Raw genomic sequence first — 114946 nt, 5'->3', positions numbered from 1 at the left:
AAAGATATTCAAAATTGTATATTTATAATTAGTTATACGTTTATCTATAAGTAATTTTTAATATTAATATATGTTATTAACAGTAGTTTCACCTTTTTTTTTAACTAATTATAAATTATATTTAAAAAGATATTAATATACATAAGGAGTGTTTTTAGTATATGAAACTGTTTAATAGATATATTTTTAGTATATGAAACTGTTTAATAGATATCTACTTGTAGACTTTTAGTTTTAGAGGAGAGTACCAAACCAAAATTTTGTACGACTACAAATTATAATATGTTGGCTTTTTATAGTATATAGTATAGATTATGGCTCTTTTGTTCAAAATAACAATAATATTATGATCCTTTTTTGATTTAATATGTTAAAATAAAATGTAAAATTTACCAGATGTCTTTTAAAACTTTAAGGTAAACATTAGTATATGTTAGTGGGTTTACTTTATATTTAAAAAATAACTTTTAACTTTAGATGAATAACTATCATATAATTTAATTTTTTGATAAGGAATGTCCATATATTAGCTTATCAAAAAGTAACTTATTAAGTACTATAAGTTATTTGTGGATTTGTGTATATTTATTTATAATTTTGTAAATTATAGATTGAGAGATTTATTTCTCAAATTTTAGATGCTTAAACAAAAGTTAAAATGTATGCGAATGAAGGTTAATATGACATGATTTTTATTTTAAAAAACAACTAATATATTAAAAGTATTATATATAAAAAACTACAAATATATTAAATTTAAGATAATATCATGTATGAAATGTATATCATTCAAATTAAATTTACAATCTCGTAGATTTGAAAACATTAGTAGTATATTTTAGAATTTGTTTGTACATGAAAAGTCACTTTTAACTTCAAATGAATAACTATCATATAATTAATAAGTCAATTATTAATCATAGGTTAGATTTATTTATACTCGAGTTTGTCACTTATAAATTCAAGAATTATTTTTCTAAAATATAGGTTATTTACCAAAATAAAATGAATAAATATATTTTCTAGTTAGAAAATAACAAATTAAGAAATACTATTATTTAAATCCAAATTAAAATCAAAATTTTGAAAATCATTGAAGTGGATCACCAAAAAGGCAAACACAAATATCACACCATGTGATTCCTTTCTAAGTTAAAATTATTAACATTACATATAGGAATAGAAAATAATATTATACTTTACATTGAATATTTTCCGAAATAGACACAAGAGAAAATTTAATTTAAACTCAATTGATAATTTTGAAATATAGTTTTAAATGTTAGTATTTATTAATGAGTTTGGTTTCCGTTAAAAAGTAACTTTTAACTTTAACTATATAACTATAATATAATTCATATATGATTCATCGATTATAAGTTATTTATGTGTTATTTATGTGTTTGTGTAAATTTATTTACAACTCAGTATTAATAAATTTGTAGTTTAGAAGTTTAAAAATTATTTTGTAAAATTTAATTAATCCACTACCAAATTGAAGTTTATATATTTTCAAATTACAATTTTATAATTAAGAAAGAAAAATATTAAAATGCTAACTACTAAATTCTGGAGATAAAGACTTTGATATGGGAGCAAGTGAAAGCAAAGAAAAGAATTTATTTTTCAATTTCTCTTATCCAGAACAAGCCCATTTAATAAATTATGTCCACTAACTCCTATCTAGGTGTTGGGCCGCTACATGTTGGGATGTTAAGAAATCACAATCCACCTCTACTCAAACAAGGTTCTGGCCCATTTTGGTCAAGTTAAATGTATCTTAAACACCCATCATTGAAAAGAACCCTAATATTCTACTATCAAAAGTGGAGTAACAGAGCGGGGGCTCACCATTGAGCTCTCAATTTTATTTCACTTATTCGTAAGGTACATCAACCCTAATCCTCTCATATCAAGAATAACAGAGGGGTGCACCCGTATTAGCTCTCAAATTATTTCACTTATGATCATAAGGTAAATCTAGAACGTCTTTTCTCCTAAATTTATCATTTGATCATCCCTATAGAGATATTGATTCAGATCCTAAGGTACATCCGAAACACCTTTTCTTCTCAATTTGTAACATAATATGATCATCCATGTGGGTATTGATTCAATTTCTCTATATTTTTAAATTCTAATTTTATTTTATGTTAAAATTTACGGGTTGATTCATATATATTTCTCTATATATATGATTCATATATATAATCATATGTATATCTGCGTGTCTGTGCGTTTTTTTAACATGATTGAATTTATGAAAGATTTTGTATCTTTCTAAAATCATATTCTCTTAAGAATTAAATTGTGTTTTCTCAGTAAAGATGCAATTAATTCTTGTAAGATTATTTTCAAATACAACATTTATCCATTAAATTTCTTTTAATTTACAATTATAAACAAATTTATAGTATTTTAGATTAATATTATCTATTAATTATAGAAGAGATATATAATTATATAAAAGATTTAGTTTTGATGATATTTTTCCTTTTGCAGACTTGGCCACGGAGGTATTTTCCCTTGTATGGATCCTAGATCAAATATTCTACAACGTTCACATGAAGTATTTATCTCCATAATTGAAATACTAGGTATATATCTTTCTATATCTAAATATCATATATTTAAAAAAAATATTATATATGGTACAACTTACACCCAACCGTATTTGAGGTGGCTTTTGACCTTATATATAGACAATAAAGCATATGATTATAGAAGTTTATATGTAATTCTATATAAGATTATGTAGCTTAGATATATTAGCATGTTATACAAAGTTGCAAAATGAATTATTATCTTTTTCAGGTAACTCTAAGATTTCATTACAAGCTTGGGAAACAATGAAGAAGGTGTTCCATTCACTTATCGGGTATGTATACTAATTTTGTAAGGACCTCGAATTTATGATGTAATTTTTATTGAATTATATAGATGCAATTTTGAGGTTGTAATTAAGCATATGAATATATATAACTTATATTAATATTCTTTCGCTTTTTGATTATTATGTTTAGAATTTCTCTTATATTTGTACTTTTTGTAAAATCATACAAGACGTGTAATTAATTGTGTCTGTTGAGTATAACTTTCCAACAAGTTGTCTTGTTCATAATTTTGATCATAATTATCTTTCCAATTTAGTAAGAGTTCCAAGGTCATTACACTAGCTTGTGAAAATAATTGTTGTGATCTTTGTGTACATTTTGTTTACTAAAATAGATGTGTAGGCTAATTGCTTATATTCTCCAAAGCAAAAGACATAAATATGACAAATATGACATGAATTGATTTTCATATACCCATGAGTTTGGTTTTTTAAATTTAAAATTATTAACATAACATTTGAGAATAGAAAATATAATGTTAAACTTCATGTAGAATATTTTTTTGAAATAGACATAAGAGAAAATTTAATTTAGAACTTAATTGATTTTTGTGAAAAAAAAGGAGTACATGTTAGTATTTATTAATGGGTGTGGTTTATGTTTAAGAAGTCACTTTAACAAGTATATAATTTTAATATAATTCATAAGCTATTTATTAGTTATAGGTTATTTATGTGTTATTGTAAATTTATTTACAACTCAACGTTAATAAATTAGTAGCTAAGAAGTTTATATAATATTTTTGTAAAATTTAAAATATTCTAATGACTTAAATACATATTTTCAAAATAAAATATATCAATTAAAAGTACAAATAATTTAAAACAAATTACTGAATTTAGCATGTATATACTTTAGAGTTTGGTGTAAGTAAAGCAAAAAAAAGAAATAAGCTTTAGAATTTCTCTTATGCAGAATAAGCCTACTTAATAATTTATTGTCTTGAATTTAGCAAAAAAAAAAATAATTATTGTCTTGTTTGCTGAATTTAGTAGGTGTTGGATTGTACATGTTATGATTTTAGAAAAATAAAATCCACCAGAATTCAAACAAACCTATAAAGCACTCCAGTGAAATTAGATGTAGTCTAAACAACCATCATATTAAATTTGAACCTAGGCAAATTCAATTGACAAAGTCCTAATCCTATCTTAACTCTTAATCTACTCCACTTAATATTAATTATACGGTACAGATAGAACTCTTTTTTCTCCTTAATTTATATACTTTAAATAGAATATTTTGTGAAATGACCACAAAAGAACATTTAATTTAAAACTTGATTATTTTTTTTAAAGAAAATAGTAGTAATTGCTAGTATTTTTTAATGAATTTGATTTATGTTTAAGAAATCACTTTTAAACTTAAGTATATAACTATATATAAATCATACTTAACTTGTTGATTATAAGTTAATTATGTGTTTGTGTAAATTTATTTACAACTCGATGTTAATAAATTTTGAACTTAGAAATTTACAAAATATTTTGTAAAATTTAATTAATCCACTCCAAAATTTAATAAAAATATTTTAAAATAATAATTTTACAAATAAGAAATACAAATATTAAAATACTAACTACTAAATTTTGGAGATAAAGACTTTGATATGGGAGCAAGTGAAAGCAAAGAAAAGAATTTGTTTTTCAATTTCTCTTACCCAAAATAAGCCCATTTAGTAAATTATGTCCACTAACTTCTATCAAGGTGTTGGGCCGGTACATGTCGGGATGGTACCACCTCAATCCACCTCTACTCAAACAAGGTTATGGCCCATTTGGGTCAAATTAAATACAGCCTAAATACCTATCATTGAAAATAACCCTAATATTTTCATATCAAAAGTGGAGTAAGAGAGCGGCGGCTCATTGTTAGCTCTCAGTTTATTTCACTTAATCGCAAGGACATCTACCCTAATCCTCTCATATCAAAGCTGGAATAATAGAGGGGCGCACCCTGTTTTAGCTCTCAATTTACTAGAACGTCTTTTCTCCTAAATTTATCATTTGATCATCCAAATAGATATTGATTCAAATCATAAGGTACATCCGAAACTCCTTTTCTTCTCAATTTATATAATTTGGTCATCCATGTGGCTATTGATTCAATTACTCTATATTTTTTCATTCTGATTTTATTTTGTGTTAAAATTTACATGAACAAGTTGATTTATATTCATCATGATTTCATTAATATGCATACATACATATAAATAAGCATATGTATATATGTGTTTGTGTGTTTTTCAACATGATTGGATTTATTAAAGATTTTGTATCTTTCTAAAATCATATTCTCTTATGAATCAAATTGTGTTTTCTTAGTAAAGATGCAATAAATTCTTGTATCAATGGTGGATTATTTTCAATACAATACTTATCCATTAGATCTTTTACTTCACAATTATAAACAAATTTATTGTGTTTTAGATTAATATTATCTATTAATTATAGAGAAGATAATTATATAGAAGATTTGATTTTGATAATATATCTTCTCTCGCAGGCCACAAGATATTTTCCCGTGTATGGATCCTAAATCAAACATTCTACAATGTTCACATGAAGTATTTATCTCCATAATTAAAATACAAGGTATATATCTTCCTATATCTAAATACCATATATTTTAAAAAAAATATATTATATAAGGTACAAGTTACACCCAACAATATTTGAGGTGGTTTTTGACCTTATATGAAGAGAAAATATTTATATGGACAATAAAGTCTATGATTATAGCACTTCACATATGTATTTTTTTTTTATGATTATGTATATTTTAATTTGTCTATTGTGTTTGGAATAGAAATACTATCTTAGATATATTAGCATGTTATACAAAGTTGCAAAATAAATTTATTTTTTTCAGGTAGCTTTAAGATTTCATTACAATCTTGGGAAATAATGAAGAAGGTGCTCCATTCACTTAATTATTGGGTATGTATACTAATCGTAAGGATCTCGAATTTATGATGTAATTTTTATTAAATTATATGAATGAAATTTTGAGGTGGTAATTAAGCATATGAACATATATAACTTATATTATTCTTTCTCTTTCCAATTATTATATTTGGGGGTTTCTCTTATATTAATATTTTTGTAAAATCATACAAGATGTGTAATTAATTAAATCTATTGAGTATAACTTTCATACAACTTGACTTCTTGATAATTTCTACCATACTTATCTTTCCAATTTAGTAACACTTCAAGATCATTACACTAGCTTGTCGAAATAATTGTTGTGATCTTTGTGTACATTTTGTTGTTTACTAAAATAGATGTGTAGGCTAATTGTTTATATTCTCCAAAAGCAAAAGACGTAAGTATCACAAGCATACATGATTTGCCTTTCTAAGGAAATAACATTTATCTTCTTTTGTTATACAGCTACTATTTGTCTAGAAGAAGATCCACCTTATCTATGCATTGGTTGACCTTCTTCTTCTATTTACCTTCGAGCAACCAACACCCTTCTGAACAAAAGTGGAACTCCAAGGTAGTAAACTTCAAATAGCAGTATAATAGTTTCATATCTACCATAAGTTACAGAAAGGAGTCTCATTTATCTTAAATTATATGCTGATAGATCCTTGCATCTTATTATATATTTGTGCAATTGTTGTAGTGGCATCTCCCTTGGAGGCTCGAACCTTTTTGGGCTCGTGCCCAAAAAATTGCATCTCCTTAGAAGGCTCCTGATTAATCTTTCTTTTTCGCGAAGTAAAAATTGAAGATGGAGCAACACATTCTTTGGGAGTTGCATTGTGAGAAGCTAATTGGTCGCTTCTTTCTTCATCATTGACATGAAGGATTTCAGCCATCGAACGCACCTTTTTCTTTCGACATGTAAAACTAGCCTTCTTCACAGCTCCAGCGTCCTTAGCACTAGTATTTGCGTCAATATCTATATTTTTATTTGCCATTTCAGTAGCTCCTACAATAGTCATTTGATCCTCATCAATGGTACTGGCTTTTTCTGCAAGACACTTTTCACTAGAATACATTAAAATCATAATACATAAATACAAGAGCATTTTTAATGTAATGTCTCTACGAGTACTACAAATTTTATAATGTAAAAATTGCTTGAATAACCATCTTTATGATAATTCTTTATGTCTTTGGCATTTGTAGTTGATTGATATTCGGGTTTGTGATTTCTGGGAGTTGAAGATTCATCAGCCTCCTCCCCTAGTATTCAATAGCATGTTGCAATTCGACATCCTCCTCCAATTTCCTTCTCAGCATCATTTCTTGATTGTACATCATTCTTCTTCCTGTACAGAGGTACAAAGAACTAAAGCATCTATAATTGGTATAAAAATCAAACATTCAAACAGGCAGAACTAACATATAGACTAACCAAACTGAAGATCAAACGCCTCTTTTGAGCTGGACCAAATGGGCTAAAACATGTCGGAAAGTCTTCGATCTCCATGTGCTTCCTGTAGATTCTTATATTAAAACTCGAAACTAATACAAAGTTGAGCCGGATCAAAAGTAGTTCAGGATGAGAAAGGCTGTCATACGTGTCAGGGAGTTTACCCTTCTCCTCACAGTTTCTGGATAGACAAATCTAACAGAGTCAAACATTCTTTTCTGTTGTGGCGTGTAACGGATTGTTATTTTGTATCGAATACCACTATGTTTGTAATATTTCTTAAACTCATTTCAAAAATATTCTCCTCTATGATCTGCCGTTAAAGCATTTGAAAAATGTCTTATTTGAATGTCATAATATTTTTCTCAAAAGGTGACCAACAATAAGTAAATTATTTTTTAGTCCAGGAACATAATAAATCTCAAAAAAATTCAATTTTTCTTTTTTTTTGTTTCAAAATAGTCACGAACTCTTCCTCTTTGATTTTCACGCCCACGACCTTTTGATGAACCTCTGGAAAAAAATTTGCTTCTTTCTTATTAGTTTCTTTATATTAGTAATAGTCTCTCTCACGAGAACTTGAGCCTCTTCCCTTAAAACTCCTTCCTGCTTCGCGGCTACAATCCCCTTCATATTCTTTACAATGTGGGTTTTTTCATCGAAGAAGAGTTTTGACTGAAATGTCTAATGACACTTCAATCTTTTTCGTGTTCAATCTTTATTCATGGGCTTGTAACCGGCGTGTAAGTTTATCAATTTGTAAGTTCATCAGTGATATTTTGCTTATATCTTTAGATTATTCGATGGCTACAACATTGTCTCAAATTTGAAATCTAAAAAATGAAAAATTTTCTCAATGAAATGAACATCCTCCATTGTTTCACCATTTCTTTTTGATTGATTAATGATAGAATATATTTTTATATATATGTTATATGATTTTATTTCCATATATAATTGTGTTTTGCACTGATTTGGATTTTTAATTAATATATTTTTCATGTGACAACATTGAAGTTTATAAGTTTTCTTCTCTAACTTTTTGATCTTTTCTTGTAATTTTAATTATGTCTTTTACTTATCTTAGTTTTTTAAGTTATTTAATTATTACTGAGTAGTGTATTCTCAAATATAGGAGTAATGGTCAGCGTAAAAGCAAAATTTTCAATTAATTATAGATAATACTCGTGAACAATAATCCGAAACGGGTTTTGACTTTGTTTTATTTCATGTAACCTTTCAAATTCACTACCAAGTGTTTGCAACACTTTTTACTTTTTACTTCCAAGCTTATAAGTAGTGGTGGCAGAAGCTATTTTCTCCCAAGCTACATCATATAATTGTACTCATTAATATATCCAGAACAAAACTTGTTGAATTTTCTTTATTAACCCTCTTAGGGATCACTTGCAAATGATTCTCTTTATTATTAATTATTATGCTCCTTCAGTTGAGGGGATAAACATTATTTTGAGCTCCAAGTTGTAAGACATGATGTAATGATTTTATATACAAAGCACAATATAAACAAGTGATTGACCAAAAAATATTTGATCTTCCGAGGTCGCGATCTCATATGTTGTATAAACTTTAAGAATCTAAATTTATTAGTGGAGTACGATTCGATAAAAAATTTCTTTAAATTAGATTAGTGCAAGATGGAGCATACGATGCATATCAAAGGACCATTATCTCTCCTTCACCTTGATGGCTTGTTCTTTTTGGATTGGTAAAAATTGTGCAAATGTTTGGCTGGTTATAAAATCTAAGTTCGCGACTTATAATTTAAAATCACCATATTCGTATTATCTATGTAATAAATTTATAAGTTGAAATTTGAGAAGTTAAAAATTACTCTCTCCTCCGGCAGGTTCTTTACATTACTTTTGAGTGAGCACGTATTTTGAAGATCCTATAAATTATAGTTTCATAATACTTTTTTTAAGAACATTTCCCGGATAAAAGTTTGACGTTTAAATTGTTATTCTTATATAAATAAATAAAAAACGCTATGGAACTATACTTTATAAGAGTCTCAAAATGCGTGTAAACAGTGAATGTAAACAAACTGCTAGGACAGAGGGAGTATAAAATTTTTTATGGACTTAAATTAATTTTTGATTTTGATTCAATTAATATATATATGATTATTTTAAAATATACTTTTTATAATGAAATATAATACATTACAAATTTTATATCTTATAAATTATAACGTATTAATAACTTTATTTTAATAAATTAAAAAAAATAAATTCTTACTTTAAACGGATTAATATTCTTTTTTAAGGGTCCAAGTGTGTTTTTGGTTTCACCAAGAGCATCTAGGCTCCTCAAACAAGCTCTTAACTCTAAAATTTAGGAGGATATATAAAATTAGAATTCTATTTCTATTCACTTCTCTCTAATTCTCTCTCTGACTTTTCTCTCAAATAATAATAAAATATGAGTTAAGAGCAATTATAAAGGGTATGGTTGGAGTTGACACGATATTCAAAGTATAAACTTAATAAGAGCCACATATTATATTATCGGTCTTTCTAATGTGTGTCCTTGGACACACAATAATCACTAAATTCTATAAAAATGTCTATTCTGATTGGTGGAGTTGATGTGAATGCAAGGGTATTCTCATTTATTATTTATCCACCATCCACCAATCAAAAGAAGCTATTTTTATTGGGACTATTGTGAGCACACCACAAGAAAATCCCTTATACTATTTTTCATAGAAAGATTTAAGAGTACGGTTAGAGATGCTCTAACCCATTCACCGAAAAACCTCTTCAGCAACCCCAAGGAAGTGAAGAAAGGGCTCATGCAATTTCCACATCAATGGCTTCTTGATTATCTGGTTCTAAATCAATTCCAAACTGCTAACTGCTAAGAGTTCAGATTTATGGGTTCTTCAAGATTCAATAAACCCAATAAGAAAAAGGGGTTCTTTATACAATTTGGCTGATTTTGGTAACCACTCGGTAAAATCTCTTATCTTTCTCTGTATTATAACATTACAGATTCTGGGTACCTGATAAATATTTATATATTGATTTTGTTGCTGCATTGTTTGATTAAGATTTTCTATCTGTGACTGTATCTATATGTTTCTGTATTGTATGGTTGGGGGTGGAGTGGAACCAGTAGTTGCATTGAGAGAGGTTAGGGTTTAAGAAATTAATTAAGTAAAAAATGACTTAAAATGTGATTAACTAGAATAGAACATTGATGAACCTTATACCCGTGTTTTATTTCGGACATTGATGGTACATGTGTTCTAAAATGCCTGTACAAGATGAGCTAGGACATGACCTCTGAATATGTAAGATAAAATGATATTAGTACTATTTTCGAATGAATGGTCTAACAGGGTCCGGCTCTGTTTGTAAATTTTTGTGTAAAAACATGTTGTAAGATTAGGGCTTTCTTGCCACATTAAAACTTTATTTACTGGAAAAACATTAGATAATGAACTTCTGCTAGCACATGTTCTAGCATTAATTTCTTGCTTTGATTACATTTAAATTGTTGTTGATGTAGCTCATTGCTCTGTTAATCTTCCTCTCACGGGAAATGAATAATGAGCTTGTAAAGTGTTCCCCAATTGGGGTGTCTGTAAAAGCTGAGAGAACTTGAACAAAAAAAATTTAAAAAATTTATTGTAGTAGAGGCCTAAGCAAAACTTTTGACGAAGTCGGGGCAGTGTGAATGGAGTGTAATAGAGATGAAGCTGCACGGTCTAAAGCAATTGCTGAGAGGAAGTTGATCGAAAAAGATTTTGCAGGGGCCAAAAAATTTGCAATGAAAGCCCATAATTTGTATCCTTGTATGGATGGTATTTCCCAGTTGTTGGCAACAATTGATGTCTATGTTTTTTCGGAAAAGAAACTGAATGGGGAAGCAGATTGGTATGGGGTACTTGGTGTGAATCCTCGAGATAGCGAAGATGTTGTGCGAAAAAAGTACAGGAAGTTGGTTCTCACGCTTCATCCTGATAAAAACAAAGCACAAGGAGCTGATGGGGCATTTATTCTTGTTTCTGAAGCTTGGGATGTGTTGTCAGATAAAACCAAGAGATCAGCATATGACAAGAAGATCTTCCAACCTCAGTGTGGTGGTTCATGGATACCACCAGCACCCAATAGTTTTTACAATTCTAAGAATGGTTCAAATATACCCAAGGATAGTAGTAATGCTCCTGTGGATAAACAGAAACCAGTTCCTACTGAATCTCCATTTGGTAAAGAGAAACCTACTGCTCATCCACCCCATAAATGCACATCAACTCGTAAACAAAAACCATCAACTGTCCCACCACCTGGTAAAAAGGCTTCATATACTAAAGAGAAGCAACCAACTGTTCCTCCACTTCGTAAACATGCTTCATCCAGTGAAGAGAAGCCGGCTACTGTTCCCCCTCCTCATAAAGCTGAACCTGGTGTAGCTTATCCTTCATCTAATATACCAAAACCAGATTCTGTATCATCTCATAAAGGGATACCACCATCAGTTTCCTCGCCTCATAAACACAAACCAAGTACAATACCTAATTCATCTTGCAAAAATCCAGCTGTTACTCTGTCATCTCATAGAGAGAGGCGACAAACTGTCCTTCCAACTCATAAATATAATTCAAGCACAAAAACAGTCCATGTTTCGTCTTATAAAAAAGAACGAAGTACAATGCATGCTCATGAAGAGAAACCACGTGGAGATCCTGTTACATCTCCAAAACGGAAGAGGGTTCCTGGTACTCCTGATCAATCTAAAGAACCAAAACAAACTGCAGGCTTTCTGTCGAGATGCAACGGATGTAAGATGCAATTTGAGTATCCCAGAATTAACATGAAACAAACTATGATTTGCCCCAACTGTGGTAAACTAGTCTATCATGTGAAAAAAGGTTGTTGAAGCCTTTCCATCCAAGATTCGAAGGTGAGATTTACAATCTTCGCTGAAGGAGTTGCCAACTCTATCTCACTCTTACATTTGTGAATTCTGTTGAGCTCAAAGTGATATATTAAGCTGGAGAGAAAGGTGAACTTGATGTTTATGTGATTTCCCAAATCCCATATCCACTAGTGGTACTCAACTTCTTTCTTGTATGAGCTGTGTGCAGTGAAGATGCTCTTGGGCTTTATTTTGTTAATAGTGTCCATGAATTGCTTGATGTTAACTTTAGCTGGCAGAACACGCTGAAACCTCTGTATGCAAATGAAACTATTCTAATGCGGCAATGCCAAATGCTATGGTATTATGGGCAATTATCTACTTTCTGAGCGATTAACTAGTAGATTTGGGAAAGTCGATGAATGGATGGAAGTAATTTTTAGGGATCTTCCGGATGGTAGACTACTGACTTTTCTAAATGTTGTCTTTTTTATTTATGATTTATCAGGGATTCCGTTAACTAAATGTTAAAATTTAAATAAATGATTTAATTAATCATTTAAATCTATTTTTTTCGCACTTTCAACACCTATAATAATATACTTTGTTTAAAAATTTCAACCCCTGTAACAACATGGTTGGAGTGTGATAATTTTATGAGATTATCAATTTTTTATTTTTGATATGTGAACTCACTTTTTACCTAAGTGTTTTTAATGATTGAAGTTGCTCTTATGCAATAATTAGAAGTTGAAATACGTAGTATAAATATAATAATTTGTAATTGAGATATTCTAAATCTTGAAAATATAATGATGATATCACATCAAAAGACTACACATGAAGCCTAACGTTTAAATGACCGTTTTCCTATAGTTAACATTTCTAATAACAAAACACTATACTATGCCGCGTTTAAAAATATCTTGTTTTTTAATTATAGATATTTTTCTACGGGCTTGGAATAAATAAATGGTTTTGAAATATTCTACAAAATATTTCATCCTTTAACTTTTAATATATTTTAAATATTAAATTATTGAATATTAATATATGTCAGATCCAACAGCTGCCTGAATTTATTGATATATGAAATTTACGTACGGCTAGATTTAACTATATCAAAATACAAAACCGCCGATCATATTATCAAATAAATAAAACTAATGATAAGGGGTGTTACTTCAAGTCACAGACGGAGGAGTGTTTGAAGATGGGTGGTAAAGATGGGTGGTAAGGATGTGGAAGAAATCGATGAGTTGCCTTTGAAGGATTTTAATGAGGAGAATGAGCTTGATATCGAGTTTTTGATGTCTTGTCTTGAGGGGTTTGCAGTTGCACCCAGGAATGGTAGAGCTTTGTGTTTGTTTAAGGGTAAGTGTGGGTGTCCTGTTGCCAAGCTTCAGGCATGGGGTAAGTTTCTTTAATTTTTTTTACAAAAAAAATGACCCCCCTTAACTTTATAGTCAGATCCGCCACTGACTGGGATTGTTTTTATTTATTTTTTTAGTTGTATATAAATTTTATGTTTGGTTGTTTTCACTAAAAAAAATAAGACAAAACCGACCGCTTAAAACTGACCGACGGAAAAAAGTGTCGGTTTAAAACTGACCGGCTAAATTCGGTAGGTTTTGACAAGAACGATGTCGTTTTGCCTTGCTGGCAAGCCCCCAAAATATTTTAACCGATCACAGCATAGGCGGTCAGTTTTATAGCTGACGTGTCCGGTTTTTAACCGACCAACTTGTCGGTCGGTTATGTGTTTGTGCAAATTAAAATAATTTTTAAATAAATTATAAACCAAGACGACGGCGTTTTAACTCTGGAAACAAAACCGACTGACGGTGTTCGGTTTTAACCCTATTATATACATATAAATATTTTAATTTATTTGGAAAATAAATTATGTTTACGACGCCGTTTTGTTTTAAAATGCAAAACCGACCGCCCGCGGTCGGTTTTAACCCGTTATTTTCGCTAAATGGCTTTCTCTCTCACCATTCTCTCCTTCTTTTTCCCCAAACTGATTTTCTTCCTCTTTTTTCCCCCATCTCATTTTTTCACAAAATGTCTTCAGATAGCACTGTAGGACCCCGAACAGCGACTTTCTTCAATCTACAAAACCGACCGAAGAAACGGTCGGTTTTCGTCCTTAAACCCGACCAATTCGCCATAACCGACCAGGTTACAACCGACCACCATTTCCGGTCGATTTTAGATGTAAAACCGACCGTTTTCCTTCTTAACAGACCGTTTTTGACAGTCGATTTTGTCCTTTTTTTTTAGTGTTTTGAATTTATTTTGGTTTGAGATGTAATATTCCTTCGTCTCTTTCATTATATATAAACTTTATGTTCACTAGTTTTTGAGTTTATTTTAAATTGAAATATTATTTCCTTTGTCTATTTCATTTTTTCACGGACTTTTTTCATTATTTGGCACGCATGGTTTTTTCATTATTTTTTAATCTCCCTCGAGAGGGGATAGATTAGTTGATTATAGATTACATCACATACATTTAAGCTGATATTACAATGTGATAAGAAATTTCCGTTGCTCCCTTCGTCCTATTTTATTCTATACATTCACTGTTTGACACTCATTTTAATAAAATGCTTTTACTAAATATGAATCTATAACTTATAAATTTTAAAAATAGGTTATAGAACTCCCCGGAATATACAACACAGGGAGACAGAGGGAGTAATAAACAAACGATAAACCAATAAAATGCTTATGATGTACACATACTAATAACAAAGGAACGGTGGTCTGTGGCTGCAGGAAAACGGGAGCGCTTCATATCAAAAGAAGATGAGGTAATCAGACAATGCTCGTCGCAGTTGAAACAACTGCCGAAACAATTTATAATCATTTGACTAATGATTGGTTCGATCCTCTGCTGCAGGTTTGCTGCATATGCCTGTCAAAGTGCGCAGACAAAGATGTGTTGAGGCAGTTTCCATGCTCTCACTTTTTCCACAGGAGATGCATAGATAAATGGATGAAAATCAATGAGTTGTGTCCCTTGTGTAAGGGCAAGGTTGATAAAGATGTTCTACGCAACCAGATAAAAGTATCATGGAAGGAACCAGAAAGAGCTTTCTGGACACGAGTTGCAGGATACGTAGCGGGGGGTAAAAACTAGTTATATCAATTTTTAAAAGCTAATCAAGGTTCAAAATATATGTGAGAGAAAAAATAGGAGAGACATCGTATATGACTAAGAGTGTTTTTTTTTTTTTGAAAGAAACGCACTTGCATGAACATTTTTCAGAATCAATCATACACTGAATAAAACTTGGAGCAGTATAAGACCACTCCATCGAGTCTGACATAGAATATGCAACCTGTGCTAATTCATGGGCTATCATATTCGTAGACCTAAAGACAAAAGAAACTAACACTTCATCGAAATGTTTCAGAATATCAACACAATCTTCAACCATTGCGTGGAAGTAAGTATTCCCCTGGCCACCATTAACAGCATCAACCAGAATCTTGGCGTCGCATTCAAACAGACATTTACTACTCCTCCATTCTTTCGTCCAAGATAAAGCTTCCTTAAGGCCTATAGCCTCTGCCTCCCTCGGCTGGAATTTCCCTTGCACTACAATACTTCTGGCACGAAGAAAATTACCCCCGTCGTCCCTAATAACACATCCCAACCCCACCTGTTCTGCTCCCTGCACACAAGCCGCATCAACATTTATTTTTACCCATCCTGCAGGTGGTTTACACCATGTCCGAGGCACAGTTTGCTGCTGAATTTTAGTCACAGAGTTCTCTTCCCTAGCTCGCTGCCATTCAGTGAACATACAGCACGCTCTTGACCGAACTCCAAACGGTGAAGTAGCAATACGTTTCCACACCCAGTCATTTCGTCTCTGCCAGATACTCCAACATAACATATAAACCATCAGAAGCTGCTCATTACTAACTGTTTGGGACACACGCTTCAGCACTGTCAAGACTGTGTCATTTGACCGTACTGTAACTAGATCATTGAAGCCAGCTGCTACCCATACTTCTCGAGCAAACGTGCACTGAAACAAAACATGGGTGCCGTCCTCCTCACAAAGCTGGCACCAGGAGCATATTATAGGCACATTTACCCTCTTCATTGCTAGAGCCTGAGTTGTAGGCAAGCAGTTGCGACAAGCCCTCCAAATTAAATTAATTACTTTATCTGGTAGCTTCAGATTCCATAGCTTTCTCCAGAATTCAGCATCGGGACATGCAACTTCACCTCTCAGCTTTCTATAACAACTTCTGACATTAAATTTACCTTTGTCGTCAAATAACTAAAACCAAGAATCATCTCTCCTTCTTGTGGACAACGGAATTTGCCGAACCAGCTCCCTATCCCTCTCATTCAAGATGTCATCCAGAATGTCATCATCCCATTCACCCCCAGATTCATCCAACAAGCTTTTATTTTTATGAGTATTTCCGATGGTGTTGGTTAAATTAGATCTATGATAAAATATATTTTAAAAATGACAAGTTATTGTTATTTTAAATTGTTGTAAATAAAATATATTACTTTTGTGCAGGTTGGCCAAATATATTTAACATGAGTCCGCGGACTATATTCTAAGGCAATAATAATGATCGGAGTGAACACACTACTAGAAAGAGCTCAATTCCGACCGCCAAAACTGATCAATGTAGTCGGGAGAAAAGCGTTCATTTTCAGTCTCATTTTCGACCAATGGGTTATTTACGACCAGGTTTTGAAGGGCCAACGTGATAGGTCGGTGGTCGGTATGACTTAAAAACTGATCAACTTTATTTATTTCCGATCAAATTTGACGGTTGGAAATGTCCGCTTTTTTTTGTACTGACAAGATTTTATATATTATTTGAATGTAATTAGGATATGATTAATTAAATTTTAACCGAAGATTTTGAATGATGGAAGATGTTGCATCTCATGCAGTTATCTTATTCCCGTGTAAGAAAAGTTTAGAGTTTCCCAGCATAAACATTCCCCGCATGCATTAAGAGAGATATGAACAAAAGAAATTTTTATTTTATTTCCTTGAAATATCTCCAATAGTATTTCTTAAATTTTAAAAAATTATTAAAAGCGACCGTGTATAATATAAGCTAATATTCTGGTGAGCATAAATATAGTGCAAATTTTACTGTCACAATGTTTTTATCTAGTAGATCCCATGACTCGTAATACTTTCACAAAATAGTTTTTGTATATTGGTTATCCAATATTTCGTAAATACGGCTCTAAATTCATTATGTGCAAGGACAAGGAGGAGTCGTATTTGTATTTGAATCTAAATAGAAGTTTATAAATTTATTATCTTCAACTACTATTTAAGCTTTACTAGTTTTTCTTAATTATCCCAGACTGCAACAACGTATACAAGTATTAATTCTCTCGACATGAATACTCAAATCACGGTTCGCAATATCTTCTCTGGCGCTTTAACATCCTTATATTCATTCGGTGATTCTGTTTCAACCTTGTATAAGATATTTACCTTAGGTAGAGGTTTTAGTATAAGTTTGGATTTTCCTTCTCGCTCGAGAAGGTGTGGGAAATCAGGGTGCATGGGTTACAAGAACACGACAGAATGCGAAGTTATTGTGCAGACGGATAGGTGTTTGAGATCGGGTCGTAAGGCCGTCGAAGAAATTGATCAGTTGCCGCGGAAGGAACTGACAAAGGGCGGATTGACTGTGGAGAGCTTAGAAAGAATCGTGCAGCATGTTAATGTTTTAAGGAAATTGACGCCCAAGAGTGGAAGAGCTGTGATGGTGTTTAGGGACAAGTGTGGCTGTGCCTATGCCAAGCTCGAAAGACGGTGTAAGTCATTCACTGAGACAATTTTCCGCTTAATGATATAGTAGCCTCCCATGTATATACATCAAAAAATTTAGGATAAGCTCCCCCTATATATGCATAAAAAACTTTGGATTAAACTGTAGAGGGTTTTTTTTTCCTGCTCAATGTATGCTGCTAACATACGTATGTCACTAACCTGGACCATTAAGGCACACATAGTATTAAATTGTACATAATTTGTGAAAAAAGTTACTAATTTTAATTGACAAATTACTTGCAGGGGCGAGATGTGGTTAGAAGAGGGGAAGAGGCTTCTTGCACGTGCTGAGGAGCGGTCACATGAGGAGAAGAAGTGGCGAGCCGATGATTGCATAATTGCAATGGCGGAAAGTTTGGCTGAGATCTCGGATTTACTGGAGGAGGAGAAGAGGCTAGGCAATGATCACTTGCTTAAAACTGTGGAAAAAGCTCTTGAGTCCTTTTAAGTCCAAAAACGGATAGAGATTCTTTAATCAGCATGTCACGTATATCTTTCCTATGAGTACCTTGTATGCAAGTATGCAACCAGCAACTTTACAAATATTTAGTTATTTTGAGATAGTTCTTTGATATTGAACTGCAAGTTTTAAAGTTTTAATGTTAATCCAATAACATTTAATCTAAATGGTATAATTAACTGGCTTAACCCTCGATGGAATCATGTTTATGTGAGTATTTTACTGATTAAACAAGACTCTTGTGTGACTCTTCCATATTCAGTCTGGGCATGCTTCAGTCTACTCAGTCTCCAAATTAATTTGAGCCTTGAGATACATCCCAGAGTTGAACCATGTTGAGAAGTTGACTGATCTGAGGACCTTGTTTGAGGTTTGAAGGTAGATTACTGGTAATTCACTTGGCTTCTTTAACTGGTGCTCACTGCTAAAGAATCTGCAGAAACCATCCATGTCATGTTGTTAACAAATTTTCCTGCTTGTTCTTTAACAAGTGTCTGTTCAGAATACGAATACAGAGATCCATGCAATAACTAAAAAGTGATGGGTTTATCCTTTGTTGTCTCGGGAGTCGGGACACCCGGGTTCGACTCTGGCTCACCCCGAGTAATAGAACATATACTAATTTGTAAGACACATAAGCCTGCATCGTAGAAAAAAACAATGTATTTATCACTTGATTGACCGGAATTTCATATTTGCAACATAGTGACAGAAAATTATTTTTATATTTCGAAAAAGTATCTATTTTTTCAAAAAATTTAAAGTAATGTTTGATCATAATATTATAAAAATAAAATTTCAGACTATCAAAATACTGAAATAGGTAAAGTTGACGCAGTTTTGCAATTTACTCTTTGAATTATGATCAATCACTTTAATTCTCTTCTAATACAGTTACACCTTTCCCTCTTAATAAATTTCAAAAAGTTCGTTTTTGTAAACACATTCTCATGAACAAATCTTTGAAGCTCAAATGTTGTTTACAATCCCCACTCTTGTTTACTACAAAACACCTCAAATGTATCACCACTTTACCCATATTTTCCCCACAAGACCACCTCCATCTCTTCTTCGATCGCAACAACGCCAACTCAATCCACCAAGATTACGAGCTTTCTCTCGTCACAGCATTGAAATCCTGCGCAGCCCTTTTCGCCGTTTCGCAAGGCGAGCAAATCCATGGCCTCATTTTGAAGTCCGGGTTCATGTCGAATATTTTCGTGCAAAATAGTTTGATTAATCTTTATGCGAAATGTGGCAAATTGGGTTGTGCTGAATTGATGTTTGATTCTTGTGGTGTGGTTGATTTTGTGTCATCTAATATTATGGTTTGTGGGTATGTGAGGATGGGCCGGTTGGATGATGCACGGAAGGTGTTTGATGAAATGCCGAAGAGAGGGGCTGTTACGTATACGACTATGATCATGGGGTTGGCTAAGAAGAAATGTTGGGGTGAAGCTGTTGAGCTGTTTAGGGATATGAGGTTGGCGGGTGTTATGCCTAATGAAGTGACAATGTCGAGTGTTATATCGGCTTATTCGCGTATTAAGGGGGTTAAGAATGGGAATGTGATTCATGGGTTTGTTGTTAAGATTGGTCTTGCAAGTTTTGGTCTTGTTTTGACTAATTTGGTGAATATATATTGTGTTTCGTTGTGTTTGTGGGACGGAAGAAGGTTATTTGATGAGATGGCGGAGAAGAATATAGTTACGTGGAATGTTATGTTGAATGGATATGCTAAGGCTGGGTTTGTTGATTTGGCTAGGGATTTGTTTGACAGGATTCCTGATAAAGATGTGGTTTCTTGGGGTACGTTAATTGATGGGTATGTACAAGTAGGAAGGTTGAATGATGCATTGATAATGTATCGGGAAATGCTCAGCAGTGGGCTGGTTCCTAATGAAGTGATGGCTGTAGATCTAATTTTAGCTTGTAGACAAGCGATGGCATTTGGTACAGGTCGGCAGCTTCATGGTGTATCTGTAAAACTGGGATTTGACAATTACGACTTCATGCAGGCGACGATTATAAATTTTTATGCAGCTTCCCAGGAAATCGTTCTAGCTCAACTGCAGTTTGAACTAGGAAATAAGGCACATATAGAATCATGGAATGCCCTTATTTCAGGATTTATAAAAAATGGAATGATCGAACCTGCACGAAATTTATTCAACAAAATGCCTGAAAGAGATGTGCTTTCATGGAGCTCCATGCTTGCTGGCTATGCACAACATGAGCAGCCGAATTTGGCTTTGGAACTCTTCAATGAAATGGTCTTTAGTGAGTTCAGACCAAATGAAATTACTATGGTTAGTGTCCTATCTGCAGTAGCCACTCTGGGCTCCTTGAGTTATGGAAGATGGGCTCATGAATACATTCAAAATAATTCAATCCCACTTAATGACAATCTAATTGCAGCTATCATTGACATGTATGCCAAATGTGGGAGCATCGAAACTTCTGTAGATTTCTTTTACCAAATCAGATACAAAATAAAATCCATATCCCCATGGAATGCTATTATATGTGGTCTGGCCATGCACGGGCATGCAAAGTTGTCTCTCGATATTTTTTCTGATTTACAAAGGTGTAGTCACAAACTCAATTCCATAACCTTTATTGGAGTGTTGACTGCATGTTGTCATGCTGGGTTGGTAGATGAAGGGAGGGAACACTTTAGGAATATGAAGGATATATACAACATAAATCCAAACATTAAACACTATGGTTGTATGGTGGATCTTTTAGGTAGAGCTGGGAGATTAGAAGAAGCTGAGGAATTAATAGGAAGAATGCCTATGAAGGCAGATTTTGTGATCTGGGGCACTTTGTTAGCAGCATGTAGAATGCATGATAATGTGGAAGTAGGAGAAAGGGCTGCTCTGAGTTTGGCAAGAGTGGAACCAACCCATGGTGCAGGAAGAGTTCTTCTGTCAAACATTTATGCTGAGGCGGGGAGGTGGGAAGATGTAGGTTCAGTTAGACAAGCAATGCAAAGCCAACGACTGACCAAGTTGCCTGCATACAGCGGAGTATTATGATGCAGTATGTATTCCATCAGTTGTTCCAAAGATTACATTTATTTATATTCATTTGAAAACAATTTGCTTTTTGGGCAATGGACTCGAGTTGCGTGGGAACCACCAAGAATTCACATGCATTGAACAAGTCAACCCTTGCTTTGTTGCTGTCTGTCAGGTTCTTTCATTTGTAAAAATTATTGTACAATACATGTAAACAAATCCAGTCAATAATTACCAAATTTTGATAACTGGACTTATAAATAAGCTTCATATATATACATTTTCTGTGTCTCTTCAAGAAACTGGTTAGAGGAAAGGGAAAACTAAAATCATCAATAGCTACACTGTGATGCTCCTTTGGTTGAAATGAACTAAATGAGGTAGGAACGGCATGAAAAATTATTAACTATTATCAATTTATTGATGAAAAGCAATGAAGCCTGTATGTTACGTAAAGCAGAACATTGACAAGCCTGATCCATGAAGATAATCGGGCAGGACAAAATTAATTCACTGGTAGTTGTGAATATTCGGATAGTTTTCCCTTTTTATGGAGACTCTAAACACAACATGTTTGCTATGATCTTGTAATTTTTATACTCAGATTGTTAACAAATTGTGTTTGCTATAATGGAGAAGGCGAGAAGCACAATATATATTTAAAACTCAGCAATATATTGGGAATAGACTCTTGGAATTTTTGTCAAAATCAGACTTGTTCTTGGATGATACTAGGATGCAAGCAAGTGTTTTCTTGGCCATTAACCAGTCTTTGTATTTTTTATGGTCTATAACATACAGCTGCTTTTGAGTTTAGGCAGCTACAATCTTAATGCTTCAAACACCGGCCGTGGCACACTTTCAACATTATTTTTTGTCTCTCTCTAATCCTTTTCTCCCTTCTCTGCATACATCACACAGCCATTAGCCAACTGTAATAATGGTGTGCCTTTTTCTGATTTTGTATATTTTAATCTTCACTACTCATTTTTTGTGCTCATATAGCATCAATAATTTTGTGGTTGCGGGTTTTGTTACGGCGAGTCCTTTTATATCCTGTAACAACTATTTGACTTAAACTATTGTGAATGGAGCTGAGGGTATCATACTTGTTTTCCTTTTTTAGTAAAAGGGTGATCGTGTATGGTATATCTTGAAATGGATTATGTACAAATTGGCTGGGGAAAATATTGTTTGAAATGTATCATACTCTGCTAATTTATTAGTTTATAAGTGGTTTGCACAATTATCTTTTTGAAACAGTTTAAAACAATTTTAATTTAAGCATAAAGTCAACCTTGATCTACAGACTAGAAGTTCCCCTTTGCATGTGGTTCGTATTAGTATTCATATTTTGCCCTATATTTTGTACATGGTTGTGCGCTAACTTACCAAATACTAGTTAACGTAGACGATATTCACAAAATGATCAGCCTCATACACGCGAAAATTTGGATACGAACATAACATCCGTTCCAAGGCAGGCATCAGGTATATCATCTAATCTGTTCTTTATAATTCTGCATATCCTGTATAGTAAAATACTGTTAGTGGTACTCTTAAATCAATCAAATTAATATGCAGATTCACGTTTCACTAATGTGGCCGTGTCAAGTAATTCTTCCCACATGCCATTACATAGTACAAAAGAATTAGGTTTAAACATACTGATTATGGTGTAGGGTCTTTGATTGTTTCATTGTCTCAAAGGATGAGATCAGGCTAATTGATGATCTTGCACTATTTACAGATATTAGCAGAAAAGGTAGTGTGACATGGGCCCGTCCTTTGCCCACGGGACTTCCAAGCCTTGATCGTCCATAGCCTAACAGCGGTTATTGTTTTTGTTTGGGATGTATCAATGTAATGCTGGCCTGTCATCTTAAATTACTCTCTTATTTTGATTTTGTGGAGTATCTTTTATGTCTATAGTATATAATATTAGCAGTTGATTGCAGGTTCCAATATTACACAAGATACTTCTCCTCCTTCAACGTGTCGAAGTTATAGAGAAAATGTACCTCCTCAGCCACCATGTATTGCTCCGATTCTTGATGGTTAAAACATCCAGATTACAAGTGTCTCCCAAGTCCATTTTATAATTGGAATAAAGCAGCCTTACCTATTTTTTTTTTGTCCAGGCAAATACGGGATACATCACGACATCACAAAGACGTCTACAGAACAAAGATCTCTCTTCTAATATTAATCAAAAAAGTGGTCAGGGTAATCTCACGCCATCGCAAAGACGGCTTCAGGGTGTTGATTTCTCAGGTAGGTATCCCAGTATCCCTACTTCAAATCCTTATATGATAACCGTCCATGATTGAAATGTGTAAATTTGTATTCCCAGGACTGAGCCAAAATGTTTTAACGTCCAAGCTTATTATCAGGAAACAGACAGTGTTTAACAATGACAGAAAATTCCAACTACCAGCTTCAACAGTACTAAATCCTGTGAATGCTCCACCCTCAGGCGGTTAGTCACTACATCACCAAGTTGTTACTAAAAATACTATGTTAATATTTTAATTGTGCGATATCAGTAATATTTAATAATTATTCAAAAGCAGGAAATAAAATTAGTCTATCCAGACCTGTCAATTTACTAAACCGTCACACATACCAAAAAAATGGCTGAATTGCACTCAAATTCGACTAAAATATCTGCAAATCAGGCTCCGCAACCATAATGGGGAGCAACCAGACTGGTAATATACAATGTCTTGACCATAATGAATATAAAGTATTCCAAGTTTTTTTTTTATCACGAGTTTAGCGCCAATGTTTCTACATGGTGGGGGATGGTTATAGGCTTAGTACTAACATTGATTTGATTAGTATTGGCCCCAAAATTTATGCAGTGTTTTTTAGCACTAAGATTAGTGCATTGGTTTCCACTAAGATAGTGGAAAATGTGTGCGAGTTTGACGGTGATGAAACAGAGCAGAAGTACAGGTTAATTTGGCCACTCTAATTATAAGTTGTTCTCTTCTGTTTATGGGACACTGTAATCTTTCTTAAGTTTCTGGGAAATTATAAAAACATGATTAACAAATTTTTTTGTAAGAAAGTCCAGGACTATTGTTAATGAGGATTATGTAAAAAAGAAGTCTTATATTTATTAGTAAATAGTTGACTCATATCTAATACATGCAAATTATCATATGTTTCATAAGCAGGGCTAGAAGTTTATTAAATATGTAACAATAGTATTTTTATTGGCATCCTGACATAACTGCATGTCACATTAATTGAATTTGGCTAGGAATATATGAAGCTTATTAAGTGTGAAACATGTAGCAGAAGCCAATTATATACTCCTTCTAACAAAATCAAGTTCCATGGCCTAAAGAGGCATGCATGCTGAATTACAACTACCATGTATATTTGACTAAATAATAAGTTCTACAGATCGCTCATACATGTTTACAAGTACAGAAAGGCATATGATACAGTCCGTGAAACTAAATTAAACTTGAAAATTAAGTAGATTAAAGCCTGTATGAGGGATAATATTATTTATTAAAGAATGAGATTTCACCTTCTTATGTAAATATAGCTGAAAATGTATCTCCAATTTTAATAGCTGAAAATGTAAATATCCAATTACATATGTACTATCTTTACTCTTACGGTCTTACCTAGAGACATTTACCAGTAACAAGGCTGTCTCATTGTCATAGTCAGGTCTTCCAAACTCCATCCCTTCATATCCTAGAATATTCACAGTGGAACAAGGCTGTCTCATTGACTCAATGTTAACAACATGCTTAGTAGTCCATATAATTGGATCATAGCTTAACTGACTGGTTTATGATACTGGTGTTCATGAAACCATAACGGACCCGTCTCAAATGCTCGAGAAAAAGCTTCTCACCATCGACGAGGTGAAAAGCTTAAAACATTATATCCAGTGCACCCTGTAGGAGAATCCAGAGAGTAGGACAAAAGGTTTAAAGAAGGAGCAGATAATTAAGGATCGGTTTTACTGTATCTGCAGCCAATGATTTATGGTTATGATCCTCCAATTTCAAAGTTAATGCTCCCACCATCTATGGCAATACAATCGATGATTTTTGGGTATTATCCTCCAATTTCAAGATTAATGCTCCTAGAGCTGTTCACGAACCGAGCCGAGCCGAGTTTTGACCGAACCGAGCCGAGCTTTAATTTTTTTTCTGACGAGCCGAGCCGAGCCGAGCTTTTTAATCGAACAAAAATTGTGTTCAAGCTCGGCTCGTTAACTAACGAGCCGAACACGAGCTTGTTCGCGAACAAATACGAGCCAAGCCGAGTCGAGTCGAGTCGAGTCGAGCTAGAAAAAAAATAAGGACAAACCGCTAGTTGACTCTTAAAATAGCTAACCTAATAATTTCAATTTTTTTGAAACTTTGTTTATATCACTAAAATGTATATATGTTAACATCCATACAGTTGGATCGGTAAAAAATATTTTTTAAAATATTGAAACACTAAACTAGGATTAAACACTAGTTAGCGGTACTAGTCAAACTTCTACTTGCCTGTTAAAAACCAAATAAAATTATTATTTCCTAAAATTTTGTTTACATCACTAAAATATATATATATATATATATATATATATATATATATATATTATGTTGAATTCTGAGTCCAATAACATATATAAATTATAAAAAAACCCCGAAAATATTACATTTTTTCGAGCTTTAACGAGCCGAACTCGAGCCGAACGAGCTCGAGCCGAGCTCGAGCCGAGCTCGAGCCGAACATACTAAAAGCTCGGCTCGAGCTCGTTTACTTAACGAACAATTTTTTGTGTTCGAGCTCGAGCTCGTTAACTTAACGAGCCGAGCCGAACGAGCTCTTAACGAGCCGAGCTCGAGCTTGTTCGCGAACAGCTCGGTTCGTTAAACAGCCCTAAATGCTCCCACCATCTACTGCGTCTGATATTAAGTTCGGTCAAATGAATTAGATGTCACTCTGAGATTAATATTAGATTGTGGGTCAAAGAATAGTATATGTGATTTGTAGCACCATGAACATTGTTTGGTAGTTTAAACACTGTTTGTTACAATTAAAAATACATTACAATCAATTAATTAATTATAAAATTCAAGCGTTACCCGTGTGCGAAGCACGGGCAAGATTGCTAGTTTATTAAAAATTTGAATACGGCCTTTAAAAGCAATTGTTTACGATTGAAAGTGTATTTTTACGAACTTAAGTTAGTTTCCTGTGCTCTCAACGCCTCTGCAGACAAAAGAAACAAAAGTTTCAAGCGTCGAGATTTAAAGCCTGTGAAGCAAATCCATACACAAAATTTATTGACACATATCAGTCAGCTGCACAATAAAACAGATCAATTTACAAACCGGAACTATGAATCCTGCACTCTCATGTCTGAGTTTGAGTTATCAGCTCTGCGGCTGCTCCCATCGTACCAACTCCACCAGCCACTAGCAGAGCAAGAGCAAGCTCTTCATTCCAATGCCTCAGACCATTACTAACTCTCTTCAAGACCTCTGCATCCACTTCAAAAAGCCATGTTGGTCCGCATCGTACCATAAGACTCACGAACCCTGTTACATAAGCATGCCAAGTAGCTGGATGACAGCCTACTGTTATCTTCCCGTCAAAGGCACATGCTATAAACTCCAGATGGTATTGCAGGATTTTCCGACGGTGCTTTGATGTAGATGAGGATGAATCCATCCCAAATGCCAACGATCCACAAAGCAGAGAAAAATAGGCTAGTGCATAGCCACTAAGTGTCGCAACAATCCCTGAATCTTCTTCATGTGGAGCTCTATGAACACATATAAACCAAGATGGCAGTGTTTCTTTAACTAATGACTTGACGAGTGCCAAGCCGCCAAACCATATTAGACAAGCTGCTAAGGAAGCGGCTACTTTTACCTTTGTCAATGCAGTAGCAAGTGAGATCTGCCCATATCTCATCCCAAATTTGGCTTTCTTCGGCTTCCTTAAGTGTTTCGGGAGCCCATTGCAGACTATATCACTAACAGATTGCATCAGTGCAGCAACAATTTCCTCTCTCATGGACATAATATCTCTGATGGACCTGTAAATACGCAAGTACAAAATACCTGGTGCAACCGGTTTTATCTCACCATCAGAGTTATATCCAAATCCATGCCCAAGTAGTGCTCCAACACCTCCATTGCTGGAAATGGCGGTACCTTTTAAATCAAGTGTGGCAGTGAAGCAACTTCTGAGAAGCTGAACCACTGCATCTTTGTTGTGGAGGAAGACTGTACGCGAGGCAGAAAAGACAAGAAAATCGCTCCAACGTCTGGCCTTTTGGGCCCACAGGGAAGCTACAATTGGCATGCATGGCCAGGGGCAACCAGCAGCAAGGGACTCTAAGGCTGGGCCAGCCAGATTGAGAAAATGTTGTGATGCTTTGTCTATTTTGTAAGTTATAGTGAGGCTTACAAAGGCAGCTAATGGAAGAGGAAGGGTCGCTGGAGAATTTCTCCCTGCGAGAAATTCAGAGTTGACATTGTTTAATAAACATAATTAAACATTCTCTAATGATAGTAAAGACAAGTCTTCTAATGCATGCAAAGTGTAATATATATTTGTCAACTTGTCATGTGAAGAAGCAGCACCTGCATCAAGGCTATGGATATCTACACCAGTTGCAGCTAGGATCTTCTTGATCTGTTCCTCAACAGTTGATAGATTTGCAGCTGGACTCGGCCAATCCACTCCGTTCATCATGACATCTTTCCAAACACCACGACTTACTTCAGCTGAAAAGTAACTAACAATGGTTGCTAAGGATGCAGGGAGAAAGTCCGCTAAATTCTTAAGCCCTGTAATAAAAAAGAACAAAATGATTTTAAAAGATATAAAGTTAAAACTGAATTAAATACCAAAACTAACAACTGTAAAGAACTGAAGTCTCTGATTAGTATCCTGTTGCAGTTAGGGGTATAGCTCTAGAAACCAAAGAGGATACTGAGGACTTCTAGTCAGATAATTCATTATGGGTTGCTGACACAATTTATCTAAGAAGCAAGGGATTGGATACGGGTGCGAGGATGTGTGGATGCATAGATTCTACAACTAAGATAATATGGGATTTGATGTTATGAATGATAAAATACGTAAACAAAAATAATAGAATTGTGCAAATTAAGTGAAATACATGATATAAGCATCTGAAACACGAGAATTTAAGCCAAATCATTTATTTTTAAGTACACATTGTGACAAAGAAAAATTTTAGTTGAGATATTGTGAATACCAAGGTATCCCAAAAAAATCAAAGTATCCGACGTGAGAATGCATGGGTACACTGGTTGCTTCCTAGCATGTTATATATTGACAAGTCATACCAGACTAACCTGTACACAGTTCACGAGGCGAAAGTCTTCCATGCGAACATGCAGTTAGAGCAGCGTCAACCACATATGGAACAGCTTCAAGTACATCCCAAGCAGCAAAGTTGGGTCCTGAGCAAGTTCCTTCACCTGTCACAGAGGAGGCACTACATCCAGATGTCACAGGTTGTTTCCCTCCAGTTATCTTCTTGAACATCATACAGAGGAGTTCATCCACAATTTGATGCACAGGGGTACCATGAATAAGACCAGAGAGTGGTGACGCTATACATGCCAAATGCTGTCTATACCATACTTTCAATTTTGGGAAGGAGGCCACATATACAGGCTGAGAAAGCAATGAACTTGCATCAGTAGCAGGAGTCCTATTATTTTTATCATTCCAGATACTTTTTGAAGATACTATGTGGGAGTTCCGTAATATTAAGAGGTATTCAGGGGTTAACTGGGATCCTACTCGAGGTACATCTCCTACTCCATGTTCTAGAGGTATGGAATTAAACCTCCATAACATGAGAAGAACTGCAAATGCATTAGAGAAAATCGCATAGGCAGATATTTCTTCTCCTGTTGTTAGTGTCCACGTGACGTTGGCTAAACATGAGCCGAATACTTCACAAATTGGCATCAGTGAACCAGCAAGTTGTGGAACCTGGTACAATGAAAGAGAAATGTCATTTTGAAGTTATATGATCTAGTGACACCTGCTAAAGGACAGTGAAAGATGCAAATCAGTGAAGGATCAGTGAGTATCAAGAAAATCGTCTAAACCTATGGAAAAAAAACAAATGGCACATTTGGGAAAACAAATTGGATATGTACGAATCAGTATAAGCTAAACTCACCACCCCATGCAAAAAGAATATCTGAATACAGTCCACTGAAGATATTGCAAGAAGGATGACATTCAGCATAGGAGCATAGCGGATTAAATGGCTTTCATTTCCAGAGTAGTTAGTGGTAACTGGTGGACACAGTAATCGAGTTATGAAGTTGACAGTGTGTTCCTGCAAATGACATGACATAAGAATAACTCAAACTAATTGTCCAACCACCAAGAAGAATACCAAAAAAAGTGTTATATTGCTAAGTTGTATCTGTATACATGTCATGTGCTAGAAAGTTCAACTTCAACCATTCATTCCGTCAAACATATTGGCAATGATCAAGTAGAAATGATGAAGAGTAAAAACATTTAGTCCGCTACCTGTATATTCCAACCCCAAACCAAGGAGGCTCCGCAAAGAATAGTAGCAGCAGTTATCTTGTCATCATCAGATCCTTGGACAGCAATCTCGTAGATTTTCTCAAGCTCTGTTAAGCTTCCATTTAATCCATCAGCTTAAATTCAGTTCCTTTATCCTTGTCTAAATCAATTAAATAAATCATCTGATTTGCCTGGCTTTAGCCAAGAAAACAGTGTAAAACAAGACCAGGCTAAACTGAAAATATATCATTCCAGTAGCATTATCATACTTCTGTACATTGCAATCACCGTATTTAAGTTAATATAAGCATCATATCTCAGAGTTGGAAGTCCCTCAGTTTTAAAGCAATAAAATATATATATGTACATAACCTTTAACGTGGCCCGTCTCTTTTACATAGAGCACCACAATCACAACATAATAATTTGAGCTTTCTAAAAACTGTATAGTCCAAATGATAAAAGCAGGATGGCGAACATAAAATCACCGCATGTCATCATTATATTGACAAAAAATCACCACATGTCATCATTATATTGATAAAAAAGTCAATCATGGTGTACCTAAATATATGATCTTTACAATTTCTCTTTACTATGACTGTAGCTTCGGCCCAGATTGAAGCCAAAACCTTATAGGTTACCAGTCTGAAGTAATTGTTAGCAGTATTCTATTAAGGATTAAAGGGTATGTATACCTTGAAGCAGGTGAAGAAACTAAAGCATTAATCACCGTTGGTGTAAGTGGACTTCCCTTCATAAATGAAGACCAACCAGAAGCTTGGGCAGGAACACTAAGGCATATTTGCTCACTTGGTCCTTTGACATAACCCGGCCACAAGTATGCCGACGTATCTAAAAGATTTCTGGTTATACAAGCCTCAACTACCAAATGGTGCAAGTTCCCAGCTGCATATAAGGCTTAAGTTTAGGAATTTTCAGATTATGAATAAACATAAATGAGTCTTTTTTTTTTTTTGCCAAAACATAAATGAGTCTTTAAAAGTTTAGATGCATATGTGAGTTGCTTTCATTCTAAATCATTTCTATTTTCACTTGTTTCCTCTAGGATTAAGGCAAAAGACTCTACTTATGTTGTGTAAGTAATAATTATCTGTCAACTGAGTGAAATAACATCACCAGCCATGAATTTGTGGTTCTTTTTGTTTGTCATTTAAAGTCCAGCACTTTTCAACTGATATATGAAGATATTACCTGTCATTTTCCTAGTTATTTCAACAATAAACTGTATGTGAATCACCTAGTGGCTAGTAGTTAAGTAGAAATCATGGACAGGGCCTAAGACTTAACTTCTCATTTTCTATTTGTAACTAGATATTTATGTGGCATAATTTGTTACCCGAATATATATCCCGTTATTTATCGGCCTAATCATCTGCTACAACCTTTGTTGTTGCAAATTATATATACTGTAACAAATTGACACAACTGCAAAAATGCACAAGTCATTAGATGCATAATTATTGTTCCACCGAACATCCAACAAAATGGTGTGAAGAAAAATACAAAAAAATTTAAGAACCTTTCTATTGATGGGACTGTCTGTGAATGACACTGCTACATACTACAAGGTGCCATAAAGTCATGCATGTGGCTCGGGTGTCCTTGATTATAATGCCACACTATTTCAAAATTACTATGTGTCGGTCTGAGTTTGATTACTTACAACAATTAATTGTCGTTTCTTCTACTTTGATGCCAGATACGAACATCATTGCTTTTGCAGCAGCCTGATTGGCTGCAGAAACAACTGATTCAGGCGGATTCAACAAGGCCTGGTAATCACCTAAACTCTGTAAGCAAAATACCAAGTCTCTACTCCGCTTTCCACGGAATTGCTCTTTTCCAATGCTACAATCCATCTGAGCATCTAATGCAATTTCCTCTTCTTTTATAAGATGAGCAAGTACGAGGGGTACGATAGACAGTAACATGCTCAAACGAGTACCCAAGTGAGGGACAGGACCTTCAATGGGATTCCTTTCCTGGCAAAATTAATTAATTAAAATTTAAGATATTTCTTTTGTCAGGGAAAAATAAGAGTTAAATTTCAAATTTTTGATGAATGAGATTTGTCTTTCCATATTTAAAGAAATTTATAAGAAAAATAAGTAGTGTACATGGATGACTGTTGTGTGTATCATTAAATCCTCCCACTTACCTTTTTCTAACATGAAGTTAATTTTCTGATAATTTATAAGAAAATTTGTCTAAAGAATTACTCCAAACATATTTTGTGTATAGCTATGCATTTATTTACTAAAAAGAACTGATGCAAAATTCAAACCCTTTGAACAAGGCGTAGAGCTGCCATCCAAAGGCCTAAGAAACTGTCTTTCCAGGTAGTGCCATTAAATGCCCGAAGAGTCTTCAAGGAACCTGAAAAACAAGATTAGAAGTTCTCATACTATCAATACTTGTTTATCTCAAAGGTGATATTCTTATTGATTTTTTCACTTTAGAGTCAAACATACAGACAGGATTTTACCAGTAAGAATCTCTATAGCGCTTGTCACATGGACTTGTGATAAATCCATTGCATCTTCTAGAACCAAATCAAGAGGAAGCCAGAGACTAGAATAACTGGTTCCATGACAAAGACCGGCAGAAGAATCAAGAGGCCCATACGTTGTTACCTCGTGCAGATTTTCCATGCATAATGTTTTGCGTTTCTGATAAGTAACTTTTCGAGTATCTGATGTCAACTGGATAAGAGCCTCTGGTGTCAGAACCTGTGACTTTCGTAATGCTGAGGACTTCATTACCAGTACCTGTATACACTGGGTGAAACCTTTCCAATTTGCAGGCCTAAGAAAGTGGCAATTAAGTAATATAATAATCAAAAATTATTTTACAAATGGCAAATTAGTAACAACTATTGGCAGACTATTTTGCTTCTACTTCAGAGAAACTGTAAAGGGAGTGCCAAAAACACATAAACTCTCACATGCTTTTGCGTGCCAAGTGAATAATAGTGCAAGTCACTTTGTTCTGCAGAAATTGACCGATTAGATCAATGGCCATTACAGTATTTGCACTCTGCAATCTCTTGTGATGTTTAGCATTCTTCTCCACACCAAAACTATCATGGCTATCTAAGTCCATACAATGAGGTTCCGATATCCATTTAAATTTCTTTTCAGGTGTGAATCCTAGTAACCCTTCATCATCTATTGATGCTTCCAATAACTGGCAAACTATTGAAAATGTAAATTCCACAATAAAAACGCCAGGTTCAGTGGCTGGAACATCGAATAATTTAGAAAGTTGGAGAACTTTGTCTACTGTGCTGATAATCCTGCAAGTATTAGAGAGTCATAAATACATATGTATTGTACCTATCATAATAATTATGAGAAAAAAGTTATCTACACAAAATGAGAACTAGTTTACCAAAAAAGTGTTTTGATGAACTTGTAAAAAATATATATATCAGTCAATGACAAGATGGCAGAAACCATATGGTTCCAAGAGAAGTTGTCAAAGTTTATATACATTAAAAGAACCAAAAAATTAGTGCCTCACGTTTGATTATTTGGTGACTTTATATCAGATGTAAGTTCAGTTACATGTCTCTTGAGTAGTTCCATGTAAAGCCTGAATGCAGCTGGCTGGGAACGTCGATTTGGAATAACCCTGTACAGAAGAAAGGTATCACATATAAGATATGCACTTAAACAGTAAAATGTTATTTGTGGAAATACATTGTACCTTCCTAATGAAAACTCAGAAAATTTGGTAAATCAAGACACCATTCACAACACAATTAAGATAGGTTGCACGGGTTACAGATGAAATATTAAGTTTAGGCATGATTACATAAGACATTGGCGACCGCTTAACAAATCATCTTTTAGAAGAAAACAAAAACATAGATCAACATCAGTAACATATTATAACATGTATCATTCGATCTCTATTAGTTAGAACAGCCAAATTTTCCACAGGAATATGAAGCTGAAGGAAATTTTACAAAGAGCCCACATATGTGTCCGGGAATTTGGAAAGAAAGATGTAGAAGCGTAAGTTATAAGTGGCAGATATGAGGATATTATGATGGGAATTTGGTTGCATCTCCAACCATTGACACCCCTTAGCTGTATAGTCTAGCTGGCATTCAAATTTCCATATCCTTTAAAAATTCTGACACTCCAAGGGAATACTCCTGTTAGCTATCATTATAGATAACCTTAATTGGTCCTCTATATTTGTTGAATTTCTACCCATCCTCTAAATACATCCACCTCATCCCGCCAAATTTAATGCTTATTTTATTAATTAAATGATCCTTATCAGTGCTTTTTTAAGTAATAGTCAACACCATTGGAGTACAACCCCCTATCTGTTCAACAAATTTTAGATAACCAAGATTTTATATTATTTTAGCTAATCACTTTAGCTAGTCCCCTTCCGGTCTATTTCTGAAAAAGCAAGGGATGGGAAGTTATGTTGGTTTTCCACATCCATATGAGACGGAAATCAACATTCAATCCCAAGGAAGAGGGTAAATAACATACTGGCCGGAAGTTAAGAGGATAGGCATGTAGCTGAGGATGTGGGATGAGACTAGACACGGCCACGCACGGAACTTAGACTTCTTCAAGGACAAGACCTCAAATAGGATTCCTAGCATACACTTAATTAGACTAGTTGATTTTCCTACAAGTATCCAGATTCAACAATTAGGTGTATGAGAGTTTCTGGATTAAGAATCTTGGAGACCATAAAGCCTCTCAGTGTTATGTTTATTTTTTCTTTCACTATTGTACTGTTGCATCCCCATAAACCCTCCTCCCAACCTCGCGAGATTTTAGGAGAATTCGTCGTTTAACATTATTATCGCAAGCTTGCGAACATCTTAATTAGTAAAAATTAAGCAAGACCAAATCACATCAACCACAATACATTGAAACAACAATCAAATCAAAACACCAAAAATAATAATCAAAAAAAAAAGTGACCTTGTGGAGAGCAAAGCAAACAAAAGCACATGAGGCACAATCCGAAAAGACAGAGCCTTCTCAAGAAACTTCCAAGTAATCGAAACATTATGGTCCCAAAAAATGTGTGAGACCAAAAGGGTAGCTAGTTCTTGAGATGGCAAGGCCACTCCAGCTGAGTTCAAAGTGGTTGACACCTCTATGGCCCACATGGTGGGATCACTCTGATTGGCTTCTGCCGTTTTTGTCAGCTCCAGCACGCTTTCCCAGATTGCTGGACTTAAATTTACAGACATGGTTGAGTTAGTTTCAGAGCTGAAAGTGAAACTGTCAAGTTAGTTGATGAGAGGAGACTTTATTTGTGTTGTCTCTGTATGAACATGGATATAACGTTTGTGGAACGGAGTTTGTCGAATCAGTTCTCTGAAATTGTCTCCGCTACGCTGGAGTCTAGATATACTATTAAATTACAGTATTTAATCTCTCAACTGTCTCCAAAATATCAGAAAAAATGTAAAGGGAATATTATTCTGAAACGCTGCTTTAACTTGTATAATGTGTATGGAATACAGAGTCAAATAGAAACCAATAAAATGGAAATCAAGAGAGATTATATCTAAATGACTTCGGCCACTCGTATATCATCACTCATCTTTATATGTCATCACCCATTTAGAGCCACTTTCACTTCCGCTCAATTCACCCCAGACTCGCTAGGGCCTCGCCAAGGCTCCTCACAGGCCATGGACAGGCTCCAAACAGTCTTAAAGAGCCAAACCTTGGCCCCACCATGGTCTCACTGCTCCCCGACCCAGACCCCACTTAGACCCCGTCTAGATCTATCTCGAGGTTCATCTCCGGTCCCAAAAACCGCATCACCGGCGATTACTAGCGATCCCGGGGTCGGCCTTGCTCTATGATCGTGATGCGAGTTTCTAGTTTATACACTATTCTGGTAGTTACTCCAATAGTAATTTCTATTGGAGTAGTTTCTATATATACCAAAATAAAAAACACAGCGTATCTAGTGTTTCATAATTTTACTCATGTATCACTGTATGTTAAGAAATATTTAAAAGAAGAGTAAAAAGTATGATGGGTCCGTATATATTTAACATATAAAGTAATTATAGTGGAGAAAAGTAGATGGGATAGTTGATTTTTATATTTTAAAATTTTATCATATTTTGACAAATTTTGAAATATAAAATAATAAATGCAAATTTCAAAAAGAAAAGTATAAAGAAATGATTGGTACGGTAAAAGTATAAAACATAAGAAGTGACATGATATTATATAAATTAGAAATATGTTATTTAAAAATTAAATCAAACAGGGACGTAGGATTTTATCAATTCTTGTGAATAATCAGTTTTGGCTCATCTCTCCGTTGCGATCGATGGGAATTGTGAATTCAATTATTTTACTGCGTTAAAATAAATGATTGTCCGTGTACTTAAATTATTACTCGATTCCCGAACTGGCCATTTTTATATTAAAAAGAAAAAGGAAATACTACGCGCCTACTTTGACGACTACGCAATTACGTATTCAAAGGTTTGACCTTGGGCTTAAATGGGCTTTTCAAGCTATGGTTATCCTTCTGTTGATATGCCAAACATTGGGCCTTCCATATAGTATCACCAACGTAAACCCCAGCAACTTTACGCACCAAAATGATGGCAAACCTACACATAATTTAACGAGGATGCATGGAATGGACACGTAATTTTGTTTATACATTATTTTTAAAATATTGTTTAAAATATTATTTAATTATCGTTTTATAAAAACAAGTTATTATAATCTATTATTTATTTGACTCAACATTCGTGTGAACGTCTGTATGATTTTTTTTATCATTAGATTAACACTTTTGTTTCCGGCAAAACATTAGCACTCGGCGTCAGTCTGTATTCTTTCCTATAAACTAAGCTATTAGCAAATGGAGACATATATTAATTTAAAAAAAATATCAGGTAGTCAAAAAGTGTTTTCAACTTTTTCTCAAATTCAATTGAAAATGAATGACTAATTCAACACACAATAATAATAATAATAAGACCAACAATATGAACATCAAATCATCTAATTAAAATTAGTCATATGTTGCAATGTTATTTGGGATCAAAATTTGCGATACATATTACTCCTCTTTATTTAAATCAGGAGATATAATGTATTTAATCCTCTTCATGAAACATAATTCATACTTTAATGATATTAAATGATCTAAATATTATTAATCGATTGATTATATCTGCTCTTACATTAATCAAATTTTCTCTGCATAAATTGGCACAGATCATATTAATGTTCTGATTTTTTGGACTTTGTTGCTTATCTTATTGTGATTGATCTGGTCGATATTAACTTATATCCTTTATTAATGTATTTGAAACCAGTGTTTTTTACTATCCTTAATCCATCATTTTATTTATCAGAAAAAAACAGTCCACGCTATAATTTTTATAAGAACCAAACACGTTAATCCATATATATTCTGTGACAAATGGAGATGGTAACCGTGTAAACTTAAAATGAGCATGTACGGAATAATTTGTATTCTTCTGTTTTGCCATTCAAACTAATTAACTAAACATCTAACGATATGTTCAGTTAATAAATTTGATGTTGTCAAATTTTAGTTTTCCAGAATTTCAAAAACAAATCCGTGCGATCTTGAGTATAGCTCAAAACGAAAAATATCATAAATCATAATAGAACGGAGTTTTCGGCTATTACATTACCGACAAGTTTAAATTCTAAATTATTTGGCAAAATTGATCACACGTGATAAAAAAAAAAAAAAAAAAGGCGGTTAGCTTAGTGTCAATTTCTTGATTGAGACGAGTTTAAAAAACTTCAGGACCAAAATAGCACTCTTGGATTTGTTTGATCCGCAACAGCATATGTCAAGTACTTTACTTACGATGTGTGAATATAATTCGGCCACATGCAGACATATGTAGCACCAGCTGAGAGTTGATGGAGTGATGGACACAAACTCGAAATGCACTTGGTACCAAGTGACTCTGCAAGTCTGCAACTATCGTTTTCCAAACACATGAACCTCTGCCAAACACTGACATTAGCTGACTGAAAGTAAAAATTCTAAAACATTACAAATCTCTAATTTTATCTCAGTATTTAAAATAGATTATAATAATAATTATTATTATGATAATAAGTCTAAGTTTAACTTGTCTATTATTATTATCAAGTCCATTCCCACCCAAGATGCTCATCTTAAATTACACCCCGAATCTTATAAACATAAAAATATATAGGAAATCGAAATGTTTGGACGAGTTTAAAATAAGTGTTTCTTGCTTAAAATAAAAAAATGGAGTAGAAGTTGGAAGCAAGTTAGGACTTATAAGTGATTAAGATGTTTGAGAAATAAGCATAAGCCCTGAAACTGGAGCTAGCAATCCTAGCTTTTTATAAGTGCTTCTTGACTTTTTATACAAACGGTACAATTAAGTGATTACAACTTATAAACCAGAAACCCGTTTTTAAACCAATATTTAGTGTACAGTTGTAGTACAAAAGGCAGAGGTGTGAGAGAACATGGGTGATGTCTCCTAAACTGTGAGTGTTACCATTTTGATGTAAGAGGGGGCCGGCAGTGTCTACTCGGTGTATATCCTATTTTAAGCGCAACACATGTTCAGAAAATGGCAGGGACTCAAAGTTTTGAGAAAAATTACTAAACTAATAATTCGTCCAAATATAAAATTAATAAAATTCATGTGGATAATGGTGTTAATAAAATATTCTATAAAAATATTCTATAATTGACATCTGGATTTGTGGACCGGCCCACGCGGATGTGTTGTGTTACTGCACTACTCAGATTCCTCTTGTGAGTTGAGTCGCGACTGGGTCACGTAAAAAAATGTTTATTATTTTATTTAGAAAATTTACTAGGTATACTACTTTTTTTTATCTTTAAATATACTCTTTTTTAAAATCTTTCAAATATACTATTTTTGAATTTTATTTACAAATATACTTATTTTCTTCTCTAATTCATTTTCTCATTTTATTATTACTTATATCTTCTCTTCTCTCACCTCATTCTCACTCTCACTCTCACTCACTATTTTCATTTCCGACGGTTTCAACGACGCCATCAAAATCTACGACCTCTCCACCTCCTCTGAAATCGGCTCCTTGGACGACCCCACTTCCACCGTCACTTCCTTCTCCTTCGTCTCGCTCGACTCCTCGTTTCCGAGGAACCTTCTCGCCGGCTCCGTGTCGATATATGATGCAGGATTGAGGGGAGTTTTTTAGTTGATTGAGGGGGTTTTAGAGTTAGTTGTTTTATAAAGAAAGGGGATTATGAAAATTGCTTTTGAGTTGATTTCTAATTTGTTGTTTTAGTTTGCAATGTTAATGTCAGAATTGGCCCCGCATGAGAGTTTTTCTGCCTTTACAATCAGTTGCAACTTATCATGCAAATAAATATGATTTACAAGACGAAAAATGATCTATTTTATGTGCTAATTTCCTATATAGGCTCATCTTGACTAGATATAACAAACCATTTGCATATTAATTCGAGTTGATAAACTAATAATTCGGATACGGATTTGTATGTATACGTATTCGAATTCGAAAATTCATGTTCATATCCGTATTCAATTCCGAAAATTTTCAAAGGACAAAATAAGAAAAAAAAATTAAAATTGAAACCACTAGATTATATTTTATCTAATTTTTAAAAATATGAACTCCAAAACTCTCGTATGAATATAAATTTCATATAACTTTACTAATACAAAATTATATACTTCTCTGAACACTATCAATATATTATGATGATCGAATAAAATGTAGAATCTACTTGATACAAAATAAGTGGTATTGAGAAAGTATAATCTTACTAAATATTAACTCATTGTCTTTATTTTGTTTATTTCTTATTTAGAGGTTATTTAAAAGGATTTTTATAATATGACATTCTATCGCGGTAGTTTATAGAAGATTTTAGAAAAGTTATATTTTTTTGTGTCAATCAGAAATTCAATATATAAAATTTTTTTAGTGATTATTTTTTCTCCATCATTAAAATTATGTTGTCTACATATTTGAAAACATACTTGCATAATTTTCGGCTAGAAGAGAAAAAAATTTCGGGAAAAAAAATCCTTAACAAGATTATTATATTTTGAAACAACTGATATATATATTCGACAAAAAAAGGTTAAAACTATATAAAAATTATCGCATCATATATACTCATTCAAAAAGAGAGATTCATTATCCAAAATCGTCCTAATAATTAAAAATATATAAATCAAACAACTTGAGATAAGCTTATATTTCTTTTTTACAAAAAAATTAAAATATAATTCGAGAAAAATGAAAATACTAGCAAGACACCCATCCAAACACAGCCTAAGGGGAATACAGCAATAATCCAGACTACAACAGAGACATAAACAAACAGTTGCAATATACATATACATTTTCTTGTCTTCTCTCTTCTTTAATTCCCAGCCCTTCAACTCAGAAAACAAAAGCTCTCAAACCCATTTCAATTATACACACAACTTTATATATACATAGCTCACATTTCATCATCTAAATCTACACTTCTTGAATTGTTTTCTGAAAGATCAAATCTTTAAGCCCTTCACTTCATTTTTCACTGCTTATTCTACAGATTCTTGATATATTTTAAATAAGACTAGAGATCATCGAAGTTGTAGATCTTTTGCTTAGTTGAGCGGTGAGATTTAGGAAAAAGATCCCTCTTTTTTGTCAAATATTACTATAATATATCTGGGTTTTTTTTATATGTGTGTGTAGTTTTGGTTTTAGAAAAAACCCATTTCTTGATCTGTAGAGATTTGATTATTATCATCTGGGCTGGTGTTGTTTTGAGCTTAGTGATCTGAAATCTTGCTCTCTTGGAGTTCTTGATTAGTGTCTTGGTGGAGATTTATGCTTTGTTAGAGATATGCAGCCTGGTCAGAGTAAAAAGGTAAATCTATAGTGATTTTGAGTTTGGGTTTACTCTCTCCCTCTCTCTCTCTCTCTGTGTGTGTGTGTGGGGGGGGGGGGGGGTTGGCACATGATTTGGGTTTTTTATCTGAAGAAGATTGGATGGGTTCTTGGTTAATGTGTTTTTTGTGCTGTATGTTTAATTTCCAGTTTGTATTATGAAATGCTTTTACTTGCTGACACTGGGGTGGTTATTTTGACTTTTTGGTTATTTAAGTAGGTAATTATTTAACTGTTTAGTTCAAAAGAACAACTGCTGTTGGTGCAAGGATTTTTAAGTTGGAGTGTTGAACTTGGTATAGATCTATTGTGATATACTTAAGCACGGGCTTAATGTAGGATCCTGAGAGAATCAGGATCTGCCTTGTGGCTACTGAAAGGTGCACCCATGGGAACTAATACGTTATATATTAGGGGCTAGGATGATGAATGTATTTCTTACTCCGACAATTGCTGTGATTATATTTATTGGTAAATAATAATTAATATTATTTCTTCGCATAGTCTGCAAGTAACTAGCTTCAAATGTGTCAGTGGCAAAGGGAATTTTAATGGCAAAAAATGTAAGAGCCAAATAGATTAGCTGTTCATACTCCTAACTTGAATTTGAGGGAACTATTGGACGTGCTCTAAGAGCAAGTCCAATAGCTTAGCTATTCATGCTCAAAAGTTACAATTTAAGGAATATGAGGAAAAAGTGTGTTCCAACAATGTCCTAACGATTCCTTAAATCACTAGGACACCTCCTTCCGTCCTATTTCTAAGGATTTTTCTTCTCCTCTAAAGCTAAGCTATTCTAACTAATATATTATAATAAAATATTAAAACACTTCTCTCCCTCCCTGCCTCCCTCTCTCTCACTTCCTTTGTTCTCAAATATCCGTCTTTTGACTTTTTGGCACGTATGTTTGAGTACTTTCACTATATAGTAATTTTGTTTTTTTGAATGAAAATATTACATCAATACTTTTATTCACAAAAAGAAATATTTGAAAATAACATTTCTAACCATGTGGCCAAAGCAGCACTTTAAAATGTGTGCTGAAAAGTCAAAAGGCGGATACTTAAAATAGAGGGAGTACATTGATAGAAGTGCTGTTAATCATTAAAATCTGAAATAGGGGATAAGAATAAAATTACATTGCTGGAGTTGCTACTTATCCATAATTTAAGTTACTAGGATCTATTATTTTATATTATATTTATGGTATGGGCTAGGACACTATTGGACTTGCTCTAAGTTGTAATTTAAGTAATGAGAGAAAATACTGCGCTCCAACAATGTCGTAGAGATTCCTTACCTCCTTCCTTATTTGTAAGGAACCTTTCTCTTGTCATAAGGTTATTCTAACTTATATTAATATATAATAATAAACTATTATAAACACTCTTTTTCTATCTCTAATATGCATTGGTAAAAGGTATCTTTTATTAATTAATAAAATATCAAATAGTGAATAAGAATAAAGAACATTGTTAAATGAAACTACTTATTTGAATAAGTTACATGGATCTATTATTTTGTATTATATTTAAGAATGAGTTAAGATACCATTGGACTTGCTCTAAGAGCAAGAATAGTGATCCAACAATGTCCTAGTGATTGCCCAAGTCAGTAGGATACACCCTTTGTTCTTTTCTTTTTTTTTTTAAGGAATTTCTTTCTTCTCCAAAGGTTCTCCTAACTATTATTTTATTGTAAAATATTACACACACTCTCTTCTCTCTCTATATCGTATGTTGCACTTTTGGTGATAAAAAGTACTTTTAATAGTAGAATACAAAATAAGGAATGAGTATGAGGAATATTGTTGGAGAAAAACTGCCTATGTCTAAGTCACTAGGATTTAATTATTTATATTATATTTTGGCAATGAGTTAGGATGCTATTGGAGATGCTTTTATATCCATTGTTGGCTTGTTGCCACCTTTAGCCCGATAACTTAGAAGACATAAACTGTATCTGGTTCCGATATTTATATTGTTAATATTGCTTTCTTGATTGTGTTGTTCTGCTTGATTAATGTATTGAACAGAGCGATAAAATGGTGGACTTTGATTTATTCTGGTTTTTGAATACATTACACAGTTTTGATAACATATGATATATGACATGATGGCAGGGATCTGCAGATGTAGATTTTTTCACAGAATATGGAGAGGGGAACAGGTACAAGATAGAAGAAGTAATTGGTAAAGGGAGCTATGGTGTTGTTTGCTCTGCATATGATACCCATCTTGGGGAGAAAGTCGCCATCAAAAAAATTAATGATATATTCGAACATGTTTCCGATGCCACTCGCATTCTTCGTGAGATTAAGCTACTTAGACTCCTACGGCATCCGGACATAGTCGAAATAAAACACATCTTATTGCCTCCTTCTAGAAGGGAATTTAGAGACATTTATGTAGTTTTTGAACTAATGGAATCCGATTTACATCAAGTAATTAAAGCAAATGATGATCTGACTCCGGAGCATTATCAGTTCTTCCTTTATCAGCTGCTTCGAGGCCTGAAGTACATACATACAGGTTATATGTTGCTACATTCCTGAATACAAACTATTTTATATACTTGGTTAATTTTTCCAGTAATGATTTTTATAACCTTCGCAGCAAATGTGTTTCATCGGGATCTGAAGCCTAAAAACATCTTGGCAAATGCTGATTGCAAATTAAAGATCTGTGACTTTGGACTTGCACGAGTAGCTTTCAATGATACCCCTACTGCCATATTTTGGACAGTATGTTTAGACACAAATTGCAATTGTTAATTTTATTTGATGGAACTATAATGAGGGAATTGATGTGTAGAGATTATTTTTCCTGATCATATTTTGTATCTGCTTAGGATTATGTTGCAACAAGATGGTACAGAGCTCCTGAATTGTGTGGATCCTTCTTCTCTAAGGTAATAAATATGACCTCTTTCACCTGTATCAGTGAGGTGTTGTAAACTGTATATTGTCATAAAGCATCATGTTATGCATACAGATAAGGTTGTGATAGTTTGATTGGTGTCAACTAAACGTAGCTACTGTGATTTGTATACAGTATACACCCGCAATAGACATTTGGAGCATTGGCTGCATCTTTGCCGAACTTTTGACTGGAAAACCCCTCTTTCCAGGGAAAAATGTTGTCCATCAGTTGGACATCATGACTGATTTTCTTGGGACTCCTTCTCCTGAAGCCATAGCTAGGGTAGGTCTATGTTCTTAAATATGACTTTTATTTTGACGAATGGGTTTCTACCATTCTATGCATGTTTCATAAATGTTGCCCATGGAAAAATATCTCTGTCTACAGATAAGAAACGAGAAAGCAAGGAGATATTTGAGCAGCATGAGGAGGAAGAGGCCTGTTCCTTTTTCCCAAAAGTTCCCTAATGCGGATCCCCTGGCACTTCGTTTGTTAGAAAGGATGCTTGCTTTTGAACCCAAAGATAGACCTTCAGCTGAAGAGGTAACTATTAATCGAAAAATTATCTTAAGGTATACTGTATACGACAGTTACCAGTTTTTTTATACAAACATATGGTGTGTTGGTTGTCTAGGCTCTTTCAGATCCATACTTCAAAAACTTAGCCAAGGTTGAGAGAGAACCTGCTGCTCAACCAGTTACAAAAATGGAATTTGAATTCGAAAGGAGGAGGATAACCAAGGAAGATGTGCGGGAACTAATATACCGGGAGATTCTTGAATATCATCCAAAGATGTTGAAGGAGTTCTTGGAGGGTTCAGAGCCTACTGGCTTCATGTATCCAAGGTAATGTTACCTGAAGATATGACTTCCTCCAGTTGGCATCTTTTATTCATAATTAAGATGTTCATTCTCCACATAAACATGCACCAGAAAATAAGCCTAGTGATGATTGGATGTCTTTTATTTTATGTGATAAGATTGTTTTGCAGTTATATAAAAACACTTGATTTTAAGCTGACAGCCGGGGGCAAAGTTTTGTTAGACATACTTAGCAAGAACAAACTAATCTATTTGCCTGTTTATTGATTGATGACAAGTGTTCTTACACTTAATTTATTCACGCTGAATACAGCAAATTAAACCAAGTATTGCCCTACCTGTCCCCACTTGAAGAAGTAGGAGAATCTAGGAGGTTGAGATATATGCAGGCCTTATGCATATTATGATTATGGTGAAAATGACACTTGGCATGCTCAATCTTAGTTTTGTAACGAGTCTAAAGACCTAGACATGGTCAATCTTCCAACAACTTGTCCTATATTACTGCAAATTGCAACTCGGTGATTATATTTTCTCTCCAAAGTAGGACAGTTGATAATGGTTTTCATTGATAAGTGCAGTGCTGTTGACCAATTTAAGAAGCAATTTGCTTATCTTGAGGAGCATTATGGAAAGGGTGGTACTGTTGCGCCACCTGAAAGGCAGCATGCTTCATTACCTAGGTACACTTTAAACTCTGCATCTCAACATTCTTTTCTTCTCTTTTAGCTTCCTCACTGCTGGTCATTACAAAAATTGTTTTTCCATGTTAATATGCTGATAGATGCTTTAATGCAGGCAGCGGATGCTATATTCAAATGATACAGCGCATGGTGTTGCTGAAGTGACGAATGATCTTACTAAATGTTGCATCAAAGATGGCGAGAGGTCGCATACGGACAAGACTTCTGGCATCCCAGTAACAAGACCACCAATTCAAGTGCCTCAAAATATTCAAGGTTTCAATTGTTTAACTGCTTATTAATGTCATGTCTGCATTGTGTGGTCCTGTGGCTCTTCAGATCTATGCTAAGAATGTATAATTTGTTCACAAAACCAATTTTTTGCAATACATGCTTGCCAGAACTTTTTCTGCTCAACTCAATTCCTTATATTCATTGGAGTTCATCTCAATTTCAGAACAGAAAGATGTGCGAGATCTGAGCTTTTTCACACATCTTAAAAGTAGTGATATTGGGAGAATTGAAGTGGTTAAGATCTGATTAGTGGCCATTCAGTAATTGAATTCGGTAAAAATAAAATAAAAAATACCCTTCTTTAGCCATAAATGTGCTTTTCATCAGTTCGATGCTTAAATTGAATACATATAACGTTACATTATGATATCTTCGACATATTTATTTGCATTGAATTTAAAATGTTCACATTTTTACATAATATAAAATGTTCCTTCTATAGCAGGAGCTGCTGCAAGGCCTGGGAAAGTTGTGGGTTCTGTCTTGCGGTACAACAATTGCGGAGCTGCAGCTGCAGCCACAGAGTCTCTTGAACATCGACGAAGCGTTAGGAGTCCTGCTGTTCCAGCACAATATGCTGTTCCTAGCTCTTCTTACCCTAGAAGGAACCCAGGTTGCAAAAACGAAAAGGTGGAGGATACGATTGAAGGATCCAACGGTCTGCAGCCAAAACCTGCATTCACAGCAACAAGAAAAGTGGCTGCTGCTCAAGGTGTTCCTGGAAATCAGTGGTATTGATAATAGCGGGTCTTCTCATCATGGTGTTCAGTTCACATTGCAACTCTTTCGGTGAGATTGAGCTTCAACTGATAATTCAGTTGCTGTAAAATGACACCTGGAAAGTTACAATACCCTGGCCAAGAGAAGCAAGTGAATTGTTTGATCAGATAATGTCTCTTGGTAGCAGCAGTTGGTCTATGCGCTGATATAGACGGACAACAGGTCTAATATTATATGGACGAAAATGATAACGTTAAAACTAGGAAAAGACGTAATATTTCAACACTTTGTGTTAGCTTCACATTATTTGGCAGGATTGAAGCGGACTGTAGTACTTTGCCATAACATAGAACTAGTTCGAGTAATCTGTTGGAGGTCGTTCTGTGCCTCGAATCGGTGATCCCAGCCGAACATTTGTTGCTTCCTTATGGTGTTTGGACACTTCGTTAACTAGCAAATGGTAGCTTCTAGCTTGTGTAAGATATTATTGCAATGTGTTTCAAACTACTAGTATCATTTATAAAATAACTTGTTTCTTTGAATGTTCAAACTATATCCGAGAAGCTGCTATTTACTTATTTTGATTACCCGTAGAGGGTAATCAAAACAAGTAAATGATTTAGCAAATAACAATAATAATAATAATAATAAAAAGTTAGAGATGTATATTCTCAAAAATCGAAGATAACTACTACCTCTATCTCTCATGGACATCTATAAAATGTAGTTATACAAATTATTTTAACTTTTCTTTTTGAATAAAAATTTAATATTTAGATATTTATACAGAAAAATGAAAAATAAGTTATGAAATTATATTTTATATACGTCTTAAAAACCGAGTAAAAAAAAACATAAAAAAAAGAAAAAGAAAAGAGAAGAGGCTGTAAACAATGAAAAAAAGGCTTAAACACCCTTTAACCCTCCAAGTTGACACCAATATGCACATGAACCCCTCAAGTACCATTTTGTACGGTTCAGCCCCTCAAATATGAGGAATGTAAGTGTTAGCCCCATGGGTGGAGAGTGACTCCCACTCGAAGCCGGGCGAGAGTATTTTCTACATGTAACAACAGTAAAGGCATTAGGCATAGAGACGAGTAATGATTTCAAACTGGGAGCGACAATACTTGATGGTATACTATGTTTGACTTAGTCAAACCTCGTGTCCAAATTTGAACACTAAAAAACGTGGAGTCCTGCACTAGTGCCCGGTACTGCATGCGCACAATTTATAATTTCCGAAAATAATTTTTTTATGTTTAGGTTTGCATTTTGTCATTGTGTAGATTAATATCTTATTTAAATCATTGAATGTGTTTTTATTTTATTTTATTCTATTGTGAATATACTAGTGACTTACTTTGAAATAAAATCATTGAATGTGTTTTTATTTTAATGTAATGTTAATATATATATATATTTCTTAATTTTGTAAAATAAAAACAAAAAAAAAATCAAACACAAAGTTCAAATAATATGCAGCTTTACTAATAATATAATAATATATTTATAAGAAATGACTGAGCAACACAGCTTCTCAAGTCATCTTCCATGGACAAAATTCAAAAGCTGTTCATTTTATTAAGGTGGTGTTTGACAACCGGTTATAAGCGTGACTTCTTGATTTATAAATTATAAGCATTTATTTTTACTGTTTGTGTAAAAATTTGAGAAGCACTTAAAAGAAGTTAGAATTACTGGTTATAAGCGTGATTTTTTTGTTTTTATTTTGAAAAATTCAGAAGTATATTTTAAAAGTACAATAAAGTAAAATAAAAGCATCAATCTTGGTCTTTAAGAGAATCAATTGGCATTCCATTTATAAATTAATTTTTTTAAAAATTAATCATTATCATTTAATAAATTATAAAGTCTGAATATAACGCATTTAATAAATTTTTTTTAAAGTAAACATGTTTATTTTTTAATTATGAAAATCTCTTTTATCAAAAAAATACATTTTCTTCTAAAACAATCTTTAACTTAAAAATTTATATTAAATCATTTTAATTAAATAATAAATATTTAAAATCACATAACACGAATTATGAGTTAGTAATATTATTTAAGAAGGAATGAATAAAAAATAAATCTGCACCACCAAGCACCAGATGTCATGTCCAAAAGAGGAAAAGAGCAGTGGTAGTTGTTTCCGAGCCGAATACTCTCGCCAACTTCGAGTGGAATGCACTTTCTACCCACTGGGGCTAACACTTACATTCCTCGTACTTGAGGGGCTGAACCGTACAAAATGGTACTTGAGGGGTTCATGTGCATATTGGTGTCAACTTGGAGGGTTAAAGGGTGTTTAAGCCTGAAAAAAATGGTAAAGAAGAAGAGGGACTAAGCTCAATTTCTAAGAATGCCGTGATTATGATTGTTTAGAACAGATTCACCAAGCGTACCCCGATGCTACTACATTGATATCCCAGCAAACACACAAATTATGCAATAACGTCCTCAATCAAACACAGTTGATTTTGTAGGATATAATATATGCACTGCTAAGCTCTCCCTCTACCACAGTTTTAGAGGAACTAATCAGTTAACAGATTTAAGATGAAGCTCCGAGACAAACAAATTGTGTCAACAAATATTGTACATTATTAATGCAAGAAAAGACGAGGAAAAAATCAAGGTAAAAAGACCCTCCTCAGTCCTCAGTATTGACATACCATCTAGGGCGCCATTGATGGTAAATATGATTCACAAGCTGTCTTAGAAGCTGTTTTACTAAGCGAAAATCACTACGTACAAAAATTACAATCATTGCTAGATGACAAATGTTGGTTGGTTTGCTTCTTTTTTGCTCAGTATATTCTTTGTTTCACCCGCCTACCATTTATATCAGCGCCATCAAGAGAAGCTTCATCCCCATGACCATTAGAGATAACAGAATGTTCGTTGACCCTTGCTACACACAGCAACAACTCAGAGATGACGGAAGGGCAACTCTGCTGTAAGTAATCAAATCCATCTGTTTGCATTACAGCTGAAATAAAGCAAAATGAAAAAAAACAACAGCTTCTCGTTTAGCATGGCACACTTCTAAAGTTAATATGACAACTCAAAAGAAACAATTAAATAGACGGCAGAAACTTAACATATTTTTTTTTTTGATCCAAATGGTAATTTTTGATGAGTGCAGATAATAAACCACTAGCAATGAAAACTGAAATAGAATAAGTTCAACTAAACAGAGTACAAATAAGAAAATGTCAATCAATTCCCTCCAACTAAACAGAACAGAAATGTGAAGAGTGGCACTAAAGAGGTTGCAATATGGTGATGTAAGTGAAACCACAGATTATCTTGTACAAACATAAAAGATGACAGCTATTAATGCACAAGAACATAACACGTTCCATGTATATGTTCTGGTTCATCTACACAGAATCGGTTGATGTGATCCATCAAAAACCTTTGATATATAGCATCATGCCCTTATAAGTACATTCTTAATTTACATCCAAGGGACCAAGACAGTGGGAATTGCCAACATAACAGCCAACAGAAAAACGTCTTTTCATAAAAAATTATGCCAGTCTTTAAAACCAATAAGACTTGAGATCTTACCTTTTAGATTTTTGGGAAGGGCAATAAATTTGAGACACAGAGACTTCAGCTGGAAACAATGATGCTGATCTGCCAAAGCTAAAGTCGTGGCTACAGTATTAATGGCAATATCCTCACAAAGCTTAGCTTCACAGAGTGACCTAAGCCTCACAAGCCCATATCTGTCTGCTGCTGCTAGCAGATGCTGGGCCATCAAAGAAGAAACCCATTTGGAACTTGGATCACTAAGATCTTCCATGTCAGGCAGACTATCCCAGTATATAAAATGGAGTAATGCCTGACATAAAATCAAATTAGGCAAACAAATAGCAGGCCAGGAATCTGAGTTGTGCTGTCAAACATGGTACATGTAATTCAAGAATGAAAAAACTATGCTATGCAAGCATGTAAAAAGATCCAACTGAATTCTCTTAATGAGCTACTTGTGAAGTAGCAAACAGCTCTTGCTAGGCTTGCGTTCATGAAAACCTCGTTGACTTGTTATTTTCATTAAATTGGAAAAGACATAATATGCAAACAAAGATATGAGATATTGTTTAAGAGAGGTCACATCACCATTATAATTATTTAATTATTCTTACAAATTAAACTATATTTAGCAAAGAACTATAGAACTATCTTATAGAATGTTCAATGAAGCCCAAAGTTCTTAACAAAAGGCAGTAGCACAACAAGAAGTTCACCAAATACATAGGTCTCTCAGTAACCTGTGAACAATAATCAACTTTTTGTTGAATTGTAATGACCAATTATCAGTACTTGGTTTTAATTATGTTGTCTTTGTGTTATATATCCATATTAATAAACAACTATATCTTCAGATATACATAAATATCTAACCGAACTAGAAACACTACTCAGCAATATAAATCAAGACTAAAAAGGGACCTATACAATCTGGTGTTATGTTGTATACAATATAAGATGAATAGAGTTTGAAGTACTGACACGCAAACTGAATCAACTCGTCACTTAATTTACAGCATCACTGATACATATTTTATACAACATAAATTAGATAAATCGACAATATTGGTCCCTTATCTGTCTTGGTAATTGTAATTTAGCTAGATTTTTATGCATGTTTATCTTTATTTAGATATAAAACACAGATATTATGGCAAAAAAACAAAATAATAACAAATGAACCCAATCTGTTCATCGGACAATATTTGAGCTAGAAAATCAATAACTAGTTGCGGTTAATTTATGTTTTTTGCTTGAAATCACGATGTCTACTCTGAGCACCACAGTGCCACAACATGCCCAGTTGATTTGATTTATTTATGGCCTATGGGTGTATTGTTGAACTACTATTTTGTTAACCTTATCAGCTTTGTTAATCAATTTTCATTTCGAATTCAACTGGACCATCACTCTCATTTTCCAACGAAACGTCCCATACATATTACGAGAACTTAGAACTCCAGCTACTTTATCTTTATCATTACCTTTCCATTTCCTATGCCCTTTCAAAACTCACAAGCACATTTCAAATGGTAACCAAAATGATTACTTCTACACGCAGGAATAATATGACATTTTGACATGACCACATTTCAAATGGTAACCAAATTGATTACTACTACACGCAGGAATAATATGACATTTTGACATGACCATATTTGTCAGTTTCAGAGACCTAAATTTGTATAAACGGTATGTAGCCAATGATGACAAGGGAGAAAGTGATATTAAAACACCTATACAGTCTGATTTATTAAACAGGTGCATAATTTCTACAATCTTGGACAAAAAATTAACTCCTCTGTCAACACATTTTTTTTCCTGCCAGAATCTACCAAAACCTTGTCCAACCAGAAGCAGAATAATTATCAAAATACATTAAACTTCAAAAGGATACCAATGACAACATAATTAAGATCCGAATTCCGAAGAACAGTTCATGTGGACAACAAGCTATCCAAAGAACAGTTGAGCGACGATCCATATTTCATTGTCATCCCATAACATAAAGTTTCACTAACCTTAAACGCTGAAGCTTCCATTTCCTCGATTTTAATACATTCTGTGTCTCTGTCTTTCATTGGACCAAAAAGTTGAGCCTTAAAAACAGGAGAACGTGCAGCAAGAACCAGCTTGTGAGCTGTAAAAAATTCCCCATCAACCTCAATTTTCAAGTCAGCTCCATCTCCATTTTCTAAAAGTTTCCCAAAATGCTGACCGATATCCGATGGTGGTGCAGATATAGAGTATATCTTGGGACCCTCTGTATGGGATTCAACAACCCCAACAGTACACTTAACCAAGAGGCAATCATTTTTAAGGTAATCCGATGTTTCCAGAGTAGTTCTTTTGAGGAAACGTTTATAACCCCTTCACAACGTAAAAAGTAATGTTAAATTAACTATAGTTAGTGAAACTGTTTAATGACACTTTTTATCAATGGATCTTAGTTTAAAAGTATATATAATGCTTTGGAAATTAGTAATTAGTGCAACTGACTGATGAATATTATGTACCAAATGTCAATTGCCTACTATATAAATTGGCAACTGAAATCAACATGAAGAACTATATAGAATCTATAAGAACTTCCCACAATATTAAAGTCATCTGGTTTAAACATGCAAGGAAGGGACCACACATTGACAATCTAGTGAAAGCACATGAGGACTGCTCTCACTCAAATAAATACAATAAATAAACTAAACAAAATGATACTGGAAGAAAATGAGTCATTCTATCCTCTAGTAGAAAAACACCCAATTATATGTAAAAAAATTAGAGGGTTAAAAGGTAAAACAGACACACTCTGTGGAGTGCTTTAAAGCAAGTGTGACTCAGTTTATAAGCAGACCGGTCAAAACATTATGAGTCTCACTTCAGGACATGCATCTCATGAACAAACCACGTTCTTCTTGATTAAAATGTTTTATTCATCATTAGACCTAAAAAATCTGTTTTTTATCGAATAACTTGACTTTTTAAATTACAAGGTACCTCTTCATATTAATCACTGGGTAACAAACAAATCCAAAACTAAGACACTGCCAAATAAGAGTAAATGACAAAGTGGTGGCCGTGGTTTTCCAAATTTTACAAGATGGTGGCTGGACTTTAAAAACTACATAATGGTGGCCGAAGTTTACTTCCGCATTTTAAAAAGGTGGCCGCCGTGAATCTCCGTTAATTTTCCTCCGTTAACTCCAAAAAACAAATGATTAAACGACAAAATGGTGGCCGTAGTTTTTCAAATTTTACAAAATGTTGGCTGGAGTTCTACCATTTTGTCGTTTATTCTTTTATTTTTTGGAGTTAACGGAGGAAAACTAACAGAAGTTCACGGCCGCCACCTTATTAAAAGACGGAAGTAAACTCTGGCCACCATTATGTAATTTTTAAAGTCGAGCCACCATCTTATAAAATTCGGAAAACTACAGCCACCACTTTGTCATTTACTCGCCAAATAATTCAAAACTAAATGCACATGACATCATCAAAACTACTCAATTGAAAAATCCAGCCTGGAAAAATTTCACATGTAGTAAAGTGCCGGAGCACATACATACATACTTCTACGAGTATCCACTCTGGATAATATACATCAAATCATAAAATCGAACGAACACGAATAATCACACAAAAATTATTCAAACCTAGTCAAGCGTACGATTTACAAATTGGACGCACAACAGTCACACAAGAATTCATTCGAACCAGTCAAGCTTATGAATTTACGAATATAACAAACACAATTTTCAATTTATCAATTTAAACAGAGAAATCTTCGGAATTTAGCATTATACCACATGCTACCACGATACTTCAGCGTATATGGACCACTATCCAGCACTCTCCCAAAATGCGAATGCACCTTATGCCTCTCTTTGCCACTCTGATCCATCAAACTCAGCTCAAACAGCGCCCTCACATCGGTCCCTTCACTAGCCAGCGCAATAAACAACGAGACGTAGGTGGAATTATCCTCAGTACTCTTTCCGTCGGGGTAAAAGTAAATGGCCCAGCAATGTCCACCCACCATAAACGTGTCGGAGGCAATGTACCTTCCGATCCCCATGCCTTTGGACAAGGCGTATCCGGTGATGTTGAATTGGTGGGAGGCGTTGGTGGTGTTGGTGAGGGAGGCGGAGGTGGAGGAGTGGTTTGAAACCCTAGAATTTTCCATTGTTTGGGGGGTTTCTCGGTTTGTGTGTAGAATTGGGGGTTTAGGGTTTTGTAGGATTTGTGTTAGAGTGTTTGTGTGTGTGGAGAGAGTGTTAGAGTGTGCGTGTGGAGAGAGAGAGGGGGGAGAGAGAGAGAGATGGAGAGAGCGAGAGAGAGATGGAGCTGAGAGAGTGGACAGAGAGAGAGAGAGGGAGAGAGAGATTTGTATAGAGAGAGAGTTGAATTTGACAATGGATTCGCAAGAAAGTCTTGGTTCCTAACGGTTAAATTTACCTTTTCCCGATGTTGTCAAACACTTTACTTCACTCGTTTTTATGGTGCAACTGGGGTCATTATTCTCCCAATCCGTTCTAAAATTCAAAAATAACACAAGTATTCCCTCTGGTCCTTATTATAAGGCACCAAGACTTTTTGCACACAATTCTAAGTGCTTTGACCACCTACTTAAAATTAGCTTTTTTAAAATTTTCTTTTTCTGAATTAAAATATGTGATATATATTTTAATTCAGAAAAAAAAAAATTTAAAAAAAATAATTTTAAGTAGGTGGTCAAAGCACCTAAAATTGTGTGCAAAAAGTCTTGGTGCCTTATAATAAGGACCAGAGGGAGTAATAATTTGACTAAAATTTAATTAAATTATAAATGTTTCATTTAATATTGTTTTATTTAAAGCTTAAAAGCTGCTTCACTTATTAAATTTAAAGGTATATTTGAATTCAAATTACAACTATACGATTTTAATTTGGTTAAATATTTATAATAACATCTATATTAGGAAAAGGAAAAAAGAAAACAAAAGTAGAGATCGCTATTTATAAAAAGGTGGAGATTGCTATTTATAAAATGCATTGAATTGTTAAGTTTTGTTACTTTTGTATGTTTAAAACGCAAAACATACTTGGAGCCCGTTTGACCGAATTTAAAATTATAATTTATTATTTAATGTGATTTAATATGAGTTTTTATTAAATTAAATTAGAGTAAATTTCAAGGGTGTAGCTGAAGTTTACACCGATTTGCAAGTTTGTGGCCGAATTTTAAAAATTACAAAAGCGTGGCTGGAGTTCGCCTCCGTCTTTTAAAACTTTGGCTGCCGTTAAATGCCTTCTAACGGAGCTAACGGAGTTGAGGGTATTTTTGGATTTTTCGAAATTCTTCTCTTCTCCTCTTTATTTTCTCAACCGCTCCGCCGCTGTCCTCTGTTCTCCCTCTAAACTTCTCCTCCCTATCTTTTTTTCTCCCTCTCCACACCACACTCTATTCACTTTTCTGCCGCATCACCAAAACTCACCTGAACTCCTCTTAGCATCACCGCAAGCTACAAGTAGTAACTGTAACTACACATCTCGAAATTCAAATACTCTGAAAATCAACCGGAGTTACATAAATATTAACATAGAAAGTGATTAGCAATTCGCAGACATATATATAAGTAAATAAAAAAAGAGAATGAGGGAGGGAGAGAGGGATGACCTGTATTCCCAAGTTTGAAAGCCAGATTTGTAAATAAGAAAGTGAAGCGGCTCCCAGTAATTGAAGACTTCATCGCAATCGTAGCGCTCATATATCTAAACATACCTAGGCAAGTACAGGTCACAAAAACCCTACCACTTGTCCTCCTCGCCGTCATACACTCAACCCGGGTTATCTAGGCTGAACTCCGGCACCGCCACCACCATCGAATTCACCTTTTACCACTTTATTCTTGCCATCGTGTTCACCGTCTCCAACCCCGACTCCCTAGTTCTCGATCCTTCGTTTTTCACCGCCGCTCGGCGCCGCCCCCTCTATTTCTTCCCCTTTCCCCCAAACAAATTATTTAAATATTTTTACATATCTACCTTTTTTATTTTTCTAATTTCTAAGTGAGTTAATGATTAAAATCTAACGGACTTAACGGCAGCCAAAGTTTTAAAAGGCGGAGGCGAACTCGAGCCACGTTTTTGTAATTTTTAAAATTCAGCCACAAATTTGCAAATCGGTGTAAACTTCAACCACACCCTTGAAATTTACTCAATTAAATTATTAAAAAGATATCTCAAACTAATTTTTTACGACTTAAGCTCCCAACTTAAATTTGGGACAAACAGACTTTAGTACCGCAATATCTGCTATACATCTTTCATTTTTCAAGGTTATCTGTGTGATCCCTAATTTTAATTCTAGCCACAATAATATTGATATCGCAAATTCACAATATCAAGTAAAACTCATCTCTTTCAAGATCGCTTTTATCAAGTAATAACTGTAAACTAATCAATGATTTTATTCACAAGCTAAAAACAAGTTTAAACATTCTTATACGCTGATGAAATTTACTCAGGTGCCATTTATTTTGTTCAAGCCTGCAATCACAAACATATTGCTGAAAATAAGAAATGAATCTGCACTTGTAACTTAAAACTTTCTTTCTTGACCTTTCTAAATATATGGAAAAAAAACCTAGAAATCAACTACTAGGAGAACAGCCAAAGCTTCCATCGAAAGAGCACCTACTCATCTTTGTTTCGGGTTTGAAACATCGACGATGATATAAAACAATGCTCAACGTCTATTGTAGTACTTTTGAAACGACTCCTGCACCAACAGTTCTACCGCCTTCTCTTAAAGCAAATCTTTGTCCTGTTCAGCCACAGATAGCATATAAATGTTCATAGCGGACATTTTAGGACAATTCAGAGTGAAACATGTAGCATATAAATTTTCAGCGGTATATCCATGTCAATATTTAAGCAATACGGATGTATGATGAATGTTGCTTATCATATTGTATGAGAGAATAAGTTGTCATTGCAAATAGTGAAGACCGAAAAAAAATAAAACCAACGAACCTGTTTCAAGGGGGACTGGTGATATCAACTCAAAAGTTGCAGTCACATTATCACCAGGCATCACCATCTTGACATTTTCAGGCAATTCTACTTTTCCAGTAACATCTGCGGTTCTCAAGTAAAACTGAGGCCTGTAATTTGAGAAGAATGAGGTATGGCGGCCACCTTCGTCTTTTGTAAGAACATAAATTTCTGCTTCAAACCGTTTAGATGTTTTTAAGGTGTTAGGCTTTGAAACCACCTGTATAGACACAAAGTTTTACAATGTTAAGCCGTCTATATGGAAAAATATATAGTAAAGCCTTGGATGAGCCAGAGCTACATGTGCTCCCTGAACGGGCCACAATTTGTGGGAACACAAAGACAATCATATCTCACCTGTCCACGCTGTACATCATCACGTTTTAAACCTCGCAGAAGAAGTCCTACATTGTCACCAGCCTGTAATAAAAAATATCTCTATTAGTAGTTTGCCTTTTACTTGGAAACACTTCAAGAGCTTGGCTGAAAGTCGTGTTCTACCTGTCCACTGTCCAAGATTTTCTTAAACATCTCAACACCAGTCACTGTAGTCTTAACTGGCGCACCCTGCAGCAGACGAACAAACAATAGAATTTCAATATATAGTATATACTATGGTAAGCATAACAAAAAGAGAAGATCAGTGGGGGAATGTAAAAAACAAAAATGCATGCTTTGCTTTCTTTACACAATATGCCAAGTGTTCAAATATACCTGTCTCAATCCCAAAATCTCAACCTCCTCTCCAATTTTGATTGTTCCCTGCTCAATACGCCCAGTGACAACAGTTCCACGCCCCTTTTTCATTTATAAAGAAGAGAGAGGGGCCAGGTTAAATCATCATATACTAGATTGATTAATTTCAACTGAGCAGAATATATAAAAATAAGAACTATACACCCATATATGCATACCAATAGGATAATCATGACTACGTATTCCATTGTATTCCATTTTTGAAGACACCAACTGAAAGAGCTTTAAGAAATGTGCATAATATACATAGTATTCCATAGTACCTGAATTGAAAATACATCTTCAACTGGCATTAGGAAAGGCTTGTCAAGTTGCCGAACAGGATCAGTTATATACTTGTCCACCGCTTCCATTAATTTTAGGATTGCCTTTTTCCCAAGGTCTTCATTTGTTCCTTGTAAAGCAGACAAAGCTGAACCACGTACAATTGGAATTTCATCCCCAGGAAATTTGTAGAAGCTCAGCAGGTCTGCAACATCGTTCAAGAGATTATATATTCCTATATATTGACTTTCTATAAGCAAAAACATTACTGAAATAAACTGCACGCTCTGACAACCATATTATCACTTATGCATACCACGGAGTTCCAGCTCAACAAGCTCAAGCAGCTCTGGATCATCAACAGCATCAACCTTGTTGAGAAAGCACACCAATGAAGGCACACCAACCTAAATCACCTCAACAGTCAATAAAATCACATTTAACAGGCACAAGATTTTATTTATATGCTTCCACTAACAACTTGGAAGCTAGTGGAATAGATGACAGAATCTTTTCTTTCCAAAAGTTTGAGCTTTAAAGACAAGCTAGCTATGAGCCGGTGTGAGAGATTGCATACCTGACGGGCAAGTAATATATGTTCCTTTGTCTGAGGCATTGGCCCATCTGGAGCTGATACCACGAGGATACCTCCATCCATTTGTGCCGCTCCAGTTATCATGTTCTACAATTTTAGAACATAGCAGGTTCTTGAGAAATTTTAAGTAAAAATGTAATATTCAATAGACATAACAAACCAACATGAGGTATAGACAACCCAAAGAAGTGCAACATCAGCATATTATGATATTTTAAAAAATCTATTAGGTAATAAAATTTGCTCTTTTTGGTTCTTAAATTTTTCAAAAGAACATTACTCTTGTACATATAGATTGGAGGAGAGGGGGAAAAAACATTGAAAAACAATTGCAAAGCATACTTTCACATAATCTGCGTGCCCTGGGCAATCGACATGGGCATAATGTCTCCTCTCTGTTTCGTACTCCACATGGGCCTGATATATCATGAAAAAACATGAGTAAGACCTACATTATCACTTGGCGAAAAAAAGATTATGACAGACTTAAGCGGTAAAGAAAAGAAACACAGGTAAAAAGCATATCATAACTGTAGCAATAGTTATTCCCCTCTTCTTCTCTTCCGGAGCTTTATCAATTTCATCAAATGCAATAGCCTTAGCTTTCCCTTCTTCAGCAAGCACCTACATTCAATCAAATAAATGCGGAAAATCATCACCATGTAATTTTGTAGCACATCATAAGTTCTCAAGTACTATAACAAGTAACCGAAAGCCTAGAGAAAACAAAGCAAATATGGAGAATCATGTATTGTCAAGAATAAGTGGACCTTTGTTATTGCAGCAGTAAGTGTGGTTTTTCCATGATCAACATGGCCAATAGTACCCACATTGACATGAGGCTTCCTGGATCGAACAGAAAATTTGTGAGAAATGAATTACATTAAGAAAGAAGTGCTAAATTTTCCATTCAAAATTCTAATGGCCTGTTTGGGAAACTGTATTTCATTTGAAATTCTGAATTCGATCAAATAACCTATTTGAGAATTTAGATTTGGATTTGGATTCAACACATTCAAATATTAGTGTAAACCTGATAATTTGAAATGACAACTCAAATTCTGTCATTTGAAATCCATCGTTTCAAACGAAATGCATGTTTCCAAACGATCTCTAATATTAACACATACAAAATATTTCACAAGAACATTTCTGAAAACATCTCACAAAATGTTCCAAGAACATATACAAAATATCAAACACAATGAAATACAAACACAAACACTAAATTGAAAAAGATAAATAAAAGTAAACCCTAATAAAACAGACAAAAAAACATTTTATATTTAAATATGAAACATTAAAAATCAAGAAAAAGAATTAATTAAAATGTGACATACGTCCGTGCAAAGGTGGCCATAGATCGGCACAACGCGGTGAGCGCCGCCGCATTTCCACAGTAGTCAGAGATGAAACAGCGAGACGATCGTCTTATCAAAAGTGATGCCATTTTTAAGATGGATCAAAATAAATAGTTGGATATATGTGATGTTATTTAATATAAATGGAAAGCTCATGCAGCAGATATTTAACCAGGGTTTTAGAGGAGTGATGAGATTCACCGCCACGTTACGTAAAATTTGCCTGCCCTATATCATGGGCTTGGGCTTTTCTGTTTGCATGCAGCCCACCGACTTTAGAAAAACAGAGCCCATTTTTCATGTTTTGTGGATAAAGGAGTCCAGCTCAACTTTATCTCAAGATTCATCTTTATCATTGGGCTGCTTAATATATGCTTATCTAACAAGGGATAAAGCATCGTTATATTTTTTTTTTCTCAGTTTGTAACTTTATCTTCTAGTTTCTGTTCTTTCAAAAATAATCTTCTATTTTCTGTTCATTGTAAGGCATAAATTGCGATTATCAGCTCAAAATAATAACCGACGTCTTAAAAATTTTTATCCAGTAATGTGATTTAAATATGACATGGTCGAGAATGATGATAGGCGATGAGGAAGGTACACAAGAGCTGGTGGAAAATGTAACCTCCGCAGATGGAAAAAATCATATAGGAATATTTAACACCGCAAAGTAAACCGCAACCTGCGTCAAGACAAAGACTTCGCATATCTATCATATTTCGAAGCCGTTTGCCTGCTTAAAATAAAAAATTAGACTAGAAGTAAATTAAGATTTATAAGTAACAAAAGTTAGCATTCTCAACTTTTTGTAATTGTTTCTAACTTATTACGGGTCAAGAAAATTAGAACCGGCTTTCTATAAAAAAAAAAAAAGGCACGAATCATAACTATGACCTATGGGAACGCAATATTATATAGGCACATTAGAAATGTATACACCTCCACTCCTCCAGTTTTAGTTATGAACTATGGCCCAAGGGAACGCAATATTATATAGGCACATTATAAATGTATACACCTCCACTACTCCAGTTTTCAAAACTATGCACAGTTTTAGTTATGAACTATGACCCATGGGAATGCAATATTATATAGGCACATTAGAAATGTATACACCTCCGCTCCTCCAGTTTTCAAAACTATGCACATTTTTAGTTATGAACTATGGCCCATGGGAATGCAATATAATATAGGCACATTAGAAATGTATACACCTCCACTCCTCCAGTTTTCAAAACTATGCACTGTGCGTATGCACTCCGCAAAACCATAAATCCAAAATTATCTTATTGTAAGTGTATCCTGTATGGTAAATGATTCAACTGAAATGTACTTGAAAAATTTCATACCCACTATCTGATCCCCCCAACCTGAGAACTACTAATTAAAAGTAAACCATATATCTATAAATATCAGTGTGATTTATCAACCGAGTTATCTATATGTTTAGAACCAAAAGACCCAAAAACAAACTAGGCTTGCAGACTATGCTTTATAACAAACTGATGGATGATGGCAAGATAGCTTAAACAGAATATGCTTAACCATGCCTATGCCTAGAATCTATTAAACATGTGATGCAAGTGTTCTATGCCACAAAACCATGATCAAGAAACAATCTATAAAATGCACTTCAATATAAGCTTGCCTTAATGAAGAAACACCTTACTGATAAAAAGAAGGCCTGGATGTAAAAGTATGAGAACATCAACATATAACGAGCAATAATTGCAATAAGGCACTCCTCCAAGTAAATTATAATATGCCAACACTATTACAGTTTTAAAATTGCCATGTAGCATAAATTTTCAATACAGCACAAAAACTTCACATTCATGAACAAGTATAAAGTTGACTTGATAAATAGTAAGTAGTTAAGCAGAAAATATAAGTTCTCCACATCCCTCCCCTACACGCTTTGCAACGTGCTTCTAAATTTGAGTTCAGAATACATCTTCAACTTTCATACCACGATAAGAGCGAGAATAAGGCTTCATAAGGTCCCTCACAGAATAAAAGCTTTAACAAGATTACCATCCAGATTTTTCATCCAAACTGGGAAAAATAGAATACACATACATGTGTCATAAACTTATAATCGAAAGGAGAAAGTGTAAAAATGAAACAGATACACATGCATGGATATATATGTATGTGACAAGCAACTTATATTATATAATGCTTCATGTCAGTAGTAAAAGTTGTTGACAAAGGCAATAGCAGAACTACCTTAGTACAACTCTTCAAACATCTCAGCAACTACTCAGGAACAGCAATAGCACGAGAACACGTGCCCTGGTGCAGTCCCTGTGTCCCTGCACCAGTATGGGAATAGTTAATTGATTGCTAGTCAGAATCTTCATAAACTTCATCATCAGAGAGATCATCAAAAGATCGTATATCAAGCTGGTAGCGAAGGATTCCCCCAATTCCTCCAAAACCTCTGCAAAACTGAGATCCCTCTTGCGATTTGTTTGTAACGAACTCAAGTGAGCAACCAAAGTTTTTGTATTCACTGGCAAACCACTCAAGCAGTGACATCTTGTCCTGAACCTCTAGCTCAGCATTTGTTTCTGAGTCACGGAAATTGCCTTGATCAGACTCTTGTTCTTTGTTCAAGTGCTTTATGATTATTTCATTTGTAGTGCCATGCTTAAGAACATATCTGTTAATATCCAGATTCTCCCACACAATAAGAATTTCAACAGCACCCATCTCCAGAGCCTTTAAAGTATCTTCCACGCCAAACACATACTTTCCAGTATCCTGACTAATTTCATCAAAGTATTTGCCTATCAAGCGCTTTTCCTGTATAAACTTCACATTGGAGAGTATCTCTGCTGATAATTCAATAGCTTGATTAAATCCATTTTCTCCCCCATAAGAAACATCTACAACATTCAAAATCTTTGCCTGAAGACGTTGATCAAACATATCAGACTGACTCAGCTCAGTTTTGAAGTCTGCAGATCCAGCAAGTATTAATCCTGCAACATTAGGCTGACTGGTGGCAGGATTAATATAAAACTGTGTGGCAAGCTCTGCTGTCTTCCTTACATAGTTGTGGCGCTTCTCCATTCGGAGGCGAGCAAAACGAAGAGCTGACTGCCCTCCTCTTCCATGTTTCTTCGGGAGATCAACCGTGAACTTATGAAGAACCTCTCTCGTGTTTCCACTCAATGTTCCAAAAAGGGTCCCATTACCATCCATAACTATGAAGCCAAACTTGTCATCAGATTCTAAAAGTTCATTCAGAGCTTCAGTATGGAACTTGTTGTCACAAAGATAAAGAGAGGCATTGATAGGCCTGAAGGGCTCAAAGTCAAATGTAACCTTCTTCTCCTTCCCTTCATCAGTGACTATAGTCCCTATGTAAAGCACAAGCCCATTTGGAGGAACCCTATTGTACAGCTTTAGCCTTTGCTGAGCAGATGTGATTGCACCTAAAACAGATTGACGATTTACCCTACTTTTTATGTTTGAAGCAGTGCCGTATTCATCCCCAAGCATCTTTGTAACTCGAGATACTTGATCTTTGGGAGGCATAATTAAAGATATCATACTGGTTCCATTTCCACGAGCAGCTTCAAGAGCCTTGATAAGCTTTTTGATCTTCCAGATCTCAATGTTATTATCAGTTTCATGACTGTCCGACATGGTGAGGAAGTGAGCACTGCTGGAATAGTAACAGACCTACCTGCAAAAGAAGCTCTCAACTTGAAATTTGAATACATTGAAAATCTTGGATTTGATAGTAAGAATGAAATAGCAAACACTAATAGGTTAAATTGTACAACTTCATGAGCGAACATTTAGAGAACAAAGAAGCAACTAATTTACCAGGTGTATATATAAGCGCAACATCAGAATAACAAAAACCAAACGAGACCAAAAAATGACTACACAAGTACTGCAACCACTTTTTACACTGGTGAGGTCAGACACCCAAAATTCAAGCTCCCAGGAATTATACACTTAATCAGGTAAACAAGTATTATACAGTAAAAAGCATAAAACAAAAACTTACGCAAACTGGTAAACCGATCCTCTTGAGTTAGGTGAAGCAAAACTTGCATACACAGACTTGACCAAACTAATCAACACATAATTTTATGATTGTTATAAACAACTCAAACTAAAATACGTAATACACTAATTACAGACACATATTGCTGACTAATTATACTCCTTCCGACATCTCCCAAATTACTCCACGTTAACATACTCAATCAACCAACTCCTAAACACCATATCACAACCGTAATCCTACTTACTCCACTTCAAATTCCCAATTACGCCATATCGTGTTTTCTCAACTACTTTCAATTGAAATTAACACAAAACCCAATTCCAATTTTCTTATTTTCTACGCAACTTAATTAAACTCCTTTCGAGGTTCTGCAAATCTACCAAAACCATCAACTAACTTCCAATCACTCACTTTCGAGATTTCACCACCACTTTCCTCAAAATCAAAGCTGTTCAACACAGCATAACACAGTAAAACAACATATTATAATAATAATGATGATGATGATACATAATCATAAAAACAAGATGAAAGGTAGATACATACAGATCAAGATATTATCATATATAAAAGCACGGAATGAAAAACATATACATACAGATGTGGAGAGAGAGTAAGCGGAAGTTCTTTCTCCTGGTTGACCGATGGCTGCGAAACAAGCTAGGGTTTTGCAATCAGTTTGGGCCACTGGATACTTTTATTAACATATCTCTCTTTTATATAAAATATATTTATATTTATACTTATAAGGCGTTTAGGAAAGAATGAATGCTTAAAATAGAACCGCAAAACCACAAAGGTTATGCTGTATAATCTAATATTTTACATAGATTTTCAGAATTTAAATTTAAATACAAATTTTTTTGCATCGTTGTGTGTGTTCAGAAGTAAATAAGAATTTTATCATATGAAGTTCTGCTGCAGAACTCTAACTAATACTAAAAATAAAGTAAGGGTTCTCTGTCCGATTGTTCTCTCTTGAACATAACCCATATTATATACCATAATTTAGGTGAAGAATCGAACCCGTGTTTTGCAATATTATTATTCAGATTATAATCTTAATTTTATTTTGATTTATACGTAAATTATTATTTCTTTAGATTTTTAATCTGGTTCATTTTTTTAGAATAAGATATGAGGTTAAAGCCGGGAGGTAACAAGTCTATGCTTTATGTTTAGTTAGATGTTTTCAAATCTTAAAGAGAGGTGGATATGAGTCAAACTATTCATCTAGATGTGAGATGATAAAATGTCTCGTATTCTTCATTTATCTTCCGCTGTTTTATTATGTCTACCTCTAAATTACGTTCATCTTTTTCTTTATCTTCTTCACGTACATAATCACTCACTCATATCTTTATAACTTGTTGCATATATTTTCATATTTTCTCTACATATACAAGAGCTTTTGTTTCAAGTCTATAATTTTTTCGTTTACATTTCTTTCGATATTACCTGAATACAAAAAGTAATCACAATGCTAGCTATACCTTCTTACATAGTACTGCATTGTTCCGATCACTTATTCGCTTTACACTATATACACTTATTGTTATGACTTGCCAATAAATATTCCTCACATATTACTCGGTAAGTCTAGAATATAGTCATTGATATTAAAATATAATTAGATTGCTAATATATTAAAATTGGAGATGGAACGATATGATTATGATATTTTTGAAGGTATATTTTTTTATAATGCTGGTATATCATTACTAAAAATTTTATATATATATCCTCGTACATATTTTGATATGTCTGCTATTTGGAGAAAACATGCTGTTGTCATTGAAGAAATACCGTCAAGATGGCATGAGATTTGTAAAACTGTTGATGAAGATATCCTTTGAATGATCTATATTATTTTGTTGCTTTCAAGATTAAATGATGATTATTATGCGATTTTTGCCAATCCCGAAAGTATTAATGCTCTACCTCTTTTGTCAATTCTGGAGGTAATTAAGCTTATTTTCCCCTCTTAATCTAATCAATTTGGTTTGTTCCACTGTTATCGAAAATCTTGTATTTTTAATCCTTCTTTGGTGTTTTTTTATCCTTCTTCTTGGTTTACTTAATTTTGTTACATGCAACTCATTTTCCATTTATATAATTTTAAAAATTATTAACTTTCGCTTTTTTAGGACAACCCTAAATATTTATATCTCCGCTTGATATCGAGTGTATCACTTCACAGACAATATCATTTTCTAATAAATAATTTACTATGACGTAATATAGTATTGGAGTATGGTTTCATTGGCCGGAAGATATGATCATGTTACTGAGATATGTTACATAATGTCAAAAGCATTTAGTTATGATGCTGATCAAATGACACCTAAGACATCAACTCCTACCGTGCTTTCTTAATCTAGATGATTTACCCGAGAACTCTTTAAGCTCATCTTGTTTTCATGCTTTCATGCTCAGAAGGAAAATGGGCAATTTGCAGAAGTTTTAAATTCTTTAAACCAACTTGTAATCATCAATTTGGGGTTGGAGGGATTTACAAGAGGGAACACAATAGAGGTATTAATTTTTACGAGAATATGGAGTCTAATCGGTTGATTAAGTCTGGAAAAAAAAATATTGTACTGAAGTACAACAATATTGTATTAATTTGAAAATAATAATTCATACTTAATTCCTCAACATTGTTAAATAATCACTATGTACATGAATCATTTTTACGCCAAAACCAAACACCCGAGATGAGGAATGATACTCTAAACCATACCCTAACTCCATTTCTTACACCAAACCTGTACATTTATTTGAACCAAACTATCTCTTAAATTTTTTAAACTCATTTATGTATTTATATATATATATATATATATATATATATATATATATATATATATATATATTTTCATGCATCGAACTGAGATTTCTAAAAAAATTATGATGCATATTAAAAACATATTCTGGTTATGAAACCCTAACCTAATATATTTGACTGGATAATGGTACAAGTGTCGAGTACATTTTTCACCGATTATTTTTAATAAATCGAACACCCAACAGGAGAGGGCCGTCCAGAATTTTTCTTTTTGTATCAAATATACGTATTATCGAAAAAGAAACATAATGATTGCATATGAATATATCATGTTATTACCACTTTAGTTGTCCTTTGTCTTTTGTTAAACGTTCCAATTGTTATTTAAATTGATAAGAAATGATATTATTCCACTTTTATTTAGTGTATATCATGTATTGAATTATACCTATTGTTAATCATGTTTTTGTATTTATATCTTAAAAATACCAAATTTTATATAATAAAAAATTTTAAATTTGAAAGTTTAGAAAATCATATAATCACAATAATTGGAAGAAAAAATTTCTACAAGATACAAAGCAATATTGAAGTATCACCATTTTAAAATTTGTAAAGTAAACTATATTACAACTTATATTCAGAAAAAAATATTAAAAAATAAGTTATAAATTTTAATATTATACTTTACAGAAGTATTAAATGCTTGCCGAATAGTAAAAAAAAAGTATACAAATCAGTGAGATGGATGGTGTATATATATAATATAAACATGTTCATATATCATACAAAAAATTATAATAAACATATGTTTTTAACAAATATTCGTGCATGACACGAGTTATAAACTAATAAATTTTATAAACACCATATCAGTTATATGAATTGACCTAAATTCTATTATACTCTTGAGTAAAGTCAAATAGATTATAATCTTATATTTATGAATTATTATTAATTTATTGAAATATGAATCCGATACGCACATTATTATTTTATATAGATAGAGAGATTCATATATACGCTTCATAATTTTTATAATGGTTTTTTTAATATTTATTGAAATATGCAACATCTATAATAATACGCTTCTATTGTTTTTAAGAGAAACAGAAACTGTTTCCGATTTCTGCTTTTCTTGACCCGTTTGTGTAAATAAGTACAAATATTTTTAAGAAGTTAGAATTCTAATTCCTCTCTAGGACTTTTACTTTAAACAAACGATTTATTAACCTATTTACTTATCAGTTTTAATTAATTTATTTATTTTAAGTAAAAAGACAACATTTTTTAAGGTTGTCCAAACGATCCAATAAGTTGTTAGAATCTAAAAAATGAGGAAACAATAGTGGAAAACAAATAAAACATCAAAACACACATCGATACAAGTTGGGGTTATGTTGCAAACTTTAAAAAGAAAAAGGCAAAGGGAAGTAGGATAGGGACCATGACCTAATAACTCAGAAGTCAGAACCATAGTTGGTTAAATCACACACACCCACACACACTAATATAATATTCATAAAACGGTTTTTCTATGGTGTGCCCAAGGGCATACACTAAGCACTAATTTTTATGAGTTTGGTGCATTCTTACTGGTCATGTAATCATAAATATGGATGGCCCCCTTGCATTTACACCAACTCCACCAATCAAAATCCACTAAACTCATCAAATTTAGTGCTTAATGTGTGCCCTGGGGCACACACTAGAAAGACCCTTCATAAAATTAATATTCACATTTCACAAGCTCTGTTCATATATATCTTTATCTCTTTACCCACATCAAATCCTGTCAAAATCCACGGGAAAGGTATGCTGTCTTTTCACTTTCTTGAATTTTTCAGCTAAGATTTGCCTTGTTTCTTCATTTCTGCCCATTTGAATCTTTGATTTTACTTCAATTACTGCTTAATTGCCCCCCATTTTGCTAGATTCGGTGGCCCAACAAACCCTAGTGTTGGTTTCTTTCCTGCCCATCTAAGGTAAAAGCTCTATGTGGATATGTATTGTATGTGGTGTTTGTTTGTGGGGAAGAGTCTTTTTTGATTTGTATGAATTGGGGTTGCTTTGAATTGACTGTTTGATTGGAATTATGGTGAAGTTTGTGTTTTATTGTTGTTATGGTGAATTTGATAAAGATTTGTTGGAATTCTGTGAAATTGAGTGTGATTTGTATGTGTAGGGTGGTGTGCATGTGTAGAGGTGGGATCTTTATGTGTGGCATTCGGGTTTTTTGCAGTTGTGATAGTTGAATTACTCATGTGGATGGAGGGTGATGGTCTGATTATGTAGCTACTGTTGTAGTTATACTTGTTCTACGGAAAAATTTGTGTGGATAGTGTAGGGTTAGAAATGGTGGGTTGATTTGTGTTGCTTGTTCGTGTAGAGTAAGGGATTTTGAACATGTTATTTGTCATTATGTTGAATAATGAATCTTGCATATTTAATGCGATCCTTGATAATGTTATACTGGGTTCCTTGGTGGACGTGGTGGGTTGGGCGGTTAGATTATTACCTAAAAGGAATAGTTTAATTGATTCTTAGGCATGACATTATGGCGGGCTGATTTGTGGATAGTGTAGGGTTAGACATGGCGGGTTGTTGTGCTGCTTATATGTGTAGAGTAAGGGAATTTGAAAACGTTATCTGTCGTTATATTGAATGATGAATTTTGCATATGTAATGTGGTCCTGTATAATGTTATACTGGTTTCCTAGGTGACGTGGGGGTTGGTGATTAGATTAATTACCTAAAAGGAATAGTTTAATTGATTATTAGGCACTACAGTACGCTCTTACTTTGTCGTAAAGTGGATTTTTGAAATAAATAGCTTGCCACGTTGGAACAAAGTTTTTTCAAAAAGTAAAGAAAATAGCTTTTTTTACCTTCACAGCTCTTAGTTCTCTTGAACTTCTGGCCTACCATCATATTGTCAAATACTGATGTCTTACAATGTTTATTTTGTTATGAGGGTCACGACCTAGCTGTGGTTTATGAAAGGGGCACTTAGATCTGATATGTTAGGATTCAATATGACTGCATTTTAAATAAACGGGTGTTCTTTCTTACATGGATTTTGTATGTGCTTGCTCAGATACTAAAATGAATATGGAAGAGTTCGAGCATGCCATGCCTTTAAGGGCTGTACCAGCTGGTCTAAGTATCCCAACAAATAATAACCACCGAGAAGATGGAGAAGATTTAAGACTTGAACCATATGTGGGGTTAGAGTTTGATTCAGCAGAAAGTGCACAAGAGTTTTATAATATTTATGCAACCCGGAATGGATTCCGAATTAGGATAGGTCAGCTTTATCGATCCAGGGTGGATGGGTCAGTTATTTCCCGCAAATTTGTTTGTTCAAAAGAGGGTTTTCAGACAAATACGCGAACTGGATGCCCAGCTTACATCAGGGTACAAAAAGATGACTCCGGAAAGTGGATGCTAGCCAATGTCAACAAGGAACACAATCACGATCTTGAACTTCCTGGTGAGATTCATCCACCGCGTATACAAAGGAAATCCCTTCCTTCCCCAAGATCATCTGTCGGTTTGTCCACCAGAACTGGAATTAGTTCGGTTGAGGAGGATATCCCATCTGGCGCAATGGATCGTAAACGTCTTAAAAGGGAGGAAGTGCAAGAAGAAACCAGCGTAGTAGTTAGAGGAGAACCGTACAAAGGTCTTGAATTTAATAATGCTTTAGAAGCTTACAGATATTACCATATATATGCTGCTAGCGTAGGATTCAAAGTTCGGATTGGTCAGTTGTTCCGATCTAAAAAAGATGGTTCTGTTACATCCAGAAGATTTGTTTGCTCGAAGGAAGGTCATCAGCACCCTTCAAGAGTTGGTTGCTCAGCATTCTTGAGGATACAAAAACAGTCATCAGGAAGATGGATTGTTGATCGTCTTGATATGGAACACAATCATGCAATGGACTGCCCTGTTGATGCTAGTGGAACTTTTACTCTGCCAAAGGGATTTAGGGACGAACTAGGAAATGGTTTAGAAAATACAGATCTAACTGAAGCAAATGGCGGCTTAAGTCCTGTGGGAAGAGGACGGAGAAGTAACATTGGAAGTGAATGGTATCATGTGCTTATAGAATATTTTCAGTCTAAGCAAGCAGAAGATACAGGATTTTTTTATGCAGTGGAAGCAGATGACGGAAGATGCATGAGCATGTTCTGGGCTGATGGACATTCTAGATTTGCTTGCTCACAGTTCGGGGATGCCATTTTTTTTGATACAACATATAGGAGAGGCAGTTATTCTGTTCCGTTAGCTTGTTTTGTTGGGGTTAATCACCACAGGCAACCAGTACTTCTTGGCTGTGCTTTAATCGCAGATGATTCTGAGGAGTCCTTTACTTGGGTGTTTAAGGCATGGCTTAGGGCTATGTCAGGTCGCCATCCTTTGTCAATAACAGCGGATCAGGGGAAACCTATTCAACAATCAATTGCAGAAGTCTTTCCCAGAACACATCATCGCTTTTCCACATGTCAAAAAATGGAAGAGAATTTGGGGGCCCTATTCTCCATAAATGATGAATTCAAATATGAATATCAAACTTGCATTTTGCAGAGTCAGACAGCAAATGAATTTGATCTTTCTTGGAATGTGCTTCTCAGCAAGTACAACTTAAAGGAAAATGTTTGGTTGAAGGAAATGTACCAGATGCGCAAAAGCTGGGTTCCGTTGTATATAAGGGGAACATTTTTTGCAGGCATCCATGTGGATGGGATGAAGCCATATTTCGGTAATATTTTAACGTCTCAAACACCCCTTCACGAATTTATTGTACGATATGAGAAAGGTCTTGAGCAGCGTAACGAGGAGGAGAAGAAAGAAGATTTTAGTTCATTCAACTTGCAACCTATCTTGCACACCAAAGACCCCATAGAAGAACAATGTCGAAGACTTTACACAATCTCAATGTTTAAAGTGTTTCAGAAGGAGCTCTTAGAATGCTATGGTTATGCTGGAATAAAGTTAAACGTTGAAGGTGCCATTAGTAGATATTTGGTGCAAAAGTGTGGCAATGGAGAGGAAAGTAAGACAGTTGCCTTCAATGCATCCAATCTTAATATCAGTTGCAGCTGTAAGATGTTTGAATTTGAAGGTGTCCTGTGTAGACATGCGCTAAAGGTTTTCCAAATAGTGAACATAAGGGAACTTCCATCTCGCTATATACTACATCGTTGGACCAAAAATGCGAAGTATGGAATTTTACGGGATGTTGATTCCGGAGGCAGCTATCAAGACTACAAGCCTTTGATGTTGTGGAGTTTGAGAGAAGAAGCCCGTAATTACATAGAGGCAGGGGCAACATCTATTGAAAGATATAAAGTAGCTTTCGAGATCATGCATGAAGGTAGAAGAAATCTTTCTTGGCAAAATTAGGAATCTATTTGAGCCAAGTTGAGACGACTTTAATCGGACTTTCTTTTTCTTTTTCTTCTCCTTTCTATAAGAAACTCCCTGTTCTAGTTTTCACCCCTCCCTAAATCCAAAGTTGAACAGGTCTTTAGTTTTCAGTTTCGAGGTTTGAGTCGGGTATGTAATTACATTTGTAATTACAGTTCAGTACATTTTCAAATTAGTGGTACTTTTTCCCCCACAACTTTTGACAAGTACTTGAAAAGTATAAATTACATGACAACTATGTTCAAAATAGGCTGTTTTTAAATTCTGGAATGGAACTGTACTTGGTTCAGCGGTGTTTCAATATTATCACTTTTAGTTTTTATTAACAGGCATATATTTTCTGATGAACTGTGGGTTTTCCAGAGAGTATGTTTGGTTTTTTGTTCAAGTTGTAGCTTGGTATATCACTTTGTTCTCTGAGACTTTATGCTCTTAAGCTGTGTTTAATCATTTATTTGATTGACGAGGATATAATTTCCATTCTAATGAATTAGAAACTACGGCAAATTCTCTTGAATGATCTTATAGTTGCATTTTCCCTTGCCCCAGACTTTACTTCTTCTGAGCTGAGGCATGTTCTTTTAAACACTGATATTTGTTTTGATAATCCAACACATCGAACATTCATATATTCATGCTTAATACGTTAATTATTGGCATGCAAAGCATCAATCTTTACTTCTTTAGTAAACCTGAGACTGGTATGGAGTTTAATCTGGCTGCCTGGCATGGCTGTGTCATGGTGGAAACTGGGCAGTGATGTGGTTCGATAACAGAGAAGTTTGGAACCTGTTATCATATGAGAAATTCTAGTTGATTTTGCATATATTAAGTAGTTCTTGGGTAAGGTTTCTCTTGTTACTGTTTTGTAGCTAAAACTTTGGAAGCAGTATTACGTGGTTTAATAGACTACATTGTTGAAAACTGTAAAACCAGTAGGCAGACAAGCTCTTCACTTCTTTTTGTAGATTTTAGAACAAAAGTAGGTAAACGGAGGTGATTGGTAAGTCTGAGAACTGATGGATTGCATAAGCATGGAGCATATTTAGAGGGAAACGACACAATCTCCATCAGTTATCAGTAGTCTTGAACTTGTTCACTCCGTCGTAAGTTAGGGTAAGAATTAGATGTCAGAGAGCTTTGGAGAGATGATCGGAAGTGGCAGTTGGCATTTTGGTGTAATGACGGGGAGTTCTCACACTTTTTGCAGTCTGTTAACGAGTTCCAGATGAGCAAAAAGCCTTCTTTCAACGTGTTATGGAACCAAACAATCCTACCAATACCATTCCTTTCGACATCAGTTTTCTTTACAGGTACATCAACTTTGTCCTGCAATTATCTTGGCAGTGATCAAAGCCTATGGAGTTATCTGTTGCCTTGACAAGATAAGATTGGTTTGAGTTTGCTCCAGAACCGAAACAATCTACTGTACTTGGTAGCAGAGCAGTAGGAGCAGCACTTGAAATAAAATGTAAGGTTGAAATTTAGACTGTGTTTCAAACACAGAGGCAAGGGTTTCGACAGTAACCCTTTTTCATAAAAAAAAAAAACAAAAAAACTCCGAGACCTACCTGAGCGATAATTGAAGCTATTTTGAGAAAATTAAAGATAATCATGAAAAGTAATCATATAACTAATAACAATTTTATTTTACAAGTTGAAAAGTAAAGTAGTAGCCAAAAAGTAGTCATTCAAATTAAATTATTATTCGAAAAAATAAGTGATTCAGTCACCATATCATTATCATTAATCACAGCTCCATATATCATCACTAGCATGTAATATTATAATTTTTTTTTTTTAGTACCAAACCATCATGCTAGTAACATACGAATAATAGTACAAAAAATTGTTTCAAAAAAACAAAATAGTTACAAAAAATAGAAATTAAAACTAATCAGTTAACTACCAATTTATGTGAAATTTTCGGTAAATTTGTCAAATAAGAATATAATGATAAACCGAAAAATATTTTATAAAAGTTATAATTGACAAAGCTTTGATAGAATTTAAATCAAAATTTTTAATTAATTTGGATAAAAATCTTGATTGAACCATACAAATTACGTGTATATAAAAATGCTTGTAAATCTGAATACGCTCTTTAAAAATATATAATTATATTCAATTAAAATTTGATTATCATAAATGAGAGGGTTATATATCAAACTGGCCACCCATTACGTCAAAATGTCTCATTTTACCCACCCATCTCATCGTGGATTCGTTTAAGCCACTTTAAACCAAATATATATCATTTTACTCACATTTCTATTTATACCTATTTACTTAATCATTTATAAAAAATCAATCGTTTGGTTTTTTACTACAAAATCACTTTGAGTACCTTCATAATTGTCTCTATTATTTATCAAAATAATTTAGAAATTTGTAAGGCAACATACTTAGGGTGATCACATAAATATATATATTTATTTCTAAATATTTTTTTTAATAAATAGCTATGTTGCTTTATTAATTTCCAAATTATTTTGATAAATACTAGAGACAATTATGAAGGTACTCGAGGTGGTTTTGTAACAAAAAAATAAATGGTTAATTTTTTATAAATGATTAAATAAAAATGTCTGAATAGTATTGTGGGTAAAATGATATATATTTTGTTTACAGTGGCTCAAACGAGCCCCCGATGAGATGGGTGGGTAAAGTGAGACATTTTGACGTAATGGGTGGCCAGTTTGATATAAAACCCTAAATGAGATCGTCTCCTCGAGGGGGAAAAAATTAGATTCGGGTCGACCCGAACTAGTCCCTCCATTTCGTTCTTTCAATCCCCAGGTAGTTTCACCCTTGTCTACATCAAAAAAAACACTAACACAAATCACACTATATTCATGAGCTTGTATATACACTAATTATACAAGCCTATACTAAATGGCAAGATACCCATCATTTTTTACATTGTTTTTTCTTCGCCAAACCCCTAAAAATCCCACCTTTCATATTAGAAACATTAGTATTAGTTCTAAAGATCAGTTGAATTCAAGCATTGACAAGCAAGAAAGCTTGACCCAGGTTGCAAAAGATGTTTCTAAGTATGTTAGAAGCCGACCCAGATGGGAAAACACCCTTGTTTCTGATTTCTCAGGTATCGATTTTTCGGATACTAATTTGTTATGTGAATTTGTGAAGCAACAAAGTAATGTTATGTTAAAGATTAGATTTTTTTATTGGGTTTGTAGTCAATTTGAGGTACCTAGTGATGAGAAGTTGCTTGGATTGATGTTTGATTGTCTTGTTGAGAGTAAGGCGGCGAATGCTGCGTTGCGTTTTCTTGAATTTACTAAATTTGATCCGGGGTCGGGTTCGTTGGAGTTGTTTGCTTGTTGTTTGTTTGAGAATGGATTGATTGGAGATGGGGTTGGGGTTTTTGATGAGTTGGTTGAGAGGGGGAGTGTTCCGAAGTTGGAGACTTGGAATTTTGGGTTGAATGGTGCGATTCGAGTTGGGAGGAGTGATGTTGTTTGGAAATTGTATGGGGATATGTTGAGTTATGGTGTTGAGCCCGATGTTGAAACGGTTACGTGTTTGATTTTGGCTCTTTGTAGTGAAGATAAGCTTCCGGAAGGGTATGATCTTTTTCGACAGTGTTTGAAAGATGGGAATGTGCCGAGAAATGTGGCTTTTATAAAGTTATTATCGGGGTTTTATAAGCAAAGGAAATATTATGGAGTGTCAGCACTACTGCATGGTATGATTGTTAATGGTCGTCTTCCGGGTATAGACATCTATCAAGAAATTATTCATTGGTTGTGTTGGAATAATAAAGGGAGAGTAGGCTATAGGATCTTTAATGATCTTAGGGGTAGAGGGTATGCTCTGAATAGTTTCATGTATGCCACGATGATTGATGGTCTTTGTAAAATGAAACAAGTTGAAGATGCTAGGAAGTTATTGTATGAGATGATTGAAAAGGGGATGAAGCCGGGGAAGAACACATATATTGTTCTCATTAGTGGGTTTTTTCAAGTTGGTGATATTAACGGGGCTCAAGAGACTTACAAACAAATGCTTGAAAGAGGGTACAAGCAGAGTATTATGAGTTACAATACTATGATTACTGGGTTATGTTTGAATGGAAAGATTGGGTTAGCTTGGGATCTGTTTGAACAAATGCATCACAAAGGTATCGACCGTGGCTTGGTAGACAAGAGTTTTAATTTTATGGTTAGGGAAGATATATACATCTATCAGGAAATTATCCGTTGGCTATGCAAGACAAACAACAGTAAGGAAGGGTTTAGGATTTTTAACAATTTCAAGGATAGAGGGTATGCTCCTAATAATGTCATGTATACAACAATAATTCATGGTCTTTGTAGAACCAAATTGCTCAGAGATGCAAGGAAGTTATTAAGTGAGATGGTTGAGAAGGGTATGATGCCGTGTGAGCAGACATATACTTTTTTCATCAGCCGGCTTTTTCAAGCTGGTGATGTTGATGGGGCTCAAGAACTTCACAAGGAATTTCTTGATAGAGGCTACAAAGACACCACTATGAGTTACAATAATATGATTACTGGGTTATGTATGAACGGGAAGATGGAAGCAGCTTGTGATCTATTCAAGAAAATGCTTGATGACCGTGGCTTTGTAGAAAATACTTGCAACTTTATGATAAAGAGATTCTGTAAGGATGGTAAACTAGTTGAAGGTATGAAGTTCTTATATAATCTTCTGGATTGGGGCTTTCAACCACCTGCAGCGTCTTATACTAACCTGATAGAGAAGCTTTGTGAAGCGGGAGAACTACAGGAAGCAAAAGGTTTATGGGAAGATATGCAAGATAAGGGTGTGTTGCTATCAGCATGTACCCAAAATTCCATCATTAAAGGACTCAGTCAGGTTGAGAACTTTGAAGATGCTAATTCAAAGTCTTCGCCAGAGTGAGAGTGCAATGATGTTTTGTTTCTTCTAAACTACATGATTAAGATAAGTTGTGAAATGCGTGAATCGATTTCCAACCTCCTGCTTCGCAGTTTTTTGTGTAATGAAATTTGCCTTGGACAAGATTTGTATAGACAATATCCTTTAAAGCATTAAATACTGCCTTGTATAATTGCAAAATGAAGTCATAAAGCAAATTTTTAGACATCCAATTAATAAGCAACAATGTTCTCTTCTATGTTGATTAGGCCTAGCTGTTGTTGTTACTTAAGATATTGATGTGTACTAGATGTTTGGATGCATTTTAAGCATGCATTTTATTTTTTTATAATGGCCCTGGCAATTGTTAACCTGCACTCTTTTTTGTGTCTTTCTGTGTTTGAATTCGAAGCTCGTTCATAGTTTACTTTGCCACTTTGCCATTTTATTTATCTTTTTTATCTTTGCTTTTATATTGATGAACCACAAAACATATCTGGTTGAAAGGTGAATCAAGAAGGAATTAATAAACAGGTGTAATATTTGGAGTGTTGTAAATTTGATGTGTAGTACCTCAATAGTCTTAAATTCTTTACCCATCAACTAGAATGTAGAAAACTGTCATTGTCTCGCTTCTTGTGATATGTTAGACAGCAGGAAAAACATGGAAGATGAAATAAAACTTTGGAAATAATGCTACACTATAAGTAGTTTCTAATTAAATACAAAACTCATTCATTCTCAGTTATACTCGAACATTCCTTTAGATATTCCAGTGCATCCTGGTGAACCTGGTCATCTCCAGCCGCTATTATGCGATAATAAGTTGGACCTGCAATACCAACAGATTAGCGGAAAAAGCCATATCAATTTACAAATATACAACATTAGTTCAGTATTGTCAACAAGAATTTTTTTAAACAAGAGCTTTTAAAGGCAGAAAGACACAAAATCTCCAAATACCTTTGGACACTGGAGAAGCTTCCCACTGAAGTTTCTGACCAGCCCAATCTGTAATAATTCCTCCAGCTCCTTCTATGATTGGTATAAAAGCAAGAAAATCATATGGCTGCAAAAAGAAAAACGTTAGCATGATAAATATTACATATTCCAACATACACGTATATATTAAGAGATAGGAAGAGAGTTATACATAATGAGCAGTGCACGAAACAGAAAGGTCTAGGGGCCCAAGTGCCTAATTATGTGAGATACAAATTTAAAAGAAGTGCTGCACACTGAAGCGAACTTAAGGTGCAAAAAAGTAGCACCTAGCCGCACTCAAAAGGCTCCCATAATGCAAAATTATCTATAGCAACCTTTTCTTTTTTAATTCTTCTTCAGTTTTCAGGGTTGAGCCTCACTTCAGTAAGGCACACCAACTTCCGGAGGCACCACAAGTCACACACCAGGATTCATATTGCCTTGGCGAGCCTTCGATTTTCTTATACATTGATAAATAGAGAATATTACTTACCCCAAGAAAAGACTGGACAATGACATCGACAAACCCTGAAGCTAAGAGTCCATAGGTAAAGCACTCCGCACCGTAAATTGGTTCTTGAACCTGCGGGAGAGAACCACCCACATTATAAGAAAATATTAACCATTTCGCGGAAATCTTTTCTCAGATAAAAAAAATGAACATTAAGCAGCAAGAAGAAAATGGCAGACACTGGCTTACATGTAATCATTTGCTAAAATATCAACCAATTCAATGTTACAAAAACTATAAAATGTTAGTATGTTATTTTAAACTCATAACTTTGGAAGTGTAAGTACTGGAATCCCAAAATTTAAACAAAATTTTCTTTAAACCATAAATACTCGCAATTAACCATACTCATGAAATATAAAGTCTTCCACTTTATATTTCTCATCTCCAAGTCATTAACTCATAACATGAGGGTCTAATTTCCAAGAAGGGGGTAAAGGAAGGAATTCCCCGACATATTGGGGGTGGGAATTGGCTGCCACACTAATTACTGAAGTTCAGTTCACATGGCCATTGCCTGCCAAAGTGCTGCAATAGACTGGAATAGTTTTGGTCTGGCAGGTTAAAGGGAAAGGGTCGGAGTGGTGAAACTTGGTTCATGTTCCTCATGCTGATCATTCTTATAAAAACGAGTAAAATATGATCTATATCATGAGAAACATAATAAAGGACTCTAACTAGGGGACCAAAGAACTTGTGAGATATAATGCGAAGAATGCGGGAACAGGTTCCACAAGAAGTACAATCAAGCTATAAGGTGTGCAAGTACAAATTTGTACACCTCCTAGAACCCAATTTGTGGTTGCCAAATCATGATATCATAAAAGAACAGCAGAAAACAGCAGCAGTGGTAATAACTAGTGATTAGATGAAACCATAAAAGCATACCTTTTCCGTGACACGGTTAAAGGCCTCTCGCTCTTCATCGCTAAAATGCAATGGGCTAGATGCATATCTGAGGAGTAACGAATTCAAAAGGCCGAAGTCAGAACTCAAAAAGAAATAAGCAAAAAATAAAAAAACAAGGAGAGGATAATCAGTGGAATTGTGACTGGGCAGATGTATACTCACAGCGTTGCTTGCGAAAGCCGTTCACAGGGACGGGTCTGTATGGGTAGACCATCCACGGTGGTTGGTCTTCCTTGTACTCCAACCCATCTTTTCCGTAAAATTGGCTGGTCAATGATTCCCAAGATCTGAAAGTTGTACAAATAAAAGGTACCATCAACCACTTGATTGAGAAGACAAACATAGAGTATGGATGCATCTCTGCTAACAAGCAAGTGAATGCAAAGAAAGAAAGAAAGAATGAGAATCATACCGGCTTACTCTTATGCAGAAGAGCTATGAGCGTGCCAAACAACGGAACTCCTGTAAGCATTGAAAGGAGGCAATAAGGAACAATCAATCTTTAAAAGATCAAAACCGAAAACGAATGGCTTTGTTATGTTATGATGAGGGTAAAGATTATGTTACCATTTTTGAAGCTGGTAGTGCCATCAATAGGGTCTATAACCCACACAAATTCGGCTAGCCTCTCTTCCGGTAACCAACCCCTTTCCTCGCCAAAACTAAGGTTTCCAATCAATTACCCAAACATCAGTCAAGCAAATTAAACATAAATTAAGAGCTAAAGGAGGAATACAGCCAGTCTCACTTACATTAAATGATCTGGGAAATTCTGTAAAATCACCGCAGTGATAGCATCCTCGGCAGCTAAGTCAGCGGATGTGGCTTGCTCAACAATGAATCCATCTAATAGGGAAAAAAAACATAAATTTGGTCAATAAAGCTGAAAATATAAGTGCAAAATACAAAGAAAAGGAGCAAAAGAAAAAAGCAACAATTACCATCATCGCGCTTATTAAATGTTTGAATCAATTTAGGTTCCCAAAAGAACTGTTTTATCACAGTAGCAGCAGCATCCGCAGCTTCATTAGCGACGCGAACAAATTCATCAAGAACTTGGTCCGAAAACTGCTCCTCTAGAATGGTATTCATTTGTGAATCCTGACACGAACAATCAGATATACCATTAATCATTTATACTAGTGACAATGAGTTACAGAATCAAAAAATAAAAATATGTTCACATATACTAGTCCACCTAAAAAAACCACATCATCATTTTTACACATACATTATCTCCTACATAGCAGCAAATAACATTCTTAATAAATCAGACGTTGGAAAATTCGAAAAATAACACGTAACTGCAAATAACAAGTAGAGGCAGGAATCATGTACGAAAAATCTGATGCATTCTTCATAAATTGAAACATGTAGTTGTAATCCAACAAAGGAGCGGGGAAAGAGAGAAAACAGAGCAGAATCATATACCCAAATAATAGCAAGCTTAACCGATTGTGTCGATAACTTAGTCTATGTACTAGAGAACACATAAACAACAATTCAAACACAGATTAAAGTTTAAATCATATACACTACAAAATTAAAAATACACAAAGTAATGAAAAAATTAGGGTAATTGAAACACGGAGAGAGAACAGAGAGAGGGGGGGGGGGGGGTTCAGCAGAAACACAGAAAAAGGGGGGAGAGAGAGAGAGTTAGAGAGAGAGAGAGAGATAGGGAGGGAGGGAGCGGTTGAGAGAGAGAGACAGAAAAAGGGCGGGAGAGAGAGTAAGCGTCAGAGGGAGGGAGGGAGAGAATGAGGAGAGAGAGTGTGTGTAAGAGAGAGAGAGAGAGAGAGAGGGAGAGAGAGAACACAGAAAAAGGGCGGGAGAGAGAGTAAGCGTCAGAGGGAGGGAGGGAGAGAATGGGGAGAGAGAGAGTGTGTGTAAGAGAGGGAGGGAGGGGGGGTTGCGGAGAGCGAGAGAGAGGGATAACCTGGTTTTGATCACGGGCGTGCTCGGTGGGGACTTTGGCCATTGCTCAAGGCTTTTCAGTCGGAGAAACAAAAAGGGGGTTTAACGAGAAATCGTCCTTCCTCGAGTAGTTTCAATAATCAATAATAATCGAATATTTATAGTAAAGGATTAAAATTCGATTATAATTAAGATTTAAAATTAAACTAGGATGATAAACTTAGAATACGAATATCTGGATAATGAATAGATTTAGAATTAGGATTTCAGACCCTAAAATCACAACAGAAGACTAGTTTCATTAGTACTTCTAACATTTCTTTTTTGTTTATGTGTCTGTATAATTCAATTTAAATTGAGCTTCACCATGCATGTTCATGTTTCATATTTACCTGTGATGATTTCTTATTTGTATAGACATATATTGAATATAACATGCTCAGGCCAATAGATGTTTTCGGTACGGCTCCAAAAATAAAAAAATCACTTCAGTTAGTATATAGCCATTATACAGATCAGTGGCGGAACCAGGAGATCAAATCACCGGGGTTCAAAAAATATTCGGGACTCAAATATTTAACAACATTTGATTGAAGAAAAAATATCATTCAATACAAAGATTTTTGAAACTTATCCGGGACTCAAAAAATTTGTTTATATCATTTTTAGAGAACATTCGGGGTTGAAAGAAAAAAATTCTACTGATTTTTTTTCCTAGCCGGGGCTCCAGCCCCCCTTCGCCCCCGGTTCCGCCCCTGATACAGATAGGGATTTGAAGTTCAGTCTAAACTACATCATACAATCGACTAATATTGTTAAAGCAATGAAGAATATTATTCTTCACCGTGATATCGTTCAAGTTTTGTGCTGTAATCAGTGAAGCAACAATGCAGATTGTAAGACTGTTGTATTGGTAAGTTGTTTTAGTGTAAGGAAGAGGAGTTTTGTTTCCCACATCGACTAGTTAGACAAGTTCTCTGGGGTTCATAATGTACACACATTGGCACATTTCACAACTTGGGAGTTGTGGGGTCTGTGGCGCCGCACATTGCTCCATAAACCCTAAACCTTTCTCATTAAAAGAGAATGACAATGTTATAGTGAGGGATTTCTCTGGTATTTGCCCTTTATAATTAAATACCAAAGCAAATAATGTGCAGCAAGCCACAGGGTAGATAAGGGAGTCTTGCACTTCCTTATAGCCCCTCGGGTCAGGGTTAGAGGTGCTCTGCCGGTATCAGACAAATGCCTCGCGGGGTTTGTTCCTCCCCTCCCGTGCAACTCCCAACTTTTTTTACGATGTTCCTTTTTTTTTTTTGCTAAATACTTTTTGATGTTCCTTTTTTTTTTTTTGCTAAATACTTTTTGATGTTCCTTGATTACACCATTCTGGTGGTTTTTTTACTTCCTTGATTACACCATTCTGGTGGTTTTCTTATGAATCAGACTTTCTTGTTAGAAAGAAGCCTTTTCTTTCGGTTTTGTATTCCGGTACACTTATGAGAAAGTACATTATAGTACTCCCTCCGTCTCTAAAAATGTTTCTCGTTTGAAATATCGGCACTGTTCATAACACGAGACAAATTACTAATTTACGTCTAATCTATAAGATAAAATATAGTCATGAGTGATCTTGTTGTATTCGTATTTATGAGTACTTTAATGCGGTGAAGGTTTTATATTTAATGCTAATATAAAATCAAAAATATTAATGATCAAAATTGTGTATTGGCAAATGTGATAATGACAAATGGGAAAAGTATTTAGGGACGGAGGGAGTATGAGATATGTGCAGTTGTCAGCAGGGGTAAACAGAGTATGGAGAGCACAGCTTGATAGTTTCACTCAAAACGACTGTATCATTTAACACCGAAGATGAAACACACTGAAGAAGCTATATAGTATTGTAGTTCAATTTGAAGCTAAGGGCATTGTAATACAACTTGAAGCTGAGTGCAAATGCTCGCCACAAAGAAGTGACCATATTCCAGCTTCTTTCTAATACTTGGCAAAATAAACGGACCTGCTTATGACCTCCTTTAAGCAAAACCTAGCGGTGTCATTGTGTAAATGAATACATTTTTCAGTTTGAGATCAGATTAGATGGCATAAGATCTGCAAATATAATTCAAGCAGAAGCATCAACACTTGAGTGTCTGAGATTCTAGATAGATTAGCATTTACTAGCCAAAAATGGAGGAGGATCATACAAAAGGCAGCAACTGAACTTGTTTCACAAATCAAGTAGCATTTCAGCAAGAAAGTTTAAATTCAACAAACTAGTACCTCTGTAACAAGAAAACAGTACATTATAGTTCTGAGAAATGTGCAGATGTTCCGAGGGTTAACAGAGATCCCAAGTACATTAATAAGTGTGTCTAAAGTATAGAGAGCACATTTAGATAGCTCCACTGAGAAAGATTGCAATATGTACATTGAAATATCAAACACAATTCCTGTCAAACGACATCTTAGAAAGGAATTTGAAACAGTAGACATTAATACGATAAATTCAATTCATGACTTATCAACCTGAGACGTGCTGTTAGGCATAAACATAGATTGTAATCTCGATGATCACGACTTCACAGGCTCATCGTCATCTTCAATATCCCATGTCAAATCTTCTTCTTCATCCGCAGCAGCAGCAACACTCAATCGTTTGCGCAAATCAGCTTTATTTGGACTCACATCCGCCGCCGCCTTACGCTCATCACCACTCCCAATATCTTCAATCTCATCCCATCCAAGATCCTCTTCCTCAGGAGACAACTGACTAGAAATAACCGATATATCACTATCTGTTTTCCCTTCTGACGTCACTTTCTCATCAATTCTCCCTGCCTGCTTATCAACACTAGATCCACTCTCCCCCGCCTGTTTATCAACACTCAATTCAGTCTCCTCCACCTTCTTATCCCCATTCAAATCCGTCTCCTCCAAACTCCCAATTCCCAACTCCTTACCACCACCTTCCTCCTCATTTTCCAACTTCCGCCCTTTCCCCTCCACTGCATCCCCCCGTTCCAACGTCCTCTCCTCACACTCCTCAAACTCCTCCTCATCCACATCCCAACTCAACTCCTCCTCATCCCCCGAAATCGCCCTCCTCACCAACCTACTCCTAGCCTCCTCCGCCTTCCTCACCTTCCACACCCTAAAAAACAACCTCTCCCAAAAAACCTCCTCACTCACTTTCCCCGGAACCACCTCCTCAAAAATCTCCCGAATCACCCCATTCCCCTCCACCGCCTCCTCAATCGCCCCCGCTCTCTCCCCCTCCCCAAACCCCTTCCTCCACTCCTCAAACTCCTCCACCTCCTCCACCTCCCTACAATACGTATTCAAATCACATTCCACTCCCCTCACCAACGCCTCCACCCGACTATACGCCCTCACATTCCCTCCCCCCTCCCCTCCCCCCCTCGGGTAATCGTACTCCTCTCCCCGATCATTAACAACCAGAATATCCCTATTCCGCACAATTATATCCGTAAAATCATCAATCACTTGCCCAACAGACTCCAATTTCTCCTGCGCCACCGCCGCGCCGGCCTCCAGCGATCCCGGCAAGTCGTGCACCGCCTTCGAAGCGGCTTGTCGGATCACCTCCGTCTCCTTCCGAATCCCGGAGCTGAATTCCTCCAGATCACGGCGATAAGTGTCGATCACTGACTCGGATTTCGAGGCCAGGTTTTTCAAGAGAGTGGTGCCGAAGGACCAGGCGGTGGTGACGGTGGAGATTTCGCGGGTCGGGTCATGGGCCGGGTCGGGGTTAGGGTTAGGGTTTGGTTCGGGATTTGGGGGAAGAGTGGGGGTAGTTTGGGGAGTAGAATCATCGGGGTCGTCGGAGAAGACGGATTTGAAGAAGTTCATTAGCGGTGGTGATTTGAATCTGAAGTGTGTTTCACTTGATTATATATATGGATATGGATGGATATAGAATATAGATACAGATCTCTGTGTATGTATACAAGGGAGTGGAGGAAGAATTTTATTTAAAGTAGACTTAATTACCAAAAAAACTATACAATTATCATGTTTTTTTCATTTTAACCATAATGGTATATTTATTGCAGTATAATGCAAATAACTTTAAAAATTTATATTCTAAAAACCCAATATCACTAATCCATAACCACGGTTAAGTTAACTTTGAGATGTATGCCACATATATTATCAAGTTATTAATTATTAAATTAATTAATATATGAATTTTATTAATTTTTTTACTATCCAATTAAAAGGTCAAAATCCTAATTCATATTTTACACAAATATAGAGCGAATCATAATTTATGTATGAAGGTAGAGGACAATGTTAGCATGATTCTTTTGAAACACAATCAGCCTACTAGATACCTGTGTATCGATAATTTTTCATGTGATATAAAAATTTATAAATTTATTCAAACTCTTGATCGCTTTATGAATCAGTGTTACTAATTTTGTCGATATTACTGCAACATAGATATGATAAATGTATTTTGTTCGGGTACAACCTACACAAGCACATATAATATATATGGTATTTTGAGATTTCTACATGATTATTAAAAAATATTATACATTTTTCGATTATGATTTTCGATTATAAATATAATTCTTCAAACAATATATATATATATATATATGTAATTTTAAAATAAGAGTAAATTCTTACTAATCAAAAAAAATATAAACTAAAATAAATTAATTATTTAGCCGACAATAATTTAAAATTATATTATTAGTAACCCTAATAATTCAAATAAAAACAGCTTGTTTGGTCCGTGTGTAATGAATTATGTAAATATTTAAACCAAAATTATAAAAAAATGATATTTTAGTAATGTTGCATAGGACATCCATTTAACCATGGTTGAAATTGGATTCTCTCAAATATGTTTTCTATTAGTTAGTTGCATTTTTCTGCAACAAAATTAGTATTATGGTTAAAATGAAAAAATCATAAAAATTTAATAGTTTTTTTAGTAATTAAGTCTTTAAAGTAAAATATGTTATAAGAGCATCTCCAACGGCGTTGGCTATAATCGTTGGCTAAATTGGACCTGTAAGACATTATGTAAAATTTGCTGAACCTGTAAGACATTTTGCTTCAATGGTACTGGCTATATTGGTTGGCTATAATTTAAAAATAGTATGTTATTAATATTTTAAATTGTTAAAATAGAATATATCAATTCAATATGGTAATAAATGATGTACAATCTTCCTACAGATTTTCTTACAGACCTGTAGAGGTTCGACAAATTTAGCCATCCATAGGAGGTTGGCTAAATTTATAGACAACAGGTGAGCATGGTTGGAGTTGAGTTTTTGGAGCTGTTGGCTAAATTTTTTTATTTTAAGTAAGCCAACTCACTTTTTAGCCAAGGGTTTTAGATGGTTGGAGATGCTCTAAAGATATGGAAATATTGAGGAAGAATCTTATTTAAGGTAAAATAGGTCGTAAACATGTGAAAATTTTGTTTTTTAATTTTTGATTGGAAATTGCTAGATTTTTAAAAAATTGCTTCGAATCTTTTCTCTAAATGTACTTGGTAATGTATGATTGGTCCGCTCCTATTATCATAATAATAAATAATAAATTTTTATATACACATGAACCGTCCAATTAAAAGTCGTCGTCCATTATATTATTTAGAAAAAAATGAACAGAATTTGTGATACGTAATTGAAAACAAATATATATGGTACGTAATATTATTTTTTAACAAAATTTGGCATCATATCACTTCATATATGGAATATTTTTTATTCGTTAAAAGAAATAGTTGTATTTTGTTTTTCTTAAATTTCAAATCCATACAAATTCATGTCTCAAAATTAGAGTTATATCGAATCCAAGTTACGTGCCTGAATTTATATTTGAATTCGGAGATATCTTCAAAAAAGATTTCGAAATCGAATATGATAAATAATATATATAATAGAGTAAAGTGCATTTTGTGTACATGTATTTTAAACGAGACATCACTTATAATATTGCATTTCTAAAAACACCACATGCAATACTGTAGGTTATAATCTGATACAGTTTGTGTGTTGAAGGTATAATTTCACCTATGTGATGGCTATTTTGTGTCCTTTTTCAACTATTTAACGAAGCTGCAATCCCCCAAATCATTCGACAACCACATACAACTTTAATTTCTGTAACAAATCATTTTCCAAAATCAAAAATGAGCCGCACTCTTGAAGAATGTGATGAAATCCTTGACTTGGGAGGGGTTGTAATTTCGTTAAATAGCTGAAAAGGACACAAAAGAGCCATTACATAGGTGGAATTATAGTTTTACTCCTATATCTGTTAACAACGACGTTAGGAATTTTAGACGGCAACACACAAACTGTATCAAGTTGCAATCTATAATATTGCATGTGGTACTTTTATAAGTACAGTGGTGTGCTGCTTAAAGTGTAAATACACAAAATGCATTATACTTTATATAATATATATATACTATTATCTAAAATTATATACCTCTATTTTCAAAGGATCACTATACATGTTTTTTTCCAAAAAAAAACATATTATTTTTAAATTATAATCAACTAATATAGATTATAGAGTTAATCAAATTTTAAATAATATTTTACAGGTGCAATTTATCCAATGATTATATCCAACTCCATATACTCTCAATTAGGCTATCAAATTTATCGCAGGATCCCATGTTTCTTTTCAGAAGGCATGTTTATAATAATAAATTAATGGATCATTCACTATTTTCACTCATGTAAGGTGTTTTAACACAAACGAAGGTGAAAGTTGTGCAACCATACAACCCTGACCCATATGTCGAACTTCTCGATTGGGAAAATCTGCTGCTATTTGCAAATACACAAGAAACTGGATTAAAGATAATCGAAGCAAACAAAACACGAGATACAAAGCAAACATATTATAAGATAATTTAACTCATCAACTCATATGTTGAAACAAGATACAAATTTCTCAACATTTAAAATCCCACAAACACTTCATTGCGTTGTTACACTTAGCATCCAACAAACCTACGCCTATAGTTTTGACACAAAAATTGGCACAGTCGGCGGAATTGCATTGTTTGTCAAATATCGCAAGACATTTGCATGTTTTGAAGTCCTTGGAGGGAGCTGCAGAACGTAAAAAAACACAAAAAATTATATTAAAATAAAATAATATATGTTTCGCAAATAATAAGCTAATTAACAAAAATTATACTTATATGGTGGAGGAGAGGTTGGACAAGTAGAAAATTCTGACATAGCAACATGCATAATCATCAAAGCGAGTGTCGTATAAACAAATAACTTGCAACTCATTGTGTTTCTTTTGAGTACGAGGTGTACTCTTCTTCAAGAAAATATTAGGAACAAGAATGGTAGATTGTGCCAAGATTAATGGTTCATTCTGATCTATTTATAGCTTTGATTTTGAGATATTTGTGGAAAGTGAATAATAAATAATTTGGTTTTTGACTAACAAATGCAATGATTTGATATATAATAGTAAACTACGAAAATATTTGTATTAGTGATATTTCTTGTGAGATTTGTAATATTACCATAAAATTATTCATTAGCGTCTTGGTATATCTATAATTATAAGATATATGTATATGGAAAGTGAAAAATAATGGTTTGATATTTGATATTTATTTAGCATAAAAAAATGGTTCGATATTTGATATTTATTTAGCATAAAAAAATGGTTTGATATTTACCTAGCAAATAAAATGATCTAATATTAAAAAAGATTTTTTGTAATTTTTCTTGAGGTGTAACTAGAAATATTATAATTGGTAACATTTCCATAGAAATTATGCATTAGTTTCTTCAATAGAATATTTGCTATTGTTAAAAATACAGAAGCTTCCTTTAATTTGTTAGGATTCTAGAATGAGGCTTGGATTTTAATAACTATGTTCCAAAGATGATATATCATATCGGATCATGTTTAAGGAGAAGAGAGAACCCATGAACCCTTGATATTAGATATTAGTTAGGGTTTCACAACCGAAGCAAAAAATATCAAATTTATATATTATATTTTAAAATTATTTTTGAACACAAAAATAAAAAAATAATTTTATTTTAAATACGGGTTCTCTTTATTATTACTAACTGTTGTCTGGTCTCTTTCTGTTTGTGTCGAGAGTCCAATCTTTTCTAATAGCATGTGAGAATTGTTTTTAAGATTCCATTTATATAAAGCTGTTCCCTGAAAAATTACTAGTGAAAATCCAAGCCAACGAAGCGTGTCATTTTCTGCAGCTTATAGCCTTACACAATGAATGTCAGCCACAGTATAGTACTACACTGAAACTCATCTTCACCAGTCAGTCATTCAGCGTACCAACTACCAAGTCTACTTGTCTTGTAATTGAGCACATTCCAATTAGAATATTGTAAATGTCAATGGCTTCTACTCGTTTGCTTCCCCTAGCTTCCTAGTACTAATATCATTTGTCAGCTTCTGTTCATCATATATGACAACAAGTCGACTCAACCATTTCACTTATGTCGTTATCACCGAGGACCAGACTGTTGAATACATATTACGTTCCGACACGCATCTCGGACCTCACATTCGGACATGATATGAGTATGAACACTTAGATTCTTGTTTTAGGCCAAAAATATGTAATTTTGTCAGAATATAATCGAGTCGGACATCGGACATGTATTCATGTTGGGACGCTTTTAATCGAGTCCGGGTATCATGACTTATTGTCCTCAAAATTTTATCTGCCCACACTAAATTTCCAGACACAGTGATTATTTTAAGGCTATGATGTTTATAGTAGCCCCTATTAAGAGTTTTTCGGAATTTTTTTATTGCAGCGTTAAGCTGTTAAATAATAAGGTGATCAGATTCTGAAGTTACAAATACTTACAATAATCCCAAATGCTCAATCAATTCACAAATTCTCTGTATAGCGCAAGGTCAAATTAAATACATTCAAATACTGCGGCATTGCATTTGGATCACTTGCTGCCATAACCAAGTCAACTTCTAGTATGTCAACTACTGGAATAAAAATATCAGTTGCCCATAAGAGAGTGTATAAAAGCCTTGTAGTTCTTAGTTCACCATTCAGTGCATCAATTTTTTACTAACTAAAAAATGCAGATATTTTTGGCCTATTGTACGGCGACTATGCTAATAGTGTTATTAATGTCGGATGTGAGAGCATCCGACATTAATAACACTTTCACCGAGGCCAGAGCCATAGCCAAACCAGGATGCCAGAGCAAGTGCGGGAACTTAACTGTTCCATATCCGTTTGGCATTGGAGTAGGCTCTGGCTGTTCCATAGACTCTTCCACATGGTTCGATGTGAACTGCAACACGTCTTTTAGTCCTCCCAAGGCCTTCATAGGTAGCGGCAATGTTCAAATCCATGAGATACTAAATTCTCAGATGCGCGTTTCTAATGTCATGGCTACTAAGTGTTACAGTTCAACTGGTGATCTGACCACTGATAAGCCCGCCTACACGAATCTCTTGGATTCTCCCTACACTTTCTCAGAGTTGAACACTTTTTCTGTGGTCGGTTGTGATGATGTGGCATTGATTATTGGATCAGATCAAAGGAATTACAGTGGTGGTTGCATTACTGTGTGCTCGAAAGCTGAGGATGTTCTTGATTATGGTTGTTCCGGGATTGGTTGCTGTCAGACAGTGATACCTAAAGGCCTAAAGTACTATTATACCAGTCTCTCTACTTTGAGAAACCATACTGAGGTTTGGTCATTTGATCCTTGTAGCTATGCTTTTCTGGGTGAAAAAGAGAGTTTTAAGTTTCGTGGTGCTTCGGATTTTTCTGATCCTACGTTTATAAATAGGACAATGGATAGTGTTCGGATAGTGCTTGACTGGGTAATTGGGAACCAGACTTGTGATGAAGCTCGAAATTCAGATGCTTATGCATGTCAATCAAATACTTTCTGCACTACCTCAGACAGTGGTTTTGGAGGGTATAGCTGTAGCTGCCTTGAGGGTTATGAGGGCAATCCATACCTAAGTCCTGGTTGCCAAGGTAAGTTTATAAAATGTTTTATTTCTTTACTCAAGACAGTACTGACATAAATATTTAACAGACCCTTAGCCAATTTTCCCTGTCTAATCTGTTCTGCTGTTTATTTGGTAGATATTGATGAATGTGCTGATCCAACCAAAAATTCGTGCGAGAAAATTTGCATCAATACTCCAGGGAGTTATAACTGTTCTTGTCCACACGGATACTATGGCAATGGTGAGGAAAATAGCCAAGGCTGCATAGCTAAGAGTTCAAGATTTCCAGTAATCAAGTTCTCATTAGGTAATATATCGCTCTGTTAAAAAAAGATTTTAAAATTTCAATTGTGTTTAAATAATACCTTTTATGAAGTTCTTGTAAGTAGTATACATGTAATTCCAAATTTTGTGTAGGTATGGGCTTTGGTTTCTTGGCCTTAATGCTGGGAGTAAGTTTTCTGTATTTTACCATCAAAAGAAGGAAACTCATAAAAGAGAGGGAGAAGTTTTTCCAACAAAACGGTGGTGTGCTCTTGAAACAACAAATAACTTCAAGTGGCGGTGGTGTAGAGTCATCCACAAAGATTTTCACAGCTGAAGAATTGGAGAAAGCTACTGATAACTACGCTGCAGACAGGATTGTCGGACGTGGTGGTTATGGCACAGTGTACAAAGGTATTTTACCAGATCATCGCGTTGTTGCAATAAAGAAGTCAAGAATAATGGATGAGAGTCAAATTGAGCAATTCATTAATGAGGTGGTCATTCTCACACAAGTTAATCACAGACATGTGGTGAAGCTATTAGGGTGTTGTTTGGAGACTGAAGTCCCATTGTTGGTCTATGAGTTTGTCGCGAATGGTACTCTATATCAACACATCCACAATAGCAGAGGAGTCGCGTGGTTATCCCTTGAAAATCGCTTGAGAATAGCCACAGAATCTGCTGGTGCACTTGCCTATCTTCATTCAGCAGCATCCATGCCTGTCATTCACAGAGACGTGAAGTCTGCAAACATATTGCTCAACGAAAGCTACACCACAAAGATTTCAGATTTCGGGGCTTCAAGACTAGTACCCCTGGACCAAACACAGGTTACTACATTAGTCCAGGGAACACTAGGCTATCTTGATCCCGAGTACTTTCATACAAGTCAGTTGACAGATAAAAGCGATGTTTATAGCTTTGGCGTAGTTCTTGCTGAGCTCTTAACCGGGAGAAAACCACTTTTACTTGACAGTCCTGCAGAGGAGAAGAATCTGGCAACCTACTTCATAATGTCAGTTAAGGAAAACCGGCTGTTTCAGATCCTCGAGCCACGAGTGGTGAGGGAAGGTAGTTTAGAGCAGTTAGAAGCCGCAGGAAAACTTGTGAAGCGATGTCTTAGCTTGAACGGTGAGGACAGACCTACAATGAAAGAAGTGGCAATGGAACTGGAAGGAATAAGAAAGTACACTAAACATCCTTGGGCTAATAACAATAATCAGCATGAACCGGAACAACAGGCTCTCATGAGTCATGATGCTGAAGAATCATCGGACTTGTACACCGTATCCATCGACGCCTACAGCAGTACTGGGAATTTTTCTGGACAGGATAGCGTCGATACTAAACATTTACTTTTCGCAGCAAATGGTCCTCGATAGAGCAACTAGTTTGAGATCCGTCAGTGGCTGCTTAAACGTATTTCAACTTTCCTCGTATGATTTCAGATTACGAAAAATGATTTTGGTGTTTTAGTTTTGGAATTGGATAGCTTATGTCAAAGTAACTTGTTCACAGTTGCTGCTTCTTGTGGTTGCTAAATTTATGAGCTACTCATAAGTTTTGGACGAATTGTTAAGTTGGTAATGTAAGAAAATCTTTTGTTTCCCATATCGACTAATTAAACAAGCTCTCTGGGGTATACACGTATAAACTCCCAAATCCAAGTGTGTGAATAAAAAATGAACTGAAACAGTAGCTCTGGATAAAATTTTGATAGCCAGTTAAGGCTTTTAAGCTAGAAATTTCTTTGTATAGATTGAACAATAACTAGAGCTCTCCTATATTGGTTTTCTGAGCACCTGTTGTAAACTTATAGTACTATCGAATTATTGACTTGTTTTTCTCCAATTTTGGTCAGAAGATCACGTTATTAAGAACTTCAATGATTTTGTGAAAACATTACAGAAACAAAGCACGGGACGAAGTTGCGTCCTTACATATACACATTGAAAAAAGTTGAAGTTATATTGTTTTTTTTATAAAAAAAATACAAAAGAAAGAAGTTGAAGTTATATTGTTTTTTATAAAAAAAATACAAAAGAAAGATGAAATTGTATTTTATTTATTTTTTTTTTTGAAAAAATATAAATGAAAAACGAAGTTGCGTTATATTTATATTTTTTTTTTGAAAAAAATATACACGCAAGACGAATTTACAGAACGTTTTGTAGTGACATTCAAAATTTTATTTCTGACAATCTATCATTTCCCTATGTGAAAGTGACGTATGATGTCAGCACCCGTGTGCTAAATCATACTCCCTCCGTTTCTTTTTTCTTTTCCTGTTTCTGATGTCGGTACTGTTCATAACATGAGACAAATTACTTATTTACATCTAATCTACAAAACTAAATATAGTCATGAGTGATCTTGTTAGATTCGTATTCACGAGTATTTTAATACGGTGAAGTTTTTATATTTAATGCTACTACGAAATGAAAGATATTAACGATCAAAAATGTGTGTTGGCAAACGTGAAAAGTACAAACAGGAAAAGTATTTAGAGACGGAGGGAGTATGTTAAATTCAAAAATAGAGAATATGGGATAAAATTGCACTCCAACACTATGCTAGTGATGTGCTAAATCACTAGCACAAGCCCCCTTCTCTATTTTTAGAATATGCTAACCACTTCTAAACTATTTTTATCATTAAAATATTCATTTCCCTCTCTCCTCCACATCATTTCCCTCCCTTTTGTTTCCACTTTTCCTAAGTCTTTAATATTATTATAATAATAGGGAATGGATATAAGGAGTACTATTGGAGCTCATGTGCTAAATCTTGTACTAAATCACTAAGACATATTATTTTATAATATTTTTAGGAAACCTCTTAGCATAGTGTTGGAATTGCTCTAACTTCTCGGTGTTCTTTTACAAAAAAAAATTTTATATTTGAAATGATTTAAAGAAAAAATCAATATATTTGTTAAATTCTAGAGAAAGAATGGTTTAATATAATAAATAGTAACTAATGACAATAATCTATATTTTGCTTTATAATCATTTATATTAAGTTAAACTTTTTATGGAATATTAGACAACTACACACTATCCTGATGTACTATGCTACTTGGTTTATAAAAATATTTTTTATTAATATATAATTAATATAATTTAAGAGACAAATGAGTCTGAAGTCATTATTTTAACATCAATAAAATTTTACATAATTAATTCCGACAGAAATCTAACACCTAATTAAAATCCGGTAATTAAAAGCAGATTTGAGTACAAAATCGGTTTTAATGAAATAATAATGAGACTCGCATAGAAGTGCAAACCATGGTGAAAACCACAAGGTAAAGCGCAACTGCGGTAAAGCAAGGGCAAAACCGTCAATAAAATACTCTGATCCTTCCTGAAGAAACATCCATCATCTTCTCCATTTCATCAACCTATACATACACACACCTGTACGTATAATTTATACACACACATGAGAGGCCGTGACTGGATCAATCTGATCTTACCAGACGAGCTAATCCTCGAGATCTTCGATCACTTGGACGACAAATCGAGCCGCGACGCGTGCTCGCTGGTGTGCAAGCGGTGGTGTTCGCTCGAGCGGTTGAGTCGCGACACGATTCGAATCGGAGCTTCTGGAAGGCCCGATGAATTGGTGAGAATCTTGTCGAGGAAGTTTGTTAATGTGAAGAATCTGTATGTTGATGAGCGCCTCTCCATTCCGCTCCCTGTTGAATCCGTAAGCTTCGTGAACCGATATCGTGTTTGTTTTGTTTGCGATGATTCGGAAGGGTTTGGTTTTTCGGTTGAGTTGTGTTTTCGATTGCGTTGTTTTCTTGTTCGCGGAGTGATTTGTGACGTGATATGTGAATTTAATTTAGTAGGAGTTGTGGTGTTATATGTAAGTGAGCTGGATTTTAATGGTGTCTCGTTCGAAATGATTGTGAATTTGATGTAAGGTTCGGAAATCTAGTTTATCTGTTTTTGATGATTTGGAAAATTTTGATTTTTAGGTCCAGTTTTGATTGTGTTGTTTTTGTGTTCATAAGGTGATTTATGATGTCTGTTGTGTTGATTTGTGTAAATAAGATGAGTAAGTAGAAGTTTGTGTTACGCAATTGAGCTGAATTTAATGATTTTTTATTCGATATGATTGTGCATTTAATGTAATGTAAACACTGTCAGGATTTTTGGGATTTTAGATTAAATTTCGGTTTGTTGTTTTAAGTGATTAATAATTTATGATGTGATATAAGTAAACGGATTTTCTAGCGCGTTCCCGTGATTTTCTAGTGCGTGGGCACACACTAACAACTACTTTTAGTTAGGTGGCGGATTTATATCGGCTCCAATCTCACTAATGATGATGGCCCCTGCATGCACAAAAATATCCACCAATAAAAATTTCCACCTAAGTAAATTACTTAGTACTAGAAATACCCTCAAGTAAAAATTTATTTTGCTGACGTGGATGTAGCGTTTAAGGGGGGCATTTGGCTTAACCAATATGTTTAAGTGATCATGTACACTATTTTGTGGTCAAATTTCAAATAAATCAATACAAGTCGGTGAAAAAGTTAGGATCCTCAACTTCTGAGACTTCAAAGGTAACAAATAGGATTCTGACTTGTAAGTTGAAAGCCGGGCTTTTAAGCCCAGTTAAACAACCACTAAATGTGTTTAAATATGGTAAATTATAATTTTAAATGTTTCGGTAACTGTTGTAGTGTCACACTTACGTAATGAGCCGAATTTTAGTGACGATTGATTTGAAGTGACTCTGAGTGTTGATTATAAAGTTATGTAGGTGAGCTGATTAATTGTGATGTTTGATTTCATCAGGATTCTGAGTGTAGTTTACGTAAGTTAGCGAGTTTTTGTCTTGTTTGTTTCAAAATAATTGTGAATATAAATTTGTGAGATGGAGTTGCGTGTGCCGTTAAAAATAATCACATCACGAGCAAAGAATCATTGATGCTGTCGGTTTATATTTGTGTTGTTTGTTGATTAAATGCACATAGGTGGTATACGTTAGGCAGCAGTTAGATATAGTGCGATTAAGGACCATGCCTAGTCACGGGTGTATTTGCTGAAATGATGTAAGTTCTATGTCACATTCCAACCTAATACTTCCATGTTTTACTGTATCTATATTTTTTATGACCCCTGGCATGATTCACCTCTTACATATTGGGTTTAACCTAACATACTTGTTCAGCTCAATTGGGCCCATTGGTGTTTGTGCCTTCATTATTGTAGTTGTCATCTTACAAGATGTAGGTGTTGATGTGGTGAAGAAGCGACTGGCACATGAATAAAGAAATGATATCTATCTTGTGATGCTTCTCCAGGATCATTAGTTGATGAATATTTGGCTTATGTATCTGAGAATACTCAAATGATAAGTTACAGGTGGCATGTATTGCTGTATTTAATATATGTTACGACTTATGAGCAATGACCAGTGGAATAATTAGAGAGGTATGCATCCTGGTTAATTTAACCCAGATTGCATCGGACTGTACTTGTGACCTTTAGCTTAGTTGAGTTAATTTGAGTCAAGTCTGAAGGAAATGTAAGGCCTACCATCCGGCGATTGTGCTAGTGCTACCTCTGCAATTTAATGACTTTTGTTTGCTTACAAAAGCAAGACATGGTGTAGTTTTTACTTGGTTTACTTGCTCAAAACGGAAGAATATTATATGGGAAGTAAATGTATCTGCTATTAAATAAAGTTTTCGATTAACTTTTTTCCATACATCATTTGGCAGTTTGTATGTTTTATAAACATCATTTTGTTAGTTGAAATTACCAGTCATGTGAACGTTTGAATGATATGAATTCTAAAGTACCTGATTGGTGAAATATGCAGGGAAGAAGGCGTCCTAGTGTTCTATCAGTCAGGCTTCACTTGTTATCTGAGACGAGTGGATCTCAAGACAATGAAACAGAAGCATACTGTTTATCAGATGCTGGTTTGGCTGCTATAGGTGATGGCTTTGCCAAAATTGAAAAGTTAAGCTTAATATGGTGCTCTAATGCGACCAGTGCGGGGTTAAAATCTATGGCTGAGAAGTGTAAATTTCTCAAATCTTTAGATTTACAGGTAGAATTTATATTTCAGTATTGTCTAAATGAACTTGCAATATGTATTTAACATTAGTATGATGTGTGTAAACTAACATGTTATAATTTTCACTTATTTTTGAAGGGCTGCTATGTTGGTGATCAAGGTTTAGGTGCTGTTGGGGAGTGTTGTAAGAAACTTGAAGATCTTAATTTGCGATTTTGTGAAGGTTTAACTGATGCGGGCTTGGTTGAGTTAGCTATTGGATGTGGAAGCACTTTGAAATCAATTGGTGTTGCTGCCTGTGCAAAAATAACTGATATCTCATTGGAGGCTGTTGGATCCAATTGCAAATGTCTCGAAAGTATGGCATTAGACTCAGAGTTCATCAACAATAGAGGGGTACTAGCTGTGGCTAAAGGATGCCTTAAATTAAAAGAACTTAAACTGCAATGCATTAATGTCACGGACGAGGCTTTGCAAGCTGTTGGCCTGTTTTGTTTGTGTCTAGAACTATTATCTCTATACAGTTTCCAGAGATTTACTGACAAGTAAGTTAGTTTCCTCTCCTCATTCCCTATCAATATGTAATTAATCTCTTCTAAATTGTCTATTGCACATGCCTGCTTACTTCATCAACTAGACGTCTTCTGTTTTCAATCTATCCTCGGCAATCTTACTTATATGTTGTCAGGATTTGATAAGTCCTAAGTGTGTTGTTGCTATTTTTGTACTTTCCCGTTCAATTGACATAAATCTAAGATAGAACAGCAGATAAATAGAGAGATATAGCAGATAAAGAGGTAGAAATAGAGAAATAAGAACAGAAATGTAGATAGAAGACAGAGTTCAGAAAGAAACTTGCATGAGAAGATAGATTGTAGAGAGAAAAAGGTAGCTAGAGAACTAGAGAGAGAGGTGGAAATGTATGCCATTTTCATATTTCAAATCATAATCCTCAAATGTAACAAATACAAGTCTATTTGTACTGCATAGGACTCTAATAATAAAAAAAGACTAAATACCCCATACTTATATTACACTACTGAATACTGATACTGATAATAACACTCAGACTCTGTTCCTGACATCCCCCTTCTCTTGATATTATCCATGTCCTCAGGGATTTTTCCTGTCAGAACTGGCTAGTGCCTAACTGGACTTTCATCATGCATCCTACTTAGAGCATCAGCCAACTGGTTGTCAGCTCCGTTCCTGTAGACTGTAGAGCATCAGCCACCTTGTTGTCAGCTCCTTTCCTTTAGACTGTAGTGTAGTTGTAGCCTAGTAATTTGCTGATCCACTTCTACTGTAACAAGTTACGGACCTTCTGTTCAGTCAAGAACATAAGAGCCTGATGATCAGTTTTTATAAATAAGTGTTTGTCCATGAGGTGGAAGCCCATCTCTTGACAGTCGTAACCACAGCCATCAATTCCTTTTCATAGGTGTCCTTTAGGTCCTAAAGCCTTGTTAAAATAAGACAATGGATGTTCCTCTTGAGTTAAGATAGCACCTATACCAGTGTTTGAAGCATCAGTCTCTACTGTAAACTCCTGAGTATAATCTGGCAGATTGAGGACAGGGGTGTTTGTCATAGCTTGCTTGAGACTGTTGAAAGCCTCCATTGCTGCTTTTGTTCAGTGGAACTTATCCTTCTGCAGCAGATTGGTCAAAGGTTTGGCAATGGTGCCATAATCTTTTACAAATTTCCTATAATATCTGCTTAACCCCAAGAATCCTCTCAAAGATTTAATACTTTGTGGCACTAGCCAGGCCAACATATCTGCCATCTTGCTGTTGTCCACAGCTACTGCAGCCTTAGTGATTAGATGGCCCAAGTAATCCACCTGACTCTTCATAAACTCACATTTGGACATTTTTGCATACAACTGATGTTCCCTCGTGATACGAAACACCTTCTCTAAGTGCTTCAAGTGTTCATCTGCACTCTTAGAATATATAAGGATATCATTAAAGAATACTAAAGTAAACTTCCTCAAATAAGGCTTAAACACCTGGTTCATTTGGAACGTTGCAGGAGCCCAATGGGCATCACTGTGAATTCATAGTGTCTAAGTGAGTCCTGAATGCTGTTTTCTCTGTGTCTGTACTCATTCTCACCTGGTGGTACCTGCCTTCTCCAAATTTGTAAAGAATTTTGTTACATATAGTTCATCTAAGAGTTCATTTATAAGAGGTTTAGGGAAATTTTTATTGATAGTTAAGAAATTCAGCTTCCTATAATCAATACAAAACCTCCAGGAGCCCTCCTTTTTCTTGATTAATAAAATTGGAGAAGCAAAGGGTGAAATACGGGGCCTTGTAATCACTGCTTCTAAAATTTCAGAAACCAATTTTTCTACTTTATTCTTCATATCAATGGATTCCCTATAAGGCCTGATGGAAAATGGTTGAGCTCCTTTGAGCTGTATGTTGTGTTCTATAGGTCTACTGGGTGGCAGACCTGTAGGAGTGAAGAGAGCTTCTGGAGTGGGGAATACATCTTCATATTCTTGCAGCAGTTGCTGCAGATTTCTCTCGGCTGGATGATCAGCAGCTTGCTCTGCTTCTATGGAATGTACTGCTTCGGTTGCTCCGATGCATTAACCAAGTTGATGAAACCATGTCCTTGTCTTTGACAACTCCTAACAAATGCCTTAGCACTCATTTGTTGAATCCTGGATTTGAATGGTTGTTCATTACCTGAAGAGTTATCTCTTTGCCTTTGTACTGAAGCTGCAGAGTCAATTTTTTATAATCAAAGGTCACCACTCCTAGTACAAGATCATACCCTCCCATGAGTAAGGTTCTTACGGCAGTGCTAAACTCGAAACCCCCTATATTCCAAGTGAAATTGTCACATTTAAACTTGCTTACCAGATTGTTTCAGTTTGGTACTTGCAACTCCATGGGAGGTTTTTGAACTAACACACATTTTAGCTTACTGGCTGTCTGGTCATCCAGGAAGCTATGAGTGATTCCCTTTCTATCAAGATAGAGAACTTATGATTCCCTTTTTTTCCAGTGAGAGTGATAGTCTTGATATGGGAGAATCCTTCAATGGCATGCACAGATACTTCTATCTGATCTGATTCAAATACTGTAGGACTAGTTATCATTGCAGGAGTAACTTCAGATTTAACAGCCTTGCCCCATTCTCCCTGTGAATTTCCAGTAGCATCATCTGGATTCTGGTGTCATGATGAATTGACAGCGTCTATTACACTCATGTGAGTCTCCTGTTCTGCCCTCACAATAGGGACGATAACTATCCCTTGTTCTCTCCTTCAATTGCTTAGGAGTAAGCTTGATGACTGGTGCTACCCTCTGTTTAACCTTAGTTTGTGAAGGTTGGCATTCCTCTCCTCCTCAGGGTTTAATACAGTTGTATCACTACCTTCTTTATGCTTATGATTCATCCTCTTAACCACTATGGTTAATTGTGGTAATCTCGCCTTAATCTGTTCCATAAACTTCTCAAATTTGTCAAAGTACTGCTCCACTGTCCCAGTTTGTTGCAGCTGTATGAAGTTGTCTTATAGAAGCTCCAGCATCCAAACCTGGCAATCGAGACCACTTTTACCCACTGTATATCTCTTAAATAAGTTCCTAGCTATCCCTCCAGATGCAACCCTGCAATTGCTGCTTTGTTACCATCATTAAACACAGAGAAAGGTGAGCTTCCGGTGTTGTAAAGTCCCCTCAGGTTTCCTTGGACTAGATGTAGGCTTGGCAAAAGGAAATGGTTCTTTTCTTTCTTTCCTTCAGTTTCTTTAGATCCTCTATTCTCTGGGCACTAGTTCCAGCAATTCTTCTAGTTCCTGAAACCGTCTACTAGATTTCTCTTTGAAACAAAGGAATTGTTGTTGAAACTATTGCATGAGTCCGTTGAATGCTGTGTCATCACTTATTTCCATCCTAATAATGTCTTTAAGGGATATAATCCACAAGCCAACACAATTGCCCCACCCAACTACTCCCGACAAATGCGCACACACTTTGACTGCAGAAACAATACCACACCTCCAGTACTTCAACACACGAACTCAACCTCCAAAAATGTAGATCAACAGCCTTAGAACTACTATTTTTGTGATTTTCTGATATTCTGAAATCTAAAACAACAGTAACAACTAAAAACGAAAGAGAAGCTCCTAATCCTCAACAGCAGTTATCAGATCTGCAAGCTGCGTTCGCAGATCCATAGAGAACAAGTACAGAACAGAGCACCTGGACTGTAGTAGATATAACTGACAGAATACGTCTCCTCTTACCAATGCCATGTGATCCTAGCAGTGATGACACATACATTTTCTCAAGTTCTAGCATGACAGTGATAGTAGGGTCACAAGTGTTTGTCATAACTCATAAGTGTGTGCATAAGATGCAAAACTGCGTTTTTAAAGGATAGTACTTATTTCAATACTAAGAAGGTTAAGAATATGATATATCATATATGTATACCCACCTTAAGACCAATTTCTTGCTGTCCATCTTTAAACATGTTTTCCCATTTCCACAGGAGTCTATATGCTATTGGAAAAGGGTGCAAGAAGCTAAAAAATCTTACATTAAGCGACTGCTATTTTTTGAGTGACAAGGGTTTGGAAGCAGTTGCAACTGGTTGTACAGAACTTAGTCATCTTGAAGTTAACGGCTGTCACAATATTGGAACATTTGGACTAGAAACTATTGGCAGATCTTGCAGGTAACTTTCTTTTGTGTTATCAGTCACTATTACGATGATATTGTATTAGAATTTTTAGGGACATTAGTTGTGGCATATTATCAGCTTACCACATATTCTAACCTTAATTTGAGATACATTGTTTACATGTGTGTGTGTGTGTGTGTGTGTATATATATATATATATATATATATTTGTTCATATATATGCTTCTGGTGGTTTTGTGTCTATATATAAAAAGGTTCAGTTACGCATATAAGTTGCATTTTAGCCAATAAGCAATCCTATTTCTGAGTGAGTACTAGCTTGCCTAAAGCTGGCAAATAAAAAACAAGGAATTAGTGCATGATTAAATCTGTAGGAAAATAAAATGTAAATAGGTGGATAAAGATATGAAGAATGTACCCTTTTCCTGCAGAATTCCTGTAAATTGCATGCTCCTACTCCGCATACCCTACCCTAGTCGAAGAACTGTTCTCTATGTTGATCACTTTTAGGGGATATTATGCATATCTTTCAAACTACAGATGTCTTTGTTTATGTTTGTTATCAATTTGATTTTGAACATAATTGTTTATTGACTTTCAAGAGGTGTCATTTCTTGTTTTTAGACTTACAAGTGGCACCTTTAAAGTATATAATTACAGTAATCCTACTATTCCGTTAAGCAAAACATTTATAAACGTTAAAGCACAAGAAAAATCATATGTAGAATCAAAATGTACTTAAAATTTCACAAACATAACAGTCTGATACACTTGATATCAGAATAATTTACAAAAGATAGTCTAAACTAGCAAAAGACAGTCTAAAACATCATCATAATGTTTCGAAAGAGCAGACTGTTAAACAACCAAGATCAAATTTATTGCTGGGATTGAGATGGAGTCCCCTGTGAGATGCTGATTGATTGATGATTGAGAGGTTCCTGCTTATGTTGATTCTGCTTTGGCCGCCTTGGATGCATATGATTGATCCCTTATCCTAGTATTTTTTTATTACAACCTCCTTAACTCTCTAAATAAATTTCAAACTATTGTCATAACACATTTTGCAATCTGAAAACCCTAAAGAACATCACGTGAACACATAAATATGCCGTGCATATCATATATACGAATTTATATACACAACACACAATTGTATACAGACTGATGAAAAAATGAAGTACTCGATGATATGAATGAATCAAATACATACCTGTGAAAACAATCAGTTGATATGATGCTAATGATAGTGAGAATGAGGTGATGGTAGTGAGAACGATCACGCTTCCTTCTTTCCCCCTTTACTCTCGAACCCTCACCTGCCATCAACTGAACCTGATTAATGCTATTACCTGATGTAAAGACGTGTCTATTTATATTTTTTATTTTATTTTATTACAACAACGATTATTTTCTTATTTTAAAATAAATAAATAAATGTTAATTTATAAAAAAGGATAAGATTAACGGAATGTTAGGATTAGTGTAATTAAATTTTAAGGGCGCCACTCGCAAGTCCAAATCAAGATATGGCACCACTTGGAAAAGTCAAACCAAAAGGGTACTATTGAGAATTTCCCTTGTTTATTTATTATCTAGTTAAAGCCTTTGGAATTTTTAGTTACAACAACCACATCTAAGGCCATCTACTGTATTTCCTTTCTAGAAAGAATTTTGTTACTGACATGATAGGTGACTGTTGGATATCTGCTAGAATGAATTTGCCATTGTCATCATACTTAGCTTCTGGGTATCTATGCCCCTCTGCCATATACTCTCTCTTTGAGCTTTGTTGTGATGATTTCATATGTTGGAATTCTATCACAATTCTAATATATAGGTCTTATATCTTGCAGGCAGCTTTCTGAGTTGGCTCTATTGTACTGTCAAAAGATAGGTAACTTTGCCCTTTCTGAGGTAGGCAGAGGCTGCAAGTATTTGCAAGCGCTACATTTGGTAGACTGTTCAAGTATCGGGGATGATGCCATATGCAGTATAGCAAGAGGTTGCAAACTTCTCAAAAAGCTCCACATCCGAAGATGTTACCTGGTATTACATTTTATTTACATCTTAAGATGTTTGCTTTACTACACTAACTGTACACACCCCTATAATATTGCATCATATCTGACATAAAAACTTCACTTGTCATCGAACTTGATTCTTAACAGATTCTTAACAGAATAACAAAAGTATACTTCATGCAAGTGAAAAATTGTTGCTTTTATTTCACTCCATGCATCTTGCGAATTGCTTTAGTTAAGATTTCTAGTGACTTTAATTAAAGTACACAACAGTGCCTCACATAATTCCGGACTTCTTTGGCATTTTCATTCTCTCTGGTGGAACTAAAGTCTAAGGCTATGTCAAGAATTCTCCTACTCTTTGCTATATCAACACCATTTTTTTAGGCTGGACTGTAACTACCATGGAGCCAAAGCCCGGGTCAAAGCTATCATCAAACAATTTACATTAGAGTGTTTTCTATATGTCATGTATTCTCTGTGATCGGCAACAAACAAGTATCGTTAATACTTGAAATCGGTCTCTTGTGTGATTAAGAGGAAAAGAAACATGGCTAGTTTACAAATTTCAGTAGAAAATTGAAATGTCTAAAACCTCTGAGCAAATGAGTAAATTAAGGAATATTATTTTTAGGTTTCCAAGGTGAGGAAAAATTTGTAAAGCAAAAGGCATTCTTTATTCAAAGAATTAAATATGAAAGAAACTAATTATTCTAAAACTCGACTAAGTCTGAAGTCATTCTTTTGGTTAGCAAGTCCGTTTTCCTCTTCGATCCTTTTCTTCCAAAACAAAACATGGTAGAAATAGTTATATTAGACCGAAGATCTTGGTCTAGTTTTTTAGTGACACAAGATTGGTGCCCTGGCGGGGGTTCATTATTTAGAAAACCTTTTCAAGAGTTAAAAGAGAATGAAACAAAATTTCAGGACATTGGAAATGGTTGCTAGGGGGCTATATGCAATTTAAAGATATTCCGCGGAGGCTTCAGATTTCTCAAGGTTTTTTCATAGAAGCCTTCTTTGCTGCACACTATTAAATTTTGGGATCTACTTAGCTGTGTCTTCCTAAATTCTAGATCGACCTCTCCCTTTTCTGCATCTATCTTCCTCTATATACATAACAGCGTATGCCTTATTCACTCCCAGTGGAGAGCCTCAATTTTCTGGAAGAATGTAAATTTGAAATGAAGAAGTCCATGAGTCCTGAATACCATCAAGCTTCGAAGGAAAGTGTTGCAATATACATTTTTGATCCAGGAGGAGATTTAAATAGTCTCCAAGATGTTCTTCTTGGTGTTTCTACTAGTATTCTAGGACTTCAACACCTGTTACATGAATCTTCTCAGAGGAAAAAGAGTTCTACTTGAAAGGAAAAGTAGATTGAGCAGAGACTACTTGGTTTAGGTGGAAAGAAGTTGAAAAATGCAAGATCAACCATGAGGACATGGTTAATTTTCAAGGGGGGAGAAATGTTAGGAATCAGTTTAGTAGTAGTCTATAGTAGTATGGGGTAACAATAATAGTAAGGGCAATAGAGTCATTTACTATTCTAGAGTTACTTAGAGTTCATGGTCTATAAATAGTTGTTAAGTCATGTACTTTGAGATTATGCATGATGAATATATGAAAATGGAACTTGTTCCACAATTCTCTCCCTCTTCTCTCTAGGGTTTCTCTCTCTGGAAATCCATCTTGTTCTTCAAGTTTCTCTTCTCATCTAACTCTGATCTATGTGAACTCTGTTTCTCATCTTCATTGTCGCCTATTTCTTCTCTAATTCTCTATTATTAAGCTATTATCTTACTTATAAACTCATAAAACACCAAATATAGTAACAAAACTAGGTCAGATGAGACAATGACCTTTTATCCCTTAAAGTTGTGGTGTATGTACCGATCAACGTACATTTCAACCCTTCAACTATTGGTATTAATATTTTGCAGAATCCATGCTCTTTTGAAACAACCGACAATTCCATGCTCTTTTTTTTTTCCTTTCATATTAAGCCCGTATATATTAACATTTAATCTCAAATGAAATTTATCACACCAAATAAAATAATAAATAGTCCACATTAAATTCATATTATTATGACATTGTCGTTATCAATCGTAACCAAGCATACGTAAATTTATTTTTAACCAAGCCTACATGTATTTATTCTGAAATTCTCGGATAGTCTCATATATTAATATAGCTATCTATTTGTTCATATTGAAGATAATTTTTCTTTACTCTCATGACACACTTGACAACATATAAATGGTGCTACTTCAAATTTGAAGGTACTCTGCAACATATAAATAGTGCTCCCTCAAATTTGAAGATGAATAATTATTTACTTTAGAAACAAAGATATAAATGAGTACAATGGAAGGGGGATTTCAGAATTTCAACTTTAAACAGTGTAGCATTATTTTCCCCGAAACGAAGATAGAAATTATTGAATTTAGGATGCTAAGTACTATAGAAAAATATACGTGCGGTTACTATTTTTGAGTAATGCTAGGGGTATCAAAATAACTCTCAAAGAAACTCCCAAAAAACACATGGCATGTTTTAATGAGTAAAATTGATGTGTAAACAAGGGGACTCATTATATTTGTAAGGAAGTAACCAATGACAACTTGACACATTATTTTTTGGAATATATTTGGGACACTTTCTAGGACCTCTAGCATTATTTGTCATTTTAAAAGAAGAAATAAGGACTTATATCTGGAAAGTATTAGTGAAATTGATGTGCATACAGGGGGACCCATTATATTTATAACATTTCTACTACAAACACAAAAAAGGGACATAAAAAAGTTTCGTTCTTTTAATGACCTCCCAAAGTTTGGGGGTATGTACCGATCATCCCTCAACGTTTTAACTCGACCGATTCAATCCTCGAACTGTGCGTTATGTACCAATACCCTCGTATTGGAAAAATGGTGTGAATTGTCAAGCTTGTCCCTTCGTTATGTACTGTTTTATCACTTTGTCCTGGTATGAGGATTATTCGGTACAATAACGAATAGTTGGAGGGTTGAATCGGCCGAGTTAAAACGTTGAGGCTAATCAGTACATACCCCCAAACTTTAAGGATTAAAAGATTATTAAGCCTTCTATATATGTTTGCAAAATAGAACAATGTTATAGTTTGTGCTATATTTAGAATAAAAGATAAATGGATCTATAACTGCTAAAGTAGAAAGCTAGAGATAAATGGATAAAAAGGTACTTGAAAGTGTGGGGTTTTTGAATGTTGGTTAAATTTATGTTCGTATGGGATCTATTTAGAAGTTGGTTAAATTTGAAACAAGATTGAAACCAACCATTGGAAAGATGGTGTTATTTTGGAACCAAAATATACGTTTTGATGTTAAATTATAGGAATAGCTCCATTAATTATAGCGCAACCATTATACTTGCTCCAATGCATAATATCTATAGCTAATTCTAACTTGTCTCAGCAGCTATCACTAGATTTTAACGTGCAGAAAATTTATGGTTTTTTTTTGTCCCCTTAAATTCAGGAATGTTATATATTTATTTATTTTAAGTTCATGTATCATTGTCTTTTAGCAATACTTTATGTTATGCTCTATCTTTTTAAAGGTTGGGAACCGGGGTATCATAGCTGTTGGCGAGAACTGTAAATTCCTCACAGATCTTAGCCTGCGGTTTTGCGATAGGTAAGAACGTTTTGATTTCTCAAATGAGGTGATTGGTATTGCTTACAACTATGTACATGTGATCTGTGATGCAATTGCTGATGTAGTGCAAGTTTGTAAATAATAAACAATTGTGATTCGTATTTAGTGTTTATTGTTCTTGTTGCTGAGGGTTGATTATCAAGTAAAAGTTTGTTATCTATATATGTTGAGGTTGCACTATGGCACTCTTTTGGGACCTAATGGCCATTGGAGATAGTGGGTTCAACCTGTTGCCATTATACCTTTATAGAATAACATAAATTAGCAGCTCCTGCAAAGTGCTTATACCTTAGCCTTTTAAAGAACATACAATTTGTATTCGATACAGGAGATTGAAGCAATATTTTTAGACAAAAACAACTTTGAGTGTTTTGCTAAGCCCGTTCTCGGAAAATTGCTGAAGCACAATCTGTATGAAGATTAAAAAATTGTCAAGATAAAAAAACGAGAATGTAATTTTAGTTTGTAGATATCTACCTTTTTCTGAGAATAAGTACTTATTTTTGCTAAATTAGGAATATTAAACACATGCTTAATATGTATTTCCAAAAAAGTACTTAAATGTGTATATTTTTTCCAAAAATAAGCCCTTATATTGAGAACATATTCGACAAAATAAGTTTGGCCAGATGGTGCCTTAGTTATTTGACATTAATACTATAGGGCCTAATTATATATACAGTACTGTGTATTTTTTTTCACACTGTATATGTGTGGTTCTGTGGTTGGGATATTACCCAGTAATTGCAATTTGTTGCCTAGGTGTCCAGCAGTAAGCTATTAAGATGCTGGTTTTTGTCTTGTGAGCTCCTAGGCAAATGCCATTTCATCTCGGTGAATTTTGTACTACACAACTATTCTTTTTGAGAAAATGTATTTATATGTGTATATACTAGTAGTAGATCAATACATATTTAAATGTATATATTACATTACTGTTTCCGTCTGACCTGCTACCTGTATGATTGCCAGGGTAGGAGACAGCGCCCTAATTGCAATTGGTCGAGGTTGCTCCTTGCATCATCTAAATGTTAGTGGCTGCCACCAAATCGGGGATGCAGGAATAATAGCCATTGCAAGAGGGTGCCCCAAAGTCAGTTACCTTGATATAAGTGTTCTTCAGGTTTGGTTTCTGTATATACTCACAAGTCATATTCTACATTTGATTTTCTTCTTCTAATATGCATGCTTTATTGAGCTAGAATGATGGGATTTTAGTCCTGCATCAGTAAAAATCTGTAGATGGCTTTCAACAGCCCCTGCTATGAGCCTATGACACATGGGACACTAGTGTTCATATAGTGCAGTATTCGTGTAGGCCAGATGCAGTAAAATCAATGTCTTATGACTTTTTAAAATTTTTGCTTCTCCCACTGATCTATGCAGAATTTAGGAAACATGGCAATGGCTGAACTGGGTGAAGGTTGCCCTTTACTAAAGGACATAGTGCTATCACACTGCCGTCAAATAACAGATGTTGGTCTAGAGCATCTTGTTAAAAGGTGTCCTCTGCTCGAAACTTGCCACATGGTCTATTGCCCGGGTATTACTGCAGCCGGGGTGGCCACTGTGGTTTCGAGCTGTGACAAAATGAAGAAAATCTTGGTTGAAAAATGGAAGGTTAGTCAAAGGACTAGACGCAGAGCCGGATCCATCATCTCATACCTATGTGTTGACCTCTGAATTTCGCTTGCAGCATGCTGAAACAATCTCAGGATACTTGACGCTTCCAGCTCTAACATTGTCCGTGTTATTTGTTGTTAAGAGTATACCTTTTTTCTGCCTTTCAACAAGTTTTTTGCTCAGGTTCCAACACAAAATTTTATCGTTATTCCGCCAAGTGCATTTCACCTATGTTAGCATGTATAGATAGAGTATCAGCACACTTGGGGGAAATTAGGTGTCTATGGATCTCCATTCTGCGATATTTTTCCCGTTGTGTTATTTATTATAGATTTAATAAAGCAGGGCGATTTTAGGTTTATTATTGTTGTTGTGCCATTCATTTTGAATTTGGTAAATTTAGACAATTACAGGATAGTTCAACCAATGTAATGTATAACGTCGTACTAGTCAAAAATACCAGAACTGTTTCAAACAACACAACTCAAAATCTCAACCCAAAATACAACGTGGATGTTGAACTTGTATAATCTGTTCACCCCCCCCCCCCCCCCCCCCCCCCCCCCCCCCCCCAAAACACGTAATTAGAGCTGCAGACTAGGAATGAATTTTGTTTTTGTGGTTAGTAGTAATAATAGTAGGGTGTGAAGTTATTTTTAAGTAAAATGTAATATTAATTTATGTGTTTAAATATTTTTTGAGATTAATATAATAAATATAAAAACTATTAGTATACTAATAATAAATAATAAATTGTTTTTACAATTGAACTCGTACCATTTTCGTAAAGTCAAATTTCAAAAATAAGTTCTCCTATCTTCGAGTAAGTTGATTCTAGTATGGAAGCCAGATTTAGAAAACGGATCCAAACACCAGCATCAACACTCCTAATAATGTTTTCCCCTCATCCCTGCTCCTTTTTCTTTATCAAAATTTTGTAAAAGTAAATTACTTAAATTCGTTATGAGTCCCAAATTTAGAGGGGTCGAAAGCTCATGGGTAAAAAACATGGATGAATTAAAAAGATAAAATAAGAGAACTTTATAGAGTTTGGAAGCAAGGGGACATGATGGCCTCCATGTTCAAGTATCTGCTTAAATTTACTACAATATTATACTAGTATATCACTAGTTGAGGTTTTGAACTACTTTTTGCTTCTCCTCACCTCATAATAATGTCCAGTAAATCTCTTGAAGCTACTTCCAAGGTTTCCTCAGCTCTTGGCCCCATTTTTATACACGCACGTAGGGTCATGTTGTGTGACAATGTAAAATGAATTAAATATTTCGGACAAATTGCCAAATTAATTCCATAATTGGTAATATATGTACTCCCTCCGTCCCTCTGGAAAGTATACATTTGAAATGGACACGGAGACTAAGAAAAGTGTATAAAATAGTGTAAAGTAATAAGAAAGGGAAAGAAAAGTAGTTAAAGTGGTGGGACCCATGCATATTTAATTGATAAATTTGGAAAAGTAGATGGAAGTAGTGGGTGGGTGGTATTTTTATATTATAAAAGTTTACATTTTTGGGAAAATTTTGAAATGTATAGAATTGAATGGGACATCCCGAAAAGGAAAGTGTATAGAATTCAAAGGAACGGAGGGAGTATTTAATAGTTTGTTCTGATTCTCACAGCATTTATTTAAATTTGATTCGATATTTTTCACAATGAAGTCTCTATGTGAGTGACATCATGTATGCATCATGACCAAAACCAAATCAACTCAATTGAACAAGGGGAAATTTATGCCTTATATAAAGTTGTTAGTATATAAATAAATTAAAGTTATATAATTTTTTTATAATATTGAAAGAAAAAAAAAACAAGAGCACGAGAGAAATGATAGGATGAGGTGGCGTGTTCGGGGTCATCGAGAGATTTGCTCTGGCGATTTTGAAGGGCTCGAGGACTGACTGTCTAAAGCTCGCAGCAAGTGAGTGCACTGAGCATAAGTATTTACGTGCTTTGTCTATGCTGACAATCATTGATCCATATACTCCCTCACAACCATATAATGTACTCCCTCTGTTTTTTTTTTATGACGCTTTGACTTTTGGCACATACTTTTAAGTGCTTTGACCGGGTAGTTAAAAATATTATTTTTTAAAATTTCTTTTTCTGAATAATAATATATGATCAAAACTTTTATTCAAAAAAAGAAAATTTTAAAAATTATATTTTTAACTACCCGGTCAAAGCACTTAAAAGTGTGTGCCAAAAGTCAAAGCGTCATATAAAAAAAAACAGAGGGAGTACGATACTATTACTTTTCCGTACCAGAAATCAGATGCTTGTGGCATTTCTTCCTTGATAAATAAACAAATACTACCTCCGTCCCAAACATTTCTTTACAATTTCCTGTGTCCCATCCAATTCTTTACATTTCAAAATTTACCAAAAACAGTCCATGGTCCCACCACTTCTTCACTTTTCTTTCCCTTTCACACTATTTTTACTCCACTATCTTCTCTTTATACATTAAAAATTCACACTACTTTTACTCCACTATCTTCTCTTTATACATTAATAATCAGCGGATCCCACCACTTCACCCACTTTTCTTTCTCTTTTCCAATACTTTATACATATTTCTTAACCTCCATGCCTAACCCATTTGATAAGAAATGGGAGGGACGGAGGGAGTAAATAATTTTGATAGAAGACAATTTCTTAATAATTTGATATATTTCGATAAGTTTGTAATGTATTACTTATATAATTGCAGAAATGAACAAGCATCAATACTAGAATTATATAGAAAATAGTTTAGGAATCACAGCAACAACGATAATCTGGACATTCGAGTGGCCAGTACACTCCTTAAAACAGAATACTCAATTGATACTCCTCCTTGCTCATATCCCCCATCCCCCCCCCCCCCCCCCCCCACCACACACACAAATCTTATGTGCTTCCTGCTTCATTTACCAAAAAGCCCTTCAGCCTTCAGAAGATCATTTTACCCTTTTGTCTGCTTGTGTTTCCTGGAATACATTAACGGCTCCTTTCTTGTATTGCTGTGCATCACAAAGTTCCAATAAAATCTACTTATATATATAATAGCCCAACACGTTCGTGTCAAGCCTCCCTCCTGAGCAAATAAATTACCTAGCTCCGAACCCGAGCCTAACTCCGAACCTAGCTCCGAACCCGAGCCTAACTCCGAACCTAACTTTTTCTCACATATATAAAAAAATGTTTTTCTTAGGAATTGAACCAAGATCTCTCCAACACAATTACACCACTTAAACCACTTGAGCTACACAATCAATTAGTTTTTTATTCAAAAACATTAACCACATACATTAAAACTGTTGTATTTATATTATTTTCAATATCTTATTTATTTGAGATAGGTTATTATTTGAGTTAAGTCTCATATGTTGTTTGCATGATAGATTAATATCTGTAAATTAATTATTTGCGTGAATAAATTTAAAATTTAAAAAGAATCTGAACAATCGGGCTAGAACTGTGATTCAGATTTCCAAAAATAAATATAATTTTTATTCAAATAAAATTAAGATTTCAGTGAGCATCTTTAAAAAGAAAAATTGATGGACTTTCAACATGGACTATGTCATATTAATTTTTTTAAAAAAATTATAGATATAAGAATAGTGACAAAGGCATTATAATTTATATTCAAATAAAATTGAGATTTCAGTGAGCATCTTTAAAAAGAAAAATTGATGGACTTTCAACATGGACTATGTCATATTAATTTTTTTAAAAAAATTATAGATATAAGAATAATGACAAAGACATCAAATTTGGTATTAGAAAATATATCTAAATGATGTACTTTTGATGATATATGAATTTGAAATATTATGACTTGTAATATAAAAGTTAATTTAGGGTAATTCTATATTGTTAGTCAAAAGTCAACCAAATTATAATAAAAAACATTTATTTGACTTACTAAAAATAATTGAGTTATAAATTTTACTTGGTTAAAATAAAATAATGCAGAGAAATAAGTTAAATAAAATGATTCAAACTACAATTAAATTAATTAATCATCTACAAATTAAACTAATAAAATATTATTAATTCTGAACCGGATAATCCGACGCGATATGTTGAAAACTAATATCTGACTAAACGGGACTAAAAAAAGAATAATTTTCCTATAATCCAGAATATCGAGTACCTGCTTTGGTCTTTAACAATTGAACATGATATGCTGCATTTCTCACCTTAAGAAATACGAGTATCTAACATATTTAAAAATGTGAGTTTGCACAAAGCTATAAACGTAATTACACAACTAATTAAACTAATGTTATTATGAACTTCATGGGTATCTACTCTCTTTTTGCTATTTAAAATTTCAGCATTTTGAGATCTAAGACATTGAATTAGTATATAATTGATATGAAAATTAAAAGGGTAAGCCACATCAAAGGTGTCAAAAAATTTGTGGGCAAAATTATAAGGTTAGTAGTTCAATCGATGCTTTTATAATAAAATAAGGTATGGGTGTTTTTTCATAAAACACATGTTACAAATTCTATTTATATGTGTGCAAAATATGCTAAAAGAGAATGTGTTTGATGATTTGCCCTATCATGTATCGCTTAACTATTACACAAACCCGCGCTCAAGAAAGAAGAAATAAATTTAAAACAGCGCGGACCACACATCTTCATCTAATCATGATTTTGGATATCGTAATTCACATATCAAGAATATATTTTCAACAAAATCATGTTTTTTTTGTCAGGTCACATCATGTTATATTAGATGAAATAATCTAATTTTCAACAATAAATTACAGATTCTATTGATGAGGTATAATATAGTTAAAATCTAAAGGTAAAATCAATTTGAGATCTAAGACATTGAAGTACTATATAATTGATATAAAAATTAAAAAGGTAAGCCACATCAAAGGTGTTAGAATTTTTTTGGGGTACAATTATAAGGTTAGTAATTCAATTGATGTGTTTATAATAAAATATGGTATGGGTCTTTTTACATACAACATATGTTTCAATTTCTTTTTGTACAAAGTGTGTGCAACATATGTTATAAAATAATGTGTTGATGATCTGCCCCATCATCATCATGTATCACTTAATTATTACGCAAACCTACG

The 114946-nt window shown here is 34.5% G+C and overlaps 13 protein-coding genes and 1 long non-coding RNA gene across 17 annotated transcripts; 8 read left to right on the top strand and 6 right to left on the bottom strand.

Moving 5' to 3' along the window:
* Positions 1-10011: 10011 nt before the first annotated feature.
* LOC108200434 (J protein JJJ2) lies at positions 10012-12457 on the top strand. 3 transcript variants are annotated; one of them, XM_017368581.2, is made up of 2 exons: positions 10012-10261; positions 10821-12457. In XM_017368581.2, the coding sequence occupies exon 2, from the start codon at positions 10989-10991 to the stop codon at positions 12189-12191; it is 1203 nt and encodes a 400-aa protein (XP_017224070.1). In that variant the 5' UTR covers positions 10012-10261; positions 10821-10988; the 3' UTR covers positions 12192-12457. The 3 variants fall into 3 exon arrangements, with proteins under 3 accessions (XP_017224070.1, XP_017224072.1, XP_017224073.1); XM_017368583.2 differs by having other exon boundaries at positions 10021-10261; positions 10949-12457; XM_017368584.2 differs by having other exon boundaries at positions 10021-10261; positions 10946-12457.
* Positions 12458-19309: 6852 nt separating this feature from the next.
* On the top strand, positions 19310-21779 carry LOC108200821 (pentatricopeptide repeat-containing protein At5g19020, mitochondrial). Its single transcript, XM_017369078.2, has one exon. The coding sequence runs from the start codon at positions 19427-19429 to the stop codon at positions 21515-21517; it is 2091 nt and encodes a 696-aa protein (XP_017224567.1). The 5' UTR covers positions 19310-19426; the 3' UTR covers positions 21518-21779.
* A 1409-nt stretch (positions 21780-23188) lies between these two features.
* LOC108202852 (uncharacterized) lies at positions 23189-24113 on the top strand. The gene is made up of 4 exons (XR_001803243.2): positions 23189-23362; positions 23458-23535; positions 23641-23773; positions 23853-24113. It is a non-coding gene; the product is annotated as an uncharacterized LOC108202852 (long non-coding RNA).
* Positions 24114-26785: 2672 nt separating this feature from the next.
* Positions 26786-35467, bottom strand: LOC108202851 (mediator of RNA polymerase II transcription subunit 33A). The gene is made up of 12 exons (XM_017371421.2): positions 35047-35467; positions 33611-33721; positions 33033-33383; positions 32574-32893; positions 32373-32464; positions 31752-32070; positions 30763-30973; positions 30065-30179; positions 29703-29864; positions 28861-29509; positions 28120-28326; positions 26786-27987 (listed from the first exon to the last, which is right to left on the bottom strand). Exons 1-12 carry the CDS (start codon positions 35319-35321, stop codon positions 26882-26884), a joined length of 3918 nt encoding a protein of 1305 aa, XP_017226910.1. The 5' UTR covers positions 35322-35467; the 3' UTR covers positions 26786-26881.
* A 5026-nt stretch (positions 35468-40493) lies between these two features.
* On the top strand, positions 40494-47026 carry LOC108202743 (mitogen-activated protein kinase 15). 2 transcript variants are annotated; one of them, XM_017371271.2, is made up of 10 exons: positions 40494-41023; positions 43167-43575; positions 43660-43787; positions 43895-43954; positions 44098-44247; positions 44353-44508; positions 44600-44811; positions 45369-45470; positions 45586-45746; positions 46207-47026. In XM_017371271.2, exons 1-10 carry the CDS (start codon positions 41000-41002, stop codon positions 46500-46502), a joined length of 1698 nt encoding a protein of 565 aa, XP_017226760.1. In that variant the 5' UTR covers positions 40494-40999; the 3' UTR covers positions 46503-47026. The 2 variants fall into 2 exon arrangements, with proteins under 2 accessions (XP_017226760.1, XP_017226761.1); XM_017371272.2 differs by having other exon boundaries at positions 40498-41023; positions 46210-47026.
* A 1905-nt stretch (positions 47027-48931) lies between these two features.
* Positions 48932-54511, bottom strand: LOC108203052 (BTB/POZ and MATH domain-containing protein 2). The gene is made up of 4 exons (XM_017371760.2): positions 53834-54511; positions 52052-52400; positions 50064-50340; positions 48932-49479 (listed from the first exon to the last, which is right to left on the bottom strand). The coding sequence occupies exons 1-4, from the start codon at positions 54211-54213 to the stop codon at positions 49298-49300; spliced, it is 1188 nt and encodes a 395-aa protein (XP_017227249.1). The 5' UTR covers positions 54214-54511; the 3' UTR covers positions 48932-49297.
* Positions 54512-56463: 1952 nt separating this feature from the next.
* Positions 56464-60881, bottom strand: LOC108202723 (elongation factor Tu, mitochondrial). Its single transcript, XM_017371246.2, has 12 exons — positions 60021-60881; positions 59451-59526; positions 59212-59304; positions 59023-59097; positions 58663-58767; positions 58402-58492; positions 58085-58290; positions 57780-57863; positions 57567-57632; positions 57423-57485; positions 57045-57285; positions 56464-56835 (listed from the first exon to the last, which is right to left on the bottom strand). Exons 1-12 carry the CDS (start codon positions 60128-60130, stop codon positions 56765-56767), a joined length of 1281 nt encoding a protein of 426 aa, XP_017226735.1. The 5' UTR covers positions 60131-60881; the 3' UTR covers positions 56464-56764.
* Positions 60882-61756: 875 nt separating this feature from the next.
* On the bottom strand, positions 61757-64819 carry LOC108202722 (eukaryotic peptide chain release factor subunit 1-2). Its single transcript, XM_017371244.2, has 3 exons — positions 64670-64819; positions 62271-63738; positions 61757-62096 (listed from the first exon to the last, which is right to left on the bottom strand). The coding sequence occupies exon 2, from the start codon at positions 63696-63698 to the stop codon at positions 62388-62390; it is 1311 nt and encodes a 436-aa protein (XP_017226733.1). The 5' UTR covers positions 63699-63738; positions 64670-64819; the 3' UTR covers positions 61757-62096; positions 62271-62387.
* Positions 64820-68579: 3760 nt separating this feature from the next.
* Positions 68580-72581, top strand: LOC108203118 (protein FAR1-RELATED SEQUENCE 7-like). Its single transcript, XM_017371865.2, has 3 exons — positions 68580-68672; positions 68794-68844; positions 69957-72581. Exon 3 carries the CDS (start codon positions 69965-69967, stop codon positions 72266-72268), a length of 2304 nt encoding a protein of 767 aa, XP_017227354.1. The 5' UTR covers positions 68580-68672; positions 68794-68844; positions 69957-69964; the 3' UTR covers positions 72269-72581.
* A 2452-nt stretch (positions 72582-75033) lies between these two features.
* Positions 75034-77444, top strand: LOC108200389 (pentatricopeptide repeat-containing protein At5g18950). The gene has a single exon (XM_017368514.2). It carries the CDS (start codon positions 75188-75190, stop codon positions 77201-77203), a length of 2016 nt encoding a protein of 671 aa, XP_017224003.1. The 5' UTR covers positions 75034-75187; the 3' UTR covers positions 77204-77444.
* A 258-nt stretch (positions 77445-77702) lies between these two features.
* Positions 77703-81641, bottom strand: LOC108200932 (bifunctional phosphatase IMPL2, chloroplastic). Its single transcript, XM_017369204.2, has 10 exons — positions 81523-81641; positions 80525-80684; positions 80336-80429; positions 80151-80245; positions 79996-80045; positions 79746-79870; positions 79563-79629; positions 78657-78746; positions 78143-78248; positions 77703-78011 (listed from the first exon to the last, which is right to left on the bottom strand). The coding sequence occupies exons 1-10, from the start codon at positions 81562-81564 to the stop codon at positions 77911-77913; spliced, it is 930 nt and encodes a 309-aa protein (XP_017224693.1). The 5' UTR covers positions 81565-81641; the 3' UTR covers positions 77703-77910.
* Positions 81642-83791: 2150 nt separating this feature from the next.
* On the bottom strand, positions 83792-85483 carry LOC108200265 (uncharacterized). Its single transcript, XM_017368363.2, has one exon. It carries the CDS (start codon positions 85374-85376, stop codon positions 84078-84080), a length of 1299 nt encoding a protein of 432 aa, XP_017223852.1. The 5' UTR covers positions 85377-85483; the 3' UTR covers positions 83792-84077.
* A 5105-nt stretch (positions 85484-90588) lies between these two features.
* LOC108200977 (wall-associated receptor kinase 2) lies at positions 90589-93381 on the top strand. Its single transcript, XM_017369263.2, has 3 exons — positions 90589-91530; positions 91642-91812; positions 91923-93381. Exons 1-3 carry the CDS (start codon positions 90615-90617, stop codon positions 93152-93154), a joined length of 2319 nt encoding a protein of 772 aa, XP_017224752.2. The 5' UTR covers positions 90589-90614; the 3' UTR covers positions 93155-93381.
* Positions 93382-95081: 1700 nt separating this feature from the next.
* LOC108202772 (F-box/LRR-repeat protein 4) lies at positions 95082-110197 on the top strand. Its single transcript, XM_017371306.2, has 8 exons — positions 95082-95483; positions 97617-97850; positions 97956-98362; positions 102336-102521; positions 104345-104537; positions 108116-108192; positions 109186-109336; positions 109600-110197. Exons 1-8 carry the CDS (start codon positions 95217-95219, stop codon positions 109894-109896), a joined length of 1812 nt encoding a protein of 603 aa, XP_017226795.1. The 5' UTR covers positions 95082-95216; the 3' UTR covers positions 109897-110197.
* The last annotated feature ends 4749 nt before the right edge of the window (positions 110198-114946 follow it).

The sequence above is a fragment of the Daucus carota genome, chromosome 9, assembly GCF_001625215.2.
Source record: "Daucus carota subsp. sativus chromosome 9, DH1 v3.0, whole genome shotgun sequence".
Classification (NCBI taxonomy): Eukaryota; Viridiplantae; Streptophyta; class Magnoliopsida; order Apiales; family Apiaceae; genus Daucus; species Daucus carota.
Note: the sequence above shows the minus strand (reverse complement) of the source record. Positions and strands in the feature narration are given on the sequence as shown.

What these genes read in the sequence shown, in the direction of transcription:
- LOC108200821 (XM_017369078.2), top strand. Translation starts at nt 19,427, where the DNA reads ATGAACAAATCTTTGAAGCTCAAATGTTGTTTACAATCCCCACTCTTG.
- LOC108202743 (XM_017371271.2), top strand. Translation starts at nt 41,000, where the DNA reads ATGCAGCCTGGTCAGAGTAAAAAG. An exon ending in CTACTGCCATATTTTGGACA is followed by an intron (nt 43,788 to 43,894) that starts GTATGTTTAGAC and finishes GTATCTGCTTAG; the next exon opens with GATTATGTTGCAACAAGATG. An exon ending in AGTGCCTCAAAATATTCAAG is followed by an intron (nt 45,747 to 46,206) that starts GTTTCAATTGTT and finishes TTCCTTCTATAG; the next exon opens with CAGGAGCTGCTGCAAGGCCT.
- LOC108200977 (XM_017369263.2), top strand. Translation starts at nt 90,615, where the DNA reads ATGCAGATATTTTTGGCCTATTGTACGGCGACTATGCTAATAGTGTTA. An exon ending in CCTAAGTCCTGGTTGCCAAG is followed by an intron (nt 91,531 to 91,641) that starts GTAAGTTTATAA and finishes TTTATTTGGTAG; the next exon opens with ATATTGATGAATGTGCTGAT. An exon ending in AGTAATCAAGTTCTCATTAG is followed by an intron (nt 91,813 to 91,922) that starts GTAATATATCGC and finishes AATTTTGTGTAG; the next exon opens with GTATGGGCTTTGGTTTCTTG.
- LOC108202851 (XM_017371421.2), bottom strand. Translation starts at nt 35,321, where the DNA reads ATGTCTGTAAATTTAAGTCCAGCAATCTGGGAAAGCGTGCTGGAGCTG. An exon ending in CTCTACGCCTTGTTCAAAGG is followed by an intron (nt 32,071 to 32,372) that starts GTTTGAATTTTG and finishes TAATTTTGCCAG; the next exon opens with GAAAGGAATCCCATTGAAGG. An exon ending in AGAAACGACAATTAATTGTT is followed by an intron (nt 30,974 to 31,751) that starts GTAAGTAATCAA and finishes CCTTATATGCAG; the next exon opens with CTGGGAACTTGCACCATTTG.
- LOC108203118 (XM_017371865.2), top strand. Translation starts at nt 69,965, where the DNA reads ATGAATATGGAAGAGTTCGAGCATGCCATGCCTTTAAGGGCTGTACCA.
- LOC108200265 (XM_017368363.2), bottom strand. Translation starts at nt 85,376, where the DNA reads ATGAACTTCTTCAAATCCGTCTTCTCCGACGACCCCGATGATTCTACT.
- LOC108200389 (XM_017368514.2), top strand. Translation starts at nt 75,188, where the DNA reads ATGGCAAGATACCCATCATTTTTTACATTGTTTTTTCTTCGCCAAACC.
- LOC108200932 (XM_017369204.2), bottom strand. Translation starts at nt 81,564, where the DNA reads ATGGCCAAAGTCCCCACCGAGCACGCCCGTGATCAAAACCAG. An exon ending in ATTTAATAAGCGCGATGATG is followed by an intron (nt 80,430 to 80,524) that starts GTAATTGTTGCT and finishes TTTCCCTATTAG; the next exon opens with ATGGATTCATTGTTGAGCAA. An exon ending in AGCTTCTCCAGTGTCCAAAG is followed by an intron (nt 78,012 to 78,142) that starts GTATTTGGAGAT and finishes TTGGTATTGCAG; the next exon opens with GTCCAACTTATTATCGCATA.
- LOC108202772 (XM_017371306.2), top strand. Translation starts at nt 95,217, where the DNA reads ATGAGAGGCCGTGACTGGATCAATCTGATCTTACCAGACGAGCTAATC. An exon ending in TTCCAGAGATTTACTGACAA is followed by an intron (nt 98,363 to 102,335) that starts GTAAGTTAGTTT and finishes CCATTTCCACAG; the next exon opens with GAGTCTATATGCTATTGGAA. An exon ending in AGCCTGCGGTTTTGCGATAG is followed by an intron (nt 108,193 to 109,185) that starts GTAAGAACGTTT and finishes TATGATTGCCAG; the next exon opens with GGTAGGAGACAGCGCCCTAA.
- LOC108202723 (XM_017371246.2), bottom strand. Translation starts at nt 60,130, where the DNA reads ATGGCATCACTTTTGATAAGACGATCGTCTCGCTGTTTCATCTCTGAC. An exon ending in GGGGAATAACTATTGCTACA is followed by an intron (nt 59,098 to 59,211) that starts GTTATGATATGC and finishes ATGATATATCAG; the next exon opens with GCCCATGTGGAGTACGAAAC. An exon ending in GGCACGCAGATTATGTGAAA is followed by an intron (nt 58,768 to 59,022) that starts GTATGCTTTGCA and finishes CTAAAATTGTAG; the next exon opens with AACATGATAACTGGAGCGGC.
- LOC108202722 (XM_017371244.2), bottom strand. Translation starts at nt 63,698, where the DNA reads ATGTCGGACAGTCATGAAACTGATAATAACATTGAGATCTGGAAGATC.
- LOC108200434 (XM_017368581.2), top strand. Translation starts at nt 10,989, where the DNA reads ATGGAGTGTAATAGAGATGAAGCTGCACGGTCTAAAGCAATTGCTGAG.
- LOC108203052 (XM_017371760.2), bottom strand. Translation starts at nt 54,213, where the DNA reads ATGGAAAATTCTAGGGTTTCAAACCACTCCTCCACCTCCGCCTCCCTC. An exon ending in AAGTATCGTGGTAGCATGTG is followed by an intron (nt 52,401 to 53,833) that starts GTATAATGCTAA and finishes TACGTTGTGAAG; the next exon opens with GGGTTATAAACGTTTCCTCA. An exon ending in TGGAAGCTTCAGCGTTTAAG is followed by an intron (nt 50,341 to 52,051) that starts GTTAGTGAAACT and finishes ATTTTATGTCAG; the next exon opens with GCATTACTCCATTTTATATA.